The 130,788-nt window shown below is 40.5% G+C and overlaps 2 protein-coding genes and 2 pseudogenes across 3 annotated transcripts; 2 read left to right on the top strand and 2 right to left on the bottom strand.

The window, feature by feature from the left end:
* Positions 1-9,228: 9,228 nt before the first annotated feature.
* Ddias (DNA damage induced apoptosis suppressor) lies at positions 9,229-33,309 on the bottom strand. Its single transcript, XM_052158556.1, has 7 exons — positions 33,175-33,309; positions 32,057-32,140; positions 24,481-24,609; positions 15,218-15,379; positions 14,331-14,448; positions 12,848-13,062; positions 9,229-11,799 (listed from the first exon to the last, which is right to left on the bottom strand). The coding sequence occupies exons 3-7, from the start codon at positions 24,591-24,593 to the stop codon at positions 9,735-9,737; spliced, it is 2,673 nt and encodes an 890-aa protein (XP_052014516.1). The 5' UTR covers positions 24,594-24,609; positions 32,057-32,140; positions 33,175-33,309; the 3' UTR covers positions 9,229-9,734.
* LOC127676507 (uncharacterized) lies at positions 21,532-21,633 on the bottom strand (annotated as a pseudogene).
* A 980-nt stretch (positions 33,310-34,289) lies between the features above and the next one.
* LOC127665914 (lysosomal Pro-X carboxypeptidase) lies at positions 34,290-82,992 on the top strand. 2 transcript variants are annotated; one of them, XM_052158544.1, is made up of 10 exons: positions 34,446-34,518; positions 47,065-47,177; positions 56,983-57,123; positions 61,075-61,176; positions 68,223-68,404; positions 69,116-69,273; positions 70,417-70,586; positions 77,054-77,218; positions 77,947-78,134; positions 81,928-82,992. In XM_052158544.1, the coding sequence occupies exons 2-10, from the start codon at positions 47,082-47,084 to the stop codon at positions 82,133-82,135; spliced, it is 1,410 nt and encodes a 469-aa protein (XP_052014504.1). In that variant the 5' UTR covers positions 34,446-34,518; positions 47,065-47,081; the 3' UTR covers positions 82,136-82,992. The 2 variants fall into 2 exon arrangements, with proteins under 2 accessions (XP_052014496.1, XP_052014504.1); XM_052158536.1 differs by lacking the exon at positions 47,065-47,177 and having other exon boundaries at positions 34,290-34,518.
* A 41,374-nt stretch (positions 82,993-124,366) lies between these two features.
* Positions 124,367-130,788, top strand: part of LOC127685384 (lysosomal Pro-X carboxypeptidase-like) — a 43,097-nt pseudogene continuing 36,675 nt past the window's right edge.

Below are 130,788 nucleotides of genomic sequence, written 5' to 3'. Positions count from 1 at the left end.
ACCAATAGCTTATGCTCTAAGATCAAGAATTGACAAATGGGATCTCATAAAATTACAAAGTTTCTTTAAGGCAAAGGACACCATCAAAAGGACAACCAACAAATTGGGAAAAGATCTTCACCAACCCTATATCCGACAGAGGGCTAATATCCAATATATACAAAGAACTCAAGAAGTTAGACCCCAGGGAACCAAATAACCCTAATTAAAAAATGGGGTACAGACCTAAACAAAGAATTTTTGCCTGAAGAAATCTGGATGGCCGAGAAGCACCTTAAGAAATGCTCAACATCATTAGCCATTAGGGAAATGCAGATCAAAACAACCCTGAGATTTCACCTCACACCAGTCAGAATGGCTAAGGTTAAAAACTCAGGAGACAGCAAGTGTTGGCGAGGATGTGGAGAAAGAGGAACACTCCTCCTTCACTGCTGGTGGGATTGTAAGATGGTGCAACCACTATGGAAATCAGTCTGGCGGTTTCTAAGAAAACTGGGCATGACACTTCCGGAGGATCCTGCTATACCTCTCCTGGGCATATACCCAGAGGATTCCCCAGCATGCAACAAGAACACATGCTCCACTATGTTCGTATAAAATTATGAGCCTTATTTATAATAGCCAGAAGCTGGAAAGAACCCAGATATCCCTCAATGGAGGAATGGATACAGAAAATGTGGTATATATACACAATGGAGTACTATGCAGCAATTAAAAACAATGAATTCATGAATTTTTTAGGCAAATGGATGGAACTGAAAAATATCATCCTAAGTGAGGTAACGCAATCACAAAAGAATACACATGGAATGCAATCATTGATAAGTGGATATTAATTAGCCCTGAAGCTCTGAATACTGAAGATACAATTAACATATCAAATGATTCCCATGAAGAAGGAAGAAGAGGGCCCTAATCCTGGAAAGGCTTGATCCAGCATTGTAGGGGAGTACCAGGACAGAGAAAAGGGAGGGGGAAAGACAGGAGAATGGATGGAGAGAAGAGGACTTATGGAACATATGTGGGAGGGGACTGGGAAAGGGAAGGCTTCTAGAATGTAAACCAAGAATATAGAAAATAAATTTAAAAAATTAAAAAAAAAGAAGTTAGACCCCAGAGAACCAAATAACCCTACTAAAAATGGGGTACAGAACTAAACAGAGAATTCTCAACTGAGGAATACTGAAGGGCTGAGAAGCACATAAAGAAATGTCAATATCCTTAGTCATCAAGGAAATGCAAATCAAAACAACCCTGAGATTCCACCTCACACCAGTCAGAATGGCTAAGATCAAAATCTCAGGTAAGAGCAGATGCTGGAGAAGATGTGGAGAAAGAGGAACACTCCTCTATTGTTGGGATTGCAAACTGGTACAACTACACTGGTAATCAATCTGGTGGTTCCTCAAAAAATTGGTCATAGTGCTGCCTGAGGATCAAGCTATGACACTCCTGGGCATATATATACCCAGAAGATGCTCCAACATGTAATAAGAACACATCTTCCACTATGTTCATAGCAACCATATTTATAATAGCTATAAGCTGGAAACAACCCAGATGACCCTCAATATGACCCTGAGGAATGGATACACAATGGGTACATTTACACAATAGAAACAATGACTTCATGAAATTTTTAGGGAAATGGATGGCACTAGTAAATCTCATCCTGAGTGAGGTAACCCTATCACAAAAGAACACACATGGTATGCACTCACTGATAAGTGGATATTAACCCAAAAGTTCAAAATACCCAAGATACAATTCACAAATCAAACGAAGCTCAAGAAGAAGGAAGACCAAAGTGTGTATACTTTGGTTCTTCTTAGAAGGGGGAGCAAAATCCCATGGGAGGAAATACAGAGAAAAAATGTGATGCAGAGACTGAAGGAAAGACCATCCAGAGACTGCTCCACCCTGTCTGAATTCATCCCATATACAGTTACCAGACACCATTTTATATGCTAACAAGTGCTTGCTGACAGGAGCTAAATATAGCTGTCTCCTGAGAGGCTCTGCCAGTGACTGTGAAATACAGAGGAGGATGCTCGCATCCGGACTGAGCACAGGGTTGCCAATGGAGGAGCTAGAGAACACCTCAAAAGAGCAGAAGAGGTTTGCAGTCTAATAGGTGGAAGAATAATATGAACCAACTACTATCCCCAGAACTCCCAGGGACTAAACCACCAACCAAAGAGTATACATGGAGGGACCCATGGCTCCACCTTCATATGAGGCAGAGGATGGCCTTGTTGGACATTAATGGTGGGAGAGGCCTTGATGCCCCAGTGTAGTGGAATACCAGGACAAGGAAGCAGGAAGTGGGTTGGTGACCAGGGGGAGAGGTGATGGAATAGGGGATTTTTGGAGGGGAAACCAGGAAAGGGGATAACATGTGAAATGCAAATAAAGAAAATATCTAAAAAAAAAAAAAAAGGATATGGAAATATTCCAGGATCTTGGTATAGACAATGATTGGGTGGATAGACTCTTTGAAGTACAAGAAACAAAAGGAAATACTGACAAATGAAATGATGTCAAACTGAAAAGTTGTATCCAGCAAAGGAAACAATCAAAGGGGTAGAGAGACAACCCACAGAATGAGGCTCATCCGACACCCAGATGTATATGAAGGTTACATGAGAATATAAAAAACATTGGCTTTGTTTTTAAAAGAGCAAATGATTTCAATGGACTTGTCTCAACAGAAAAATGCTAATGGTTACTGTGATGGTTTGAATGAGAATGGCCTCTGAGTTTGAATGGCTCTATGTTTGAATACTGCTTAGGAGGTGTGTCACTGAAGGTAGGCTCGGAAGTTTTAAAAGCCCGTTCCAAGTCCAGTCTCACTCTACCTCCATCTTTAGCATCCATCTTTCCTGTCATATGTAAAGTCAGCTACTACAATTCCTCAGCACCTGGCCTGCCGGCTGCCATGATGGGCATGTACTACCCTCTAAAACTGTAAGCAAGGCCCCAATTAAATTCTTCCGTTTATGAGTTACCTTGGTTATGATGTCTCTTTGCAGCCATTAATATCTATCTATCTATCTATCTATCTATCTATCTATCTACCTACCTACCTACCTACCTATCTGTCATCTGCTATCTATGTATCTACGTATCTATTTAGCTAACTTTCTATTTGGGGGAGGTGTATATGAAACTATAGTCAGTATGCAAAAGTTATACCCATGTATATTATAGCATTATTCATAATACCTAAGGATAGAATGAAACCAATTGTTAGTCAATGGATAAATAAGAAAATATTGTATATATACACAAAGAAATTTTATTCAATCAAAGAGAATATCATTTGCAAGCCAAATTATGGTAGAGTATATAATATCAAGTACAATAGTCAAATACAGAAACACCAAATATTTCATGGTTTTCTCTATTATGTAAATTTAAAAAAATATTAGAAATTGCTTTGAAAGTAAGTTGGTGATCACTGCTAAGGATTTCAAATGGTGCTGTGGGTGGGGAGGAATAAGAGTGGAAGAAAGGTTGTTGCGTGTCTAGTACACACTATCTATATGCATGGGGCCTTCTCACGCAACTTCAATATGTGAACAACTGGCATGTGCTTTAAAGAGTACAGTAGGCTAAGGAGCATGGTAGAATCTATAGGATGACAGAAGGATCAGACCTATACACTTTAGGTCCCTGGAATATTGTTCTCCAGTTAACTGAATACAGGTAAAATGTAACTATATTGAATGTCATCATTAAGCATCTATAAATTATTGGGGCTGACAAAAGCAAATTATGACTTTGTTATTATACAGTTACACTAGCTCTGAAGTTGATATGACACTCTTGATTTTGTTATGTAGTCCCTTCTCTTATAGTGTTGAGGAGTATACTCAATAGTTGAGTATATTCTTGGCATGCACAGGGGAGATGCTTGCCAACTTTTCTGCACTGACTTTACCCATGTTATGGTTTTTAACTGTTCTCTTACTTTTTGAATCATGTAAGACTGCTGTTACTTCAGGTCAAAATTAGTCAGTCATATGCTGGCAATTTTGTGATTCTAATATTATTTACTTCTAACTAACAGGAACTGTTCATCAGCTACAGCTATCCAGAGGAAAACCACTGGCCCTCAATCACAGTTTTCCATCAAAGGTCTTTAGAAAGTTATATCTCACGCATTGTTTTTTTCATTAGCAAAATGAGATGCATTGCAAACTTGCATAAATACTAAAAAGGCCTCATTCATAAGTATATTAATATTGGTCACTACAAAAGAGGTTTAAATATAGTTCACTCCCCAAATATCTAGGTTTAAATCATTGTACATTTCATGTGTGCAATGCAATGTTTCAAATAATTATTTGATAAATTGGAAAACTATCATTAAAAAAACTTTGAGAATAATTATTATATTAGAGCTAATTATTTCTGGTAACTGGCAGACAGTGCTTGATAAAAGCTGTCTGTATATCCATGAATGGATCCAGTCTCAAGATGAAACCTGGATCTATATTTATAATAACAATCACATGTGTGCTTTCAGCTGAGTGTTCACAACTGAATATTTCAAGAACTGTAGCTTTCTTCTGGATCTGAAATTTCTGTTTTGTTTTGTTGTTTCAGGAAAACATGCTAATAATACAAGATATTTTCAGTTTTTACACCTCTAGTATATTTGATTTTTCAGAGAATTTTCTTATCTAAATAAAAATAAGCAAGACAAAGTCTTTCTCACTTCGTACTATACGGTAGGAGCTTAAGAAACTATACAATTTATTGATACTCACTTAAAACTGGGAGACTGGGGATAGCTTGAGCATATACGACAAAGCCCACCTCCACAGTGACACTTCTTCCAACAAGAACACACCTAGTTCAACAAGGTCACACCTCCCAATAGTGCCACTCCCTGTAGCCAAGCCTTCAAACATAAGAATCTATGGGAACTATACCTTTTGAAAGCACAACCCTTTAAAGCAATCTTCAGAGTACAAAAAGCACTGTGTTTTAGGCAAAGACAGAGATGAAGATAGCATTCTAGGCAAAGGCTTTCAATAAATTATCTGATACTTTTAACAAATGAACCTCTCTGAATCTCAGGCTTTTCTTTTCTTTTCCTTGGCTCTCTCACGTTATGCAGTTAGTTTAGAATGCTGATTTATGAAGGTCAGAGTATGGCCAGTAGTGGTGGCCTTCAGATAAGGCACGCACCAGGCACTGGGGAGGTCCCAGTTGAGGAGGCAGGGTTGGAAATCCACACCTCAGGGGACATTTCCCAGAAAGGCTAGAAATATGTCTTCTGACTTGGAGAAGATGCATATTCAAGATGGCAAGAAAGTAGAAACGGTATCTTGATCCTGATCAAGTCATGCCCCAAATCTATTCTGGGTTCTTGCTGCAGACAGCAGTCCAATAGAATCTTGGGTTTCTTGTATAGAATAACAACAACAACAAGGCCAGTGTTTGCCTATTTATCTATTATTTGCTATAATCCAAATCATGTTCCAGTCACTGTAGGAATAAAAATTCAGTTTCTCAGAGATCTGCATCATGTGGAAAGTGTAGAAAGATGAGGAAATTTGTAGTATGTCAAATGTTGATAGTTACTATGGAGATAGTAAGCCAGGACAAGGAAGCAAGGTAATGATGGTACAATACTATTATTTTATATAGGATAGTCAAGGGCCTCAACAATAGCATGTCACTTGAATACAGATATGAGGGAAGTGAAAAGAAAGAGCAGTGTATAACCCATGGTAGGTGTTATAGGCATACGTACGGAATGTGCAAAGGCCTCATGACAGCATTCCTGGTGTACTTCGATTTTAACTTACACAATTTAAAATTCTATTCAGCTGTTTCTGCTTTGTTTTGTTTAAATAATCTAAAGTCCTGGAATCTCAAGAGTTCTCAAGCTCTCCAGCAGCAAATGACAGAATACATGGCTCCACGCTTTGATCCAATTGCTGGCCTCAAGAATCAGAACTATCAAACTTCATAGCGATTTCAGTTGAAGAGATCTGTTCCCTGATACCAAGGAGAGCACTAGATCCTTGAGCTCCTTTTAGCCTGAGCCAGCTTTCTGTCATCTGCATCTTTCAGGTTCTTGCTGTCTAAAAATGCCTATCTGGGTTTGCTTGTACCCAGGAGCTGTGGTAGGCCAAACTGAGGCTCCTAACCCTGGTGGGTCATTGTGTATCCGAGTCACACAGCATGACAAAAGCGGGATCTCTCTCTGCTTATCCATTTGCTGAAGGATCACTGCTTCCCCCAAATCCACTAGTGGCTCTTTAGATAGAAGATTGTGAGCTTGTAAGGTGGAAAGAATTGCCTGGCTTACCTTTTCGGTAGCAGCTTCGGAGTCCTGTCCCCTAACCAGGAAACTGTTCAGATGATGCAGTGTTCAGTCTGATCTGTGCGATGTCTAGTTCTGTTCATCAAGGATCCTTTTCTTCCTCCAAAGATATCTGCAGCCTTTCCTGTTTTGCTCTGAGACCATTATTATTATTTTTCTCTGGTTCCCACAAAAAACACTCTCTAGTCCACTATTTTATCAGGAAATCACATTTGTTTTTCATGAACCCAGAGAGAACCCTCTGTGGCTCTTTTTATTGTTTTAGCCTTTTACAAACTCAATATATGCCAGTCCGAGTCATTCAGGTCCTCCATAGCCTCTTCCATGTAGTAATAATCTCTTCCACCATGGACCTCAGCAAATCCACTAAACCTCCCTACCAGCTTTAGAGTCCCTGGTGAACTAAATTTAAATTTCTCTTAAAAATTACTCAAAAATGTACTTGTGTGCACATGAATCTGTGTGTATATGTATACTTGAGCGCAGGTGTCTGCAGAAGCTGGAGCCACAGGTGGTTATGAGTGGCCCAGTATGAGTGCTGAGAAACAAACTTGGGTCTTCTCCAAGAGCAGTAGTTCCTGTAAACTGATGAGGCACTTCTGCGACATCTTAGCTAATCAATTTAACCTTATTATCATAGAACAGGGCAACTTGATATGGTGTCTCTTGATGAGATAATGTAAATGCACAATATAAAACCACAAACTACTTCTGTGCAAAATCTGAATCTAATCAAATCTTTAGAGCTGATTTACAGTAAATACTGGGACTAGAGGGACAAAGAGAGTATAATCAAACATACACATTCAGAAAGTAAGACACATTTTAAAAGTATTTTCATAAAAGCCAGTGTTATGGAAAATAAGAGCTAAGGTATTGGAAGAACATCAAAGAGACAACCAAATACTAATACTCTTAAGCTCATCTCCTATCACAGAACATAATAGATTTGGACTATTTGATTATATACACTAGGCCTAGCTTATTAAACGGGTTGTGAACCCATTCAGAGTTGTACAATTTAGTGCTGGCAGTTAAAAACCAATTTGGGTAGCACCAAAATGTTTCTGGGGGCGGGAAGCAATGTATAAGAAATCCAAGGTGTTTCTCAGTGTTTGCCTGTGTTTGTGACTTCAGTGTAGCTTGGGCTTTGAACACATACCATGCACTTTGAGCTGTGCATGTTATGCCATGCAATGCTAAAAAATGTGGTTATTATTGAACTATAGTGTTTTCATTGCTCATAAACAATTTTCATTGTTTTCAATATTTAAACTGTGAGAGCTCATAAACTGCTCTCACAGTTTAAATATAGAAAACAAAGACATAATTTTCTGTGATTGTTCTTAAATGAAATACTAATGTATATCTAGATTGCAGTGTAAAATGTTTTTTGTTTGTTTGTTTGTTTGTTTGTTTGTTTTTTAAGACAGGGCTTCTCTGTGTAGCCCTGACTGTCCTGGAACTCACTCTGTAGACCAGGCTAGTCTCGAACTCAGAAATCCGCCTGCCTCTGCCTCCCAAGTGCTAGGATTAAAGGCATGCACCACCACTGCCTGTAAAATGTTTAATTTTAAAAAACTGTTGAAACTTGGGTTTCTGATTTTCAAAAATATTTGTTTTTTATGCATCTTTGTAGTGTATGCACATGCATGTGTATCGTTTCAAGGACTAGGAAGGGCTGTGTGTTACAGGAGCTATAGGAAACCTGGATTGTGTGGGTGATGAGATCTGAATTCTAATCCTCATAATTGTGGAGCAAGTGATATTAGCCAGTCATTTCTCTCCAGAGCCTTGCATTCCACCAGACTGTTAGATGAATTTTAGTTTTGAATTTGTTTAGAATTTCCAATCATCTCTGAAATGACCTTAAAAATACTTGTCAGTTTATCCTATGCATTTATGCAAAGCAACATTCTCATCATTAAGAATTCCAAGATCAGAATATTAATCGTGAAAAACACTGAAAATGCTCTTAGTACTTTCGTACCAAGTGGTTAGCTTTTAATCTTCATGTAAAAGACATACATTTGCACCACTGCACTTCCTGTATAGTACTGCAATGCTGGTGCCTGTGTTATTCAACAGCCCAAAACACTTTAGGATTCATTACCTTTTAGCTAGCCTTGTGGTACAACCAGAGCCTAGAGGTTGTGACCCATCCTTCCCCCACCCCTCTTTTCTGAGACAGGGTTTCTCTGTGTAGTGGTGGCTATCCTGGAACTTGCTCTGTAAAACTAGACTGCCCTTGATCTCAGAGGTCTACTTGTCTCTGCCTCCTGAGTGCCTGGATTAAAACCTTGCACTATTCCACCCCCCGCTGCCCTGTGGCTGAGCAGTTATTTTAGGTTACAGTTAAAGCTATTTTAGTTTATGTGGAAGGAAGCCCATGCGCCATGCTCCGAGGAGGACCGTAAAGGACAGGAAGCTGCTTGTGCAGTGGCATCAATGACTGCAGACTCAGTTGAGAAAGAGGAACATAGCAGGCTTTGGTGACCAACCACCCCACCTACCCACCCAAAAAATAGTAACAGCTTACAGGAAACCTGTAAGGAAGAGATCTCTTAAAAGTTGTGATAAAGATGCTGAAGTGGAGCTCTCCACAGCTGAGGGCTTCTGACAGGGGTGTGAGTGGGGAGATACTATGTTTTCTTTAAGTGGAAGATGAGTGGGAGTGTGACCATACTCCAGTGACTATATAGGCAACACAATCTATCTAGACTTGCTTTTTTTTTTTTTTTTCGTTTTGGTGGGGACTGGGGGATAGGTCACAAAGGTAGCAGGCAGACCTGGAAGAACTGGAAAGTGAGTGTGATCTAAGAGTATGGTGTGTGTGAAATTTCCAAATAATCAATTAAAAATTATGACAAAAAAGATGTTTTGGTTTGTGAAGACTTTACTTCTGGATATCTATATTTTAATAAACATCTTTAAATACAGAAATAACATATTGATACAGTCAATGTAAGGAAAAGTGCTCAGTTATATATATCATAGTATTCTAGAGAAGAACAGGCCATGGTGGAAACCTTGAAAGATTCAACAGCACTCAGTACAGTCCATTCTCTATTAATGACTTTCTGTAAGTATTCAAAATAGAAACCCTGCTCTCTGTATCAGTGAAAGCAAAAATTCCCAAGCAGATTTGTCATTACCTAAAATTTCTGGGAACTGGGTTCGTATGACTTTATATGAAAATACTTTTGGTGACCAAGTGCTTTTTGTATCAGACACTGAAAGTATTATGAAAATGGAAGGCAGCTTCCATTTGATTTCTGAAAAGCCATCCCTAAATGGGCTTATGCTATTTTCAGCCTGATCATTTATAATCACACTTAGGACAATTTTGCTTTTGCAACTATTGGTATAAATATAGTCTTTAACTTCTTAATTAAATGTTGGTTTTATGTGTTCCTTTTATTATTTTTTTCCTTGGTAACTCTTTTTGGTCAGGGGAATAATGGACAGCAAGGCATTTTCTTAAACACATGACTCTGAATCCAAGAATATCTGAAATGACTACTTTCTTAGTAGTAGGGGGGACCCATTCATCCACATCATTTTCAAGGCTCTCAGCAGCAGGGCAGTGGTTGAAAACCTTTGGTTGTGTCAAACTAGATATAAGACTACTTTTGGGTTTCTGGCTAAATGTTTTTACATTCTTTGGGCAGGTTGGGGTAGCTTGATATTTGCCAGTTAGAGGAGAAATGTTTGTGTTTTTATAGTTGACATTAAGATTTGAATATAAGGAAGGCAGTATTTTAGAAGCACCATTTAAGCCATAAATCCTTCGGTGGAAGCCAGCAACTGGAGTTGACTGTGAACATGGAACAAAGTCCTGGCTTTCTTCAAAATCACATTCTGAGTCTGATTGAGACCTTGGTCTTGGATACCTTGAAGGTGATATGCTTTGCAAGGATAGTTTTTGTGAAGGCTGGCTGCAGTTCTCATTTATAGGATAATTTTCTGAGCAAGATGCTTCCAGTGGTAAGATACTCTGTGGTATTTTGATAATTTCTGTTCCAATGTCCTTATCTTTAGCAATATAATCAAAAAGATCAGCAGAAGCATTGTAGCTACCTTCATGATCAGCAGAAGAAGTTTGTGTTAAGTTATTATTGCTAGGCCTGTAAGGCATTTCTTTCAATGTATTTATACTTTTTGGGCTACTGTAAACAGTCTCTAAAGGATATGTTAGTTTCCGGCATATTGTGAAATTGTCATCTTGCTTTTGCGGCCATCTATAATTCCACTTATCTTCTAATTTGTGAAGATCAGAAATATCACTGTATTTTTTAGAACAGTTCTGTATGGCCACTTTTCCTTTTGTTCCTGAATGTGATTTTTCTCCACATTCAGTAAAATAGCTGTTATTGAGATCAGAACAGTCACTTACTGAGTCACTGGGCCCGCATGAAATTGCACTCCTTTGTTGCAGGATCCCACTAGTCCTCTTTTGGGTAACAGAGGCTTCTATATCTTCTGGAGATGTAAACAGAGCTAATGAGCAAGTATCTGATAGAAAATACTCAGAGATATCACTTCTATTACTGCCTATAGAGACAGCCTCTTCTATCTTGTCTGGTTTTGATTCTTTTTGAATTTGAGGACTTGAATTAGACTTACAGTTGGAAAAGAAAGACTCTTTCCTAGAGTCTTCATTTATCATTGCTTGTGATGATCTGAAGCCGAAAGGCGGTGTATTCAAGGCTCTAGAATTTCTCCACGGAGTCAATGATAATCTGCTGTAGTTTTTGTGGCTTTTATTCATGCCCTGTTTTCCATTCTTAGCATCTATCTCAGTTACAGCAATCTCACTTTCAACAACTGCTAGAAACTTGTTCAGGCTTTCAGAGAATGGTAGATCATCCCAAGCCAAGGAGTCAGAGTTCTGGGAAGCACTCGCTGTTTCTTCGGGTTTCAGTGACGACAATGAAAATGCAGAAGACCCCTGTTGAAGGATGGGGGTAGTATTTACTTCATGATGCTGGTAACATGGGATTTCACTCTGGGAATAATCATTTTTTTCTGCTTTACTATAGCATTCTGAATTACGTTCCTCGAAGGGTTCTTGCATTTGTGAAGGGAAAAAATTAGAGTCAGACAGTCTGCTGCAAATTGGACTCTGTAAACCTAATTCTTCACCCAACTTTCCTGTTGTATTATTCTTGTCCATACAAGAAACAAGGCTCCATAAACTCTGAAGGGAATCATGGCAGTTCTTAGAAGTAGTGACCTCAGAAAAGGAGATGCAGTGTCTGTTTTGGTTAGGAGTACCACTGGCCATGATTTGTTCTGAAGCTGGAAAGTCATCATTAGATGTTATTTGTGAATCAGTAGAAGTCAGTTCAAGAGATGGCTGCCAGAATCTGAAAAAATCCTCTCTGCTACTAGACTCCGAGAAACAGGATGTACTCCCAGAGCCCTGTATGCTGTTAAGATCACTGTCCCGATCGGCAACCAACAAATTGGGAAAAGATCTTCACCAATCCTACATCAGATAGAGGGCTAATATCCAATATATATAAAGAACTCAAGAAGTTAGACTCCAGAAAACCGAACAACCCTATTAAAAAATGGGGTACAGAGTTAAACAAAGAATTCTCACCTGAAGAACTTCGGATGGCGGAGAAGCATCTTAAAAAATGCTCCACTTCATTAGTCATTAGGGAAATGCAAATCAAAACAACCCTAAGATTTCATCTTACACCAGTCAGAATGGCTAAGATTAAAAATTCAGGAGACAGCAGGTGTTGGAGAGGGTGCGGAGAAAGAGGAACACTCCTCCACTGCTGGTGGGGTTGCAAATTGGTACAACCACTCTGGAAAGCAGTCTGGCGGTTCCTCCGAAAACTGGGCACCTCACTTCCAGAAGATCCTGCTATACCACTCCTGGGCATATACCCAGAGGATTCCCCACCATGTAATAAGGATACATGCTCTACTATGTTCATAGCAGCCCTATTTATAATTGCCAGATGCTGGAAAGAACCCAGGTATCCCTCAACAGAAGAGTGGATACAAAAAATGTGGTATATCTACACAATGGAGTACTATTCAGCCATTAGAAACAATGAATTCATGAAATTCTTAGGCAAATGGATGGAGCTAGAGAACATCATACTAAGTGAGGTAACCCAGACTCAAAAGGTGAATCATGGTATGCACTCACTAATAAGTGGTTATTAACCTAGAAAACTGGAATACCCAAAACATAATCCACACATCAAATGAGATACAAGAAGAAAGCAGGAGTGGTCCCTGGTTCTGGAAAGACTCAGTGAAACAGTATTTGGCAAAACCAGAACGGGGAACTGGGAAGGGGTGGGAGGGAGGACAGGGGAAGAGAAGGGGGCTTACGGGACTTTCGGGGAGTGGGGGGGGGCTAGAAAAGGGGAAATCATTTGAAATGTAAATAAATTATATCAAATAAAAAAAAAGACAAAAAAAAAATAAATAAAAAAAAAAAAAAAAAAAAAAAAAAAAAGATCACTGTCCCAGTAATCTGAAGTGGGTGACTGGCTGCTATGTTCCTGAGAGCCACAGTGGTGTTTCTTGTGTAAAAGTGGATGTAAATAGTCAATGACAGTAAAGCCTGTAACATGTGGGTCAGGCCGAACCATCTGGGAAGCTGTGAGTGTTCTGACTTCTCTGCGCTTACAGCAAGGCTGCTGAAAGTTACCGGGATGTGCCTCATGTCCACATACACCTTCAAAATTCTAGGAAAGAAGTGAAGGAATTTAAATGAGAACAAAATAACTTTCTCTTAAAGCTCAAGGAAGAAACAAGAAGGAGGAATTTAAAGGTTATGAGAGATATAATGATAATCCCTGCAACTCAAACTCCTTTACTATTACTGAAAGAATAGCACATATCAAAGACTATGAACTTAGGCAGAGACTTATCGTCAAATCCTTGTTTTGGCAGTTTCTAGGAATGCTGGGGCCCTAGATATGCCTCCTAACCCCTCCATGCCTTATTTGTCTCATTTATGAAATAAAGATGATTTGATTAACCACAATACAATCACATAAAACTTAGCAAACATTAGTTATTCTGTTATAAATGATGATACTATTATATTTGTGAAAGAAAGGACAGAAAAAGGGAAGTAAATTATGTAATATTTTAACAAAGTGAAGTTTCTTAGCTCTTGGTTTATCTTTGTCTTTGGGTTTTCCTTAGTGCCCAGTTGGTAGTGCTATCACATTCCATTTAGAGTATAATCAAATTCCCATTTCTACTTTTTAGTTTAGATCAGTTTGTTACTACTCCTTCAGAGTTAGTACACTTCCTGGCTGGCCTGGAAATATTTAAGCCCCGCCTCCTCAACCCAACATATCAAATGTGAACAGATGCCTGCAAGGTTTGGGGAGGAAGCTTAGTGGTAGACTAGCACATGTAATGTCTGTCCTTAGTTCAGAGAAGTAACTTGCTACTGTTATGTATTTTAAAACATTCTTCTGAATTTATTCTTTTTGAGTCAGGGTCTTATTATATAGCCCTGGCTGGCCTGGAACTTACTCTGTGGATTAGGCTGGCCTTGAACTCAGTTCCAACTGGCTCTGTCTCCTGAGTGCTAGGAGTAAAGGTGTGCATCACCACAACAGGCTTTAATCTATTTTTAATCAATATTCAGATATTTACCTTTAAGGTTGTTTCTCTCCTTTTATAGAAGACATAGATGTTAGGTAATTTGTTTAGAATTTAGAGTAAAAAAAGTAATCTTCCAAAATGAAATATCTAATAGTTTTTCTAATTCATAATAAACTCCCCTTTTAAAGCTCTGAAAGCATTGAATTGAACTTCTTTGGCTTTTGAAATAGGCAGCGGTACATATAATGTTTAAATATATCACATGTAAACTATTTTTTATACTTTCAAGTGTTTCTACAGGCTTTACTATCTATGTAACTTCTAAAAACAACTTGGGAAATCACAATCCTTTCAGTACAGAAGACATTCAAAAGAAAGATGCTTCAATTACCGTTACTCCGAACACAAAGCTTTGTCCAATAAAACACTTTTCTACTGCTATGGCCAATAGGCTCTGAGTTCTACCACTGTCCAGGGTTTCTAGGCTTTTAGTAGAATCCTCAAGGTACCTTTAAAAGAAAATAAAGTGGTAAGCATTGAAATTTTACCCTGCAGTAAAATCAGAAGACACAATTATTTTCAAATATGTCATGAACCTTGTCAGTTACATACAGAGAAAAAAAAGTATGATCATCACAATTTGTTCCTACTTGGTTCCTACAGCACAAAAGGAAAAAAATATTTAAGCCCCGCCTCCTCAACCCAACGTATGAAAAGTGAACAGACGCCTGCAAGGTCTGGGGAGGAAGCCTAGAGGTAGACTAGCACACACAAAAAAAGTAGATGCTTACTTAATCTTCAGAGCCCACAGTTACACTAAGGGTAAGCAAAAGCAGCTGTGGCAAAAGTGGTCTTCTTTGTGGACCTGGGGTCCCTTTCTTTCAGTTTGCCCTGATGTACAATGACATGAGCACATGGTTTTTTCCTGAAAAATGACTAGGTGAAGAGGGAAGAAGGTTGACAATGAGAAAATATTTCACTTGTATTGATTATTAATGTCTCAAGGCTGTGATTAGGTAAAATTCAAGGGATGAATCTGCAAAGTGCCTAACCTGGATTAGAGTTTTTATTATATTTTAATTGCAGAATAATTGCTCCAAACTTAAAACATGATCATGTATTTTTGATTAAATTTCATTTTCCAGTACATATCTTTTAAGGAAATTGATGGCCTGAGATAGAGGGGTTTCTTTCCAGTAAATGACAAGTACTTTCAATACATGTATTTCCAGATACATGATGGACAAACAGGTTAAAAAAAACTTTAAAGATTCTTACCTGTATAAGCCAGTGGCAGTAAGTCCAAAAAATGTATCTAAGCAGCTCCCAAATACAGTAATGACAAATAGTTTGCTGGATTCTGCCACTTTCAAGGACAGTTTGTATCTGTAATTGGTACTTCCAGCATCACCAGTAGAGCCACATTTGGGACAAGTAAACCTAGCAAAGAGGGAGAAAAAGCACAGAGTTGTCCAAATTTAGAACAGTTTGCATAAAAATATTTGTAGCAAATTCAATTCTTCAGTTCTTTCTAGCTAACAACCTTTTTCTCCTCCAGAGACAGGTGTTTGACCTAACTGAACCCCACGGCTATGGAGCGACGGGCAGCTTGAAACTCTGGAGATCCTTCACTTCTTCCTCCAGGAGGATGGGAATACATTCACGAACTACTACACCTAGGTTAATGAGCTTCTTTGTGGATTTAAGTAATACCAAACTGCTAAGAAATGATGGGAAACAGTATAACAAAAGAATACTTTTTATATAGTTATACACCAATAATTTATTTGTATTTTTCTTAAAGTCCTGAAAATTATTATTTTTAAAAGATTTATTTTTCACTATATGTATGTGTTTGTACCTGTATTGGGCATGTGATACAGGTACCCTTTGAGAACAGAGGTATTAAATGTCCTGGGGCCAGAGTTATGACCTCTCCAACTCCTAAAAATTACTCTAATCAGGATATATTAAGAATATTAGATAATAAAAAACTAGACTTCAAAGTTTAAAATACAAATCAAGTATAAATCTCATTCTATACTACTTGGACTTGGTTACTAATTTCTAAAATCTTGAGGACCTTGCATATAAAATCCAATGCAGAGGTAAGACAAAACTAGACAAAAAATTAAGTGAACACTAATGTATTAGTCTCCCTTTTATTGCTGTAATAATTATAACTTCTGCTTCTACTTATTTGTATGCTAGGCTTCTTCACCACTGAGCTATAGGCCTAGGTGGTATTTTCCTGCTTTAGTTTGTGGTACCTGAAGAATAAGACAACTAAAGGAGATCAAGGGGATACAAATTAGAAAGGGAAAAGTCACTATTTGCAGATATGATACTATGATAGTATATATAAGTAGCCCAAAAATTCTACCAGAGAACTACAGCTGCCAAACACCTTCAGCAACATGGCTAGATACAAAATTAACTCAAAACAGAACAAAACAACAACAACAACAACAACAACAAAAACCAGTAGCTCTTCTTTATACAAATGATAAATGGCCTAAGAAAGAAATTAGAAAAGTATCCTTGACAATAGCCAGAAATAATATATCTTGGTGTAACTCTGATAAATCAAGTTAAAGAACTGTATGACAAGAACTTCAAGTCTCTGAAGAAAAAAAAAAAAGAAAAAAAGAAAAAAAGAAAAAAAGAAGATATCAGAGATGGAAAGATCTAACATGCTCATGGATCAGTAGGATTAACATAGTGAAAATGGCCATTTTACCAAAATCAATCTACAGATTCAATGCGATTCCCCATCAAAATTCTAATACAATTCTTTACAGACCTTGAAAGAGCAATTCTCAACTTCAAAAAACCCAGGATAGCCAAAGCAATCCTGTATAATAAAAGAATTTCTGGAAGTATCACCATCCTTGATTTCTAGCTATAATTAGAGCAATAGTAATAAACTACATGGCACTGGCATAAAAAGACAGGTTATCAATGAAATAGAATTGAAGACCCAGATATAAACCCACATGCCTATAGACTCTTGATTTTTGACAATGAAGGAAAAACCATACAATGGAAAAAAAGAAAGCATCTTCAACAAATGGTGCTGGTCTAATTGGATGTCTGCATATAGAAGAATGCAAATAGACCCATATTTATTACTCTGCACAAAACTCAAATCCAAGTCGATTAAAAGACCTCAACATAAAACCAGACACACTAAATCTACCAGAAGAGAGAATGCTTTGGTACAGGACATGACTTCCTGAACAGAACACCAACAGCTCAGGCACTAAAATCGATTATTTAATAGGACCTTATGAAACTGAATAGCTTCTGTAAGGCAAAGGACACCATCAATAGGATAAAATGGCAGCCTACTGAATGGGAAAAGATCTTCACCAACCCTATATCTGCCAGAGGACTAATATCTAAAGTATATAAAGAACTTAAGAAATTAGATATGAACAAACTAAATAATTCAATTTAAAAGTGAGGTACAGTTGAGCGGGTGGTGACACACGCCTTTAATTCCAGCACTTAGGAGGCAGGTGGGTTCTGAGTTCAAGGCCAGCCTGGTCTACAGAGTGAGTTCCAGGACAGCCAGGGCTACCTGTCTCAAAAAAACCAAAAAGTGAGGTACAGAGCTAAACAGAGAATTCTCATCAGAAGAATCTCTAATGACTGAGAAGCACCTAAAGAAAAATGCTCAACATCCTTAGTATCAGGGAAATGTACATCAAAACAACTCTGAGATTCCATCTTACACCCATCGGAATGGCTAAGATCAAAAACTCAATTGACAGCATATAATGGCAAAGATGCTAGGGGAACACTCCTCCATTGTTGGTAAAAGTGCAAACTTGTATAACCACTTTGGAAATCAATTTGGCAGTTTGTCAGAAAATTGAGAGTAGTTCTACCTCAAGACCAAATGACACAAGTCCTGGGTATATACCCAAGATTCTCCATCATACCAGAGGGATACCTGCTCAACTATGTTAATTATACAGCTTTATTAGTAATAGCCAGAAACGAGAAACAACCTTGATGATCCTCAATCAAGGAATGGATTAAAAAAAAGGTGGTACATTTATACAATGGAGTATTACTTAGCTATTAAAAACAAGGACATCATGAAATTTGCAGGCAAATGGATAGAATTAGAAAATATCATCCTGAGTGAGGTAACCTAGACCTAGAAAGACTTACATGGTATATATTCACTTACAGGATAATCATGCTACAAAGAAGATAGGTGACAAAGAGGGTTCAAGGGAGGGTGCTTGAATGTCATTCAGAAGGGGAATTGGAGGTGGAGGGAGGGAGGGAGGGAGGGAACTAGGTGGGAGAGGAGATGGGTAGGGGAATGGGAGGTGAGTATCAGGTGTGGGGAAGGAGGGCTCTGAGAGAATGGAAATTGGTGATGGTGGTGCATCTCTAGAATGAACAGGAGACCTGGGACAGGTGACTCTGTCTGAGACTCCTATCAGTGGTGGATACAGAACTTGAAGTGGCCACCTCCTGTTGCTAGGTGGGACTTCAAGTGGAAGCAGTGGGAAGCCAACCCACTCACAAAACCTTGGACCCAAAATTTGACCTGTTTACAAGATGTGCAGGGATATGGTGCAGAATTGAAGGAATTGCCAACCAATGACTGGCCCAATGTGAGACCCACCCCATGGGAGACAACCAACTCCTGACACTATCAGTGATACTCTGCTCTGCTTGTAGACAGGAGCCTAGCATAACTGTCTTCTGAGAGGTTCTATCCAGCAGCTGGTGGAAACAGATTCGGAATACACATCTGCACAATAATACAACAACCAAACATAGGGGGAGCTCAGGGAATCTTGTGGAAGACTGGTAGGGAGGACAGAGGGAGCCAGAGGTCAAGAACACAAAACCTACAGTCAACTAACCTGGGCCCATGGAGGCTCATTGAGACTGAATCACCAACTAAAGAGCATACATGGCCTGGACCTAGGCCCTGTACACATATGTAGCAGTTGTACAGCTTGGTCTTCATGTGGGACCCCCAACAACTGGAGTGGAGGCTGTCTCATACTTTGTTGCCTGCCATTGGATTCCTTTTCCCTAGCTGTGCTGCCCTGTCTGGCCTCAGTGGAGAGGATGTTCCTAGTCCTGCTGTGACTTGATGTGCCAAGGTAGTGGGATATCCTTGGGGGGTGGGGCTCCAAATCTTTGAGAAGGGGAGAATGGGGGGAAGGGAGTGTGAGGGTAGGACTGAGAGGAGGTGGAGGCTGTGATCAGGATGTAAAGTAAAAAAGAAAGAAAGAAAGAAAGAAAGAAAGAAAGAAAGAAAGAAAGAAAGAAAGAAAGAAAGAAAGAAAGAAAGAGAGAAAGAAAGAAAGAAAGAAAGAAAGAGAGAGAGAGAAAGGGGGAGGGAGGAAGGAAAGAAAGAAGGAAGGTAGGAAGGAAGGGAAAAAACATGGCAATCAGATACTAGACTCTTATTTTTTAAGTTGCTAATAATTTGCTTTAAAGCGTAGCAAAGCAGAAACAGAGATTAGTGTGAATGATGGCTTCAGAAAATTGATTGCTTCCAGGGAGCTATTAGGTACAGTCCATGCTCCTTAGATTTTGAAATGATTCAACACTATCATATAGATCTGTGCTAATTATTATTACTTTTTCAACTCTAGAGATGAATTTGTATGAATCCACTCATATGTCTCGAGTGCTATAAGATGGCCATAGAACAAAGGACACGGATTCAGTAGAACATAAACTTATGTTTTTAAAATATGTGCCAAGGTGTAGCAGTGTGAACTTTTTGGAATACACATAATAATCTTCCTGGCAAATCTTAATCAATACCCACCAATATTTTGCATTTATAAAGGTTTCTCACACACATCATTTAATTCCTTGTGTATTTTCTTTACAAATAGGGAACTTAGTTTGAATTTTTGCCCAAGGTGGCAATGAACTGACTCAAATCTGAAGCTTCAGTTTCTTATCTTGAAATTCTTAGTTTTCTTTTTCTCATCACAGCCATTAGAAAAACAAACCACGATTATTGGTACATAGCACAGCAGTGACAGCTTGACAAAATGAAGGCCTGTTTGTTTTACGGCACATATGCATAGCATGGGTAGACTACATAGACTATTATAACACAACTACACCGAAGACATTTATTCATATAGTTCTTCATCTTTTAGCAAAGAAGTGGGATGGAAATAAAGAAGTATTAATGTGGTAGAATAGAGATTAGAACCTCTCAAACTTTAGTAGTATAACAATTACCTGAGGATCCAGTTAAAATCAAAACTGTGACTCCTAAGTCTGAGTCAAGACTACAGTTACTGTATTTCTAACAAGCTCCCATGTGAGACTGGTGGAAAATCAAGGGCGCAGAAAGTACATTCAAATAAAGACCCTCACTTAAATCCTTGGGGTAAGTCTCAGACCGGCTGAGCTGCCTGGAAGGGATACTCTTCAATCTTCTGGGCGACTGCATGCTGTGAAGTGTGCCCCGTGTTCCCAGCTTGCATCCATGCTAGGGTAGCCTTCAGAGATATAGCTGTCTTTGAGGCATTTTGCTGCAGACATTTTGCTCACCCACATTCCCCTACGTTACCCCAGTAAAATCCATTGGCTCACCAAGCTGGACTTTTGTGGAGTCCTGACTTTGGTCTGTCATCAGTTCCCTATCTGGGCTGAGTAGACATTTCTTCAGGTCTCTCCAGGAATAACAGTGCCTCACAATAAACTATGAGTCTCATTTTCAGTCAGGCAAAGAAACCCGAGTGAGATAGATCGTAGACTAAAGGGGAAACTTATTTGTCCTATTAAGTTACTCAGGAGACAATCTGCATGTTTGACCTGGGTATATTTATGACACATAGTATAGACAGCTTATGTGGCTAAATATCTTATTTATAATTTTGGGACACTATACATTATATGTTACACTGAGTGTGCATGTACACACTTGCTAGCTAAGTACTTATATATAAAGGACTTAAGTGACTTCTATATGAATGTCTTTTCTTTGTTTCATAGAAGTCTTCCAACTGAAAGCCAACTTAGATTCCTGATACAAGGATGAAGATGCTGTGAGGTCTTCAGAGACTACCTACTGTTACACTTAGAGATACTACTACTCTAATCTCTCTCCCCAGAGTGCTGCCATGATGTTGTAAGACTGTGTTTGTATGTTTCTGTATTTGTATGTGTGTGGATATCTCTGGAGGATAGAAGTTGCTTGCTGTTGGTGTCTTACTCTATTGCTCCCTAACTTAAGCCTTCAGGAGCACAGGGCCTGCTACTTGTCCAGGGGATAACACTGAAGATATGATTGACCCCACAGCCACCAGGATGAGCTGCTTTTCGGCTACCTGTGGTAGCCTTCAAATTCATTGGGATTAAATTTGGTAAAGTCCCTCTTTTTGGAAATGTGGACTCTTTTGGCAGCCAGGGAACTTGATCTTGGCTCCATGCAGGGTGTCCATCACATGTTCCTTATTCTCCAGCTTGGTGTGGATGTAAATGACCTGGGCAGTGTAAACCCTAGCCACTGTGCCCCAGGAATTTCTCAACATACCTGTCTGGAGGCTAAACTGGGACAGCATTGAGATAAGAGATATGACTATCAGTGTCTTCAGGGTCCCTTAGGGAAACCCATATAGGCAACAGGCTACAAACACTCCCAAGGTTGCTTCTGTATACAGCCACAGCATAAGAGAGGAATACTTTATTTTGGTTTGAGATAAGAGTCTTTCATTGAATCCAGAATTCACTGATCAGCAATACTCCCTGTCAGCAAGCTACAGGCACCTGCTCTGCTTCCTTGGACTGGTACTATAGCATACAACTTCTTTTTACAGAGCACGGTGTGTGGTTCTGAACTCTGATCCTGGTATTCCCATGTTTGCACAGCAAATACATTACTGACTCATCTCCTTAGCCCCGAGGATGTACTTGAAATATTTCTTACTCTTTCATCTAGAAGATTAAAAGTTGTTTCCACAAAATACAAAACATCTACTATGGCTGTCATTGCTAAGGATCTGGAGTTGAAATAGGATCTGCAGTGGTTATGATAAGGGACCTCATTACAAACTTGGTGGCTAAAGAAGTGTGTAATAAAAGAGAAGAATTTCTGTATTCTATGTTGGCTGATTTCTACTAAGGAAAAGGGAAAGCGAAGTGAAAACAGAAAAGGTTAAGCACCACACTTGTGTTTTGTGGTGTTATCAGTTTAATATGAACAAGCACAGGCTACTTTCCAGTGAATTACATTTCCCCAGGTAAGGACCACGTGCTTGGGTTTTATACATCTAAAACAATCCAGTTGGAGCTCTTTTCCTGGGGTTTTAAGTGGGAAATGAATATAAACTGCACTGGTCAGAGGTAATGTGCTGACTGTGAATGTAAGCCATAGTCACATGTTTAGCCTTGAATGGTTTTGTCCCTAACTAGCTGAGTGTGTGATTGAGGCAAGTCACTTCACTTTTCTAAGCTTCAGTTGTCTACAAATTTGGTTATCAACAACAGCTTCCATTTCATATAAATCTATTAAAGAGATATAATGTCTGCAAAGCTTCTAGCATCATGCCTAGCACACAGTAAACATAAATTGTATAAACTGGTAGCACTAATCTAAAGAGCTAACAGTGGTAGTATTATTCAACACAAGTTTTGTGAAAGATCTTTAAGAGAAATCCTTGGTCTGTCAGGTACAGTGATGTAGGCTTGTGATTCTAGTACTTGGGAAACGGAGGCAAAAGGATCACAAGTTCAAAGCCAACTGGGTTATATAATGATATTCTAGCTCACTTGGAAAAGACTAAAGTTTGAATAATATTTTACATCTGTATATTACATCTATGTTACTGATACTATATAAATGTTCTGTGTATATTACATATAGTAACTTATCTGATCCAAATAAAAATTCCAAGAGGTAGATGTTTTTGGTCCAGTTTTAGGCCCAAACTATGTAAGTGATTTAGGCAAGACTACACAGCTATAACTGAGATAGTTGTGGATATAATAGCCAATGCTTATTTATACTCTCCCTACTTGGGATGCTTAGATAGGAGGACTGCTACAAGTTTGAGGTTAGCTTAAGATAGTCAGTGAGTGTCAGGCCAACCTAGGCCACAGAATAAGACCTTATCTTAATCTTTTGCTATCCAAACAAAAGGGGGCAGGGGTCATATCAAACTCAAGCATTCTGGCTCCATTGTTAACCATCATGATTTACTGCAATAGGAAAAGTATACTTGTAAAAGATTATCAGCAAAAATGGGTGCCATTTTAGAATTCCTCATATATGTCATGAATTGTACGTTACAAACATGTAATTACACTCACCGAATCTACATTTCTTCTTGCCCAGTGTCATACCATCAGTAGATGTTAGCGACTTATCTGCAATCTTATGCAGCATGAACTCAAAGCATTCCATAGTATTTATTTTTGGATTTGGTTTTTGCGAGACAGGGTTTCTCTGTATAGCCCTGGCTGTCCTGGAACTCACTCTGTAGACCAGGCTGGCCTCGAACTCAGAAATCCACCTGCCTCTGCCTCCCAGAGTGCTGGGATTACAGGCGTGCGCCACCATAGCCCAGCTCATTTCATAGTATTTTTAAGAAAGGGTCCTGATTACTCCCTATACTCCATTCAAACTGGACAAGTGACAAGTGAAAATTATTAGCACACTAGTTTTATTTAACTAATATTAGGCATTACTACCATCTTTTTTTTTTTTTTTCTTTTCTTTTTCGAGACAGGGTTTCTCTGTATAGCCCTGGCTGTCCTGGAACTCACTCTGTAGATCAGGCTGGCCTCGAACTCAGAAATCCGCCTGCCTCTGCCTCCCATGTGCTAGGATTAAAGGCATGCGCCATCACTGCCTGGCTCCATCTTAATCTTATGTCTAGACACAAAGTTGTCAAAGAACTCCAAACCTAACTTCGCTTCTGCTCTACAGATAGGTGGTATATATATATATATATATATATATATATATATATATATATATATGGCTCTCAACTATACTTGGCAACAATGATTCTATCATGGCATTCAGATGTAGCCAAACACTGTAGTTGTTGAACAACAGATTAGTAGAATTTGACATGAAATTCTGAACGTCAGCAGAGTACTTGCAAAAGTTTCAGAGCACTGACATGACTTAAAAAATTGTAGACTTTGAAACCATGGTTACCATACTAGAGCTGTGAATTCCAGAACAGCCTGAGCTGCAGAGAACCATTCACTAAGGAACAAGCATACATTCATGTCTGGTTCCAAGTATTTTATATATGTATTAATAAGCATGGTGCCAGCTACTAAGTCTATATATATGTATATGTATAAGCTGAGGACCATGAAAAAAGACCGCACAAAAACTCCTAAAACTTTCCTCTAGAAATTAGATTACTACTACTAGTCATTCTAAGACTAGCAGAAGATCCAACCTTGACATTGTCCGAGAGAATCTGATGTTTTGCTATGGAGACTTTAGTGTGCATTTGCCCTGAGTCACAGAAAGTGTCTATATGTATTTCCCCTTACACAGTTTTTACTTTTACCTTTTGGACTCAAGGATTATCTTAGAGAAGCACCTTTGACAAGATGGGTATATAAAACTCGAATTCTGGAGAGCAAGTACTGAGGCAAAAAGGAACTTCCGTCTTCCAGTCATGTGTCTATACTTTGTCCTACAAAAGAAAACGAGTATGAGGTCCAATGCAAATGTTAAGTCACACACGAATATCATTCTCCCACGACTCCCAGAGGATATCTGTTTAAAAGATCAACAACTTCTCCAAATCTACAGCTGGAATTTCATCATACTTCTGAATAAGTTCTTATGAAAACCAATCAGTCAATATTATCTTTGCTTCATTATCAGTGAAGGCAGTGTTAATATATTGGCTTTTCTTTTTTGTACTGGGGGATTAAACTTGGGGACACATATATGGTAATCAAGTACTTCTGAGCAACAAGTCTATTCTAGTAATTTAGTAGAGAACTCACTTAACTTGTTCTCATCTTTTTACAAAAGATACAGAAGTTGTGGTTAGTAGATTTAACCACAACTTCTAGTAAAGTAATCTGCTTTAGTAGATTTCATTGAGTAGAGTTTTACAATGTGAAGAGAGAAAGGAGACATTTAGCAAATAAGAATGCTACCTCTAAGAGGTCAGGGTGGTTTTTGTTGTTTTTGTTTGTTTTACAATCCTTGTTTATACAAGCATGCCAAAGATATAAAAGCAATGCTCTCTATATTCATAATTTCATTTTAAATTCTTTAATTGTACATTGACTTACCATTTTCCCCTCAATGATTAACTGCATACACAGCATAAAATAAATGCTTTCAATAAAGAAGTCTGTTTTTTTCAGAGAGTTATATCAATTTGCAAAAATATGTGATCTGTTTCTGGGACTGGAATCAGTAAATTCTTACATAGTAAAATTCAGTAAGGGTTGGAGAGATGACTCAGCGGTTAGGAGCACTGACTGTTCTTCCAGAGGTCATGAGTTCAATTCCCAGCAACCACATGTCTCACAACTAAACGTAATGGGATCCAGTGCCCTCTACTGGTGTGACTGAAGAGAGCAATAGTGTACTCACATGCATAAAATAAATCTAAAAAAAAAATTCAGTAAGGCATAGTTTTTGAAGGATCATTAACAGAAAGTGTTAACTGTAAAAGATTTCTACAAATCCTCTGTATATATGTCAACATATACAGCAGAGGACTGCCTGGTCTTGTCTCAGGAGAAGCCTTGCCTATCACTGGAGACAGTTGAGGCCCCAGCGAGTGGAGAGGCCTGGTGGCAGTGTTAGGGAGTGGGGACATCCTCTTGGATTGGGGACTGGGGTGGGGGAGTGGGATGAGGAACTGTGGGAGGGCGGACCAGGAGGGGGCAGTAATGGCAGTAATGGCTGGAGTGTAAAAATATAAAAGTAATAAAAAAAATGCCTGTGTCAAGACTTAAGTTATTTTCATTTCCATGTAAATAAGATTTTTCTCATTGCTTTTTTTCCACTGATGTCTCACTAGGTATATAAGCTACACTTAACGGTAGATCTCATACCCAGCAGTAGATCATTAACACAACATGAACACAATATTCATATTGTATCATATTGCTCTGTTTGGGCATTTTTTCTTACTGATATTTTGTTTGTGTATTATGGTTTCTGAACTTTTATGGCATTTGTGTACATGCATACACATATGTGCTTTTCTTGTGCATTTTCTGTTTTTTAATTCTTTTTATTTGCTCTTCTCTCTCTCTCTCTCTCTCTCTCTCTCTCTCTCTCTCTCTCTCTCTCTCTCTCTCTCTCTCTCTGCCATTTCTACCTTCTATTGCAAATATTTTTTCTCACATAATATATCCTGATAACAGTTTCTCCCCTCTGCTCCCCTACCTCTCCTCCCATCGCGATGCACTCCCTTTCTGTTTCTCATTAGAAAACAAAACAGGCTTCTAATCATAAAATACAAAAGTTAACACATTCGAATTGAACAAAACAAAATGAAGGAACAGAGCCTGAGAAAGGCCCAAGAAAGAGAAATCCGCTCATTTACATACTCAGTAATTCCAAGAAAACACTAAACTAGAAGTTATAACAAGTAAACAAAGGACCTCAGTATCCCCAGTACACGCTTTCTTAGCCTCAGGGAGTTCATGTCACTAGTGACTTGATCGTGTAGATTAGTCCTCCACCCTTTCAGGCTCTTACATTCTTTCTGCTTCCTCCTTCCACAGGGTTCCCTGAGCCCTGAGGGGAGGGATTTGAAGGAAACATCCTGTGTATGGTGGGGTGTTCCAAGGTTTCTCCTTCTCCGCATATCTATCTGGCAGTGGGGTTTTCTTCCCATCTGATACAGGAAGAAGCCTCTCTGGAGATAGTTGAGCAAGGTACTGATCAGATATTAGCAGAATGTCAATAGGAGTCATTTTATTGCCAGCAGTTGTTATTATTATTTAGAAGTAGTAATATTTGGTTTTATCCTAGGCCTCTGGGCTTGTTTGTTTTCTAAAGAGAAAGGTGTGTGGGAAGGGTGGGGAAGAGGGACCAGCCTAGGAGATGGAGGAAGGGACACCATGGTCAGAATATATTGTAAGAAAAAAAGTTGTTTCCTTTTTTTAAAAAAGATTTATTTATTTTATACATATGAGTACACCACCACTGCTCTCTTTAGTCACACCAGAAAAGGGCACTAGACCCCATTACAGATGGTTGTGAGCCACCATGTGGTTGCTGGGAATTGAACTCAGGACCTTTGGAAGAGCAGTCGGGCACTCTTAACCACTAAGCCATCATCTCTCCAGGCCAAAAGTTGTTTTCAATTAAAAACAAAATTCCTATCAAAGCTAAAAAATGAAAATTTGTAGATATAAGTTAAATATTTAGACCACCTATCTACAGTCAGAAAGGGAGTGTAGAAAACCCTAATCCTTTATTATGCTTGTTTTGAGGCCCTTAGGTATACATGATTAGCTTACAAAGTTTTGTCAAACACATTCGAATATTCCTAGATTTCCTTGCCACCTAGGAAATCTTTAAAAAGGAAGTAGTTTACTATATAATTTACAAGGAAAGGGGGTCCACCAAAAACCGATCATTAGTGCTGCAGCTCAGGTTCCAGTCTTGTTTAGGCAGCCATGCTGATGAGACTTCATGAGGGAGTCTCTGATAGTTCAGCCACGTGGGCGCTAGGAACCGAACATGAGTCCTCAGGAAAATCAGTCAGTGTTCTTAACCACTGAGCCATTTCTCTGGAACCCTTTTCTTATTTTATTGCCTTTCCTTGGTATTTATGTTCTAGTAATTTCTTAAGGGAACACAGAAAGGTATTATTTCTTGGCTTCTGCCTTACTGAATGCTTCACATTTCTTTGCTGCTTTCCATTTCTTCCATATTTCTAGCACATAGTTCAAAACTGTCAATCCCAGCACACAGGTTGCACACATGCATACAGCCACGCCCACATTTCATACAGGAGCTGTAGATCCGCACTTAGGTCCTCAAGCCTGTACAATAAGCAGTGATACCCACTGAGCTATCTCCCTAGTCCAAACTGTGATTATATTGTGGGCCAATCTTAAGGAGGTTCAATACAGAATTCTATATTCTATGTGGACATTCAAAAATATTCTTCATGCACTGTGGGCTGTACCACTCCTTGGCAGGTAGGCCTCTGCTGTTTAAGAAAAGTAACTGAGCACCAGGCAGTGGTGGCGCACGCCTTTAAACCCAGCACCTGGGAGGCAGAGGCAAGTGGATATCAGTAAGTTCATGACCAGCCTGGTCTACAGAGCAAGTTCCATGAAAATAAGGGCTACACAGAGAAACCTTATTTTCAAACCAGAGGAAAGAATACAACACCACACACACACACACACACACACACACACACACACACACACCAAAATAAGGAAAAGAGAAGTATATAAGCCCGAGAGCCAAACTGTAAGCAGTGTTCCTCTACAGTCTCTACTTCAGTTCCTGCTTCTAGATCCCTGCCTTAGCCTCCCTGTGATGGACAAGCAAATAAACCTTTTCCTCCCCTCATCGAAAGATTATTTACACATTTTATTACATAAATACTTAAGATTTGTTGATTTATAATTTAACTAAGACACTGTGCTGTATTGTGGTACACATGTTTTCCCCTCAAGTACTAGGGACTGAACCCTGGACCTCATCCATACTAGGCAAGCATTTTACCACTGAGCTACATTTTCAACCTTTTTGAGATGTCTTGTAAGGCTGGGCTGGAATTTGTGATCCTCGTGACTCAGCTTCCAAGGAGGTGAGATTACAGATCTGTGCCACCAGGCCTGTCTATATAAATATATATATAATACAATTCACCAATACAAGAAAAACTTAATATAAGCATGGCATTTTGTAATTAATTTTTAAATTACGCAATAATGATTGCTACATTTTAAGGTTGGTTGTTGCCTTTTATTTAAGGGTTTATTGCCCTCTAGTGGATCAAATTTGTATGTTAAAAAACAAAACACTGTAACTTACAGGTAAATTGAAGAATTGAAAGGAAAGAGGTCAATTTATTATTTTTAATTGATGTTTCACCTGGTAAACCCACATGGTAAAAAGATACTTCATTCATTTTATAAAGGACTATTTATATAGTACTCAGTCAGGAGTTTGTTCTTCTCTGTCTAATCATAAAGTTTCCATCATGATAAATATAGTCTGTCATATATATACTACTTGACATGGATTGCAGTGAATGTGTGTTTAACAGATAAAGTACCAGGACTGAGTAAGTACTAAAATTGGGAAAACATTATAGACCTGAGAACAACTTCATATTTGGCCTGCCTTGTAATTTTTGACTCTTTCTGTTTTGTTTGGAAGGATGATGTATATAGTATTACATTTCTTTCAGCTCTATTGGTCAACAAAACATGCTCCAACTTAATAAGCTCAATATATCTACATACTGTAATATATTGTACAGTTGCTAAGTGGCAATTGCTGCTGTATATAAGTCAATGACAGGAAGACACAGTTCTTTCCTAGTCACTAGATTTATGTTTTAGTATAAGAGCTGACAGAAAATGATGTAACTGTGATAAATTATATAAGTGAAATGTACATAATACCATGAGAAAATAGAAGAGGAAGACTGATCAGGTTTTTGCTTGGAGGTGGGGAGGTGTGAGGAGAAAGATAGGGTTCAGCTAAGCCATTTCTCCCCAAATGTATAGCTTTTATAATAAGAAAAATGTAATAAAAATACTAGGTAGGAAACTTAATAACATGCAAGGGAAACATCAGTTCCTCCTAATCTCATACACATAAAAGTAGAAATAAGGTTGGGAGGGAGAGTGGGAGAAAAGTGTAAGTGCTATCGCACATAGAACTAATTTTCTAGAGATCGCCTAAGTCGGCAAGAAGGCTCTGATACACTTAGTGTTAAAGCTCTGTGGGGGAACCACACCATAACCAAAGATGCTTCTAATTTATCATGAAACAGAACTGTGTATCAGCTTCTCTCTCTCTCTCTCTCTCTCTCTCTCTCTCTCGTCCCCCCCCCCCCCCGTGGAGAGAGTTATAACTGCATATTAAGATAAACTATAAACAGAAAGGTATTTAAAGAAGGGCCATGGTGGGGGGAGGGGTCGACCAATTAACATGTAGAGCATCCTCTTCACTTAGAGATACTGATGGAGGCAGGAAAGAAAGGAAAAATTGTGGGGCTATGAGAAGGGGAAGAAGCCCCTCACTTGGGACCTAGTTTACCTTTTTTACTGAGTGCAGAAACTCCAAAGCAACTGATAAGCCAAAGTTGACAATGTAAATATGTTCTGAAGATTTTCAAATATGTATTAACTTACTTCTAGCTAGGATTTTAGAGTTTTAGCAAGCTTGCATCTTTTTACACCCCTAAATCTAAGCAGTGCACCTCATAAGACCAACACAACGCCCCCCCCCCCATGGCCCTTCATTAAATACCTTTGTGTTTATAGTTTATCTTAACATGCAGTTATAACTCTCTCCACACGTGCAGAGAGAGAGAGAGAGAGGGAGGGAGAGAGAGGGAGGGAGAGAGAGGGAGGGAGAGAGAGAGAGAGAGAGAGAGAGAGAGAGAGAGAGAGAGAGAGAGAGAGAAGCTGATACACAGTTCTGTTTCATGATAAATTAGAAGCATCTTTGGTTATGGTGTAGTTCCCCCACAGAGCTTTAACAACTGGAGTTACAAAAGTCCCATAAATTACTTCCTTGGATTAATGTAAATCAGTCACAGGATCATACAGAGTAAGACACTGTAAGCACAGTTTAGCATCTCGTGAAACTCACACCGTATCTTGGCATTATAGTTGTCCTTTTCCTAAATGACTCTAACTAAAAATTTAATAATTAACTTTGCTCAGTCTTCTCTGAGGCACGGTCAGGGATCATGTTTATCTGATGGAGGTCCCTAAGAAAGAACTTCTCAGGTTGATTGGTGGATATTCACAAAAGGCAGAAACAACATTTACAGCAGAAGGGGAAATATTGTTGAAAACTACTGTTGAAACATTAACTAAGAAAGCCTTGGAACATACAACACAGCTTTTCTATGTTTGGTATCATTTCTGGGGTATTTCTAACAGAGATGGAGAAGGAAGCATTTGAGAAGAAAACCAAACAAACCAAGATGCTGTGTTCAGAAACAGGAAGTTAGTTTTGGATCAGGGTGATAATGTGTTCTATTCATCAATGTGTATCAATGAAACAATGCAAAGACTTCCATATGTCACTTCTTACAGGAGAGTCAACTGTATTTAGAAGTCTCACAAATTCAAAGTTTAATAAATAACAAAAATGGAATCCTGTTAAGTCTTTCTTGCTACAAAATCCTCTCAAGTTTAGTAATACTATTCTAAGTAGCCGTATGGCCAGATACCTAAGACTCTCTGTCTTTCCCGCAATATACTATGTCATATCCAACATTTTTATTCCCCCCTCCCTTTTTTGAGACAGCATCTTTCTATACAGTTCTGGCTATCTTAGAACTCACTGTGTAGACTAGGTTGACCTTGAACTCACACAGATCCACCCGCCTCTGCTTCCTGTCCAGCTTATTCCTTTTTAATATTTATTCTTAGAATTTCATACAATATAGTTTATATTTCCCCTCCCCCACCTTCTTTCTCAAAAATACAAAACAAAGCTGGAAATGGTAGTACAAGCCTTTAATCCCACACTCAGGAGGCAGAGGCAGGGTGATCTCTGAGTCTGAGGCCAGCCAAGGATACATAAAGAAAGCCTGTCTCAAAAACCAAACCAAACCAAGCCAAACCCAACCTGACCTATTGTAGTTAGATAACCAGGACTCCTCCCTCCCTTCTCCTTCCCTTTCCAAGCTGTGTCATGTCATATTCAATAATTTAGTATCAATTCTTTAGAGGGGCTTTTCCAGATCCACGGTTATTTCTAGATCCAGTTTTTTAAAGGTAAGATTTTCCTCTGTAGTCCTTAAGTTTCTTTGTATCTTGGGCTGGCTTCAAACTAGAGATTCTCATGACTTGGCCTCCAGAGTGCTAAGGTTATCAATATAGGTCTCCATACTCAATTTTGCTATTCGGTTTAATTCTATCCAAAAAAAAGGAGGTGGGGGTACTTACCCTAGGACAGCAGTCTGTATTGTTAGTTGAAGTCATCCACAACCCAGCTCTTCTTGGCATAATGGCTGGTACTTAGAAATTTATCTGAGGAACGAATAAAAAAATGACAGAGAGCTCCAGGATCTAGTTTTGCAAGGTAAAGGAACGCTTTAAATCCTAGATGCTTTTAAGAATGTCTTCAAGGCCAGCCTTGGTGGGACATACCTATAATAAATATAGTACTTGGGAGATCAGGAGTTCAAGGCCAGCCTTGGGTATAAAATCCTATCTTAACTCACACACATAAAACAAAACGAACCAGAGAGGTTTTGCAAACTAAGAAACTACAAGTGAGTCAGAACAAGCCCTGGGTGTGGATGAGATAAAAAGAAGTTTGGGACTTAGAAGGGATGGCGCCTCTGAGGAACACGTAAGAGAACCTGAGCTCGGGGATAATTCAGTATGTCATGGACAGAGTGTGAGAGAGATCCAGGGTTTCATCTCCCACCCTGAGTGGGTGTGTGTGTGAGTGCCAGTACGGCAAGGTCTTGAGCTGAAGTTGTAGAGGCAAGCAAGGCCAAAGAGCTTTTAACCTAAGTTAAGGAATTTGGACTTAAAATATCGGGAAAACAGAAAAGCATCTAAAACAAGTTAAATGGTGAGTATCTTGGTCAAAATTTTTCTCCTATCTTCCTGGTCTTAAGAGAACGGATAAGCAGGGGAAACAATTGGAAGGCTACAGTCACAGGCTAGATTATGGTAGTGGCAGTGTCCAGTGGGGAGATGGATCTGTTTCACAGATGTGGATTCAAGAGATCAAGGAGAATAGAAAAGTTTCAATTTCTGGATTGCGTGCATTATTTGGTAAAATACTCTCTCTGGGCAATTAATCTGAAAAACAAAACATCATTGCCAGCACCTAGCACTATTCTGCATAGTAGCCTGCTGACATACTTTTTTGTCCCAGTTGAAAGTCGAGCCCTTTCCTTTCCGGGTTTCTGGGGCTCCGCAGCAACAGTAAAGTGCTTTTTAACCGCTCGGAGTCCTGAAGGAAATCCATACGGAGCGCAAAGCTGCGGCACCTCGTAAGGAGTCTCTCGACCTAGAACCCCCAAGAACTCCTTTCTTCAGCTTCTCACCTGAGGCGAAGGACCCAGACAAGCCCGGGCAACCATGAAGGGACACCGGCCACTCAAACAGCGGCTCCCCAAACACCAGCACTTGAATCTCCCGCGTCCTCTTCCGCCGGAAGTACCGTCTTGACGGACTTTCAGGAGAGCCAATCAGAAAATGCTCCGCAGGGCGTGTCGCTTCTTTCCCCCTCCTCCCTCAGCAAGGGACCTTTCTTGTCACGCCGGGAGTAGCTGTGGGTTTTGAGGGGCATTCTTCATACACTGGTGAGGCAGTAGTTCTCTAGGCGAAGTGCGGGGGAGCCGGGAAGGCTCGAGGTGTGGGAAGGAGTGGCTGCACCCCTCGGACGGACGCCGGGGACGTGGGAGCGGGTGAAAGTTGGCGCCGCGGGCTGGACAGGAGGGGGCGCTGTTGTAGAGGGAGTCGCCATCGCCAAGGTTGGATGGCCCGCCCGGGCTGAGAGAAGGCTTAGTCTGCGCGGAAGACCTAGCGGCCACCGACGGGACGGGTCGTGCGGAGGATGGGGTGACCCGAGTACTGAATACCACCGTGGGGCTGCTTAGGCGGAAACCACAGGGGCGAAGAGCCCGAACCGCAGAGCGATCTGTGAACTTCGCTCCGTTCCCCGCTACCGGAGGGGCCCAGCCTCGAGTCCCCGTGCTTGTTTCCTCATTTAAGTAGAGAGCAGAGTCAAACACCGAATGCAAGGTTGCTATTCTAGTGCAGTGAGGGTCACGTGTGTGCCGTCATGCCTGGTGACAATAGATCCTCCCTCCCTCCCTCCTCCTCCCGCCCCGTGCCATGATATAGGATTTGCCGAGAGCAGGGGTGTTACCGTGGGACAGAGGTTGCGGGGACAGGGTGAGGGTGACAGTAAAGGCAGGGATATGGCTTAACCTAGAGTAGAGATAGGACTTGGGGAGCCATAGATAAGGATGGGGCAAAACCCTGCGTAGTAAAGGCCGACGTAGAGTGTGACCTCAGTGGAGGTGGGCGGGGAGAAGGAGGATGGCGAGTGGCAAGTGTGGAGGCCACGCCTTTGGGGCCCGGAGCTGCCTGGTTTTAGGTCTCCCGGGGGAGGAGCTGCTCGGCCGCGGGCGGAGCTACGAGCTGGGCCCGGCTTAGTGGTTGCGCTCCCGCTGGTGGCTCTCTTTCTTTAGCCGCCCACACTGTGGCTGCCGTCCCGAGCCATGGTCTGCCGAGCTCTCCTGCTCCTGACTTTCCTATCACTCGGGGCCGCCACAACCATCCGGCCTAGGCTAAAGACCCTCGGCAGCCTGCACTTGTCAACTAATCCCACACCCGACCCTGCTGTAGCCAGTAAATACTCAGTTCTTTACTTCCAACAGAAGGTAAGCGGAGGCTGGGGAGTAAGGGTTCTAGGTCCCACATCCCAACCGCCCGCCCGTACCTTGCTTGGCTGTTAGAGCTTTGATGGAGCACCGCCGCCCACTCCAAAATTCAGACTCTGATACTTAGGACTTGGCTTGGTCTTAGTTCTCATTTTCTGGAGGGTAGCCTTAAGCTATTCGAGTGTTTCCCAACAGAGACCACAAAAATGTATTCTTCCAGTTCTGGAGGTTCCAAGATACATAATTTTAACACTTCATCTCTGAAAATGCCTCAATCAAAACTCTCTCTCTCTCTCTCTCTCTCTCTCTCTCTCTCTCTCTCTCTCTCTCTTTAACCTTGGCCAAAACCAGATTCTGGAGACTAACCTTTGACCCCATATCTCTCAACTCAAATTCTAGTGTATGGAGGCTTACCTTCACCTTTAGGTCTTTCAACATAAATTCTAATGTACCCATTACATAATGTAGCAGAGTAAAGGATCAGCCTCTTCGCTTCACTAAACTGCTTCTCTCAGCTGAAATGTTACCTTTAGAGGCTGAAGGTCTGTATCTGGCTCTGAGGTGAGTGCAAGGATCAGGTCTCTCTGGTCTTTAACTTGACTTCACAGTTTTAAGACAGGCTTCTCCAATGCCTTTGCATTTGACTGCAGCATGAGACATTACCCTGTACGTCTGAATGGAAAAGTACCTGTGTCCTCTGAAATGACAAGGATATATAATTCTATAGTTCTAGGAGTCTCTGAGGCCTGAATGCACAGGCACTGGGATTAGAAAGAGTACAGTAGTCTGATCTTGGCTTTAGAGATCACATCAGGATTCTGGCCTTACTCTGTAATCTTGGACAGGTTACAGTTAGTTTCTGAGCCAAGTTTCTTGGTTTACTGAAGAAGGTTGCAGTGATGACTAACTGAAGCAGGTAGGTACCATACCTCTAGCAGAGTAGCTGTCTTAAATAGACAGTTATTGATGCATGGTTGCTGATGTGAAGTTTGACTAGGAATTTGGGAAAAAGGGAAGATGGGGTTGTAGAACAATTTAATTTTGAAGTAAAAAAAGACCTAGAAATTTGAGTTTGGGTTTCAAAAGAAAGAAAGAAAAGGAAGAAAGCAAGCAAGAAAGAAAGAAAGAAAGAAAAAGAAAGAAAGAAAAGAAGGAAGGAAAACATTTTAATTTCAGCTGAGGTAGCAGACGCCTTTCTGGGACAGCCCCTTTAATCTCTACAGTTTCTTTATTTGTAAGCTGAGAAGTTGGAGTCAGGACCATGGAGCTTTGTGCTTTCCCTAGGAAAAACCTTTCTGTGGAGCCAGGTGCTATGGCTGTCTAGCTGACGTGAAGGCTGTTGTGACGTGTGTTAAGAACCCTAGGACTTCCTCTTTCCTCTCTGCTCTCTATACACACAAAACAAAGCTGAACTCAGGGCTTTTCCTTATGGAGCTATCCTCAATCCTTGTACTGAAACTTTGAATTTTTTATGCATATTTAATTCTTTACAGCATACAGTTATTAACAGTAAAGTTAGAGAAGTTAGAGGGAGAAGCTTTAGAATATATGATTTCTCTGGGAATAATGCTTTGCTTCAGGAGAATGGAAGTGTAAAGGGGTGGAATGATACTAGTTTCTGTCTCTCTCTCTCTCTCTCTCTCTCTCTCTCTCTCTCTCTCTCTCTCTCTCTCTCTCTCTCTCGCTGTGTGTGTGTGTGTGTGTGTGCGTGTGTTACTCGCCAGGGCACATATGAAGAACAGGGGAGGATGTGACTCTCTGTCTTATTCCCTTGAATGGGAGAATGTTTTCTCATTGAACCTGGAAGCATGTCTTTACCTGTGATGTTAGGGTTACAGGCGAGTATGGTGCCATGGCTGACTTTTTGAGCGGGTGCTAAGGTCTGAACTCCGGTTCTTAGATTTGCATGACAGCTGCTCTTACTCGCTGAGCCATCCAATTCCCTCCCCATCCATTGTTTTTATAAATATAATTTAAGACATTTTTAAAAAATATTTCAGAAGTTAGATGACAAGTGTCTTAGCTAGGGTTTCATTGCAACTCTTTATCTTTTTATTTTTTTATTTTTTGGTTTCTCAAGACAAAGTTTCTCTGTGTTTAACCCTGGCTGCCCTGGGACTCACTTTGCAAAACAGGCTGGCCTTGAACTCACAGAGATCCACCTGCTTCTGTCTGCCACGCACTGGGATTAAAGGCTTGCACCACCACACTCAGATCTCAGCAACTCTTATAAAGGGAAACATTTAACTGGGGCTGGCTTACAGTTGCAGAGGTTCAGTCCATTACCATCATGTAGGAAGCATGCAGCATGCATGCAGACATGGTCCTGGAGGAGCCAAGAGTTCTACATCTTGATCTTCAGGCAGCTGGGAGTAGTTGGAGCACATATAACCTTAAAGCCCACCCCCACAGTGACATACTTTTCTTGAACAAGGCCACACCTACTACAGCAAGATCTTATCTTCTAGTAGTGCCACTCCCTTTGGGCCAAGCATTTATGCACATGAGTCTATGGGGGCCATTCCTGTTCAGATCATCACAGCTAGTTGATTTTTGATTTTACTCAGCAAAACTTGGTACTTTTGGCTTGTACTGAGTTTATACTTTTAGACACTTTTACTGCCATGTCTTAATGATGTGCTGCTGGGAATTAAACCAGGGCTTTGTGCATGTTAGGCAAGTACCAACTGTGTTGTATCTCTGTCCCAAATTTACTTTTTTTGTGTTATTTATGTGGTCTATGTATATGTTTGTGTGGTCTGTGTATATGTTATGTGTGTACAGTTACACATGCATATATGTGTGGATGTTTGCAGAGAGTCTCTTCCTTAATTGTTTCCCATCTAACTTTATGAGATAGGATTTCTCACTGAATTTGGCTAGCCAACCCATGAGCTCTAGAGATCTTCCTGTCTCTGCCTCCTTGGGTCTAGCATTACAGGAAAAGCCATGCCCAGTGCTTTAGAGTGTGTGTGTATGAGGGAAATTCAGAGCTCCCTCTTTACTGACTCTTTACTGACTTTACTGGCTCTTTACTGACTGCACTGTCATCTTAGTCCCCACGTACACATTCTTAACAGAAGTTTATTCTTAAATATATAACACAGCCCCAAGACATGGCATCCCAGTCATACCTGGCAAGAGAGGTCTTAGCAAGCAAGGAATAGAACCACGGGTCACAAGGAAGAGCTTTGTTTTGCCAGATTTCATAATTCTACCTGTGTCCAGAAGGGCTTTCTCCAACCTTTGCTTTTATCTCCCTGAATTCCTATCTCTTCCTATTTCAGCTTGAATACTTTATCTGTCTAGTTGTCTGCCTTGCTGTGATTATGCCTCTTTGGAAACTGCTGATTTTGCACCCAGCTATTCCCTGTAACTTCTGCTCAGTGTTTCTATTAGGCTTTGTCTTGTTCCAGTGTGGGCCTCATGGCTGTCAGCTCCCGCAGGCCTTCCCACAGCTTCTTGGTTAGTCGTGGGGTGAGCACTCAGCGGCCTTGGTGTGTTGATGGATGCACACTCTTTCAGTTCTGCTTTCTGTTCCTGTTTGGTGTTCCCCTTCCCTACTTTTGCCCCAGTGGCCTGATGTCTGCTAAAATGCAGCTGCAAGAAGCTGCTTGGAAGAAGATACTGATAACATCTTCCCCTTCTTCCTTGAACTCTTCTTTCATCACTGGCTTCTCTCGTCATAAACTTCTAGAGCTCATCTTTCCCTTAGGCCTGGACGAAAACTACTGTTGTGTTAGTTCTTAACTGTTGCTCTGTTTGATGATGGAAATGTTTCTGGAAGGAGTCTCGGAGATCATGGAACTGACCTCTTAGATGTGAAGGACTGACTCTCATTATGGACGGTGGGTGATAATTAAGAGCAGAGGTTCTAGAGAGACAAGCTGCTTTGAGAATGAACTTTGGCTTTGTCCCATCTGAGTAAATTGATGTCTTGCTTTGGAGGTAGCCCCTATTGTAAGTCAGCAGAAAATGGTAATTACACTACACATCTCACGGGTTTGCTAAGAAGTGTGCTGATATGTGCAAAGTGCTTATCTAGCACAGTGCATGTCACTGGGCAGCCAGGAATTGCTAAGCAATAATTATTTTTATCTCCCTGTTGCTTAATGTTTTAATTTACTTCTCTTTATTCAGAATAATGCATTTAATAATTCCGTATAGCTAAAATTGTTATTCTGGAAAACATGAAAATCTCTTTGAACTTTCTTTGCTATGTTTTATTTAAAAATCTTTGTTTTATAAGTTAATAGACTTGCAACACAGGAATTAATGTTTTTCTTTTGTGAAATGATTTTTCTCTCATGTAAACCTAATAAAAAGAATATCAGATGATTTCTGGTTTTTTTTTCCCTATACTATTTTGAGCTTTGGCAAAATGTAGAAGGAAAATTTAGCAGTGGCTGTTGTTGGAATGGCCTTTTACTAATAAGAGTACTAAAAGAATAATTCTTTGTAGTAGCTGAGTGTCTAACGTTCTATCACGTTAGACACTCAGCTAATGTTAAAGATGTAACTAAATACAAAATTAACTTTGGAGTTTTAACTGTTAGCACATTTTGTGCTTCATGACATCTAGACACAGACATTTCAATGTGTATTCTAGATTCAGCCTTCAACTAATTTGTGACATGATCTTGGCCAGTTGCTTAACTTCCTCAATTATCCTGTACTAACATTTAGAATAGGATTGGCCATGCTTGTTTCTAATGTGCCTTTAGTTCTTTTGTCACTAGAGCCTCTAGCCTGTAGTGCTCTGCAGGAGGAGCAACAGTGTGGCCCAGATTTGGGTTTTACATAGCGTGAATTGCCCTTGGTGAATTGCTCCTGTACAGCATTTCCATCTTGACTCTGAACAAGATATAAGCAAAGTACATTTCAACTCAACAGTTGTCATTTCTACCACTGAATATCTGTGGCTTCAGTTTGCCTGGTTATAGGCAGACTGGAGAGGAAAGAATATCAGTAGGGAAGAGTCCTTGTGATATGCCTTAATTGTCTTCACTCCTCATGCTTACAGTGCTACTCACATGTCAGGTGGGTTTTACTTTCCCTGACCTCCCACTCAGATGGAGTCCTGCTGCGCATCATGTACTGGCTTGGAATCTGAGATCCTCCTGCTCAGACTCCCTTGCAGAGAGACTGGAGTTTGGTTCTCAGCATCCATGTCAAAAGTGGCTTATAACGGCCTATGATATATGGAGGAGAGTTATAAAAGATATTTTTGTTATGGCTCACAATATTTAAAAGTCCTAGGTGTCATTTGCTAATTGTAAATGAATTAACATTTTTTGAGTATATATTCTGGGCCAGATACTATGTAGCTTTCATTTTGACAGTGCTTTATCCAAGCTAGGCAAGTGCTCTGTCCCTGAGCTACATGCTTAGTCTCTCATATCTATTTGAATATATTACAACTCTTTCTTGGAATGTAGGTTTTTTTTTTCAAAACATTATTTCTGTTTACATGTTTTTTTTATTCGATATAATTTATTTACATTTCAAATGATTTCCTCTTTTCTAGCCCCCCCACTCCCCGAAAGTCCTGTAAGCCCCCTTCTCTTCCCCTGTCCTCCCACCCACCCCTTCCCACTTCCCCGTTCTGGTTTTGCCGAATACTGTTTCACTGAGTCTTTCCAGAACCAGGGGCCACTCCTCCTTTCTTCTTGTACCTCATTTGATGTGTGGATTATGTTTTGTGAATGTAGGTTTTAGTAGAAATTATAGAACATAGCTAGATCAAGCTATTAAAGGTTAATAATTGTGCCACTTTTTGATCTGTTGCTTCAATATCTCTGGTCTTTCCTTGACATTATGATGTGTATATGTTGTAAGTAATAATAAGAATCCCTGGTGAATCTGTTTATTTTCCACATTATTATTTAGCCTTTATAACAATCTTGTAAGGTTGTTGCCCATTTTAGAAGTGAGACTATTGGAATTTTGAAAGATCAAAGAAGACACATCTTGTTTATTCTATTCGTAAAATAACTAGTTTTTAAAGCTGAAACTGTAACTAATTTGTGGTGTACTTGTAAAGTGGTGTCTTGTTACTCTTAAAAATTATGATCTTGAAGCACATGATGGTGTAGGAAAATGCTCATCAGTGAGAAAGGAAAACAGAAAAGTGTATCGTATTGCATGAATCCATTTCCCACTGCTCCAACAAAATGTCTGAAGGTGAGGACTTTATAAATAATGGAACAGTGTTGAGTATGACAGCTTAGGTAGCAGCATAGCATTGAGTCCCATAGCTGCATCATATCCCTGCAGCGCCTAATACTGGGAGATATTATCTGATAAGACAGGAAGCCAGAGAACACAGTGGAGGCAGCCCATCCTTTTATAACTTGTTTTAGGAAAACTCATTTCCTGAGTAAATTTCTTAGAGGGGAGTGGCCCCAAGTGACCTACTTAGCTCTCGTCAGGCTCCACCTCTTATAGATTTCACCACTTCCTAATGTCACATGCTCAAGACCAAACTCAGCACGTGGATATGTGGAGGGGACAAACTACATTTAACACATACTGAAAATGTGTCTTTATGTTCATCTATTATTTATTGGTTGCTTGTTTTATTCTATGCACTTTTCTAGTGACTAGGGAAAGGACTTTCTCTGCAGTATTCTAGGTGGATCAGGTACACAAACTCAAGAGATAGGCCTGTGTCTGGTGAGAAGAATTCTAAGGCCAGTGTGGCTAGCATACATGTGTCAGGAAAGAAGAGGGAGGGGACAAGGTAGTAAGATAGAAAAAGGGGACAGACTACATGGGGACCTTGACTATTATAAAGGATTGAGTATTAAATATTTGGTGAGAAGCCTTTTGAATATGAACAGCAGAAGAGTGGCATGTTCTGACTGATGTTTTAACAAATGTAATCTGGCTATTGTGTTAAGAATGGACTGTGGAGGGGAACCAGCTGGAGCAGGAAAAGTAGGCTACTGCAAATTAATAATAATAATAATAATAATAATAATAATAATAAATTCAGATTACAGTGTTGACTTGAATTAGTTCCATAGTAGTAGAAGCATGAGAAATGCTCAAGTTCAGGGATTTCTCTGAAGTCATAGTTTAAAGGTATAGTGAATAAAATAGATATGGGGTAAGAGATAATTGGTTTCATGGTTTCTTTACCTGAACACATTGTTAGATGAAATCGTCATGTACTAAGACGGAGAAGGCTTTGGGAGGAATACATTTGGGGATGGGAGGAGACAAAGAACTCGTTCTTTAGATGTGTTACTTGAGTCAGGAGTTCTGAAGAGAGGTAGAGCAGGAAGCATAGTTGAAGTTGTTTTAGTATGCTGATGAGCTATAAAGTCAAGGCTGGAAAAAAACGGCAGAGGAGCTAGTGAAGATGTTATCTTATAGACAGATGTTCATCTTAGCTGAGGATGGTGAAGCATGCTGCATTTTTTGTTACTCGGGAGGCAGAGGTAGGAGGATCAGCCCAGACAGCCAGGTGAGACATGGCCATCGAAACAATACTTCAAGGATGTGATTACAGCCATTGGCCACAGGATTTAAGACGTGTGAGCAGGTGAGTGAGGCTGAGTGGACTTAAGGGCAGTCGAGGCTGAAGGACTTAGTGGCTCATGACAGAAGTACTGAAGAGTGATGGCCAAAGAAAATGGAATACTTGACGCTCACTGCAAGGTTGGTGTGACCGGGGATGGCAAGATCCTGTAGCACTGTCTGGTTTTCACTCTGAGGCTGCAACCCACTGATAAGTTTCTAATCTGTTCTCCACACATGGTCATTCCTTTCCTGGCTCTGTTCTGCTGCCCACATTGTTCCCTTCAGTTGGCTCTGTTGGCCTTTCCTGCCTTTATCAGTCTCATCCATTCATCCAGGTCTAAAGCTCTATCGAAGACACTGCCACAGCCAGGAGTCAATTCAAAATTTGGAGAGTATGGCTGGCCAGCTCTTTATACTTTTATGGTGGCTGGAATCTTTTTCCTTCCTTGTGTTATGGTATTTGTTTTGTATCCTTTTAGTAATGCCCTGCCTCTTATCTTCCTTAGGCAGGGTCTCAGTGCATAGTACAGGCTAGCATCAAGCAATGATCCATTTGTGTCTACATCCAAAGTGCTTAGATTTTAGGTGGCCTGCATGTGCCACCACATATGACTTCTTACTCGTTTTAAAAAAACTAAACCATTGTCTTAAAAACATCCATGTTCTCCCGTGGCACACTGAGTATTAGTGTTCTTAGGATGCTGTCTTCACAAATCTTCTTACTCTGTCTCATTTGCCTTCCGTCTTGTCCACTTCAGCAGACATTGAAGTAAGGAAGAGTTGTGTGTCTGCTGATGGTGGTAGTTACATAAGTTTATATCCCAAGGTCTCTTCTTGATGAACACGTGAGAGTAGGTCTGTTTCTTTTCATTCTGTTTCTTTTAATAGTCTGCAAGCTGCAGGTAGCTGCAGGTTCTGCAAGGAAGAAGCTCAATCCTTCTTCCACCTTGCCTACAAAGAGATTCAGAAGGTAACAATTTAATTCCATACTTTTTTGTATCTAGATGGTGGCTGTAGAAAGGGTAATAAAATGAAAATATTAGGGAAAATGTGGGCCAAGAATATACCTCACTCAGTTAAGTGCTTACCTTGGAAGCATGAGGACCAGAGTTTAATCCCTGGAACTCATGTTTGAAAAAACAAAACAACAAAACCGTAAGTGTAATGGCCTGCATTCGTCATTTCCAGCCCTGGGGAGGTGGAGAGGGGTGGATTCCTTGCACTTGCTGGTTAGCTAGCCTTGCTCGTTTGCCAAACTCCAGGCAAAACAAGCTGCATAGGTTTTGAGGTGTTACATCTGGCTCCTACACGTGGGTGCACATGCATATGTGCATATACACACAAGAAAAGGAAAACTGCCGTTTTAAAGGTCACTGTTGGTTGTGGGGGATTGTTATTTTGTTTTCTTTTTTAAACATGGGTTCCAGGAATCAAATTCTGGTCCTCATGTTTCCAAGGCAAACTTAACTGACTTGGGGTTGGGGATGGGCCTGGGGCAAGAGCCTTTCTCCCCCACACACATTTTTTTAAAGAAAGTACTTGTGTGGTGGTTAAGTGTCTCCCATTCAAACTTACTAGAGAGTTAAAGGAAACATGATTTTTTTTCATTTACAAACCAAGTCTTAATTATAGATCTTCATTTGCCCTCACATGTATTACTAACTCGGGTTGCTCTGCAGTGCCACCATTTCTGAGAAGTTGTCTCCAGCTGTCCATGCCTCTGCTCAGCCCAAAACATTGTTCTTCCTAATCACATTTTATAGGCTGACACATCACTTAGAAAAACCAGGTTGTTAATGCCAGATTCTCTGAGGGCTTTCTCTGAACCTTGCTGCAATCTGGAGAGAAGAAAAACTTTTGTTTTTTGAAGGTCATCTGCAATAAATTGGAACACAGATTGAACAGGAGAATATACACTCATACGTCTATTAACATGCACCGGTGCACAGGGAAATATCACAGGAATACAGCCTCTGATGATTCAGTATGATTCAGGTGCTTATTCTGAAAGGGGTAGGAGAGAATGTAGACAATTTTGAGGGCTCCTAATTCTGGAGACAGAAATTAGTTTGTAAAACTATTCTCTTTGGAATTAGGAGGAGGCTACAGGACAGACATTCTCATGTGACAAAATTCATCCCTCAGCCCTCCTTTTGTTACAAATAACGAGACAGGATGGGGCTTTGAAGTCTGAAACAGTGGTGGCGAGTCCGTCCAGGCACAAGGTCTTTCCTGTATTCATATCTACCTTCTAATTCCTCTTTCTTCCCCCGATATTGTAGAACATTTGTGGTTTTGAGAAGGAGTCAGTGCTCTTCAAATTTATCACTATATTTGAATTAATATTATTATTATTGATTCATATTCCTTCCCCAGTTGTGTGTGTGTGTGTGTGTGTGTGTGTGTGTGTTTGAGCCTTGTTTCAAGTGTCACTCTAGGAAAGTTTTCCATGGGAGCCCACATATGATAAAAATGCATGCTATATTTCTCTACACCCTACAAGTTTGGGCAACGACATGGTGATTTAATAACCCAATTTAAATAAAGAACTACAAGCCAGGTAATGGCTCTGACTCACCAGACAGGAAGGTAAGGAAGTACTAGTTATTCTTTTTTTTTTTTTCCTATGCAGTTTGAAGCAGGGTCATGCTGCAGACACTGTCCTTTTAAACACTCGGAAACTTCTGCCACTTCCTGAGGCTGGTGGCTCCTTCCTGTGAGGGAGCAGGTCATGGGACATTATATGGAAAAGCAGGGGTGACAGCTCTTTTGTCCTTGGTGCTGATGGGCCTTCTATCCCTTGACCATTGTTTCTCCCTGATAATGAGCCGTTCAGGCTAAGAGGTGACTTCTGCCTGCCTGTGTCTGTGCTCTAATCTTTCAGGTAAGGCATGATCACTCTTTATAAAGCAGGAGTTCCTGTGAATTGAACCTCTCTTCTCATTTGAGTGTACCTACCTCGATCTTGATTGTCTGTGGCCCTGGAAGGTCTGCTCTAATACTGTGGCTCATCTTTCCTCACTCACCTCACAAATGCAGGCAGCTCTAGCTGATGATGTGCTTCCTGTGGCTTGACTTTCCACACTCACATATACACACTCACACGCATATACACATGCACACACATATACTGTCATATATACACACATATACACATGTGTACACATGTATATACATATACACATGCACACATACACACACACATGCACACACATATACTGTCATATATACACTCACATATACAAGTTCTACATCATTTGACCTTGGCCTTCTAAGATTTCTTGACTCTCCACCTTTGCTCAGCTCATATATATATTAAACTATACATTATACATTATATATTAATTATATATTAATATGTGTAATATATATTAAATTCCTTAATATATAATAAATAAGACCTTGATGAAAATTGGCTTTGGTTCTTCAGTTTGAGAGCACCTTAAGACTAAATGCTTATATTCCTTAGCATCCTTCCCAGCTAAAGGCATTGCAGATTAGAAGAGATTATAGCAAAGATTATGTTTTGGCACTCCTTTCTAACCCCGCTCTGCTATTTTTCATGTCTCTCTTAGCCTACTCGCTCATGTTTGAGATTGGCTGATTTCATCATCTTCACACATTTCCAAAATCCAGTCACTGTACCCTTTCAGTTTATATAATTTCCTCCTAGTTTATAGCAACCTCTTCAGCTCCATCCCTTCCTTTGTTCTAGTGCTGCCTAATCAGCTGAGGACCTTACTGAATCCTAGACAGGTGCTGTATCACTGAGCCACACCCCAGACCCAGTCCATGCTGCTTCTTTACATTACGTGGGGTTACTGCCTGTTCTGTGTTATTCCAGGTTGCATTATCATAGCCTTTCAGTCTTTCTGTTCTTCCAGCCTCAGACCTGCTTCTTCCGTCTTCTAGTCCAGCCTTACTGGACCCGCTTCAATCCTAATTCTCCTATAAGACTTTTTCCAACTGATCCCACCTTGTGTAGGAGCTGTCCTTCTCCACAGTTGCCTGGAATTTACTATCTGTGGCATTCATTGCGTTAAATGTACTCTAATTTGTGAGCCTGCCCAAATTATACTTATTTCTTGGCATGTGATTTGACAGGCAGTTGTTCTTTAGATAGAGTTATACTCTTAGGGAGATAATGGATCAGGCTATTTTGACTTTCTATTATGATAAAAATAAATTTGAAAATCTGTAGGTTGGTTGCTCAGTGTTTAAAAAACACTATGACCCACTAAATTGACTTTATCGTCCACTGATGAATCATAGCCTCCATTTTATAAAACTGTCTAACTTGTACAGTGATTAATGCTTATCATGATGGAAAGATAAGGCTGGGTACAACTCTACTACAGGGTGAGCACAAGGTATTGGAAAACAGATGCGTGAGCCCGGGAATTCAGAGGAGGCAAAATTCTATGGCAAAAACAACTTCCTTCTCAAGGAAGATGGTTCTGTTTGAGGAAGAGACTTCTGTATTTATCTTTTAAACAAAACCCACAAAGAAAATTAAGGGAGCCTCAGAAGCAAAAAAGAGCCTCTCACTCTAGAGTCTGGGTGAACTTCTCACCAGCATTTTGTTACAGCTACCAGTTGGCCAGACCTACTAGTCTAATGGTAGCTTGTTATGGGAGAAATCAACCTTTTTGATGGGTTTGTTCTAAAGGAAAGAATCCATGTCAGATTCTATAAACCCCATGAAAAGCCCTTGGCTAGGGAGGTCATCTTCCCTAGCATGGAAACTACCAAGATTTTTATTTTTTATTTTTTATTTTATTTTTATTTTTTATTTTATTTTTTTTGGCTAAATGGATATAATGCACCTGTCAAATCTCATCCTAAATAATTATGTTCATGCTTATAGAATAATGCTGACATCAGCTTTGCTCAGAGAAACTTCTTTCTGCAGTGGACAGCAATAACTGCAGAGTCTCATAACTCATCCAAAGGCTGAAAATAAGTGTCTGTTGAACGATTAGCCATAAATGAAATATTATCTATATTGCCCTCTCCTAGGCTCATCGATTTTGAAGATGACTAAAAGGGGCCATTCCCAGATGGTGAGCTCTGTGAGGTTAGAGGCCTCACATAATCCCAGAAGTCAGTCAAACTGTGTCTATGATAGCCTGGCATGTACAAAGCTCTGGGTTTCATCCTCAGAGCCCTAATAAAATAAAATAAACATGTCTTATACCTATGCTACTATGAACTCCAAGATAGAGAAAACAAAGTGTCGCATTCTTGTTCATCCGTACATCTCTGCTAATTGCCCCACAGTAGTTACTCAAGGAATGCTTGTCTGGTGAATGTGTTTAGTTAGTGATGACCATTTGTTTGTACATCCTATTAAGTCTAGGCAGCTGTCATCAAAGATGTTGATGTAGTGCCAAAGCACCTGAAAGGAATCAAAGGAAGCCACAGGGTCCCGTTTGAACTTGCTGCTATTGTTCTGAATTTTGGTTTTAGCTGAGGATGTCCTTTTTCCCTTCCTTTATCTTTTTTACAGTACTCCAAACAATGAGTGGTCTGTAGAGTGTATTTTTAAGATGATGATAAGAGATCCCTGGAGGTCTTTTATAGTGAATCAGTATTGACTTTGATGTTGGAGTTCCCCAGGAGGAAAAGAGCGCAGGATCGCTTTCTTTAGTTGCTTCCTTTGGCGGGTCCTGTTCACGTGGGGACTTCGTAAATTCCATTTCCCCCTCATATCCTTTGAAAATCATGCATTTGCTCTGCATTAACAAAATAATGTGTTTCAGCACAATCATCTACAAGGAGAGCGTTGTATGTCTTCTAGTTATTGTTGGTCACAAGTGTGATTTTCACAGGATTCTCTCCTGCTGAGGATGCTTTGTATTTTAGCCTTATGGCCTAACTGTTCTTGCATGTTCTTTTCTTAGCCCATAAAGTTTCTTGGTTGAGGATAAAGGTCAGTGGTAGAGCAGTTTTCTACCAAGTGCTATGCTTGCTGCCCAGCCACGACTTTGTTTTGTCAGTTATCATACTGAAATAAAGTTTATCACTGTCCTAGTCCCCGTCCTGTCCCCATAGTGTTTCTCCTAGTGCCATGTCACATACGTTCATCCATCTACATAGACATTTGAATCTAGATTCTGCATTCAAGAGAAAACAGGCAATATTTATCTTTCTTTTTTGTCCATATCACCTTCTCTTGTTTTCCAGTCTTTTTAGATCTTCCAATCTTCCTGAATAATCCCTCTTTCATTTTATATGTATGTGTGCATATGTGTGTGTGTGTGTGTGTATGTATGAAATCTAGGTTGTGCATATGATAGAAAACCAGTAACATTTATCTGAGTCTAATATATTTCACTTAAATGATTCATTTCTCTGCAAATAACATAATTCTGTTCTTTATGGCTGAATACAATTTTCTGTGAATGTGTATCACATTTTGCTTATTCATCTGTTGATGGACATCTTAACTGATTCCATGTTTTAGCTATAATGACTAGAGCCACAGATTTTAAAAGAAAAATATAAATGACCAATAAATATGTGAAATATGTTTAAATTCCTTAGTCATTATAAAAATGCAGATGAAAATAACATGGAGACTACATCTCAGAATGGTGGTCACCAAGAAAACACAAAATGCTGGCAAAAGTGGTGACATTTTACACTGCTGATGGTTATGAAAATTGGCTTTTGGAGCAAAGAACTATAAGCCCGGAAGTAAAAACAACCTTTCACTTCTGGAGGTTACAAGTCCAAACAAAATGTGGGCAGGATTACAGCCTGGTTGGGGGCTATCTTACTTACTTTTCCACTTTGTCATAAAACACCAAGACAAGTTCTTATAAAAGAAAGGGTTTCATTCGGGCTATGGTTTCAGAGGCTGTCCTTGATGGTGGAGCCAAGGCATGGTGGCAGGAACAGCTGAGAACTCACTTCTCGATTTGCAAATAGGAGGTAGAGAGAGACACACATTGGTAATGGCTCCAGTTTTTGAAACCTCAAAACCCACCCTGGTAACATACCTCCCAGGTTCCAACAACTGGGGACCGAGTATTCAAATGTAGGCGCCTCTAGGAACCAATCTCACTTAAACCACCACAGGGGCTCCGTGGGAGAGGAGTTTGCTTTTGTTTGTTTTTTCCATGCCTCTCTTCTGGCTTCTGGGGTTCGTTGGTAATCTTGATTTTTCAGTTTGCAGCTCTTTGGCTCTGTCCCACCGCCATGCAGCCGACTCCTTTTTGTCTACGCTGCACATAGCAGTCATTGTGTGCTTGTTTCCATTTCTTCTCTTCATAAGCAAAGGTTCTTATAAAGGTTCTCATCAAGACCTCAGGTCAACTACTTATATCTGCAGTGATCCAGTTTCCAAACAAGGTCTCTCAGAGGTCAAGGAAGATATGCATCTTTGGAGGGAATGCTACTTAATCCAGTCCAGCTTCCCTGATTCTCTTAAGTCAGTCTGGGTTAGTGAAGTTGTGTCTCTAAGTATTTCCCTAGTTTGGTACTTTCAGGAAACAGTGAGCAAGTGATTTGTCAGATTATATGCTATGTCTGGAACTCAAGCTTGGGTACTGTATTTAAAAGGGGGTATTAATTGAACTAGGGTGTGATCAGTGTTTTGAGGACTTTAGATTATGTGAGAACTAGAACTGGCTTGTTTGAATAGGGAAGATGTGGGAAGTGAATACAGTCCCAGGGCTGAAGGAATGATAGAAGGCAAGAGTGCATTGTAAGTTACACGCATCATGCCTCTGTACAAAGTGTGTGGTTGGTTTGCATGTTTTAGGTGTTGGGGTTGTCTTCATCCATTTTCACTACAGTAGATTCTAGCCTCCATTTCTGGAATGTGGCATGGCATATAGTTATAAGAATGGTAGCAGGAGAATATATATAGGAATGTTTAGAATAGGAGATTATAAAGGAAGGGCTGGTTTGGTGGCTCACCAGTTAAGAATGCTGCTGCATTTCCAGAGTTCCTGAGTTCAATTCCCAGCATCCACATGGCGGCTTATGACCATCTATCTATAAAGGGATCTATAAAGAGGAGATTTGATCCCCTCTTAAGGCATGTAGGTATACATACAGACAGATCACTCTCCTACATATTAAAAAAAAAAACAAATACATTTTAAATGAGATTATAAAGGAAGAAAAACAGTAATGTGTCATTTTATATTCAATAAAATAGGAAATATAAACTTACATTCTTCCTTGGCATCATGTACTGTTTTGGCTGCCTTTGAAATGTTTGTATGTTGTATGTGTTTGTCCTGGCAAGAAATTTGCTCTTCAGAATGGAATATCTTTCAATACAGGTTAAAATGCTGTGCATTAAATGGAGGAATTCATCTTCTACCCACTCACTGGTGTCTCTCTCTCTCTCTCTCTCTCTCTCTCTCTCTCTCTCTCTCTCTATATATATATATATATATATATATATATATATATACATATATATAAAATCAAGCATTGTTAAATTTATTGGTTTAGCATTGGACAAACAAAAGTTCCTGACTAGTATTCTGATTCTAGCCAGTGAATAGTACCTGTGTTTTTCTGCGGTGGTGAAGACATGTATGTAGCTTGGGTATTTCTCAGTGCATGGCAGTCAGGAGGGATGGAAGTAACTGTCTTGCCCACCATCCTCTATCATTGCCTCTTTATAAAAAATCTCTACCTACTGTGTCTAGCCTTTAGACAATGCAGTAAAGCTGTCTGCACAAACTGGATCTTGAGAACTGTGCCCTCTTTTCTCATTGTTTTGGGTCATGTTCTTCTTGAAGTTGAGTTGGCTCTGTTTTCACAGCAATTGCAGAATCTCTCTCTCTCTCTCTCTCTCTCTCTCTCTCTCTCTCTCTGTCTCTCTCTTACACACACTGTAAAAATATTAAAAATAAAAATGTCCTCGGCATTTAAAAAATAAATAAAAGGAAACCTCATAGTTTAATTTTCATTAAACAAAGTTGTACAGTTAGTAAAAGAACCTCATACTTAGAAACATGCTGAGCTATTGCTTTAGAAGTGCATTTTATTATTTATAAAGTACCTGCCTTGTACAACGGTATAGTGGTAGCTACTGCCATTGTGAGGTGCCAAAATGCCGTGAAAGGGAAATACTCTCTATTTCTCGTATCTTTCCAGCTAATGGACGAGTACAAGAAGCTGAGTCGCACTTTTTTTTTAAAGGACTACTCCTGTAATGGATCACTGTTTTTGTTTTCCTTTTCCTTACCATTTTTGTGTCACCATAATATTTTATTTCTATGAATCTCATTTTAAAGAATAAATAAACTATTTTTATAAAACATAGTATAGAAGGAAAGGACAGCTGTGTCTCTCCTGCTTATAGACAAAACTGTGTCAAGAATTAGTGAATAGGAATAATGTGTCTGGCATTGCAGATGTGGCTCAGTGGTTAAGAACACTAGCTACATTTCCAGAGGACCCAGGTTCAAATCTCAGCACCCATGTGGTTACTCAAACTCCATGATCTAAAAGCTCCAGTCCTGAGGATTTGATGCCTTCTGTATCCCTGGACACTGCATTCACATGGTATACAGTTGTACATTCAAACAACATCCATACAATTAAGATAAAAATTTCAAAAAGAAATGCCTCGAGGATGAATAGGGTGTCACTGCATAGAAAGGAGTTGTGTTTGAAGAATAGCTGAGGTAATGCCCACCGTCCATCCTTGTGGACTCTAGGATGTGGTTTTGTTCATTTTTTTGTCTTTTTTTTTTTTTTTTGTAGTGTTTGCTAAGCAGCACAAAATCTTAGGCTCGATCCTGATGTTAAAACAAAGGCTGGAATCAAGATGTCAGTGTCTGGCAGTGAAGTAGAGGAAGAATAATTCCTGTGTGTAAAATTCATCTTCCTCTCATCAGCATTTCATTGCTGTCACTACGTTGTCACCCAGAAAAAGCATTGCCTCTTCAGTTCTTTCAGTTAAATTCACTCTCCAGTGCTCCCTGTCTTCCTCTTGTGGAGACAAATACAAATAGAGTGTTTAAGCAGGTTTTGAACCTCTTTGACACAATGAGTGGAACTAAATAGGGAGTCACTCCCAATGATTTGATTCATAAGACAGCCCGTTACCCTCCATTCTTTTTTGTTTTGTTTTGCCCATTACCCTCCATTCTTTTTTATTTTGTTTTGTTTTTTGTTTTTCAAGACAGGGTTTCTTTGTGTAGTCCTGCTGTCTTGGAACTCAATGTAGACCAGGCTGGCCTCGAACTCAGAAATCTGCCTGCCTCTGCCTCCAAAGTGCTGGGATTAAAGGCATATGCCACCACCACCCTCCCTTCTAGCTCTGGGAACGCCAGAGCCTGTGGTCTAGAAGGACTGACTCTAGATACACAGACTTCTCCCCTATGGCCACAGGGCCTGCCATTCTGTGTGCATTCTGTGGCCATTCTCAATTTTGGCTCTTTAAGAGTTTATGTCCTTTCTATTCAGAGATGTCCTTTCCTTCAGGAATCAAATGTGCTTGGGTACATTGTCACATCTATTTGAGAAGCTAAAGCAATGCCACAATCTCTAAATACATCTGCAGCACACACATCTGAGTAGATAGAGGTCTTTAAGTCTTCATCTCTGGATTAGGGTTGCACACACCAGAGCCTCCCTAAGGCGTATTGACTCATTGGAAGTCTGAGTCTGGTTTCTTTTCCTTTCTTTTAATTTCATTTCTTTTCTTTGCTTTGCTTTGCTTTCCTTTTCTCATCTTTCTTCTGTCACGTTTATCTCCAAGGATATCTTTTATATCTTTAATACAATTTCTGCCTTCAATTATTGTATAACTGAGTGCCTAAATAAGACTACCATATGGTGAGTTTCTAAAATGAAAGGCTGTTGAGAAAGTGTGATTTTGTTTTTGTTTGAATCCGTTGACTTAACTGAGCTAAATGTGTCACTGTAGTAACGACCATCATCAAGGCCAGCACAAGGACCAGCATTCCCCGTGTTTTGGACTGTGACTTAGTAAACAGCTAATGCCTGTGCCCACAGATTTTAGAGGAAGATTTTTGAGTGGCTCCCTAGTGAGGGGGAAGCTTGTTGTCAGCCTACCCATAACTAACTGTATGCTATGAAAATAGCAGATAGAGCTAGTGTATGTCAGAAGCAGGGATGGGACGCAGTGTTTATCACAGCATGTAGAAAGAATTGTGTGTGATTTCTATCTGTTAGTCACGTTATTTGGGAAATTGTGTGACTTCTCTGAGGGTCATTATCCTATCATAACATGGTTTGAAAATATCACAGATGACTGGAGATGGCCAGGTGGTTGATAGCATGGAACATGAGCTCTGTGTTCTTTCCCATCTGCACTGCCCCAAAGCACACTGTTCCCACTGTGCTTAATAGATTTCGCATTACTTCTGGATGTATACTTCATTCTTGAGCAGTTACAAAATGCAAGCATGTATCTTTGCCTCTGTAGATTTCATTTAGAGGATGTCCTCTCTCTGTCTTTCCTTACTTCCTACAGATCCTTTCCGTATTTCCACATGAATTGAAGCAGGAAGCATCTTTTGGGTCTTCCTTCCTTCCTTCCTTCCTTCCTTCCTTCCTTCCTTCCTTCCTTCCTTCCTTCCTTCCTTCCTTCCTTCCTTCCTTCCTTCCTTCATCTCTCTATTTTAGAAAGAGCTGCTGTCCGTGACCAGAAGCGTGCTTCCTTTTCCAGATCATGCCTGTGAAGCTTTGGGCACTATCACCTACTTTGCCCTTTGCACTCAGCTTGCGTGCAGCGAGCAGATGAGATTGCCTTCTGCAGCCCTTCTTTCATGCTGTGATTTCTAAAGTCCCCACTGGAGGCCCTGGAAATCTGTGTGTCAGTCTGGATAACAGAGAGCACATTGATCTTGTGTTCTGTGTGACCACTGAATACTCAGTTCTGTAGCTGCAGATGATGTTCTTGATGATGGGAAAGGGAGGGTGCTGGAAATTTGTGTTGTGCAAAGGACATTTATTTCACAATGTATTTCTGGCTTAATGGTTAGGGAAACCCTCAAAAAAAAAGAAAGAAAGAAAGAAAGAAAGAAAGAAAGAAAGAAAGAAAGAAAGAAAGAAAGAAAGAAAGAAAGAAAGAAAGAAAGAGAAAACAGAGAAACTGTTGACACTGTAATTATAATTCTACTAAATCAGACAATGATGGCACACACCTTTAATCCCAGCATTTGAGAGGCAGAAGCAAGAGTAATTCTCACTGAAAAACTTCATTTCCCTCTTAGGATTTAGTGCGCTTCAGACCAGGCATGTCACTTTTAATTCTGTCCTTTCGAATCACTGAGGTATCGGCCTCCACCATCTTAAAGACTCTAGAGTAGTTCTCTCCTGTAGTTATATGTGAACATTACCACTGTAAGAGGTTTGATAGTTATATTTAAATGGTAGTTCACAATTTCAAAAGGTTAAAAAAAAGCTTTAATATATCCAAAGTTTAATTTATCCTTTTTATTTTTATTTATTTATTTATTTTTGGGTTTTGGGTTTTTTTTCAAGACAGGGTTTCTCTGTGTAACCCTAGCTGACCTGGAACTCACTCTGTAGACCAGGCTGGCCTCGAACTCAGAAATTCACCTGCCTCTGCCTCCCAAGTGATGGGATTAAAGGCGTGCACCACCACTGCCAGGCCCTTTTTTATTTTTGACAAGCTTTGGCTATTTTGTAAAGTCCAAGCACTTTTTGTATGTTATTTTTTTCAGTGTAGATGAAGCTTCAATTCATATAAATTCACTTTGTTTATTCATGTTAGAATAAGTAATTCCAAGATGATAGTCAGCATTATAGTCTATCTCTTAAACCATCCAGGGTACATTCATAAAAAATAAAGCATTTTCTTATGTAGCCAGAATAATATAGTTACTTTTAAAAAGTGTTTTAGCATCATTGAATTTCTTGCCCATATTAAAATTAACTCAATCACTCCAGTTTATCACTTGCATCTTATTTGTTCAAACTGAAGTCAATCCTGGATTGCACTGTCTCTGGTTATTATGTTCCTTAAAACTAACTTAGTCTAAAGCAGTCCTCTGGCCATGCATTGTCTTATGACATGTTCCACCCTTGGATTTGTCCAGTTGGTTTTTGGAGACTTCTATTTACTTTGCTACTTCTGTATGTCCTCTTTTGGAGTAATCTAGAGTCAGGATTAAAATAAAAAATGGAAAGATTTTGGCAAGAATAAATCATGTTGCAGGTCCACTTAAATCCAACAGAACTCAAGCACCAGGTCAAGGCAGATGACAAAAATTTATTGTAATCAAGCCACCACTGATTGATCAGGACCACAGAACAGACTAGGGAGCTAAACTGCTACCCTGAAGGAATGTTGCACATCACAGTTAAAGGATGAAATCATAGAGAAATGGGGAGCTGGGTGGGCAGTAGCATTGTTCCCATGATATTTTGACCTAAGAGGTTGAGCAGGGAGTTTCCATTAATCAGGATAGATTTCCACCAATCAGGAGCTTGTTCCTAGGCCTGGGAACATGAACTTAGTTTGATCCTACCAGCAAGATGGGGAAGTTGTCCCTGAGATGTGTAGACTCAGACAACCATTTACAACAGAAGCTGTTCAGCTCTCGGGAAGTACTCAGCTTCCTGAGACCTTGAATTTAGTTTCTCTCTGTATTAAATGGAGTCTGAAAACAAAATGGTGGTACTTAGAATAAGCTTCTTTCACTTGTTCCCAACAAAATGATATGTGTGTGGGGTTTTTTTTGACATTGTATGGGTGAGAAGGCATATGTGCCCTGCCTACCCAACCATATGTGATATTAGATTACAGTGATGATAGCCCAGTACTTACCTGTAAAGTGTTACACTAGAGACAAGAGTGGAGTTTGTGATATCAAGATGTGTTTTATGTTTTTTCTTGTGTTTTTAAATATGATGGCTTTGCTATGGAATTTTTAACCATTAATTCCCAGTTTCAAAATAAGGAATTAATTTATGTGGCTCATTTGTGCTGAGCCTTTACTCAATTGTCCTGATGTTTTAAATGGCAGCAATTGAACTTTTGCTTGAAATTGTTCCTTATATATTAATGGCTTGCATGAATTGAATGTTTCAGCCAATTAAACTATTTATTTCTATGGCTAGTTTGTTTTTTGCTAAGCTTATTAAAATGTGAGTCTATAAAAGATAGTTTCTTTGTCGCTGACTCCTTCCTTCATTGGGTGATGCTACTCTGTTGGTTTTAAATATGCCTTTGCTCTGTTGTATGTTGGATGTTTTGGCCTATCCTATAATTTCTTTGTCCCAAATGTCATTCAGTCACTTTGGTAACAACAGGCCTTAGTTCCTCTGTTGGCTCTTTTTCTTAGAAATGGTTAGACACCAAAATCCCAACATTTGTAATGTCTGTTGGTATTGGAATCACACAATTCATAGATCTTTTCAGTGGTCTAATTAGTTCTTAATTTTATATTAAAAATTTGAATAATGAAAATTTAGATAGTAAGGGATTTTGAGAACTAATGGGATGTGTTGACTATTTGACAAGTAGCACATTTTCTCATCACACTAACAGTAACTATGGGAGGTGATGCTTATTCCCAACTTGTTCACTCTGAAATATGTACATATTTTATCATATCATATTGTAATACCATAAGAATATAGTTTCTTTTTCCATAAGATTAATCAGACAAAATTAAGTCAAATTTTAAAATTTTAATCTGACATGTTTTTAATTATAATTATATCTTTTTTTAGCACTGAAAATCTTGTCCACCATAAAAAATACTGCTTCATCTCAGTATATAAGCAAAGTAATTTCAAAATGACACTAGTATTAATAAGACCAAATGAACTTTATAGTTTCTTTTGATTATTTTTATAGTATAGTTTGATTTTTATGGAAGAATGTTAATGTTAATTTCATTTACTTAATTTTAATTTCAATCCTTTTCCTTGAGATATGTCTTGCCTATTTTGTTTTTATCACAGGTTGACCACTTTGGATTTTTTGACACAAGAACTTTTAAACAGCGGTACCTAGTTGCTGATAAACACTGGCAGAGAGATGGTGGATCTATACTTTTCTACACTGGTAATGAAGGGGACATTGTCTGGTTTTGCAATAATACGGTATGTACACATTAGTGACCTGCTGAAATCCGGTCTTTCATAGTGATAAACAGGAGAAATGCTTAGCAGTGTAGAGGACCAAGAATACTGTTCTTCAAAAGCAAAAGCAAGATGGCTCAGCTGGCAAAGGCTTGCGACCCGACCTCATCCCTGAGCCCTGCTTGATGGAAAACCAGCTCCTATATGTTCTTCTTTGATGTCCTCAAGTGTGATATGGCATGTGCCCTCCATATCACATGGCATAAATGTAATGAAAAATAAAATAAGATAAACTCAATAGTAATAGAAAGATGGCAAAAGTTCATGAGTGAATGAAAATTATGGTGCTAGGAATTCAGAGCCAGCCTGTGCTGCCATCTAGTTCAAGATGAAACCGTCTCAACGATGACAGACAGGCAGACAGACAGACAAGTAGACAAAACGGGCAGTATTGTGTAGCTTTGGCCTGACTATGGCCTATAGAAAGTAAATGTAAGGCTAGGGATATTTTGTATTTACTACTGTATGTTTAAAGTGAAGATTTGCATTGTGTGTATAGTAGATGATCAATAAATATTTACCAAATTAATACGTAAGACTGAAATGAAACCATGCAAACAAAGAAAAATATAAAAGTTTGACTGTCCAGTCGAAGGGGGAGGTAAAGTAGCTGCAGTTTCATCTACTTTCCTGTTCTACCCATTTTTAATTGGTCATAATTAAAATAGTTTAATCTATTAGCTTGCTTCACTGACTTAATTTTCTATCACCTTTTAACTGCATCTATTAACAAGACAATTTGGAAGGAATACAGACAGTGCTGTGACTAGAAAATGTCAAATTTCTCCCAAGATGCTAGGCTGTGACCTCCTGCCCCGTAGGGAGTAGTGCCATCTCTGTGGCTGGGGGGCACCATTCTCAGGGAATTATGACAAATGGTTGTTGAACCGAATTCAGTTGACATGAGAGACATGACTCTAAGTATACAGTTACTGTCTTACTCAGTTGTGATTATTTTCTTCAGATGGTCAAGCCCCAAATCCCCTGGGCATGGGGGTGCACCCCTGAGTAGCACTCAGGAGGGTGGGGCTAGAAGACTGTAAATATGAGTCTTTCCTGCTTCTATAGTGACACCCAGCCTGCAAAGTCAAACAATCAAGAGAAAAACAAACAAACCAATAAATGATTTAAATGTCAGGTGGTGGTGATGTATGCCTTTAATCTCAGTCCTCTGGAGGCAGAGTGGTTCGAGGCCAGTCTAATCTACAGAGTGAGTTCCAGAACAGCCAGGGCTACACAGAGAAACCCTGTCTCGAACAACCAAAAAATAAAATAAATTGAAAAATTTAATAATAAACAAATACACCTAAAATAAAATAGCTCCTGAGAAAAGACATTAGGTAAGTGCCCAGATTCCTGGGGCTATTTGTGTAAAACGGTTCTGCTTTGTCTCTTTCCGGTTTGCTTTGCTTTTCTTTTGTTAGAGACAGGGTCTGTCTGCATAACCCAGGCTGTCCTGGAAGTTGCTGTATAAACTAGGGAATCCAGGGATCTGGGTGCTTCGCTTCTGCCTCTGCTTCCTGAGTGTTGGGATTGAAGGCGTATACTACTCAGGATACTCTTTTCTGTAGCTAATCTTCTCTGCCAAACCCACAGTCAACCTTTCCTAGCCAGTATCTCTGTCTTATTTCAGGCAGAGAGATGTTCAGTCTTAGGACCCCAATGTTCCTTAGGCTCTGCAGCTTGCATTGAACACTTGCTGGGTATCCATGTCCTCAGAGAGGTGGAGAAGAAAAACAGTTTTAAATAAGTGTCCAAAGCAGATCCTAGGTCGGATCCTGGAAGGGCAGATCCCAGATGTCCCTAGCCCTTGGCATCTTCCTATAAACTAAAGCATTTCAACTGGACGTTTTCTTCTGGACATTAAGTTTTTGAGAAGCAGTGAAGACAGGTGGATGAGGCTTCCGTTCTGACTGCCAGTTTGTTATTTCAGTTGCACAAGCCTTTAACTCCAGCCTTTTCTTCAGTGGGGATAGTAAACGTGCCTAGCTCCCATAGGTGTGAGGACTAAATAAGATTAAAGAATGTGCTGGTGCAGCTTGTTAATCCACGATGTAGCCCTCTTTTGAAAGATAAAATTACCCTTGAAATGGATGCAGGCAGATAATCGCTAATTGCATCATTTATGGGTTCCTTTAAACTGCTTCCTGTCAAAGCCTGAGACCAACTAACTCCACAGAGCTTGGCTCCTCCTCTTAAGACATTGCAGTCTGGTGGTGTAAGGCATACATGTAAGTTCCTGCTGCAGCAGGTGCAGGGGCTCTTTGCAGTCCTCTGGTGTTGAGGGGAGATGGCCAGCTCTGCTGGGCTGGGGCATGCAGGGGGCAGTGTGCTTGAGCTGAGTGGGGCTCAGTTATGCTGTTACTGGCTGGACCTGGGATATGTGGCAAGAACGAGCATCTCCCTGAAAGAGAAGGTGGGGTCTTAGAAGCCACAGGTATCAGGGTAACATGATCATTATCCCTGCAGGTAGCTCCTCTAGTTCCTTAGAGATTGGTCAAAATAACCAAAGCCATTTTGAAGTTCCTATGCCTCATTAGGAAATATTAACATACTAAACACCTACAGCATTCACCAGGAATTACAAGGCTTTAACCTGTACTAAACTGTCCAGTCTCAAGGTTTTCAGCCTTCTTAATGCTGCAACCCTTTCATAGAGCTCATTGGTACTTCATAACTGTAATGTTGCAACTGTTATGAATCATAGTGTAAATATCTGATATTTTCTGTGATCTCAGAAGATTCTTGTGGAAGAGCTGTTTGATATCTCCCAGTGGTCACAACCCATGGGCTGAGAACCGCTGATCTAATCAACTTGTGCTGTCTGCCTAGGATGCTTTCTTAGGAGGGATTCAGAGGGCACCGTCCGGTCAAGGGGAAGGAGAGAGCAAAGGATTAGTGAGGAGCCAGCAGTGTGGAGTAAGGAAGTCAGTGGCCTTGTGCCTGCTCTGCATTACAGCCTGGACTTCAGTCTCCGCTGTGCCACCTGTGTGAACACTGAGCCTTGTCTCTCAGTGTCCTTGCCTGTAAAACCACAGTGCCTGATTCTTGTTTATTGTGCTAATTAAGTGAATTGTTACATGTGTGGTTAGAGCAGTATCTGACACATTGCAAACAGTAATTAATAACAGCTGCTGTTAGCTACTGTTGATTTTCTAATAAATTAGATTAAAATCCCAAGAGAATTTAATATACTTATTTATCTTTTAATTTCTTTTCTTTCTTTTCTTTCTTTCCTTTCCTTCCTTCCTTCCTTTCTTTCTTTCTTTCTTTCTTTCTTTCTTTCTTTCTTTCTTTCTTTCTTTCTTTCTTTCTTTCTTTCTTTCTTTCTTTCTTTCTTTCTTCCTTTCTTCCTTCCTTCCTTCCTTCCTTCCTTCCTTCCTTCCTTCCTTCCTTTCTCTTTCTCTTTCTGTTTTTGTTTTTTTGAGATGGGGTTTCTCTGTGTAGCCCTGGCTGTCCTGGAACTCACTCTGTAGACCAGGCTGGCCTTGAACTGGGAAATCTGCCTGCTTCTGCCTCCCAAGTGCTGTGCCAAGATGGACCACCACTGCCCGGCATCTTTTAATTTTTTTATGTTGTCTGTGTATGTCTTTGAGGCTTAGATATCTTTACCTCCTTCCTAGATTATTAACCACAGTGCAGTTTGAAGACTGACATATGATATTGACTCAGGGTCAGAGAGTCAGGAGAAGAAGAGGTGAGGATTAGATGAACACGCTGATCTTTTTTGTTTCTCCGGAGTACACTGTGATACAGGTCGTGTGGCTTTTCCCCCTGTGGAGCACACATACATTGCACAGTTTTTAGAGAGTTCTTTCTGGTCTGGTCTAACACCTTTTCACATGGCTAGCAAAAGTTCAGTGCAATGTTTGATGGCCCAATTTGACTTGTGACTTTGTGAACTCTTCCTAGGGGTTCATGTGGGATGTGGCTGAGGAGCTGAAGGCTATGCTGGTGTTTGCTGAACATCGATACTACGGGGAGTCCCTTCCCTTCGGTCAGGACTCCTTCAAGGTAAGTGCACATTTTTCTTTTAAGGTTAAAGATTTTGAGTACCCTTTTTGGTAGTTAATTTGTTTAAGTTTAGAACATTTTATACTTAATCAATATGAGATCAGTTTAATTTGAAGTGCCTGAAAATTTAATAATTTGTACTTTATCTTTCCTTTATATATCTAATTTGTATAAAATAAGAATTTTCCTTCCTTCCTTCCTTCCTTGCTTCCTTCCTTCCTTCCTGAGCCAAGGATCAAACCCAGGCCTCCTGTGTGCAGAGCAAACGATCCCACTAAACTTCGTTCTCAGTTCTCAGTTTAAAGTCCGAGACCTTTAAAGCCGTGCAGTCACTTTACAAAAGAAAACTCAGGCCTATTCTACCTCTATACCTGTTCTGCCTGCATGTGGCTGTGCACCCCGTGGGAGCCTGGTGCCCGAGAAGCTCCAGGGAACTCTTCATCCCCTGGACCTGCAGTTGTGGATGTTGGGAGCAGTGTGTGCTTGCTGGGAACCAAACCCAGGTCCTTTGCAAGAGCAGCAAGTGCTCCTCCCAGGGGAGCTTCCTCTCCAGCTCTCCATCAGTGGCTCTTTGTTTGGTTTTGTTTGTAGTTCTGGGGAACCGAGGAAGGCAGGCCGAGGAAGGCCTAACATGTTCCCGGTAAGGGCTCTACCCTTATGTTACAAGTACAGCCCCTGCTAGTTACACTTCAGTTGTGCGGCCTGACTTCAGCCAGGTCAGTCTTAACTCCATTGCTGCCCCTGTGCAGGGAATTTTCATTATTGCATGTCAGTAAGCAGTTGTGCTCTGTAAATGATGAACTAAGTTCTTGTTCTTGCCTCAGGAGTAAATGCAAATATATGAGAAGGAGTTTCAGTAACATATAATCAGCATCTAAGTATAAATGATGTCATGTTAACCTTTCCCTTCCTACTGGAGGCCCTGGCCTTGGCCTTTGTCAGGCTTTGTACTTAACGAGCCAGGAGTTTTTCCTCCACTGAATGACCTGATTTTCCTCATGTCCTTCTAGCTATAATAATTTCCCACATACCCTGTTACTAATATTTTCCTTAGGGAACTCGGTTTCCAAAAGTTGCCACTATTTTTATGTTTTTCAAATTGCTTTAAAATATGACAATAAATATTACAGTAAAATGTTTATGCAGTACCTAATGTCTTCTATCTTATTCAGTTGAGTGTGATACTATCCTTTTGTGAATTGTCACCTAAAATAATTTGAGAATAGTCATATTTTATGCTGTTTTGAAAGGAGCTTTTTAAATTTTATATTTGGTTAACTGAGTTTATTATGTCATGATAAGTGAAGTAATTAAAAATAAGTTTAAAATGTACATATCCTGTGAGTCAATGGCAAAGCGTTCATTGTAATTTGTCAGATTGGATGAACAGTTTTGTTCTTTAGCTTAGTATTATACATACACACGTAACCAGTGGTCCTGAAACTATTGAGAATCAGTCAAATTGTTACACATTGCATCTTAACTTTCTGTAGGTTGCTGCAATCAATATTCTGTTAGCAATGTGAAACTATACCTATGTTTTTTAATTATTAATTAATTTATTTTTTTACACTCTATATTTATTCCCCTCCGCTCCCCCCACCCCCGTTCACCCTCTGACTGTTCCACATCCCACACCTCCTCCCCACCCCTCTGTCTCCATGTGATGTCCCTACCCCTCACTCACCCTACCTGACCTTTGAACTCCAGTCCCTTGAGGGTTATAACTGTGCATCATCTCTGAGTGAACACAGACCCTGCAGTCCTTTACTGTATGTGTTGGGGCCCTCATATCAGCACCAGTTGTATGTTCCCTGTATGGTGGTCCAGTGTCTGAGAGATCTCAGGCATCCAGATTAGTTGAGACTGCTGGTCCTCCTACAGGGTCACCCTCCTCCTCAGCTTCTTTCCACTTTTCCCTAATTCAACCACAGGGGTCAGCAGCTTCTGTCAATTGGTTGGGTGCAAATATCTGCATCTGACTCTTTCAGCTGCTTGATGGATCTTCTGGAGTACAGTCATGCTCGGTCCCTTTTTGTGAGTGCTCCATAGCCTCAGTAATAGTGTCAGGCCTTGGGACCTCCCCTTGAGCTGGATCCCACTTTGGGTCTGTCTCTGGACCTTCTTTTCCTCAGGCTCCTCTCCATTTCCATCCCTGTAATTTTTTCAGAGAGACACTATTATGGGTCAGAGTTGTGACAGTGGGATGCCCCCCCTCCCTCATTTGATGCCCCGTCTTCCTGCTGGAGGTGGGCTCTATAAGTTCCCTCTCCCTAATGTTGGGCATTTCATCTAAGGTCCCTCCCTTTGAGTCCTGAGAGTCTCTCATCTCCCAGGTCTCTGGTATATTCTAGAGGGCTCCCCAACCTCCTATCTCCTGAGTTTGCCTGTTTCCATTCTTTTTATTGGCCCTTAGGGCTTCAGTCCTTTTCCCTCACCCTGTTCCCCTCTCCTCCCCATTCCCCCCCCACCCCCATCCACTTTCCCTCCCAGGTCCCTCCCTCCCTCCCTCCCCATTTGTGATTGCTTTGTTCTCCCTCCCAAGTGGGACTGAGGCATCCATCTTGGGCCCTTCAGCTCGTTGTCCTCTTTGAGGTCTGTGGACTGTATCTTGGGCACTCTGTACTTTTTAACATTCACTTATTAGTGAGAACGTAGGATACTTGTCCTTTTGGGTCTGAGTCACCTCACTCAGGATATTTTCTAGTTTCATTCATTTGCCTGCAAAACTCAGGATGTCCTCATTCTTAATAGCTGAGTACTATTCCACTGTGTAAATGAACCACGTTTTCTGTATCCATTCTTCTGTCGTGGGACATCTGGGTTGTTTCCAGCTTCTGGTTACCACAAATAAGGCTGCTATGAACATAGTGGAATGCGTGCTGCTGTGGCCTGGTGGGGCATCTTTGGGTATATTCCCAAGAGTGGTATAGCTGGATCTTCGTATCTGAGTTTATAATATGCTTCTTTCTCTTCCTGTGCTCACAAAAGTTGTCAATAGCATAAGAGATGCTATTCATATTATTTGAAACTTGAAAACAATTGCACCCAACTATATATAGTGCCATTTAAAACGGAAGGAAAATATGACAGCCGGAGAGGAGGTGGGAAGTCATTGCTCATGGATGGGGGGTAAAGGGTGATGGGGTGGATGATGCAGATGGAGAAAAGGAACGCAGGGGCCTTGTGACACTGTAAGATGACAGTTGACTGACGGTGTCAAGGTAGCAAGGCCCAGAATGAAGGTGGAATAGGGAGTCTCTCAAATGCGCGCAGCTGTATCCGTTTCCTCGTGCCGTGTACATAAAGCCACCCTGATTTAAACAGTAGTAAACGTACTACTTGTGCTTGCTTGTTTAGAGATAGGGACTAGCTATGTTATGCAGGCTGGTCTTGAACTCATAATCCTCTTGCTCTATCTCCTGTTCCAGTGCTGGAATTATAAGCATGAGCAAACACACTAGAATGACAGAAAGCATTTATTATTTAATAATTCCTGTAAGGGGGCTGGAGAGATGGCTCAGCAGTTAAGAGCACTGACTGCTCTTCTGAAGGTCCTGAGTTCAAATCCCAAGCAACCACATGGTGGCTCACAACCATCTGTAACAAGTTCTGATGCCCTCTTCTGGTGTGTCTGAAGACAGCTACAGTGTACTTACATAAAATAAATAAATAAATCTTAAAAAAATAATAATTCCTGTAAGGAATTAGGGAGAATTAGCTGGGTGTTTCTCCTTCAGAGGCCACTCTAGGCTACAATGTCGGACAAAGTGGTAGCCATCTGAAGGCTTGAATCCACTCCTAGCAGGTCATCAGAGGAATTATAAACTTCTGTGGACACTGTCAAGAGGCTGAAGAGCCTCATCTCCTACATTGTTCAAAGCGTCTGTGTGAAGAGCAGGATGATGTAGGAACTCACTCCTCTTAACACTGCAAACCAAGGCGGAAGCTGAGGTGACTCTAATGGCCTGACCTAGGTGGTCATATCATCACTTCTGCCACAGTTTGTTTTTTAGAACCAAGTCACTAAGAGTAGCTCGACACAAAGGTGTGATATATATATATATCACATATATATATATATATATATATATATGTGATATATATATCAAAGGTTATATATCTGTAAGAGAAAAGAGCGGCAAACTTCTGTAGACACATCTGAACAGTACCTGTTAGCCTTCTGCGTTCTGCAGAGTGAAGTGGACCCACGCACGAGCTGGTGGAGTGGGTTTCCTTCTACTTGGAAACCAAGGCGGAAGCTGAGGTGACTCTAATGGCCTGACCTAGGTGGTCATATCATCACTTCTGCCACAGTTTGTTTTTTAGAACCAAGTCACTAAGAGTAGCTCGACACAAAGGTGTGATATATATATATATCACATATATATATATATATATATATGTGATATATATATCAAAGGTTATATATCTGTAAGAGAAAAGAGCGGCAAACTTCTGTAGACACATCTGAACAGTACCTGTTAGCCTTCTGCGTTCTGCAGAGTGAAGTGGACCCACGCACGAGCTGGTGGAGTGGGTTTCCTTCTACTTGGGGATCATTTTCTTCCATGAATGTATTGTTTCCCCTCTAGTATATTCCAATTATAGCTGTCTGTGATTAGCGGCTGAGCTTGTTGCTGTAGCAAATATACAATCTGTAGGTGTGTGTGTGGTGGGTGGGTGAGTTTCTTTTGACTGGAAATCCTTTTTTCATTGTCTGTGGGATTTAGTTTATCTTTAACTAAATCTTGGACTGCTTAAATGTGTCAAGACTTGAAATTATTCTCAGCTGCATATTAAACTTGTTTCTATTACTTCTACAACCTCAACAAGACCTTCAGCAAATAACATCTCCTGAAAATGGCATTTGGAAAGGGAAACACAGGCAAGATACATCGCAGGCTGGGGCAGAGAACATTGGTAGACTGTTGGAGGAGCAAGCTGTATTACAGTGTTTGAAATGGTGACATTTCCAGGATAGGGCCAAGATGCATTGCCAGAGAGTTAGTTTAAACTACTTCAAGGAAACCAAGGGATGGGTTCCCTTCCCCATGGCCAACTGTCCTGTTAAAAGAGAAATTCTGGGGTAAAGGCAATGGAGGGCAGGGGCAGGGCTCCAGTCTAACCGTGTCCCAGTAATCTTCACTCTGTGGCTCCCGTGCCTTCCTTCCTTAGCTCTGGAACTCGACAGGGCCTGGGCTTTCCTCAGTTATGCTAACGCACCCCCTGCTTACAGACCTTGTGGTTTGCAACTGTTTCAACTACCTCCTTCTCAACCACTGCCCTTTTTTTTTTTCTTTTTGTTGTTGGGTTTGTGTTAAAAGTACTGAATTAAAACAGGCTCTGTCCTAATAGAACTGGTGACCATCTGTAAAGAAGGCGAATTGTTTTCAGAGTCAGAGACTTGGCAGCAAAGTTTTTTCTCTTTTATCCACTTTACATCCTGATCACTGCTCCCCCATCTCCCCTCCAACAGTCCCTCTGCCCTTTCCTTCTCTGAGAGGGGGGAGCCCCACACCCCACCCAATATCCCTCCACCCTGGCACATCAAGTCTCTGAAGGACTAAGTGCAACCTCTCCTACTGAGGCCAGACAAGGCAGCCCAGATAGAAGAAAGTATTCCACAGACAAGGCAACAGCTTTAGGGATAGCCCTAGTTTCAGTTGTATGGGGCCCACAGGAAGACCAAACTGCACATCAGCTACCTACGTGCAGGGAGGCCTAGGTCCAGCCCGTGTATGCTCTTTGCTTCATGGTTCAGTCTCTGAAAGCCTCCTATGGTTCAGGTTAGTTCCTATTCCCTTCAGGGCCTTCAATCATTCCCCCTCTTCCATAAGAGTCCCCAAGCTCCATCCAGTGTTTGGTTGTGTGTCTCTGCATCCGTCTGAGTCAGCTTCTGGGTGGTGCCGTGCTAGGCTCCCGTCTGCAAGCATATCAGAATTTCATTAATAGTATCAGGGACTGGTGCTAACCCATGGGATGGGTTTCTAGTTGGACTGGTTATTGGTTGGTCATTCTTTTCAGTCTCTGTTCCACCACCCATCCCTGAATTTCTTGTAGACAGGATAGATTTTGGGTCTAACGTGGATGGATTAGTGTCCCTGTTGCTCTATTGGGGTTCCTGCTTGGCTACAGGAGGTGGCCTCTTCAAGTTGCATATCTCCAATGTAGTAAGTCACAGCTAAGGTCACCCCTATGATTCTTGGGAGCCTCCCTATCCCAGGTCTATGGAGATGTGCCCTGCCCCCGACAGCTTGCCAGCACACCATAGCAACAAATCTTGCTGCAGTTTCTTTTTATTCAGAAACAAAACTATCCTTCAGATGTCATCAGATCCTACACATACACACACATACACACACATACACACACACACACACACACACACACACACACACATCAGACTCTACCCATAAGACAAACTGCAACAAATCTTGCTGCAGTTTCTTTTTATTCAGAAACAAAACTATCCTTCAGATGTCATCAGATCCTACACATACACACACACACACACACACACACACACACACACATCAGACTCTACCCATAAGACATGAGCTAAGGGCTTAAGAAGTCTACCTTTACAGATTCTGTGTGTCTTCATAACTATGCATCATGCCTACAGTTGTTTAAATTTCTCAACAACAAAAAAAAAAAAACAGAGCTCTGGCAGAAGAGTCAAATTGGCTAAATGTTCAAGTAAGGCACAGCAAGATCTCTTTTTGTCCTTTAAGGGAAGTATCTTGAATGTATAAATATGGCTAGGTCTTGCTTCCCCTATTGCATTTGAAAATAAGCTCAAAAAGCAATAAAGTTACATTTGATGGGAAAATAGATTGTGTTCTTTTACAGACTTAAAGTTACTATTCATAGATTGCTTTGATGGGGATAATGTGGGATTTTAGCTCAGTTGTCTGGAAATTTAAGTAATGAAAACTCTGAATGAATAGTTCTGAACCTATGCTGTGCCTCACCTGCTATTATGTGTGTATTTATACCTGTTTTCTTTGTCTTTATTCTTAAATAAACATACACATATATAGGATTCCAAACACTTGAATTTCCTGACATCAGAACAGGCTCTAGCTGACTTTGCAGAGTTAATCAGACACTTGAAAAAAACAATCCCAGGAGCTAAAGATCAACCTGTCATCGCCATTGGAGGTTCTTACGGCGGCATGCTCGCAGCCTGGTTCAGGATGAAATATCCTCACATGGCCGTTGGGTAAGTAAATTGATTCTTGACCCAGCTATTAACAATCAAGAGAAAATTAGAGCTTTGTTTTGGGTAAAATATGCTCCGTGCTGTGTTGAATGGACACTTTTCTCTCATTAACAACAATATTATGGGCCAGGTATGGTGGCACACACCTTTAACCTCAGTACTTGGAAGGCAGAGACAGGGGGATCTTTGTGTATTCGATGCCAACCTGGTCTGCATAGTGAGTTTCAAGACAGCCAGGGAAATGTAGAGAGACCGTGACTCAAACAAAAACAAAAACAATAACAACAAGAAACCCAAACAACATTATGTTTCTAATCATCTTTGTTTCATTTTAATTTCCATACTAAAGCTGAATTTGGTGACTGAGAGATGTTTCAGTTTTAAGACCACTTACTGCTCTTTCAGAGGGCATGAATTTGATGCCTAGCACCCCTGTCAGGTGGCTCACTACTACTTAAAATTCTAGATCCAGGGCATCTGACCCCTTCTCTAGCTCCACAGGGATTTGGACAGACAGACAGACAGACAGACACACACACACACACACACACACACACACACTTGAATTTGTACACTTGAGTATGTACACACATGAATGCTCACACACACTACATACATGTGGACACACACATTTAAAAAAGCAAAACAAACAAAAGCATGAATAGGTGGATTACATTTCTCTTTTCTCCTGTCACTTCCCTGACCATTTAGAGCCCTTGCTGCTTCTGCCCCTATCTGGCAGCTGGATGGGATGTCTCCCTGTGGTGAATTTATGAAAATCGTAACTAAAGATTTCAGTAGAAGTGGTCCACAATGTTCAGAAAGTATCCGCAAATCCTGGAGTGTCATTAACCAACTCTCAAGTACAGGTAAGCTTTCATTAAGAGACAGAATTTGCAACGTATTGGTTTTTGTTTGTTTGTTTGCTTGCTTGTTTTTTAACCATTAATTTATTAAAAATAAACACTGGCACTTTTTGTAACTTTTGTAAATAATTGTGTATATTTGTTGTTTGTATGTGAGTATATGTACGATGTATTATATGAATTTGTATTGTTTTTTATGTGTTATGTATGTGCCTGTTAGTAAGGAATGTGATCATTGTTGTGTATATGCAGTGTGTGTGTGTGTGTGTGTATGTGTGTTGTAGGTCAGAGGTTGACTTAGGGTTCCTTTGTTCTACCATCCCCCCATTTTTTCTTTTTGAGACATAGTTTCTCAGTGAACCCGCAGCTCATCAACAGGACAGGCTAGTTTGCCAGTGACCTTCAGGGATCTGCTCATCTTTCCCCCTGCTGACCTGAGCTGGAGTTATGGGTACACACCGCCACTTCTGGGTTTTTATATGGGTTAATGGGAATTCAAACTCAGGTCCTTATGTTCTTTAGTAGGTACTTTGCCTATTGAGTGATACCCATAGCCTAACACTGCTACATATTAAACACATACACACACACACACACACACAATAGATATATAGACACACATATTATATGTATAGGGAATCATTCCAATCGAAATGTATGAATGAATAAATTTTTACAAAGTAAGTGCTTAGTATTGGTAATATCCAGATCAAGAAAAGACAAAACTACCACCAACAAAAAAAGACAAAAAGACAAAAAAAATCTCATAACCCCTCTGCTGCTGACTACAGCACCTCTTCCCACCTACACAGTGACTCCTGCTGAACCACAGGATGATTTTCTGATCCTCGCATCTTAGTAATGACAGTTGCATGGTGTGTGGGAGTTCAGTTTTGGTCTGCTGTATTTTCTGCAATATTCTAATTCTTAAGTGTATCCATTCGTTTTATTTACTTGTAGTTTATGCATTCTTTTTTTGTAGTCTCATTTATTTTAATAGTATCTCAAACTGGGGAATAATATTAATTTTGCTAAGTCTAGTTGCCCTAAAATAGTTTATTGAATGTAGGATGTTTTCTGTAATACCAAACGATGAATCAATGATTGATTGACCTATAGATTAGCAGTGTGTCCTTTTATCTTCAGGCAGTGGTCTCCAGTGGCTCACGAACACTCTTCATCTATGTAGCCCCTTGACTGCTGAGAAAATCCCAACTTTAAAAGGATGGATAGCAGAGACCTGGGTGGACCTGGCCATGGTGAACTACCCTTATGCGTGCAACTTTTTGCAGCCTTTGCCTGCTTGGCCCATCAAGGTAACTAAAATATCTTCTCCTCCTTCTCCTCCTCCTCCTCCATAACGTATTTTTCTCTGTTTTGATATACATTCTCTGACTTTCAACATCAAAAAACAAAATCCCAATTACATAGGGACTCCATGAAATTAACGATTATAGGATGGAATCCTGGGTTCTACAGCTTTCTGACATGTGACCTTTGGCACGTTAGCTATGTCTTTTCACCTCAGTTTTCCCATTTGAGAAATGAAGACAAATCTCACCAACTACAGCATTGTGGGAATAAGGAATATGACCAACAGTTGGTGCTGATAAAATCACTACTACATGCCAAATTCTGGGCATACTTTGCATATGTAATATTTGCCATTTTGTGATACATGTGTCATGCCTAGATCCATGTAGTGCATTAACTGAGCTTAGTAAATGGCAGCTTTGCCTTAGGCCTGAGGCACAGTGAGCTGGTAAAGGCGGTCTAAATGCTACACTCATCCTGAATGACCTCCAAGCCAAACAGCAGCACGCAAGACTATCTTTTCGTGTGCTGTGGTGTGTGGCCTGGATCTACTGCTTACACTCTCTGCTCCTAATCAAGGAACTTGGTCCCCAAGGCTCCCTGTACACAAAAGTAAATGCATAGACTTCCACTGAGAACCATGCAAAATGTTAGATTTGAAGACACTTGAGACTCATTTTATGATAAGTTTATGTACTTTTTCCAGAGTGAAAACATATTGCACTCATTTTCAACCTTTAATAATGCTCAAGATTTTTGTTTTGTTTTGTTTTTCTGCAATGTAACCTGATTGTCATGGAAATAGCTCTGTATTTCAAGGTTGGCCTCAAACTCATGGAGATCCACCTTCCTCTGCCTCTCGGTAGTTGGGACTACCGGCTTGCGCCACTCCTTCCCAGCTATGCTAAAGTTCTTTTCGTGGTCAAGGGATTTATTACATATGTTCACCTTTAAACGTTTCTTTGTTAAGAATGTCTGTTAAAAAAAAAAAAAAGGAATGTCTGTAAAGCCTCTAATCCCAGCACTTGGGAGGCAGAAGCAGGCAGATTTGAGTTTGAGGCCAGCCTGGTCTACAGAGTGAGTTCCAGGACAGCTAGGACTATACAGAGAAACCCTGTCTCGGGGAAAAAAAAAAAAAACCAAATCCAGCCGGGCGGTGGTGGTGCACGCCTCTAATCCCAGCACTCTGGGAGGCAGAAGCAGGCGGATTTCTGAAGAGGCCAGCCTGGTCTACAGAGTGAGTCCGGGACAGCCAGGGCTATACAGAGAAACCAAGTCTGGAAAAAAAACAAAAAAAAAAAAAAAAGAATGTCTCTCAATTTTAAAAACCAAGTCTGGCAGAGTTGATGGTTAAGTTTGAGAATATAATTGAAGGGATTTCTAGGGTAGGTATTGGAAATGAAATTAGAATTAGCCATGTGAGAGTAGGATTTCAAAAGTACCAGCCCAGCCTCCAGCGTGACTGCCCCTCAGTACCCTCTCATATGTGCAGCTAAATCTCTGATCCTCTAGACTTCGTGTCTTGAGACAGGGTCTGGCCTTGAAGTCACCTTGGTGTCCCAGCAGGCCTCCCAAGTAGCTGGGATTACAAGGCCTGTCACCTGGTCTGGTTTACAAGTACTTTTAATTTAGCAGTTCCTTGTAGTTAATAGGTAAAACTTTGAAGCATCTACTTTCTATTGAAGTTAGTTACTTCAGTGTGTTCCACGAAGAAAAAGTTAAATTAAAATGCCATTTTTTGTATGTCAGCTCAATTATCACCTTTAATTTGCCTTTTGACTTTAGCACATTCATTTACATTGCCTACTTGCCTACGTTAGCAGAAGCTACATGCCCATGAGGAAATAATTAGAGAGTTGATATGGAGAACACAGGAAGAAGAGAAAAGGAAAATTGAAAGCCCTTCTGGCATTTGACTTATAAAAGCCACTGAGCCTTTTCTCAGCTTTTAAACAACATTGTTGTGGTTTTTTTCTTAAGTTGTATGTGGGTGTTTAAGTACCATGTGGGTCCTCAGAACTGCTGAGCCAATGCTCCAGCCCCTCAGGGTTATGTTAAGTGTAATGAATTAGACTCTGTCAAATGCTGCATGTTTTCTTTCCCATATGGAGCACAGATTTAAATCTCTGACTGTCTGTCTGTCTGTCTGTCTCTCTCTCTCTCTCTCTCTCTCTCTCTCTCTGTGTGTGTGTGTGTGTGTGTGTGTGTGTGTAAACCAGAAGAGGATCAGGAGAGGAGAGGACAACATCCTAATAACAAGGAATAGAACCAGAGAGAGTCGTAGAATACATGTGACATGAAAGCAGAAGGTGTCTGTTAAGTACATATTAAGTACTATGAGCCACCTGTAACTCTAGTTTCAGGGAATCTAACACCTATACCAGGTATGGATGTAATACACGGGTATACACGTAGGCAAAACACCCATATACATAAAATTTTTTTTTAAAAAATGACTCCTTATTTACAGTTTTCTGAAATGTCATGATTTTACTTTTCTTTATGGCTAAATAGAATTGCATATTATTTGTAAATACTACTTTATCTCCACCATTCCTCTGTTGGTGGGCATGTACACAGATTCAGAGTTTTAGACAGTATCAACAGTATGGCAGTTACCAGGGACTTAGATGTATACATGGATGTTACGGTATGTGTGCTGCCTTGCTAGCTTCTGGGTATTTAGTCAGTAGTGGCAGAGCCGGAGTTCTAGTCTGTCTTTTGAGTAGCTTCCTTCCTGATTTGCATGTGTCCATTTTATTGTATATTCTTGCCAGTGGTAAATAAGAGGTCCTCTTTCTCCTTGTCCTCACCAGAGTAGGTTGACATTTATCATCTTCATCATGACCACTCTGTCTTGGTGAAATGAGCTCTCAAAGCAGTTTTATTTTGCATTCTCTTGATGGCTAAGGTATTTACTGGGCATTTGTCTTCCATTCTTCTTCCCTTTCTCTCTCTGACCCCCTTCCTTCCTCCTCACCCCTTTTACCTTTCTTTGCTTTTGCATGCACACAGAGGTTTTATTTTATTTTATTAGCTTAGTTTGAAAGCTTTAAATCCACAGATCATTGGCAAGAATGATTTCATAAAAGATGATATGTATTTACCAGGACTGAATAACTACTACTATTTTCCAGTATTTTTAAATTATTATTACTATTTTTACTTTTGAGACTATGTAATTTTCCTCTTTCTCTTTTCTACCTTAACTCCCACCCTGTTTGCTCTCTCTCAAGTTCATGGCCTCTTTTTCTTTAATTGCTGTTGTTGTTATTGTTGTTGGTGGTGGTGGTGGTGGTGGTGTGTGTGTATGTGTGTGTGTGTGTGTTCCTAAATATATAAATATAGCTTGTTCAGCTCTTACAATGATACTGTATGTAAATGCTTTCAGGACTGACCATTTGGTATTGGATAAACCAGTTAGTGTGTTCTTCTCTGGGGAGGACTATTCTCTTAATCTCAGTATTCTGTTTTTCCATCCTTCCTTGTGACCTATACACATGGGTCATTTGCATTTCTTCTTTTGAAGTTGTGCTAGTTCTCTTCTCACTGTGCCTAAATACCTGTCAAGAAGCACCTTAAGTGAGGAAGACTATATCTCACCTTATCTTCAGGGGATATAGTTCACCATGGAGAAACAGCAGCAGTTGAACACACTGTAGCCTCCTTAGGAAGCAGTGTAGGCCCCAGCCTCTGGGCTGGTGCTGCTCATATTTAGAGCAGATCTTCCCTCTTCAGTGAAACCTGTCTGGAAACACCTTCATATCCATAGCCAGAGATGTGTTTCCCTCGTGATTCTAAATCTCCTTAAGGTGACAGTGAAGTTAAGCCGCCACAGATGACTGCATTTCACTGGCACACGTGATAACCTCCTGGTTTCAACTCCAGTTTTGTTAGTTAATTCCCCTCTTTTTCTTTGCCTAAGTTGGCTAGGTGATTTGTCAATCTGGTTTATATTTTTTCCCTAATAATAAACCCCTCGATTGATTCTATGAGTTTTTCTTTTAGTCTCCATTCCATTAATTCCTGCCCTCATCTTTATTATTTCTTGCTTTCTGCTGTTTTTGGATCAGTAACATTCTCATTTTTCTAATATCTTAAGGTATGTCATTGTATTATTTATTTGAGATATTTCTGATTTTAACATATAAGCACTCATAAGTCTGACCACCTAGAACTGCCTTAGTTGTATCCTGAAGGTCTGGTGAAGTTGTACTTTCTTACTCGTTTGATTCTAGAATTTTTACAACTATCCATTCTAATTTCCACTAGACCCACTAATCATCCATAGTCTAATGCTCTCTGTCCATGCAGTCCTATAATTTCTCTTGCTTTTGATTTCTAGTTTGATTGCACTATTATCTGGTAACATGTAAGAAATTATTTTGAATCTTTAATACTCCATTAAGATTTAATTTGAAGACTAGAAAGTGGTATTTTTACTTTAGAAGGTTTTGTGGGTGGTAAGAGTGCTATAATCCCAATGCTAGGGACATCGAGACAGGTGAACTCCCAAGGCTTGAGCCAATAGGCAATGAAAAGGAAATGTTATCTCGATTTTTATCATAAAATGTTGATGAACTTCTTGATGCATAGTTATAGAAATACTATTCTATAAATTTATGTTAAGTTCACCTAATCTATGGTGTAATTGAGCTTTGAGGTTTCTTTGGTACCTTTGTTTAGCTTGGAGAACTTATCTAAAGATAAGAAGGGGAGGGAGGCTGGCGAGGTGTATCAGTGGTTAGGAATGCATACTGCTACATCAGACCACTTAAGATGTAGAAATACACTTTGTCACCAGTGACAATAAAACAGAAAATGACAAGACACTTGGAGAATGAGCTGTGACACTGAAAACTCTCTAAGGTTAAGTACAGATATGATTGAGATAAAGAGAAAGGAAGAAATGTATGGAAAGGAAAGTTGAATAAAATAGTGGAAGATGAAGGAATGAAGAAAATGTTGTGGTGGGAAGAGAAAAGAGCAGGGTAAGGAAAACAAGGGGGAGAACAGCAAAAAGTTGCCCAATAACAAGAAAGCTAAAAAACAAACAAGTGAGAACAAGAAGAGAACTAAAATTATAAAAATTATACTATTAGAATAATAGTATAATAATTATAAATTAGAATTTTTTTAAAAAATTAAGTAAAATTCAAAATATACTGAAAGTCGAGAGTGTGGAAAGAAGGAAACACAGGGGCAAAAATGTAAAGAACCTAAGGAAAAGAAGTAGCACCGGGCAATGGTGGTGCATGTCTTTAATCCTGGCACTTGGGAGGCAGAGGCAGGCAGATTTCTGAGTTCGAGGCCAGCCTGGTCTACAGAGTGAGTTCCAGGGCAGCCAGGGCTATACAGAGAAACCCTGTCTCAAAAACCAAAAAAAAAGAAAAAAAAGAAAGAAAAGAAATAGTATTGCCCAATAGTGAAATGAAATACATGAATACAAGAAAGGAATAACAAAACTGTAAAAAAAATACAGTGAAGCAATAATTGCACTGAAAATGAACAGAAGGAAAAGTACAAAGGTAAAAGTAACAGAGAAAAGGAAGGAGAATGGAAATTTAAAAACAAAAATTAGGAAAAAAAATCAAATATTGGATGTTATGTGGTGAGATCATGTTTTCAAAAAGACAATAAAGCAGTGTATGGTAGCTCATCTTAGCAATCCCAATCCAGGAATATGGAGACAGGGGACCCTGCCCGAGTCTTGATGGCCAACCAGCCTGTCCTACTTGGTGAGTCCCAGGCAAGGCGATGAGATGGATAGCACCTAGGGAATGACGCCCAAGGTTGCTCTCTGGCCTACACATACACACAGTGACCCACATGCACACACAAATACATATACAATCAAAATTTCATAAATTTTGCATTCTTCTGAAAATATAGGCCTTCACTCAACAAAAATTTAGTTATTAGAGGCTTTGCTAAGCACAGAGAGATGTTCTGAAATCTGATGTGTGCAGGACAGTAGTGCAGGGGCTGAGATAAAAGTAGGAACACCGTGCAGTGACGGCCCAGGCGGGAGTGCTTTAGTTCTCCCAGGCTGGGAAACACACACAGGTTAACCTCAGAGAAGAGGGGCTATTTGAGGTGTTATGATTGGTTGAATTGTTGAGCCATTTGTGGATTTAATGAGTGGGAAAGGGGATTTGAGGAAAAGGGAACGAGTGTGGTGTGGTGAAGAATGGTTTACCTGGCCACTGGAGCGAAGGCAGGGAAAAGGGAACCAGAATCAGTAGAGAGTGTGTGGCATACCATGCGAATGACTGACTTATTCCCTTACCCTATGGAAAAAGCTAAACGGTTTTCCTTTGAGAGAGCAAATTATTCTTCGGAGATAGAACTTTTTAAATGCATTAAGATGTTTATCAGCATTTTGTGATAAAAATCGAGATAACCTTTCCTCTTTGTTACTAAACCAATTTTCTATTCCTATCTGACTCTTCCCATGTTTATCTCTTAGGAGGTGTGCCAGTATTTGAAAAATCCTAATGTATCTGATACAGTGCTGCTGCAGAATATTTTCCAAGCTCTGAATGTATATTATAATTATTCAGGCCAAGCAGAATGCCTGAATATTTCACAAACAGCTACAAGCAATCTCGGCTCCATGGGCTGGAGCTTTCAGGTGAGCATGCGTGATTTCCCTGCGTTCCGTGTGCTCTGTCCTGATACTGTTGTACTGTAATATGTTGCCTGGCATTTTCTACCTCACCTACCACGTCCGGCCAGTGTAAAGTTGCCACATGACCCCCTCCCTCCTTCTCCACGCTTTCCTTCCTATATGTACTAATATATAATGAAGGGTTTTCATTGGTCACAATCTCTTATGTTTCAAAGATGTAAAAATAAATAATTTATATGACTATTACCATAAAACATAGCCTGTTGAGGGAGACAGAGTAACTCTTTAATAGACCTTGACAAGTCCTGGAAAGGAAGCATTAAATGGACACATGAAAGAAGGGAAGTCTCTATTCCATCACCTGCACAGTAAGACTCTCAGGGTTTTCTTGGGGGCTAAAAATAGTCAAAGACGTATGAAAGAAGACTCTGCGGAGGGAAGGAAGGAAGGAAGGAAGGAAGGAAGGAAGGAAGGAAGGAAGGAAGGAAGGAAGGAAGAAGAAGAGAGAAAGAAAACAGTACAAATCCTGTGTCTTCTCAGCTGTCTCTTTCTAGGAGAAACAAGGGGTTGAGTGGTGGGGAAGTTGTGGGGCTGGGGTCAGGTAGAGGGCTATTGCAAGTGCTGTCCATGGCTGAATGACCTTGACCCTGGCTGAATGACCTTTTGTAATTTTAATTTTCCTCTTTTTGCTTCATTTTCCCTTGGTTTCCTTTCCTGCTTTGCCCTCTCAGGCCTGCACAGAGATGGTCATGCCCTTTTGTACTAATGGTGTTGATGACATGTTTGAACCCTTTCTGTGGGACTTGGAGACATATTCCAATGATTGTTTTAACCAGTGGGGAGTGAAACCACGGCCTTATTGGATGACTACCATGTATGGTGGCAAAAACATCAGTTCACACTCAAACATCATTTTCAGGTGAGTTTGCTGTTTAATGGAGACACTAGCAAATGACTGAGAAAACAGAACTAGGAAAGTGGTAGGTATTAAAGTAACACTGAATACATTAGTGATGCTATTCTACTTTGCTATTGAGTGCCAGACCTTAATAAACAATAGATAGCAGCTGTTACAGTCCTACTTTGGTGATTCTTTTCATTGCATGGTGGTTTTCTTGGGAGGATTTGTATTTTCTAAAACCCATAGATTATGTGACCAATGGTGATTTTCAGTTATTTACACAGAGATTTAGAAGGGAGCCCATGAATAACTAACATCATTTCTCAAGCAAATTAATTACTGTCAGTGATTAAACGAGCCTGGAAGTTGAGGATTTTACCCAGGTATCTGAAGTCTCAGAACAATGAACTAGTTCAGCAAATTCAAGTTTTATATCCTTACTACCTGCATATATCATAAATATTATTACATTATTATAATATAATATTACAATATTATATGTCAATAAACAGAATAGTATAACATTATAGAATAGAATATATTATATAAAATACAATATTAATATATCTTGATTAATATAATATAATAATCTATATTAGTACATTAATTATAGCATATTAATTTATTATATGATGTATATGTGATATTGTATATTATATATCATTTTATTATATATTATGTATATTATATATTATAACATATTTTATATATTATATATAATGTATAATATATATATGCTTAACAAGCAAAAAGTGATAACAAAGACTCCTAGAGATAGGTTACATTGTGCTTTATTAGCTTTGAATTTTTTGAATGCTAATGAACAAAACCCAACAGCTTCTGAGAAGACATTGGATTATGTAAAAAACCTGCTGCACTAAATCAACCTGTTTATATTAAGTATCTCCTAACTTCAAAATGGAGGGAAGGGGAGGTGTAATGTTGAGAGAGAGGTTTTTGACTTTGTTTCAACAGGGGAAGAAAAGATGGATTCCTCAAAATTAATAAAAGTCAGAATTGATGAGAGGAGACCTCCTAAAGACCCTAACTATGGAATCTTCCCAATGAGTGTTTACCTAGCATTCTCCTTGTCCCTAGCTCTAGTTCCCTGTGACTTGCGGTTTGAGTCTCACACTGGCTCACATTGTCCATGTGTGTCCTCATAGTGCTCTCTCATGGCAAACTCCCTTGGTGACCTGCTCATCACAAGTCCTCCTTGACCCTCTGTCTCACAGCCACCCCTTCTCTTCCTTCCTTGTGGTCCTCCTCCTACCTCTTTCTCCCTGAGACCTCTGGCTGGGATTGGAAGTTCAACCTCCTTATCTCCTCTGCCTAGTCATAGGCTGATCAGCTATTTATTGACCAATCAGAAGGTGATGGAGAAGATGTTTATGAAACACTGAGACACAGGTGATGCTTCATAAAAATATCAGTACTAAAGTTCAGCCTATACTCAACATTTTGCCATTATAGAAGTCAGCATTTGAGTAATACAAAGATAGCTCTTAAACAGTATACAAAAGGATTATCCCTTCAAAGTCCAGTGCCAAGACTGAGTTATTTACATTGTAGTTGTTGGTGAGGTTCTCTTGAGCCCTTAAACATGACAGGCTGTTGTCACTGCTCTTGGATACCCTCCAGAACATCATGAGAAGACAGCACAACATTATTGAGTCACAGAACATGCCAAAATCAAGCTGCATGGACCTGGAAGCTCCATCCCTGCTGGCTAGCTTGTACAGTGCTGGAGGGTGTTGAGCAAGCTACCAGAGGAAGAAATCATTATCAATCACATCCAGCTATGAAACCTGTGAGCTACAATACTGGTCATACAAGATATGCTCAATGGTGCTGTGGGGGCACAAACATTATGGGAGTTACCAGTCACTCTCTCAATGGACTTAAAACTAGCTCCATAAGGTGAAACCCATACCCAGCATCATTATTAGCTGAGAACTTATCGTAGGCATGCCATAGACCCAAGGGAAGAATAGAGTAATGCACCTCTAATGCTAGCTTATCTAAATATTTTCCTTTTAATAGAAAGACTTCATGTTCTTATATTGGGAAAGATAACACTCTTTTTGTTTTTTGGGACAAGGTTTCATGTAGTCCAGGTTAATACTGAACTCATTATGTAGCTAAGGAAGACCCTAAATTACTGACCCTCTTTCCTTCCTTCACCTTACTGGTGGTGGGATTGCAGGTATGTGCAACCATGTCTAGCAATAACACTTTTAAGGTGGTGTTTAGAAGAAGCTCTTTTGAATCTCTCCACCATCTTACCTAACCACTATCCTGATAGCAGCCACCATAAGCCAGAGAGGAAAACACCCACAGTGGTTTTATGTACACATGCATTTTTCACAACCACAATGTGAAAGTTTTAAGATTATTTTCAGAACTTCTAGTACTTGGGGGACACATATATCTCTGAATTCTGCATAATAGAGGTCAAAGAGTATAGGCAAGGGGAAGTGTGTGTGGGGAGAGAGAGAGAGCGCGCTTTATTGGGGCCATTATATTGTCTAAATGAGCGTTACACGGGGAGTTTTAAATGTGGCTTTAAAGCAAATATGCATGAGTTTTAAGCCTCAAATTAACAGAAAGTTAGTCACTGTGGCATAGACCCTTCTGGGTATGTGAGTCAGTAGGCCCTAGAGTGTGACTCTAGTTGTCCCATAGATAAGTGGTAACCAGTGAGTAGTTATAATTAGGCAGATATCTGAATCTGCAACAATGAAGACCTGTAATAGTCAATTGGGTATTTTTTGTTGTGGTGGTGGTTAGTTTGGTTTGGTTTACTATGGCCAACTCTCACGAACCTAGTCAACAAGAGGGGAGGAGAGGTGCTTCGGAAACAGGAGGGTGGACGCTAAGACACACGAGACGAGAGCGAATGTGAAGGATGGAAGGGAACAAGGGGGTGTTGAGAGCTGGGGAAGAAGAGGGGGCTGAGAATCAGCAAAGCCAAATTTTATTGAAAATAATACTTGCTATGCTAATTAACAATTGTTAAATAAAATAATAGAAAATTAAGTGTGGCCTTGAATTTGTGGTCCTCTTACCTCAGTTTTCCAGTACTGAGATTATAGCTGTGTACTACTATCTCTAAAGAGAATGAATTATTAAGCTTGTCAACCAAAAGATACATGACCCAGCTAAAAATAGCTGAAGCCAGAAGCCAGATATGTGGCTTACAGCTGTGGATCCCAGCAAGACGACTGCTTCAGGTTTGAGGTGACCATGGCTACATAGCAAGTTCCAGGCTGGCTCGGGCTACAATGAGACTCTGTCTCCAAACAACAAAAAACAAAACAAAGTGATAATCTTAATAGAAAAAACTTCAAATACTTTATCTAAGTGGCCTAATAACACATGAAAAGATGGTAAGCATCAGTTGGAGTGTGTGTAGAAATCCAGACCACAGTGAGAACTGGTAAAGCACTTCTCTAATCTCACCATCAAATCCAAGTTGTAACTCAATACAGAATGTTCAATCCTGAGAACAGTCACCAAAGTAACATTATAGAGATTGTGCAGGTTGCATTTAGAAAAATATATGTATTTGAGAATGGGAGTGCAAACTAGTAAAGCCACTTTGGAAAACTGTTTGGCAGTTCATGAAGAAATTTAGTGATAGCACATGTCTCAGAAATTCTCTTCCTAGGTATACTCAGGGGAAATGAGGGTGTACATATATGTGCATGTGACCCTGAAAGTGATAATGTTCAAATGAGTAATGCTCATGAGATCCATAAGGTGGGAACTATAAAAGTACATTAATTTTTCTTGTTTCCCTCCCTTGCAGCAATGGTGACTTAGACCCGTGGTCAGGAGGTGGAGTAACCGAGGACATCTCAGACACCCTGGTGGCTATCAACATCCCTGAGGGGGCCCATCATTTAGATCTCCGAGCCCACACTGCCTATGATCCTCCCTCTGTGCTCCTAACTCGCTTATCGGAAGTTAAACACATGAAGAAATGGATTGCAGATTTCTATAGCGATGCCAAATGAGCAACTTTTAAAAATTAATTTTTGGTTTTCTTCTTTTACATTCCTTTCACCCACATACCCGTTCACTTTTGTTTTCTTTTTTTCTTTTTTTCTTTCTTTCTTTCTTTTTTTTTTTTTTTATGTAACTACTTTCTCTCATTTGTCCTATTTGTTGGTCCAAGGTGGAGCCACAAGAGAGCGGCAGGGGTGGGCACAGCCCACACCCAGGTGACTGCTCCGGCCTCACTGTCTTTGTGCCATCATGACAGCTCGCAGGCCATCAGAGCTGGCATAGCTCCTCAGTGCCTTTCACCAGGGGGCGAGCACTTCTCCCAGCAGCAGGGAGGTCTCCTTGGTTGAGGCTGAAGTCTCTCTGGCCCATTAGAAGTCCCCACTCCTGCCACAAAAGGGCAAGCAGGAGCTGGATTCCAAGTGCTGCAGCTGCAGCTGGTAGAATGTGGGATGCCAATCCAGGAGACAGAGGGGCGCAGGGTGGGGGGTGGGGATGGGGGTGGGGGGGTGGCGTCCTGTGAGCTCAGCGAGTGACTCTGAACTGGACTGCATTAAAGAGCAAGGCAGAGACCTACCTGTGTGTTGCTCCAGCTGTAGGGAGGTCAGTGTGCCTGGGCTGGCTGCTTTTGGAAAGTCCTTGCTCTATCTCTTTCCCACTTGGCAGCTCTCCTGAGTTCTGGGATATCTGCCACCGTGCTACTGCCAGGAAGGGATCTGGCCCTCTCCGGCTCTCTTTGTTTACAAGGTCAATTTTGTGTTGGTCTGCCTAGTTCTGCCAATTTAGTAAAAGTGCCGTTTTTTATTTTTACTTTAAAACTGAACAAATTCTGTTAATAAAAAAAAATCCTTTAAAAATTGACAAACAATCTGTTGAGAAAGTAGAATGTACCTCTGTCCATTTTGTAAAGAAATGTTTATGTTCTCGTCATTGTCACCAGTCTCAGTAAAGCCTGAAGCCTCAGGATTCCAAGCAGCAGGTGCATGAGGGCTTTCCTGTGTGGCTTCCAGAAGACAAGCAGAGCAGTCCAAGCAGGCAGCATATTGACATTGATAAATGACAGAGCCTTCCCATTTCTTAGGCCTTGAAACTTCCAAGCGGTTCCTACACAGAGACCTTTCTTCTAAGGGACTTTTCTAGCACAGGAAATAAGATTGATTCCAAACCTCTGAGGGACACAGGTGAACAGTTTCTTCTCAACAGAACCCCCCAGTTTTTTAGTATTTCCTAGTCATGTTCTTTCCATGCTTTGGAAACATTTCTTGCTTTTTAAAAACTATCCCTAGACCCCTGACAAGGTTTTATTTCACTATTGCTTTCTCGTTTTTTGAAGTTATAATTACAACATTTTTTTCTCTTTCGTCCCTTTAAATTGTCCCATATACCCTGCCTTGCTCTCTTTAAATACATGGCCTCTTTTTTAAATTAATTGCCATTGTATACATATATGTATATACATATATTTTTCTAAATGCATCCTGCACAATCTCTATAATGTTACTTTGGTGACTGTTCTCAGGGTTGAACATTCTGTATTGAGTAACAACTTGGTGTGTGCGTCCCCGGGGAAGACTTTCTCGGCTCTCAGCTTTAGATCACTGCCTCTAGGTCTGTAGGGTGGAACTTTGCTGGGCTTTCCTTGGTGTTGTCCTTTTCAGGTCATGTTTAGGCTAGGGAAAGATTTAGTGGAGAACATTTTTACCCTTATTTTAGGATTTTAGGCTGTTTTACACAAAATCTTTTTTAAAAAATTTACTTTACATCCCAATCGCTGCCCCCACCCAGTCAGCCCCCCAACACACAGTTCCTCTCTCTATTCCCCTTCCTCCTCTGAGAAGGTGGAGAACGCCCCCCCCCCCAAGCCCTCAGCATATCAGGTTCTTCAGAGGTAGGCATCCTCTCCCACTAAGCCAGAAAAAAGAACCTATAGGGGGAATGTATTCCACAGACAAGCAACAGCTTTAGAGACTGCCCCACTCCAATTGTTGGGAGATTACAGGAAGACCAAGCTGCACATCTGGGGGGCTAGGTCTAGCTTGCGTATGCTCTTTGGTTGGTGGTTCGGTTTCTGAGAGCCCCCAAGGGTCTAGGCTAGTTGACTCTGTTGGTCTTCCTGTAGAGTTCCTATCCCTTTGGGGGACCTCAATTGTTCCCCAACTCATCCATAAGAGTCCCTGAGCTCCATTCAGTATTTGGATGTGGGTATCTTTCTGACCGCTACTGGGTGGAGCCTCTCAGAGGACAATTATGCTCCTGCCTGCAAGCATAACAGAGCATCGTTAATAGTGCCAGGGTTTGCTGCTTTCCCATGGGATGGGTCTCTAGTTGGGCCGGTTATTGGTTGACTATTCTCTCAGTATCTGCTCCATCTCCCATCTCTGCACTTCCATAAAAATCTCTTTACTAATTTGGAAGTTAAGATACTTTGACATTTCATGTTGAATCAACTATTAGGTGAAGTATTTTTCTGAAAACTTAAACTGCAAAAGTACAAGTGTAATTTGGTTCTGCTGTGCACTTTATATTAGCCTTAACATATTAGCTAACTTAAATACTCTTATATTTAATTTTAACATGAGAAAGAATCAAATTCAGAATAAGCCCTATTAAATCTTTATTCATGGGCACGGTGGATCCACCTGCAACCTCTGTTACTCAAGAGGCTCCATCAGGAAGTTAAATTTTGCTCAAGATTTCAAAGCCATTAAGACCAACCAAGCGAGACCCCACTGTAGAAACAAGAAAAGATATTTTAAATAAACTTATAATTAATAATGTTATTACTTTAACACATAGGAAATGGGAATCATACAAAATTGGAGTAATTTTTTAAAAACTATTTTCTTGCCGGGCGGTGGTGGCGCACACCTATAATCCCAGCACTCTGGGTGGCAGAGGCAGGTGGATTTCTGAGTTCGAGGCCAGCCTGGTCTACAGAGTGAGTTCCAGGACAGCCAGGGCTACATAGAGAAACCCTGTCTTGAAAAAACCAAATCCAAAAAACAAAACCAAAACAAAACTATTTTCTTGCCTTAACTATGGAGATTCCATTGGAATAAGTAAATCTAGAGAACTCCCATCTGATGCCTGTAGACCCAAGAAATTATAACCCTGGCCTCAGAGCTAATACGTAGCAGCTGTATAATAACAATGCTGAGCTGTTTTATTTTTCCTTGGTTCCAAATGTAATTTTCCTGCAGCAGAAAGGCAACTGCCCCTGTCTCTGCCCAATCCTTACCCTCTGTCTCAGTCCCCGATTTCCCTGTCTCCACCCTCTTCTTATGCTTTGTCTTGGTTTCTGGTTGCCCTGTCTCCGCCCACTCCTTGTGCTCCTGTCTCAGTCTCTGGATTCTTTTGTTGACCTTCATACTGAGGGAGTTCTCAGTCTCCCCAGCCCTGTCCACAGACGGCTTGGCTACATTTCTACCTTGATCTCTCTCCTTGCTCCTCTATTCTCTCTCCCCTCTCCTCCTTCCCTGCTTTTCCTTTCTCTGAACAAGGGAAACATCTGAGAATACAAATCCTTTCTCTGTTTGTGTTAGTGCTTGATAAAATATGCACCCTCTCTGGGTGGCATAAGAGATTTAGTTACTTTCTCTAAAAGGAATCTTTTAATGCTAAAATTAATGTGATTATCTGAGTGTGAGAAGCACATTCAAGGCTTAAAGAAAATGTTAGAATAGCTGAATGTACCTGCTTAATCCTCTCTCTAATCTGACTGAACAATGCTCTGGGAGGCTATTGGTCCTTCTTTCTTCTAGGAAAAGTCTGTCTCCAGAGTGAAGGACTATTTGCAGCTTTTGATAGCTTTATCTTTCACCTTCTCAGCTGCATGAAAAGACAGGAAAAGCCTGGAGATGCCCAAAGCACCGACAGATACCTAGCTCTTCTGTGCTCTGCCCATGGTTTATGGTGCCCCCCCACCCCCCGGGTTTTCCTGGAAGTGAGGACTCTAGTGACCACGAGGAATGGCATCTTGGAGAACACTATTGTCAGTAGTGGGTGACAGAGCATTTATAGACTTTTCAATTCTCAGTTTCATTTGGAAGAAAGACTAGCTGCTTGCTGCCCGTTAGGGCAGAGGAAGAAGGGAAGGCTGAGCAGGCAACAGGTGACAGGAAACGTGTCAGGTTGCTCCGTGACTGGGTATCAGCTCTCCCATTCATAAGCCAGAGATAAAAACCCATCACGGGAGTTAATTTTGAGAATCAAAATGGGTGATAAACAGGAAAGTGTGACAGCTAATCCGCAGCATTCCTGGGTCATATGCATGCATTTGTCTTCATTTCATTTAAAATTTCAAATTCTTATTCAAAAATATATTTTGAATATATTTTAATGCAACAGTGCTTTTTTTGAGTACCTATAAGCTGGACAAAATGAACAGATCTGGAAGATAGACTTGAATAACTGAAATTTAACAGGGTCACAGTCTTGTAAGTGCACATCAATATACATCTTAAAGAATGCATATTGCAAGTGAACGGTATGCTTTGGGTCATCAACAGTAATAGCAAAACCTCAGGAGAGTGCTTATCATTTACCAGGAGTGATTTACTTATCATTTACTTCAGTTTTCTCATTCAATCCTCAGCCATGACTGCTAGAAACTCTCGTCATCCCATTTCAGATGACAATACTGAAACACAGTCACTTTCTAGTGTCATAGCTAGTAAGTGGTAGGCCAATAGTGATATGGTGGTAGGCCAATAGAATCTGTGACTTCACGGTCTAAACATGCCCATTGTACATCCCAAGATAAGAAAGAATTCCTGGATTAGGTGGTCATAGAAAGGATCCAGAGTAGAGTGGGACGTGCACTGAGTCCCCAGAAGAAAGTATCCCAGGAACCAGGCAAAAGTGCATTGTCAGAGAAGCACTTGTATGGGGAGCAACAGGAAACAGCTTGAGTTCACCATCATCTGTGCTAGGGTGTGATGCTTAATAGGCACTGTCAACTTACTGGATTTCCATGGAATTCCTCTGCATGTGTTCAAGAAGGTTTTTCCAGAAGGGGTTAGCTGAAGAGGCAAGACACATTATGAATGTGAGTGACACCATCCCATGGGTCCTGAGGCTGCATTTAAAAACCAGAAATTCAGCTGAGCACAGATACTTGTCTCTCTGCTTTCTGTCTGACCAATGATCTCACTTACTCTACTTGCTCCGACCGAACAGGCTGTACCCGCGAACTGAGCCACAGCAAACCTACCCACCCTCCCTGTTTCTCTCCCTTCCTCTGTTGCTTTTGTAAGGTGTCTTCTCATAGCCAGAAGCTGGAAAAAAACCCAGATGTCAGAAAATGGACATTTACACAATGGAAAAAAAACAATGAATTCATTAAATTCTTAAGCAAATGGATGGAACTAGAAAATATCCTGAGTGAGGTAACCCAATCACAATAGAACCCTCATAGTATGCATTCACTGATAAATGTATATTTGCCCCCAAAGCTCAGAATACCCAAGATACAACTCACAGACCACATGAAATTCAAGAAGAAGGAAGACCAAAGTGTGGGTGCTTCAGTCCTTCTTAGAAGGGGGAACAAAATACTCACGGGAACAATTATGGAGACAAACTGTTGGTCAGAGACTGAAGGAAAGGCCACCCAGAGACTGCCCTACATGGGGATTCATCCTATAAACTGTCACCAAAACTGACACTATTATGGATGACAAGAAGTGCTTGCCAAAAGGAGGCTATTATGACTGTCTCCTGAAGAGCTCTGCTAGAGCCTTACAGATAGAGAGGTGGATGCTCGAAGCCTACCATTGAACTGATCATAGGGTCCTCAGTGGAGGAGTTAGAGAAAGGACTGAAGGAACTGAAGGTGTTTGCAACCCCACAGGAAGAACAACAATATGAACCACCAAAGCTCCCAAGGTCTACATGTAGGAACTCATGGCTCCAGCCATATATGTAACAGAGGATGGCCTTGTTGGTCATCAGTGGGAGAAGAGGCCCTTTGTCTCATGAAGGCTTGATGCCCCAGTGTAGGGGAATGAAAGGTTGGAGAGGCAGGAGAGTGTGTGTGTGTGTGTGTGTGTGTGTGTGTGTGTGTACACCCTCATAGAAGCAGGAGGAAGGGAGATGGGATAGGGAGTTTCTGGGGCAGGGATTGAGAAAGGGGATAACATTTGAATTGTAAAAAATAAAATATCCTAAAAAGTAATAATGAGCTTTGAAAAAAATAATATGCACAAGTTATAATCTGACCTTTGTGTAAAAGTAAAGTGATTAATTATCTGAGTAGCAGCTTATTTTTCAATAAAATTTGTGCAGCAAAGGTGGGATAGTTGCCACCTTTTATAGTTCAGAGTCGAATATGCCTTCAGTTGCAGATTTTAAACCTTTGAGGATGGGAGCCTCCAAGGATAAGATGGACACATCTTTTCAAAAGGAATTCATATTGAGTGCTTGTGAATGTCCTCGTCAAGGTTATAAAGGGGGTATAACCAGACAACCCAGGAACATTTGTGATTTTTAGACAAGTGATAGAATTGATATGAACATTAAATGAGAATTACAGGATTATCTTGAGATGAATTTACAGAAATTATTGAGGTGAAAAGAGGGAGAGATGCAACTGACCATTCCAGGAGATGGCGATTAAATGCCTCGCTCGAGCTCTAGGGGCCAGACGCAGCCTGTTTCTTAGTCAGTTTTGCTGGGTGTGTGTCTTAGCTGAAGCCAAACAGGACATCAGGCTTGCTTAGGAGGTAGAATTTGGAGATATCTTTGCTTGTCTATTTCTTAGTCTCCATTGGCTATATTCTAAATGGAGGCCTAGAAAGGATGTGACTGGTTCTTGTTTCTGTCAGGCTGACAATGCGAAGGGCAGGACAGGAAAGAGAGGAGGCAATTTGGAACAGAGCTGGGATTAGTTGGTACTGTGGAATGGATTCTGTGGTGGACCAGGAATGGTGAGAACATTTCTGAACTGGCCACACTTCTGGGTAGTGAGACCCAGCTGCCATCCCATACCAAAAGCAAGTGTTTTACATTGCTTGACTTATGTTGGAGAAGTCTCAAAATAGTTCAGCCAGTTCCTAGGGAGGTCAGGGCAGAGGTTTTGTTGTTTGTTTGTTTGTTTGCTTGCTTGCTTTGTTGTTGTTATTTTGTTTTTTATACAAATTGGTCAAACTCCAGGGCATGGATCCTGCTTTTTTCAGCCTTGATACTCACCGGCCACTGGAGACTCCCATGGGGCTTATACCGTAGCTGTGACAAAGGCTGGAAACTGAAGCTGTTTTATTTTCCAGATGTGGCTTTTCTCAGAGAGCCCTGACAGGGGCCGTCACATTGTCTCAGAAGCCTGAGAAGTTGGTTTGCTGCCCTCTGCTCCCACCATTCCCTGCTGGTTATTAATAACGCTCAGGAGGCTTCACCTCAGCATGGGGGCTGTGTGGGTAATTACCCAGCGGTTTAGGGCTAACCAGTAAATTACTCCTTAGGCTGGGACTTCAGCAGGTGTCCAGTGTGTCTCAGGCCTGTTCACTTTATGACTCTCCCCTCCTGTTGACTGTCACATATTCATTTGTCTGATTTACATTCAGGTCATTGACCTCATGACTACTACTGCTGCTACTTCCTCTCCCTTCTCCTCCTCCTCCTCCTCTTCTTTTTCTTTTTCTCCCTCCTCTTCCCCTTCTTCCCCCTCCTTCTCATTCTCCTCCTCCTTCTCTTCCTTCTCCTCCTCCTTCTTCCTTACCCTCCACCTCTATTAAAGTCTAAGAGGTGAGCAATAGCATCCCCTTTGTACTAGACATGTGACACACTGGTGACCCACATAAGGAGGCTGCTTGTCAGGCCAATAGGATGGCTCTGGTGACATGGGAACAGGAATCTTTTTGAATATTTGTCTCATTACAATCACTCATGTTCCCAGGCATGCTAACATCTGCCTTCCATGGTACTCATCAACACATTTCAACCTTTCTTTCACAGCTGTCACACACTATTAACATGCCCATACACATAACCTAGCATAATGTGGTTCTGTCCTGATTTATGATGTTTGCAGGGTCCAGACAGATGCTCAGGGGTTAAAAGTGTTTGTGAATATATACATGCACATTAAGCAGATCTTTGTGTTTTCTTTCCTCTAGTTCTTTACTATGTTATGTAACAATGATTAAGATAATATTAGTAGTTAAGCTTTAGAAATATATCTCAACTATGGTATACAAAAAGGTTAAATGTTAGGAACCTTCATATATTATTCTGGAGGAAGAATAGTGTGTTTTTGATTGTATGTGGGATAGTTTTATATATATGTGTGTGTGTGTGTGTGTAGGATTTTGACTTTCTTTTTGAAAGAAAGAGAAACACATTCTGTACACACACTTGTACATACACACACACATTAACCCACACACATACACATACATTAATACACACTCTCTTATGCACACATTCAAAATAGTAAAAATAAATTTAAAGGTAACATTGAGGCTTCTGAGGTGGATCAGCAGGTAAAGTCACTTCTTACACCATCCTGGTGACACACTGGTGACCCACATTTGATCCATGGAAACCATGTAAGAGCGTGAAAGGAGAAAAATCAACTCCACAAACTTGTTTGACCACCATATGCAGGCCATGGCATGATTCCCCCCCCCCCCCCACACACACACATAGTAAAATTCTTTTAGTTTTTTCATAAATTTAAAGATCATTTAGTGTGTGTGTGTGTGTGTGTGTACATGCAGGAGCATGTATACACTCTAGTACATAGTACATGTGCATATAGAAGCCAGAGGTTGATTTCAAGTTTCTTCCTTCCTTCCTAAACAGTGTATTTTATTGAACCTGGAGTTATTTTATTTTATTTTATTTTATTTTATTTTGTTTTATTTTATGTTTGACTAGTCTGTGAGTCAATAGAACCAGTTTGTCTGAATCTGATCTCCAAAGCTGGAGCTATAGGTATGTCTCAGGATCTGAACTCAGGGCTTCATGCTTGCACAGGTCTTTTGCCCATTGAGCCACCTTGCCAGATTTCACATTTCATTATTATTATAATAAAATTCTGGAAAAAAGATGAGCAGCTCTAAATACATAAAAATGTTATGGTCTGGGGTTGAAGAGATTGCCCAGTGGTTAGGAGTGCTAACTGATCTTGGAGAAGGACCAAGTACGATTCCAAGCATGCATATCCATCCACACATAGGACTGCTCACACCTAAAATCAACTACAGTTCTAGAGTATCCAATATCTTCTGGTCTCTTCAACTGCCTACATATTTGTACTACGTATCACACACACACACACTAACCAAAAAAAAACTTTAAAAAGAAATAAGCCAAGGCCCAAGGCATGCCAGTGTACGGATTGCTTACCAACAGTTCCTTCTAATTCCTAGAGACTGAAAGACACCTCTAGTTCTAGTATCCACTACTTTCCCTATGGATCCCAAGTTTTGCTTATGGGGCAAACAGCACAAAGATTGACTCAGGAGGTGTAACACCAGAAGGTTCTGCTCCCAGGAGATGACACTAACCTAAATAGCTAGAGAAGGGAAACTGGGGTAGTTAGAGACAGATCTACACATGGACTCCGCAGATCTTTGCATCAGTGGTGGTTGTTTCTGTGCTTGGTATTATACTGTTGGTAGAACTGGAGACCATGCCAGGTACCACAAGTACATAGGTTGAGGACTTAGCTAATGAGATGCACCCCAAATCCAATGGGGAAGAACAATACCTGAACCCTACTACAACCTAGTCACACTAAGCACAGCAAATACTTCACCTAAAAGAATGCGAATGATCAAAGAAATTCAACCAATGACCTCATCTCTAATGCATGAGGCAAAAATCACAAGAAAGGTGAAAAATCAAGGTGTAACTGAGCAGTTACCAAGTCCACAGCAGTGGGTACTGGCAAGAGTGAGTCAGACGAACTCAAATAATGACAAGTAGAACGAAGTGCAAAGGTCGAAGTGAGGAGGACACAGATGAACTTGTCAATGCATTGAATGAGAATACAGATAGCTAATAAAACAAGTCGATGCAGGATACAAAAAACAGAAGTCAATAAAAAGAAATCCTGAAAAATCAAATCAAAATTTGGAAATGAATACCTCAACAAATGAAATAAAAATTCATTGTAAAGTGTCACCCATAGAATAGATCAGGTGGAAGATATAATATCAGAATACAAAGAAAAGGAAAATTAATTACAGCATTCAGATGATGACTAAATTAACATAGCAAACTATGCACAGGATATGTGAGGCCTATGAGAAACCACTAAAAGACCAAATTTATGGATAACAGACATGGAATAGAGAGAGAATATATTTTAAGTAACACATAAAAATAAATCCAACAAAATCATAGCAAAATCCCTATATCTAGGAAGATGGCCATTCAAACACAAGCAAGCAAACACCAAAAGAGAGTTGTTCAATGTTATAATTTAAAAAACACTAGGCATAAACACAAAACAAAGAATACTGAACGTTTCAAGAAAAAAAGTAACAAGTTACATTCAAAGACAAAACTATCAGGTGAGGAAGGAAGACAGAGGAAGTTAGCTGCCTCAGAAGAGATGGATTGTACAGGCCGTGTGGAGGGTGGGGTGACAAGAAAACAGAGTACCATGCCTGATCAGGTGGCCACAATGGAGGCGAAGAGCTGGAACAGCCTGTAGGAGGGCAGAGTGATCTGACTAGCCTTGCATCAGTTCCTACTTCCCAAGAGCCTCCGTGCCCTTGCACTTCTCTTAGCCTGCTTCCTATTCTGTACTTCTGTGAGTAGAAACGGTGATCATACACGGTGTACAGGGTTGCTGTGGTGGTTGATGAGGGGAGGTCACATGCTATCGCGCCTGGTGATGACTGACATGTAAATTGTTTCTTAATGCCCTTTTGTAGGATCTGCGGAGAGCAGAGATGTTGAAATGCAGTAGAGGCAGCGCTCCAAGCTTTTGCAGTGACTACGAGGCAATCTTAACGCCTGACCTGAAGGAGCAGTAGGTTTCCAGAAGCCATAGATAATGATGGAACAGAGCCCTGACTGCTTAGGGACTGACTTGGAGTATGGCCAAAAAGGTGTGCTGGAAGGCAGATGGATGGTGAGAGAGGAAGCCGAGCTGCCTCTCCCGGCTTGCAAGGGCGGCTGCATCCTGAAGCTGTGGGCTAGGCAGGCACGCACTTGCACTTGCTCACGCTTCTGCCAGTCGGCCTCTCCCTGCCACCCGCCCTGCTGGCCGGCCTGAGCCACAGGCAGCCTGGCTTTCCCGCCCCTGCTCCTAATCCTGCTTTTCTTGGCACCTGTGGCTGCCACAGTTGTCAATCCAGCCCTAAGGGCCCTCGCTAACCTAAACTTGCAATTCTTCCCCAACCTGATGAGGCCAATAAGTACTCAGTTTTATTTTTTTCCCCAGAAGGAAATATTTCCTTTGCCCCAGGAAATATTTTAACAGTTGTCCCAGAAACGGAAGCTTCTTTCTGAGGCAACTGTTTCAACCCTTTAGGCAGGCATAGCGTCTGCCTTTGTAAAACACCAGTATGTGTTTTCATTTCATACATTACAGAGGAAATAAAGAACTTTTGGGGGAGCCAGCCCCACGGGAAGACAGCCGGATTCATGGTGAATATTAGGAGGCCCAGAACCCCTCTCTCCCTGATCTCCTTTCCCCAGGGACCTTCTGCATTTATTCATTTATAGGATGAGGTTGTCTTGGTCAGAATCCATCCTATCACTAAAAGCCAAACTGTGAAAATGGGTGGAATAGATGGTTTAAAAATCCCTTTGAGAATGATGAAAAGAAGCTATAAGAAGAGACTTAAAAGGTAGAATCCATTTCTACTCAGATTTCTTCTTTGATATTGATTTTGTCTGCCACTTAGCTCTTTAGAAATGTAATTTAAAACTATATCAGTTTCTACTTCTGGTGGTTTGCAAAATTTGCTGAGCTAAACTCAGCAATCTTTACCCACTGGATTGGATTAGTTTTTATTTCAGGCCATAGGTTCCGTATGCCTATTTATTATCATAAGAGTAAATTTTCTTAAAATAACTGCAATTGACGTTTATTACATTTTATAGAAAAACTTTTATATGTTTATATTGCACACTCATAGTAGTTGACTATTTCTGGTCTCTATTTTTAGGTAGTACTGTTATGGAGTTAAAAGCCCATAGCGTTAATCCCATGCTAAGTTTTTAAATAGAACACATCAAATACATTTCATGTAATATCACTTTATATTTCACCTCCTTTTCAGGCAGTACTGGGGATTAAACTCAGGTTTAGTGATAGCTAGCTTTTTTTTTTATATTAGATATTTGCTTTATTTACATTTCAAATGGTATCCCCTTTCCTTGTTACCCCCCCCAAAAAAAACCCCATCCCATTCCCACTGCTTACCAACACCCCCCTCCCATTTCCCTGACCTGGCATTCCCTTACATTGGGGCATCAAGCCTTCACAGGAACAATGGTCTCTCCTCTCGTTGATGTCTGAAAAAGCCATCCTTTGCTACGTATGTAGCTTACAGCCATGGATCTCTCCATGTGTACTCTTTGGTTGGTGGTTTAGTCCCCAGGAGCTCTGGGTGTACTAATTGGTACACATTATTGTTCCTTCCATGGGGCTGCAAACCTCCTCAGCTCCTTAGGTCCTTTCTCTAGCTCTGTCATTGGGGACGCTACACTCAGTCTATTGGTTGGCTGTGAGCCACCTTCTAGGAAGGATCAAAGTATCCACACTCTGGTCTTCTTTCTTCTTGAGCGTCATGTGGTCTGTGAGTTGTATCTTGGGTATTCTGAGCTTTTGGGCTAATATCCACTTTCTCACAAGTACATACCATGTGCGTTCTTTTGTGATTGGGTCACCTCACTCAGGATGATATTTCCTAGTTCCATCCATTTGCCTAAGAATTTCATGAATTCATTGTTTTTAATTGCTGAGTAGTACTCCATGGTGTAAATGTACCACAATTTCTGTATCCATTCTTCTGTTGAAGGATATCTGGGTTCTTTCCAGCTTCTGGCTATTATAAATAAGTCTACTATGACATAGTGGAACATGTGTCCTTATTACATGTTGGAGCATCTTTTGGGTATATGCCCAGGAGTGGTGTAGCTGGATCCTCAGGTAGTACTATGTCCAATTTTCTGAGGAGTTGCCAAATTGATTTCCAGAGTGGTTGTACCAGGTTGCAATCCCACCAGCAATAGAGGCATGTTCCTCTTTCTCCACATCCTCTCCAGCATCTGCTGTGCCCTGAGTTTTTGATCTTAGCCATTCTGACTGGTGTGAGGTAGAATCTCAGGGTTATTTTGATTTGCATTTCCCTGACAATTAAGGATGTTGAACATTTCTTTAGGTGTTTCTCAGCCATCTGGTATTCCTCAGTTGAGAATTCTCTGTTTAGCTCTGTACCCCATTTTTAATAGGGTTATTTGGTTCTCTGGAGTCTAACTTCTTGAGGTCTTTGTATATATTGGATATTAGTCCTCTGTCAGATGTAGGATTGGTAAGGATCTTTTCTCAATCTGTTGATTGCCATTTTGTCCTATTGACTGTGTCCTTTTCCTTATAGAAGCTTTGCAATTTTATGAGGTCCCATTTGTCAATTCTTGATCTTAGAGCATACTCTATTAGTGTTCTGTTTAGGAAAATTTCCCCTGTGCCTTTGTGCTCCAGACTCTTCTCTACTTTCTCTTCTATTAGATTCACTGTATCTGGTTTTATGTTGAGGTCCTTGATCCACTTGGACTTGAGCTTTGTATACAGGGAGATAAGAATGGATAAATTTGCATCCTCCTACATGTTGACTGCCAGTTGAACTAAAGCCATTAGTTGAAAATGCTGTCTTTTTCCCCAATGGATATACTTGCATCCTCCTACATGTTGACTGCCAGTTGAACTAAAGCCATTAGTTGAAAATTCTGTCTTTTTTTCCTGTCTTTTTTTCCATTGGATAGTTTTAGCTTCTTTGTCAAAGATCAAAAGACCATAGGTGTATGGGTTCATTTCTGGGTCTTCAGTTCTATTGCACTGATCTACCTGCCTACCATGCAGTTTTTATCAATCACTATAGATGGGGAAACCAAGATATTTCATGACAAAACCAAATTTATACAGTATCTTTCCACAAATCCCCCTTCAAAGGATAATGAATAGAAAACATCAGCAAAAGGAGGGAAACTACACCCTAGAAAAAGCAAGAATATAATCTTCTTTTGTTTGTTTGTTTGTTTATTATATGTTAGTACAGCATAGCTGTCTTCAGACACTCCAGAAGAGATTGTCAGATCTCATTACAGGTAGTTGTGAGCCATCTATGGTAATTGAGAGAGTTGCTGGGTATAGTAGCCTGGGTTGGCATTTTTATCCCCTTAATGTCTGTATGATATCTGTCCATTATCTTCTGGCTTTCATAGTCTCTGTCAAGAAGTCTGGTGGAATACTGATAGGTCTCCCTTTATATGTCACTTGACCTTTTTCCCTTACTGCTTTTAATATTCTTTCTTTGTTTAGTGCATTTGTTGTTTTGATTATTATGTGACGGGAGGAATTTCTTTTCTGATCCAATCTACTATGGGTTCTATAGGCTTCTTGTGTGTTCATGGGCATCTCTTTCTTTAGATTAGGGACGTTTTCTTCTATAATTTTGTTGAAGACATTTACTGGCCCTTTTTTGTTGTTGTTGTTTTGTTTTGTTTTTTGTTTTTTGGATTTGGTTTTTTTTGAGACAGGGTTTCTCTGTATAGCCTGGCTATCCTGGAACTCACTCTGTAGACCAGGCTGGCCTCGAACTCAGAAATCCACCTGCCTGTGCCTCCCAGAGTGCTGGGATTACAGGTGTGCGCCACCACTGCCTGGCTTACTGACCCTTTAAGCTGGAAATCTTTACTCTCTTCTATACCTATAATCCTTAGGTTTTGTCTTCTCATTTTGTCCTGGATTTCCTGGATGTTTTGGGTTAGGAACTTTTTGCATTTTGCATTTTCTTTGTTGAGTCAATGTTTTCTATGGTATCTTCAGCACCTGAGATTCTCTCTCCTATCTCTTATATTCTGTTAATGTTTGCTTGCATTTATGACTCCTGACTTCCTTCCTAGGTTTTCTATCTGTAGAGCTGTTTCCCATTGTGATTTCTTTATTGTTTTTACTTCCAGTTTTATATCCTGGATGTTTTTTTTTTTTTTTTCAATTCCTTCACCTGTTTGGTTGTGTTTTCCTGTATTTCTTTAAGGGAATTATTTTTGCCCTTCTTGAAGTCCTCTATCAGCATCATGAGCTGTGATTTTAAATCCAAATCTTGTTTTTCCAGTGTGTTGGGGTATCCAGGACTTACTGTCGTGGGAGAACTGGGTTTGGATGGTGCCATGCCACCTTGGTTTCTGTTGGTAACTTTCTCGTGTTTGCCTTTCACCATTTGGTTATGTCTGGTGTTAGTTGGTACCTCTGTCTCTGGCTGGAGCTTGTCCCTCCTGCAAGCCTATCTCAGCACCCCTAGGAGGCCAGCTCTCTCCCAGTGCAGAGTGCTGTGGCTCAGCCCAGCTCCTGGGTGCAGATGGAGCCTGGAAGGACCCTGTCCCAGCTGCGCTTCCACTCCTGTGCTCCCTGTGCTCCTGGCTGTACCTGCCTTGCACAGACCGATAGCTAGCTTTATTTGTCCAGTTGTCACAAGTTGAAATCACCTGGGAAGAGAATATCAATGAGGGACTGTCTATGGTTGGTCTGTGGTGTGTTATATTGCCTTAGCTAATTGATATGGGATGACTCTGCCCATTATGGGTGGCAACATTCTCTAAGCAGAGGAGCATGAACTATATATGATTTAAGAAATTGAGCTCTTCACTACAGATGTGATGTAACTAGCTGTTTGAACTTCCTGTTTTGACTTCCCCACAATCATGTACTGTAACTTGGAATTATAAGCTGTAATAATGTCCTTTCTCCTCTAAATTGATTTTTATCAGAATATTTTATCACAGCAATTGAAATGAAAGTAAGACAGCAAGCATTTTACAATTGAACATCCTAGCTCTTCTAGGATGTCCTTCTCTAGTTTTTCTAGAATCTAGTTTTTCTCTGAGACAGGATCTTGCTGTGTAGCTGAGTGTGGCCTCAAACTTGTCACGTAGCCTACTGGGTCCTTAAATTTAAGATCTTTCTGCCTCCCACTCCAGTCTCTATTTCTTGGGAGCTGAAATTAGAGGGATTCACTGCTTTTATTAATTCCTTTTATGTCTTTTAATAATAAAATTATCATTATAGTTAAAACTTGGCTTCTGTTTGAAGTTTTGCTTTTGATCAAACTTGGAAATGATTTATTCACCTGTCATTATATACATCCAGGCAACCAAACATCTTTATACACACAAAAAGAATGTTATATGGAGAAGCCTCTGTAAGAAAAAGAACCCATTATTTTGTCCTGTCCCTGCTTAGAAATGCTTCATAACTTAAAATATTATTTTATGTGTATAGGTGTCTTGTCTGTGTGCATGTCTGTGTCCCATTCATGTACCTATAACTGAGGAAACTAAAGTAAGACATCAGATCTCCTGGAAAGTATGACATGAAGTTCCAGATGTTTGTGAAATGATATATAGGTTCTAGTAATTGAACCCAAACCCTCTGGAAAAGAAGCCTGTGCTCCTAACTGATAAATAATCTCTACACATATCTTTATAACTCTGATAGCTTGCAGAATAGAGGCCAAACTCTTTGGCATAAAATATGTTGTTCCTCACTATGCAACTGTAGCTTTATGCTCTGCTCTGGGCTCCTGTTCCCACATGTTCATGGTTTAACATCATGGAATGTAAGCTCCCATGCAGTTTACTGTTTGAAAAATGTATCTGGAATATCATTCATACTTTCATTCTTTATAAACATGTCCTTCTATCTCAGTTGAAATCTTGATGTTAGGGCAATTTGACTCTCCTTTTTGTGTTCTTAGTATTCTGTACATATCCTGCCACCTTGAAAGCATCCTTCAGCATCCAGAAGAGCCTGTAAAAAAGGGTAAGTGTTTTCTGTTTCCAATTTGGGAGGAAGGTTGAGAAATAGGTGCTGAGTTTCAATCCCTTTCACAAATGTGAGAAGAAAAAGCCCTTGAAATGGCCAAAGCAGCAGGCCAGGGGATATGCAGGGTAGAGATTCCAAGCTGCAACAGGAAGAGGAGGTGAAGAAATGGAAGAAGATAAAAATCAAAGGCCAAGGGATGCCTTCCATTCCCACCCCTGGATGCAGGAGGAAGTAAGAAGTCTGGGAGAAAGACTGGGGTGTGAGAGGCTGCACCTACACCATTTAAACCCCTGCCATCATTGCCATCACAGCGTTCACCACCTATATCTAGAGTAAAATATTTTCTTGGAGCCTTGTTGTATATTTAAGAATAAAAAAGCATAAGCCATAAAATAAATTAGTGCAACAAGGGAGTGAATCAATGACTAAGGAGCTGTTAGAATTCTGTTTAAGCTCCACCCCACAGCTAATTGGCAACAGCCAGGTAGGCCTAGCCTACTATAAAAAGGGCTGCTCAGCCCCTCCTCTCTTTTACCTCTCTTGCATCTCTTATTCTCTTACTCTCAGCTTCTTTCTTGCCCCTTCTTGGGCTCTCCTCCCCTCCACCCTCTCTCCGTGTGGTCATGGCCGGTCTCTGCTTCTCTACTCTCTCCCTCTTTCTGCCTTTCTCTGCATCTACTTCTCTTAACTCCCATCCCATGCCCTGAATAAACCCTATTCTATACTATACAGGTGTGTATCTGGTCCCTCAGGGGGAAAGGAGGCTTCAGCATGGGCCCGCTGAGGCAACCCTTCCCCCCACACCGCCATATACCATATTCTCATACCTCTTTCTCTTTTTATGATCACAACAGGAGCACTACTAAAGCAAGGTTACCACCATTTAATTGACACAAGTGGCTGTTTATTTTTCATTAATATAACACTTTTCTAATTAAGAATAAATAATTGATTAATAGTGATGGGTTTGCTCCCGGTTTTGGCACCATATGAAGGGTCATAAAAAGAGAGAAAAGGGTTTAGGGAATGTGGCACGGCAGTGTGGGGGAAGGGGGTGCCTAGGCGGGCCCATGCCAGACACCTCTTCCCCCTGAGGGACCACAGGCACACAGACATGGTATAGAATAGAGTTTATTCAGGGCAGAGGATGAGAGTTAGAGAGGCAGAGAGAGAGAGAGAGAGAGAGAGAGAGAGAGAGAGAGAGAGAGAGAGTTTCCCCTCTGCAATCCCCCTATTTCATTCCCCCTCCCGCTGCTTCTATGACAGTGCTCCCCCACCCACCTACAAAAAAATCATATTTTGATCTTTTGGGACCAGGCCTTATGTATTCTAGGCTGGCCTCAAACTCAACATGTAGCTAAGGATGACCTCATGCTTTTATACACACCACCATACCAAGCTTCTGTTCTTGGCTCTTTCTTTCCTTTTATGTAGCTGCCAGCGACTATGGAGAACCGGGCTCACCTGGAAGGAGAGCTGGGGCTGGAATAGAAAGGACAGGCGGGGAGAGAAATAAGGAAGCCAAGACAAAGTTTTCTGATCAAGGCTCAATGTTTCATTTTCAGTTCTGAGTTTATTTAGGCAAAGACCCAGCCTTTGTTTCAGCTGAGTTCTGTTGCTTTGTTTCTGCTGGATTCTTTTGCAAAGTAAGCTCAGTAGGCGGTCAGCTCCTCAAGGCTCTGGCAGGGAAATGCAAATGCCCTCAAGGCTGTGGGCAAGGGCACATTTTTACTCATTTTCAAAGGCTTTAAAAGTTGACTCAGAATGTTTGATTTCTTTTTTCTTGAAGTCAGTGAATCAGGAGAGCAGGGAAAGGATGTGACCACACACCTGGGCACATCAAGGCTCTAGGTCCCTGTGGTGCCAGAGTCATAAAAGGCTCCCAGGGGCTTGTGGTTCCAATGTCTCAGTACTTGCTGCATTCATTACACTCTAAGTTCACAGGCTAGAACGAGTTCAAGGGCAGGTTAGCAGGCAGTTTCTTCTTGCTGAGGAGCCTTTGTTCCAGTTGTGCATTTACAATGGATCTCATGAGGCCTACTCAAACTGTTGTGCTCAAGTACACTGATTTATAGGCTAATCGCATCCATACAAAAACAAAAACAAACACACACACACACACACACACAAATGCCTTTCGAGAAATAGCCAAAAATTGTATTTGACTAAAAAGCTAGTTACCATAGTTCATCCACATTGACAGAGAAAATTAACAATCACACCTACCTAAATAGTCAGGTTTAAATGTGGTAACACTCAACAAAAGCACACATCATCCCTGGAACATGGAAGAAATGTAAAGAAACTTAATAGACTAAAGGCATGTTTCCCCCACTCCCTCAGTATCCTAAAACTGTATTCTCAATAGGGGTTATGCCTTACAGATTGATCTGATTGGTGACTGCTATAATTAAGCTTCTTTTGAAAGCTAGAGGTCAGTCATCTGCACTTAGCTCTTCCCCTGTAACTGCCTGCCAATGCTTCTGTTCATCTCTGCTTCAGTGAGGACTTTGTGTCTACGGCTCCTGCAGCCTTCCCACATCTCCATCCTTAGTGAGCACATCAGTGGGGTGTGGGAGGGTATTTTTTTGATGTATGTTCTGCTTTCTGTCACTGCTTGGGGTTCCCCTTCCCAACTTTAGCCTCAGTGTCCTGCCAGCCACTAAATGCAGCTCTAATGTAATGTGTTATTTCAAAGAGGATATTGATAATTATCTTTCTCCTCAATATTAGTTTCTTTTGATGACCTTTCCTTTAGGCTTGTAGTAGCATCAATAGTACCCCATATACAGTATGGGGCTATGTCCTTGGAAAGTAGAGATGATTACATTTGGAAGGACTTAAAAATGGTACTTGTTGACAATCTCTATTGTAGACATTCAAATGCATATCTGAGAAATACAAGAAAGCATTGAAAACTGCCATTTATTAGCATTCTCAGTCAGATATTGCCTTTTAAATATTTCCGAACTGTAGTGAGTCTATTTAATCTCTTCTTGTTCCATTTGTCATTATCACAATAGCTCAATGATCTGATTTTTTATCTAATAATTAAAAACAATTCTCTTGCACAAATCAATAAGTAAAGAATACCACGCATATAAGTAGATTAAAGAACAGAAGTCACATTATCTCAATATGTGCAGAAAGGGTCTTTGACACTTTGTGACTCAATTATTAGAGAGTTATCTAGCATGTATGGAGGCCTGAATTTGATCCCCAGCACAGCATAAACTGGGTATGGTGGGGCACATTTGCAATCACAGTGCGGAAGAAGTAGAGGCAGAAATATTAGGTCAAGTTTTTAGCCTTAGCCACAAAGTGAGTTTGAGGTCAGCTTGAACTATTTTCCCTCTCCTCTCCCTCCTCTTATAATTATAGTAATTGAATTATATCCCCTAGCCTGTTCTTTTAATTTCTAACTTCTTCAGGAGTCTTATCTTGAAAGAGGATGAATGCTGTCAAAGTCCTTTTCTTCACATATTGAGACAATGATATTTCTGTCTCTAGTCTAATAGGTTTTCTCAGCCAGCAAATAAGCCAATTCAAACAGCCACACAGACAGGGAGACAGAGGGAAGGGAAAGAGAAAGAGAGCACACATGCAGAAAGAAAAAGAGAGAAATGAGAGGTGGGGAGGAAGAGAGGGAGAGGGAGAGGGAGACATATGATTCAAAATGTCTGAATCATATAAAGAAGGGCCTCTGAGAGAGGGGAACTCAGCTCCAAGGCTAGAAAGCTCAGGTAGAGGGCAGAGAGTGCCAGCCATACCTTGTAATAGGCAGGGTCTGAGGGATGCTGGGAGAACCTGGAGACCAGGTCTGCTTTGATATGTTAGGCACTTCAGCCGCTGGACTTGGGTCTGAAACCCAACATGGTCTACTTACATGCTTGCTATATTACATTTATTGATTTGCGCAAGAAAACTGTATGTATGATGGGAATTATCTCAAAAAAATGAAGGCAATAAACCTTCATAAAACCTAATGAATTAGGTATAACCTAATAAAAATATTGTTGTTCCCAGGTTTGGCACCAAATGATGGGTTCATAAAGAGAGAAAGGGGTTTAGAGAATGGTATATGGTGGTGTGGGGGGAAGGGGGTGCCTAGGTGGGCCCATGCCCAGGCACTCTTTCCCCCTGAGGGAGCAGACACACACAGACATGGTATGGAATAGAGTTTATTCAGGGCATAGGATGGGAGTTAGTGGGAAGTAGAGGCAGAGAGAGGCAGAGAGAGAGAGAGAGAGAGAGAGAGAGAGAGAGAGAAGAGAAGTGGAGGCCGGTCATGACCATGTGGAGAGAGGGGGGAGGGGAGGAGAGTCCAAGAGGGGCAGAGAGGTGAGAGTGCCAGGAGGCAAGAGCAATGAGAGAGAGAGAGAGAGAGAGAGAGAGAGAGAGAGAGAGAGAGAGAGGGGGGAGGGGCATACAGCCCCTTTTATAGTGGGCCAGGTATATGGGGCGGGGCATACCTGGCTGTTGCTAGGTAATTGTGGGGTGGAACTTAGACACAATACTAACAAGTATAGCTAACCATATATTAAATTAGGAAAAAAAAACCCCACAATCTTATAAAATTCAGGAAAAAGCCAAGGGAACCCACTCTTCTCCTTTATATAGAACTGAAGTTCTTAGACATAAGGTATGAGAAAGAAATAGAAAGGATACAGATAGTATTGACTATATGTATTTGATCTGTTTTGGAGAAGGTTCTTTGAGGTGCTGAGAAGCATATATATTCATTTGTGTTTGGGGAAAATATTTTGTAGATATCTGTTGGGTCAATTTGATTTATAAAGTTGCTTAGTTTCATTATTTCTCAGTTTATTTTTTGTCTGGATGATCTGTCAATTGGTGACAGTGGGGTTTGATGTGAGATTTCAGCTTTAACAATGTCTCTTTTACAAATGTGAGTGTTGTTGCATTTGGGGCATAGATGCTTACTTAGAATTGAGAAGTCATCTTGGTAGACTTTTCCTTTGATGAATGGGTCTTTTTTGATTAATTTTGGCTGAAAGTCTGTTTTACTAGATATTAGAATGGTTCTTGGGTCTGTTTGCTTGGAATACTTTTTTTCCAACCATTTACTCTGAGGTAATGTCTATCTTTATTGCTGAGGTGTTTCTTGTACACAGCAGAATGATACATACAAGAGCCTGTTTTTGCATCCCTTCTGTTAGCCTGTGTCTTTTTATTGGAGAATTGAGTCCACTGAGGTTGAGATATATTAATGACCAATGATTGTTAATTCCTGTTATTTTGATGGTGGTGGTGTGCATGTGCGTGCGTGTGCGTGGGCATGTGTGTGGGCGTGTGTGTGTGTGTGTGTGTGTGTGTGTGTGTGTTTCCCTTGTTTTATTTTTTGCTGCTATGAAATTACTTATTTCCTGTGTTTTCTTGGGTGTAGTTATTCTCCTTGAGTAGGGATTTTCTAGTATTTTTTGTAGGGCAGGATTTTTGGATAGATATTGATTGCTTAAAGTTGGTTTTGTTTTGAAATATTTTTGTCTTCTCCATCTATGATGATTGAAAGTTTTGCTAGGTATAGTAATTTAGGTTGGCATCTGTGGTTTTTTAGATATCTGTCCAGGAGGACCTTCTAGTTTTTAGAGTCTCACTTGCGATGTTGGACATACTTCTGATAGGTTTTCCTTTGTGTGTTACCTGGCATTTTCCCTTGCAGCCTTTACTATTCTTTCTTTTCTCTGTAGATTTAGTGTTTTGATTATTATGTGGTGAGAGGATTTTCTTTTCTTGTCCAATCTAATTGGTGTTCTATAAGCTTCTTGTATGTTTATAGGTATCTCTTTCTTAAGGTTGGGAAGGTTTTCTCCTATGATTTCATTACAAATATTTTCTGGTCCTTGGAGCTGGGACTCAATTTCTTATATACCTATTATTCTAAGGTTAGTTTTTTCTTTTCTTAGGTTAGGTCATTTCCTGGATGTTTTGTGTCAGGAATTTTTTAGATTTGACATTTTCTTTAGCTAATGTATCAATTTTTTCTTTTGTGTTTCCTATGACTGAGATTCTCTCTTTCATCTCTTATATTCAGTTCCTTGTATTTGTGTCTGTTCTTATTCTCTTCTTTAGGTTTTTCCATCTCCAGGATTGTTTCAGTTTGCATTTTTTTATTGCTTCTATTTCCATTTTCAGGCCCTGAATAGTATAATTTATTTCCTTCACCTGTTTAATTGTATTTTCCTGTATATCTTTAAGGGATTTCTTTCTTCTTTAAAGGCCTTGTTATGGTTTGAATATGTTTGGCCCATAGGGAGTGGTATCATTAGGAAGTGTGGCCTTGTTGGAGGAAGTGTGTCACTGTGTGGGGTGCGCTTTGGAGGTCTCCCTCTCAGGAGACCTCCTACGCTCAGGCCATTCCCCAATGCCAAAGAGAGATTTCTCTTAACTGCCTAAGGATGCCAGTCTCTCCCGGTTGCCTTTGAATCAAGATGTAGAACTGTCAGGTCCTTTATTCAGCACCATGTCTGCCTGTATGATGACTTACTTTTTGCTATGATGATAATGAACTAAACCTCTGAAAATGTAAGCCAGCCCTAATGAAATGTTTGCCTTTATAAGAGTTGCCTTCATCATGGGGTCTCTTTATAGCAATGAAACCCTAACTAACAAGTTGGTACCAGAGTGGGTTATTGCTGTGATAGGCCTGACCATGTTTTTGTTTGGAGGAAATGTAGATTTGGGGACTTTGGATTTGGGAAGCACGTAATGTTTTAAGTGGGACTTCATGGGCCCTTCTACTAGGAATATGGAAGGCATTGGTGTTGAGGGTGATTGGAGATACATGATGTTTTGTTGAAGAATGTGGCTGCTTTTTGCCCTTGTCTGAACAGTCTAACTGAAGATGCCAGTCTTCTCCTGGTTGCCTTCAGAACAAGATGTAGAACTGTCAGCTCCTCCAGCACCATGCCTGCAGGCCGCCATGCTTCCCGCCATGATGCCAATAGACTGAACCCCTGAACCTTAAGCCAGCTCCAATGAAATGTTTTTCTTTATAAGACTTCCTTTGATCATGGTGTCTCTTCATAGCAATGGAAACCCTGAGACCGACCTCTACCTGTTTGATTACATTTTCCTGTATTTCTTTAAAGAATTTAATTAGATCTTCATTAAAGGCGTCTATCTTCTTTCTAAGATTGAATTTAAAGTCATTTTTTTTTGCTTTGGTTGTATTAAGATATCCAGGGCTAGCTGTAGTAGGATCGGTGTGTTCTGAAAGTGTTATATAGTTTTGGCTTTTGTTGATAAGTATTCTTAGACTGGCCTTTAGCCATCTGGTTGGACCTGGATGTTCCTGTTGTAGCAGGTATTGGAAGGGGACCTAACCTTGATGATCCTGGTGTGGCGGGCCTCTGGTGGGTATCCTTGGGCTGTACAATGGAACTCAGGGGGCAGTACAAGTCTCCCAGCAATTGGGTATGTCCTGGGGGCACATCTGGTAGGGGATAGGGTACAATGAAGCTCTGGGGGACAGTACATGGTTCTGGGCAGCTGGCCCTCAGAAGACTTGGTGAGCAGGGGAATGCGTACATGGAGGGAATCTAACCTGTATGGTTCTGGATCAGCAGAAGGTGATGCTCTGCTGAAGGTGGGCAGAAAGGTGTCCAGACAATGGAGGTTGGGGGTGGGGTGGAGGCAGCAGGCTGTTCCATAAAATTCATCTTAATTCTGCAATTTATGCCACTACAAAAATCTGTAACTTATAAAATGAGGATCATGTCATAAGGCTATATTTCACATGTCAGTACTGATGACTAATCACTAGACTGACAGCTAAAAGAAAATCAGATCAAATACTAAGCTACATCATAGTGTGTAGGAGGCTCTTACTTATCACCAAGATACTCCCCTATCAATGGAGGTCACTTCCCAAATAGCTGCATTTGGTTTTTAATTCTGTTAGAAGGCTCATGTTTTCAAAGTTAACGGTCAGCCCTGTTAAAGTTACATTCTAATTTCTTGCTCTTAAGTTAGAAATTGGACACTAACAATCCCTCCGTGTGTTTGTGCATATGCTTGCCAATTGTTCAGACCTAGAAAGTTCATGTCACTAATATTTTACAAAATATGCTACTATTCCATGAAGATCCTCCTTCCTACAGACTCTTGCTAAGCCTCTGCACACATATATTGCTGATTTAGCCATCACAAGACCGCTCACTCATCACTTACAAGACCCCTACTCATCACATAGGTGTTATATTTTAATCATGCACATGAGAAAACAAGCCTAAAGACATGAAATAACTCATTCAAATTCAAATAGCTAACACATGGTAGAGTTGACAAGAAGGATCAGGTTGGCTTTCTAACTCTTTTCTCTTTCCACAATATCACAAAATATTTGTGGTCCTGACAATCAGACATTTCAAAGATAATAACATTAAGTTTTAGTTAGGTATCACTTTAATTGATGTCCACCCCCCTCAACCCCTGTGTGTATGTGTGTGTGTGTGTGTGTGTGTGTGTGTGTGTGTGTGTTTGAGCCTTGATTCAAGTGTCACTTTAGGGAAGCTTTCCGTAGGAGTCAACATACGATAAAAAGAATACTATATTTGTCCACACCCTGTAAGTTTGGCCAACTACATTGTGATTTAATAACCCAATTTAAACCTGGATCTACAAGCCAGACAATTGTTCTGACTCATCAGACAGGAAAGTAAGGAAGTACTTGTTATTCTTTTGCAATTTTTTCCTTTGCAGTTTGAAGCAGGGTCATGCTGCAGACACTGTCCTTTTAAACACTCGGAAACTTCTGCCACTTCCTGAGGCTGGTGGCTCCTTCCCGTGAAGGAGCAGGTCATTGGACACAATATGGAAAAGCAGGGGTGACAGCTCTCTTGTCCTTGGTGCTGATGGGCTTCCTTTCCCCTTGAGCAATTGGCCTTGAAATAAGCTGTGCAGATATGCAACAGAGACCAAAGATATTGGTTTGCTTTGTGTGTGTGTGTGTGTGTGTGTGTGTGTGTGTTCTAATGTTTAAAATATGTCTTCTCTTTAAAAGGCAGAAATTCATGTTTCCAGGGTACCTCTTTGTGACTGTGCATATGTGTGTGAGTGCATGAGTGTGTGTGTATGTGTGTGTGTGTGTTGTGTGTGTGTGTGTGTGAGAGAGAGAGAGAGAGAGAGAGAGAGAGAGGGAGGGAGAGAGAGGGAGAGATGTACAAAACTAAAGGTGCTCAGAAAGTTATTTGCCAACTGGTATAATATTGAAACCTTTTAATGTTTTAATACCTTGATGAAGAATGGTTTCAGTTTTCTCAGTAGTCAGCACTTTAAAGGTAGGATATTGTTTATGTTCCTACATTTTGCTTATCTTATTTAATGTTCCTTCTACATAGATGTGCTCATTAGTTTTTATTGTCAATTTGACACAACTTAGAGTCACCTGCAAAGATGGAATTTCAATTCAAGAAATGCCCAGATTAATTTGGCCTGTATTTACACCTTTGAAGAATTGCCTTGATTGCTGATTGATGTGGGAGTGCCTGACCCACTGCATGTGGTACCATGCCTAGACAGACATTTTTAGGCTCAAACCTAATAAGCACAAATCTTGTAGTGAGACAAAGAATGAACCAGAAAGCAGCATTTCCACATGGCCTCTGCTTCAAACTTCGCGTTCCTGCCTTGATCCCCTGTCCCAATTTTTTTCTTCCTCTAATTGCTTTTGGTCATGGTGTTTATTGCAGTAAAAGAAAAGGAAACGAGAACAGTGGGCATCCAGAGCAGGTTAGAATGGTAACAGTGGGCATCCAGAGCAGGTTAGAATGCTAACAGTGGGCATCCAGAACAGGTTAGAATGCTAACAGTGGGCATCCAGAGCAGGTTAGAATGCTAACAGTGGGCATCCAGAACAGGTTAGAATGCTAACAGTGGGCATCCAGAACAGGTTAGAATGCTAACAGTGGGCATCCAGAGCAGGTTAGAATGCTAACAGTGGGCATCCAGAGCAGGTTAGAATGCTAACAGTGGGCATCCAGAGCAGGTTAGAATGCTAACAGTGGGCATCCAGAACAGGTTAGAATGGTAACAGTGGGCATCCAGAGCAGGTTAGAATGCTAACAGTGGGCATCCAGAACAGGTTAGAATGCTAACAGTGGGCATCTAGAGCAGGTTAGAATGCTAACAGTGGGCATCCAGAGCAGGTTAGAATGCTAACAGTGGACATTCAGAACAGGTTAGAATGCTAACATGCAGTCACATAACCTTTCTTGCTAAGAGTGCTGAGAGGTTTTTGTTTTGTTTTTGTTTTTCATTACAGTTACTGGCACAAATTTCCTACTTATATAACTTTAGAAACGTTGAAATTATCTGATTCATCTTCAGATCCACACCCAAATCTAGTCATTTAGAACACAGTTACGCCACAGTTTATGCCCCTCTTTACATTTCCCAGATTCACCGCCTTGTAACTATGTCATTCCAGACCAAATTATTCCAATGGCCTCTTCATCTCTGATCTTTTAGGTTCAGCCCTGGCTCCTTTTGAGCTTTCTTCTAGTCCAGGATTACTGGTTTTTACTTTAAATGTCCTTTTAATCACAGGGATTTTTGTCAACTGGCTTGAAATGATACAGCTCTCCTTTCCCTCCCTCCTATAGCTTGCTGTCTGTAGCATTCAATGAGCTGTTAACTGCAATACTCTCTGAGGCTGCAACTTACTATTGTTAGAATTTTGTCTAAGCTCCACCCCACAATTACCTGGCAACAGCCAGGTATGCCCCTCCCTACCATTACCTGGCAACAGCCAGGTAGGCCTGGCCTACTATAAAGGGGGCTGCTCACCCCCTTCTCTCTCTCTTAGCTCTTACTCTCTTTTATATCTTCCTCTTACCCCTCTCATTCTCTCTTGCCCCTCCTTGGGATCTCCTCCCCTCCCTCCTCTCTCCACATGGTCATGGCCAGCCTCCGCTTCACTACCCTCTCCCTTTCTTTGCCTCTACTACCCCCCTTAACTCCCATCCCATGCCCTGAATAAACTGTATTCTATACTATGTCAGTGTGTGTCTGGTCTCTCAGGAGGAAGGGATGCCTTGGCATGGGCCCGTTGAGGCACCCCCTTCCCCCACACCACCGCAGAACATATTCTCAAATCTCTTTCTCTTTTTATGATTACAACTATAGATTGAACTATCATTTGACAGGCTATTATTCTCCTAGCAGAATTATTACCCTCACAGCAGACTAATTCCTCAAGCTATTTCTATTTTGTTGTGATAGAAATAGTTTCAAATTCTTTTAGTGTGTTTGCACGGTGGCTGGTTTGTAGGCAACCTGGGTTCTATAATGAATTCCAGGCTGTCCTGAGATATGTAGTGAGGCGATATTGAGAGAGAGAGAGAGAGAGAGAGAGAGAGAGAGAGAGAGAGAGAGAAGAGAAGAGAAGAGAAGAGAAGAGAAGAGAAGAGAAGAAGGAGGAGGAGGAGAAGGAGAAGGAGGAGAAGAGAAGGAGGAGGAGAAGGAGAAGGAGGAGGAGAAGGAGAAGATGAAGATGATGATGATGAAAAAGAGTTTCAACTCATCGAATCAACTTTATCTAACTGATGGTTGAATCACAACCCCCATTTTTTCAAACACCTAAGGCATACAGGCCTTATGAAGATGAATATGTTTTTCTTGTATTAGCAAGGAAAGGCCTTGAAGAAGTCTTTATTAAAGGGTGAGTATAGCTGGTTGTGGTGGTAAGATTTGCTGAAAGAAGCAGAGACAGGAAGATTGTGAGTTCAAGGCCAGCCTGAGCTACACATTTTCCCCCTTTATTTCCTCTGCCTTTTAAAAAAGAAAACAAAGGATGGGGGGTGGGGCAGGTAGTGTAAACCACCTGGAGGGAGTACTATAGACTGAGAGTTAAGAATATGGGAAATTCCACAGTGAAAGGAACTCCTGACAGAGGGAAGAAGGGTCCTGGCTATCTCTAAGTGGTTCACAGATTTTTCCCTTGATAACTAAATCACTCCTCGCAGAGGACTGTGTTTTGCCAGGGAAGGAGGGTAAAAACACACATTTATTTCTTCCCTTGCTTTCCTTGAGTTTTATTTATGTCCTATTTCGCTTTTTCATCATGTGCTAGCACAACTGCAGGGCCTGTTGAGGTTTTCTTATTAGCAAGATGTTTCTAAACATAACGTTATCTGTAGTGAAGCAAGGGCTGGGGAGAAGGCTCAGAGGAGGAAACACCTGCTTATAAGCATGAGGACCTGAGCTCTGGTTTTAGCATTCACTGAAAAAGCTGGGCAGGGGCTGGTGTAAGGGGAGTGGCAGAAACAGGTGGATCTTCAGGGCTTGCTCTAGCTCTAGGTTCAGTGGGAGAAATACTGAGCAGACCAATCAAAATCCTCTAGCCTCTGTGTAAGCACAAGCACACGTATCTGCACACACATATGTGTATGCCATATCCCCCAAGGTCTCAATCTCCACACAAACAATGACACAGTATCCAACAAGGGGGGACATCTCAGGTTCAATTTCCATCAAGTTTGTGCATGTTGTGGGTGACTAAAAATCAAATATTCCAAAATGGTGAGCTCTGAGGTCTGAGGCCATAGGAGGAAAATGTCACCACTTGCAAAGGGTAGTAATTATCTTCTCATTGTGGGATGCTGGGACTGTAGTTTTAAGGGGAGGAGATGCTCTGTAATAAGTAGAAATGGCAAACTAATTATAGTCCCTAAGTCAGTTTGCCTCAAATGTGCCACTTTGTTTTCCATTGCCTTATGTAAATGGAGTAGCCTTTATGGTAAAGGTCTCCTTGTTTGTATTACTTAGGTCAATTCCTTTGTAGGAGCTCCCTTATTCAATAGCTTCAATGCACCATTTTATGGCTGTAATGAGAAGAGAATTTTACCTCTGGGAAATCTATTATCAAGCTGCTTTTCAGGTTTCCCAGGGTCACATGCCAAAAGTAACAAAGGCATATTAGTTGTAATATATTTTTGTGCGTTTTATTAATATCTCGGTATGGACTTTCCGATGGATATTATCATCACAGTTACATGCTGTAATTTAATAATCTCTGAGCCTTGGCTGTTGGCTGGGACTGGTAAGTACAATGGCTTTAGTTTTTGCAATCCTTTAGGGAAGGTTTTAGTGCTCCTTTACGGATGGGGCAGCCCAGATTCAGAGATGTGACAAAGCTTAGTGGAAGTTATGTGTTGATAGCAAGAAAGTGGCACAATTAGCATTTCAACCGGGGTGTGCTACAAACCCTGGGTGCTTTGAAGGACTCTGAACCAACCATCAAAACAGTGGCAGGGCCGTGCTGTGAACTCTGTGCTCAGAACTGTGATAGAATCAGAGAAGGAGCAAGCTTCGGGCCTGGCATGTCTTAGAGGGTTGTATGCAGGAGAGAGTGTTGGAGGGAAGGCTTGGAGGATGGGGCAGGAGGTTTCCACAATGACTGAGGGAGAAAACCATTCCAGCCACAGGCAGTTTGTATACAGAAGCCTAGAGACTTGAGCGATATGTTGTTGCAGAGGAGTTCTGAAATGTGTAGTGTGAGAGAGAGGCAAGCTGTAGAGATGAGGATGAGGAGGGGTGGGAAGGGTTCAAGTCAGGCATCACCGGACTCCTCCGAGCTTGCTTTCCCTGTGGCCTCTTAGACAGTGGTTGGCAGAATACATCACTTTGCTGATTCTACCCACATCCATCATCCATGTTCCTCTTACAGAAGTTCCTGCATTGGCTTCCCTCCCCTTTCCCTCTCCCACCCAGATCCACCCTCCTTCTTCCTCCTGTGATTATTTTGTTCTCTCTTCTAAGTGGGATTGATGCATTCTCACTTGGGCCTTCCTTCTTGCTAAACTTCATACAATCTGTGCATTGTTTCATGGGTATTCTATACTTTTTGACTAATAGCCACTCAGTGAGTGTGAAGGAAAGGCCACCCAGTGACCAGTCCTGCATGGCTGTCCTCTGAGAAGCACTACCAGCAGCTGACTGAGACAGATGCAGATGCTTACAACCAACCATTGGACTGAGGTCCGGGATCTGTGTGGAAGAGTTAGGAGAAAGATTGAAGGAGCTGAAGGGGATTGCAACTCCATAGGAAGAACAACAGGTATCAATCAACCTGGACCCCTTAGAGCTCCCAGAGACTAAGCCACCAACCAAAGAGCATACATGGGTTGGTCTCTGACCCCAGCACATATATATATATAGCAGAGGACTGCCTTGTCTGGCCTCAGTGGGAGAGGTTGTACCTAATCCTGTAGAGACTTGAAGCCCCAGGGAAGGCAGATGATGGGGTTGGGGATGGGTAGGAGGGTTGGAGATATTGAGGAGGGTGATGGAGTGGGGAGTACCCTCTCAAAGAAAAAGGGGAGGGGATGGTGTGAAGAACTCTTGGAGGAGGGATGGAGAAGGAGAGCAACATTTGGAATGTAAATAAATAAAAATGATTAATAAAAAAAGGTCCTGGGGCTGGAGAGATGGCTCAGCGGTTAAGAGCACTGACTGCTTTTCTGAAGGTCCTGAGTTCAAAACCCAGCAACCACATGGTGGCTCACAACCATCCGTAAGGAGACCTGATGCCCTCTTCTGGGGTGTCTGAAGACAGCTACAGTGTACTTACATATAATAATAAATAAATCTTTAAAAAAAAATAAAAAAATAAAAAAAGGTCCTGCTTCCCTCAGAAGACTGTGACTTTGTACATGTAAGCCAAATAAATCCTTTCTTCTTCAAGTTGATTTTGGTCACTTTAGTGCCAAGGCCAGAATTACTCTGTTTAGCTAAGTCCAGCCAGCATCATTTAGTCTTTTGGTGTCATGTTATTTGTCCTACTGTTTTGATCTGGTCCTCCTAACTAACCTCTGACTCTTACACATCTTTCCGACCCTCTCCCACAAAGGTCCTTGAGCCTTGTCAGTGGCCTGGAGGTATTCCATTTGGTTGGGTTTTCCACTGTCACTCATTCTCTGAACCTTGACTAGTTGTTTCTGTGGTAATCATTATCCATTGCATTATGAAACTTCTTTGATGACCCATGGGAGCTATACTAAAATATGGGCCTAGGGATTCAGACTTAGAGGGATACTTGATACTACGCTAGTTTAGCAAAATAACAGTAGTAGACTCATTTTTGGGGGTTGTGAGCTCCCCAACCACAGGATTTTGTTCAGGTTTACATCATCAGGTATGTGTTTCCCCCCCCCCCCCCTGTGGAACAGGCCTTAAATCCAAACAGAAAGCATTTGGCTGCCTTTCTAACATTTATGCCACTGTAGTACCCCAGAACATATGTTCTCATGTTGGTCATTGTTGTAGTTTACATGGTGTGGTTCACAGCTGGGTAACACTGTTGACTTTTCTTTTCCAGCTAGCATACATGATACCTTCCAATACCATGAAAGTTAATTATTGGGAAAGAAGCTTTCTCATCAATACCAAGGTGATTTCTCCATGTTTGGCCAAACTGGATGGTATCTTCAGAAATACAATCTTACTATCAAGCTCTTGTGGATAACCAAGACCAATGTCAAGAGCCTGGTGTGTGTGTGTGTGTGTGTGTGTGTGTGTGTGTGTGTCTGTCTGTCTGTCTGTCTGTCTGTCTTAGGATTTCTATTGCTATGACAAAACCAGAAGCATCTTGAGGAGGAAAGGGTTTATTTTAGCTTTCACTTCTAGGTAACACTCCATCGCCGAGGGAAGTCAAGACAGAAACTCAAGAGGGCAGGAAACCGTGGAGGAGTGCTGCTTAGTGGCCTGCTCCTTATGGTTCACTCAGCCCACTTTTTTATAGAACCCAGGATTACCTCCCTATGTGTGGCACCACCCATAGAGGGTATGGCTTTTCCACTTTAATAATTAATTAAAAATGCTATAGGCTTGCCTACAGGCCAATTTTGTGAAATAATTTTTTTTCCAATTAAGATTCCCTCTCCCCAGATATGTCTAATTTTGTCAAGGTGACAAAAGCCAAGCAAAACAGGGTTCCTGGGACATCCATGACTAAAATCACAGGGGGAAGACATTGAACTTTTTGCTTTTTGTTTGTTAATCTATGGCTTTGGGGATTAACATTATCCCCTTTTGTGAGGAAACTTCAATTAAACACCCTCCTCTGTCCTCTTTTGTGTGTGTATGTGTGTGTGTGTGTGTGTGTATGCACACACAGACAGACAGATGTATGTACACATGTGACCTCAAACACATGAAACTTATAAAATAAATTTCCAATTATCCATCCTGTCTCCTTCTTTGCCCTATGTTCCCATCCCCTTCCCCACCTACATTTCATTCACCATTATTTTCTCTTTCCTCTTTATATCAACCAAGTTCTACTATCTCTGCTCCCCTCCATAAGTCTTTCTCTCCCCTCCATAGTTCTTTTCTAGATTCCTGTTTTTAGAGCTATACTACAAGTTAAAAGCACAAATCTAAGGATTCAACACTAAGATCTACATATGAGTGAGAACATGGATGTTTGTCTTTCTGGGTCTGTGTTACCTCACTGTGTACAATGCCCTTTTTTAAAAATCCCCATCCATTTACCTGCAAATTTTGTTTTCCTTTAGAGCTGAATATAGTTCCATTATATTCACTATGTTTTCATCATCCTTTCATCAAGTCATGGACATCTAGACTGTTTCCATGTCCTATATATTGTGAGTAGAGCAGATGTGAACATGGTTGATCATGTTGCCTCTGTTGTAGGAAATAGAACCCTTTGGGTATATACCCAGGAGTAGTATAGCTGGGTCATATGGCAGATCTGTTTCTAGTTATCCTAGAAACTGCAACGCTGATTGCCATATTGACTGTACCAACTGCAGTCCCATTAATTACACAAGATCTAAAAAGTCCGCAAGGAAACTTCTAGAGCTGATTAAGTGGCAGGATACAAAATTAATATATGAAAATCTGTAGCCTTCCTATGTACTAAAGACAGTCAAACCAAGTGGGATCGAGGAAGAAACCAGAACAACAATTCCATTTACAATAGCCTAAAAAGTACCATTGATTTCAATAAACTTATTCAAGGAAGTGAGAGACCTATACAACAAAATTTTAAAGCTGTAGCACATGGATTGGAAGAGTTAGTATTGTCAAAATGGCCATTCTACCAAAAGCAATCTACAGATTCAGTGCATGCAATTTCCATCAAAATTCCAACAAATTCTTCCAGGAAATTGAAAAAAATTAAAAATTCATATGGAAGCAGAAAATAAATGATTTTAAACTTACAGAAGGTTCCTTCTGTCTCAGATTGGATAACAGTTTAGCTGATACAAGACGTGTGTACGTAGATACAGTGGGAAAGTACGATCAGCTGTGCAGTGGAACAGAGACTGCCATTGGAGCACAAAGAATGCAGAAATGCTGCACATAGAAAGGAGGGGAGACTGTGGCCAGTATATATTGTTTAAGAGAAGGATAAAAGTTTCATTTTCTATTGCTTACTCTAAGAAAAATCTCTTCTGCAACCATTCTAACAAAATTAGTCCTGCTCCTGTAACCCCACCAGAATGAAACACAGACATCAGTAATTTGGTGAGTTTGTTTCTTTGTTGTCTGTTTTGTGGGTTCTTTCCCTATATCCTGAGTCCTGCAAAAGTGATGACCATACGTATGTAGCTTGTTCAATCTTGCACGGCTACCACTGGTCCCACGGTGGTTACTCGATGAAATGTATGTCCAGGGAAGCCATGTGACCACTGACTGTCATTGGTGTGTACATCCTATTAGCTTCAGGTGGTTCTTATCCAAGATGTTGATGTGGTGCCAAAAGCAGCTAAAAACAATCTAAGGAAACCACTTGGCTGCTTGTTTCAACTTGTTGTTATTGTTCTGTTTTGGTTTCAGTAAGGGAAAGGTTGTCCTTTCCCTTACTAAAGTGCCTCATGTCATGCTCCAAACAATGAGTGGTCTGTAGATTTTAAGATAATAATATGAAATCCCTGGGGGCCACTTTACAGTGAACTCAGTATGGAAAATTTGATGCCGGAGTTCCTAAGAGGGATAACTTAGACTTCACTTTCCTCAGTTGCTTCCTTTTCTGGGCACTCTGTAACGTGTACTTTTTACAGGCAGAGTGTTTTAAAATTGTTCTTCAATGCAATAAAACTGATTTGTGGTTTTGTATAATATATATATGTGTGTGTGTGTGTGTGTATGTACACGTGTGTGCTTGTGTGAGAAGGAACACATTTATGGGGTCAGAGGACAATGCTTGCATGCAGGAACCTATGGAGGCCAGAAAGACATGTTGGATCCCTTGGAAATGGACTTATATGTGGTTGTGAGCCACCATGAGTATGCTGGGAACAGAACCAGGGTTCTCTGCAAGAATACTAGGTGCTCTGAACTATGGAGCCATCCCGTTAATGCCAAATCAATGTGTTTCAAAGAACTCTCTGAGACCACTATAGGTTTCTATTTCAGTGCTCACATAGGTGTGACTGACAGAAGATCCTCTTTGGGCAAGAACTATTTTCATTTTAACATTATGATGCAGTATTGGTTTGTATTTACTACTCTTTGAGAATAGTTTTAAAGTAGCATGCGTAGAATGAATTGTCTTATGGCATTTTCCCTGCATATTTCATCTTACTTTCTTTATTCATTAACTGCTCCACTGCTTTCCTCTTTTGGCTTCTGTACACACACACACACACACACACACACACACACACTGTGGTAGTTTGAACAGGAATGACCTCCATAGACTCTTGTGTTTGAATGTTTGGCCAAGGCATTGGCACTGTTAGGAGGTGCAGACTTACTGGAATAGGTGTGGCCTTGTTGGAGGAAGTTTGTAATGGTGGAGGCAGGCTTTGAGGTCTCCTGTACTCAAGTTACACCCAGTGTAGTACAGTCTCCTTCTGCAGCCCGTGGATCAAGAGGTAGGAGTCTTAGCTTCTTCTCCAGCATCATGTCTGTCTTCACACTTCCATGGTTCATGCCATGATGATAATGGACCTCTAAAACTGTAAACCAACCCCAATTAAATGTTTTCTTTTAGAAGAGTTGTTGCTGTGATCATGGTTTCTCTTCACAGCAATGGAAACCCTAGCACACACACACTCACACACACACACACACACACACACAATGTACTTTTCTAGAAATACCATTCTATAGAACACATTTTTTATTTATTTATTTGTTCATGGGTATCTATGATGGTTTTATTTCTTGCTAGATGACTAGTATAACAATAGATATGAATGTGCAAATATCTCTGTCATATATTGATTGAGAGTCTCTTAGGTATACCTCTAGGGTAGGTACAGCTGGGTCATATGGTAGTTCTAGTTTGATTTTTCAGGAACCTCCATACTGATTTCTACATTTACACTCCTGTTGTTTCTTCTGCTTGACTATTTCTCTAAGACTTCCACAGTGGCTGCCACAGCTTATACTTCCCCCAGCAGTGTTAGGTTCCTCTTTCCCACATATTTGCCAGCATTTCCTATCTTTTTTTTATTGGATATTTTATTTATTTACATTTCAAATGTTATCCCCATTTCCTGATCTCTGTCCCCCGCAGAAACTCCCTATCCCATCCCCCCTCCTGCTTCTATGAGGGTGTGTCCTCACCCACCCACCCACCCACCCTCTCCTGCCTCCCCAGCCTAGCATTCCCCTACACTGGAGCATTGAGCCTTTACTGAACCAAGGGCCTCTTCTCCCATTGATGCTGGACCAGGCCATCCTCTGCTACATATAGGGCTTGAGCCATGGGTCCCTCCATGTGTACTCCTTGGTTGGTGGTTTAGACCCTGGCAACTCTGGTTGATTGATACTGTTGTTCTTCCTCTGGGGTTCCCAACCTCTTCAGCTCTGTCAGTCTTTTCTCTAATTCCTAGACTGGAGGGTCTGTGATCAGGTTAATTGTTGGCTGCGAGCATCCACCTCTGTATATGTCAGGCCCTGGCAGAGCCTCTCAGGAAACAGGTTTATCAGGCTCCTGTCAGCGCAGCATTTGTTATCTTGATGGAAGGCATTGTGACTGGGGTGAGATGGGATCTCAAATCAGTTTTAATTCATTTCCCTGATGACTAATGATATTGAAGACTTAGTCAAACATTTATCCAAAACCATGTCTTTGTGTTTCTTATTTTGAGAATTGACTATTCAGCCATTAGCTCATTTGTTGATTGGATGCAGATATTTTTGTTTGATTTTAGTGTTTAATTTTTGTAGTTATTACGTATCAACTAGTTCTTTGATGTATAGCTGGCAAATATATTTATCCTTGCTATGTAGGCTATTTTTCTTTCTTTTTTATTTTTATTAAATTAATAAAATTTATTTTAAAATCTTTATTTTAATATGTATTTTAAAATATACAACTCAGTTTTAACCCTTTTAAGTTATCAAAATATTGTAATAGTTAAATGCCTCCTAAATATACATGATATCTTTTGAAGCTAAAAGTAATATGCACCCAATCAGTTTTTAAAATCTATTTGGAACATTAAACATGATAGAAGTAGAAAAAAAAATCTCCTATGAAGTCTTCTATGAAAGGAAATTGTGAAAAGGTCCTTATTAGCTAGAAACCATTCCATCTCCGAGGGAGAATATTTGGTGTAACTGTGGCTTCATAGATGAGTTGGGTAGAGTTTCTTCTGTTTGTATTTTGTGGAATAGTTTGAAAAGTATTGGTATTAGGTCTTTGAAAGTCTGATAGAATTCAGTACTAAAACCATCTGGTCCTGGACATTTTTGATTGGGAGACTTTTAATGATGGCTTCTATTTCTTTAGGGGTTATGGGACTGTTTAGATGGTTTAACTTTAGTATTTGGTATCTGTCTAGAAAGTTGTCCATTTCATCCAGATTTTTCAGTTTTATTGAATATAGGCTTTTGTAGTAGGATCTGATGACTTTTTTGAATTTCCTCAGTTTCTGTTGTTATATCTCCCTTTTCATTTCTGATTTTGCTTTTGGATACTGTCTCTGTGCTCTCTGATTAGTCTGGCTACGGGTTTATTTATCTTGTTGATTTTTTTCAAAGAACCAGCTCTTAGTTTTGTTGATTCTTTATATCGTTCTTTTGGTTGATTTCAGCCCTGAGTGATTATTTTCTGCCATCTACTCCTCTTGGGTGTATTTGCTTCTTTTTGCTCTAGAGCTTTCAGGTGTGCTGTTAAGCTGGTACTATATATGCTCTTTCCAGTTTCTTTTTGGAGGCACTCAGAGTTGAGTTTTCCTCTCAGCACTGCTTTCATTGTGTCCCATAAATTTGGGTATGTGGTGCCTTCATTTTCATTAATTTCTAAAAAGTCTTTGATTTCTTTATTTCTTACTTGACAAAGTTTTGAGTAGAGCATTGTTCAGCCTTCATGTGTATTGGGCTTTCTGTTGGTTTTGTTGCTATTGAAGACCAACCTTAGTCTGTGGTGATCTGATAGGATACATGGGATTATTTCAATCTTCTTATATCTGTTAAGGCCTGTTTTATGACTGATTATTCAGTCAGTTTTGAAGAAGGTACAATGAAGTGCTACAAAGAAGGTATATTCTTTTGTTTTAGAATGAGATGTTCTATAGATATCTGTGAAATCCATTTGATCCATAACTTCTGTAAGTTCCAATGTGTCTCTGTTTAGTTTGTATTTCCATGATCTGTCCATTGATGAGAGTGGGGTGTTGAAGTCACCCACTATTATTCTGTAAGGTGCAATGTGTGCTTTGAGCTTTAGTAGAGTTTCTTTTATGAATGTGCGTGCCCTTGCACTTGGAGCATAGATGTTCAGAATCGATAGTTCTTGTTGGGAGATTTTTCCTTTGATGAGTATGAAGTGTCCTTCCTTATTCTTTTTTGATAACTTTTGGTTGAAAGTTGCTTTTATTAGATTTTTTTCTGGGTTTAGTAGCCTGGGCTGGCATTTGTGTTCTCTCAGGGCCTGTATAACATCTGCCCAGGATCTTCTAGCTTTCATAGTCTCTGGTGAGAAGTCTGGTGTAATTTTGATAAGTCTGCCTTTATGTTACTTGACCTTTCCCCCTTACTTCTTTTAATAGTCTTTCTTTGTTTTGTGCATTTGGTGTTTTGAGTGTTATATGATGGGAGGAATTTCTTTTCTGTTCAATCTATTTGGAGTTCTGTAGGCCTCTTGTATGTTTATGTGCATCAATTTAGGTTAGGGATTTTTTTCTTGTATAATTTTGTTGAAGATATTTACTGGACTTTTAATTCTGGAAATCTTCCCTTTCTTCTATACTTAGTATCCTTAGGTTTGGCCTTCTTATTCTGTCCTGGATTTCCTGGATGCTTTGGGTGAGGAGCTTTTTGCATTTTGCATTTTCTTTGACTGTTGTTTCAATGTTTTCTATGGTATCTACTGAATCTGAGATTCTCTCTTCTATCTCTTGTATTCTGTTGGTGATGCCTTTGATTTTGCTGTTGATTTTAGGATTTTTTTTAAATGAGAAAAACATTTTAATCTATCATTTGGGTGTTTTGCTCAATCTTAACAATTTCTAAAAAAATCTCCCATATCTCTGTTCATTTGGCCTAACATTCATCTGCTTTGCCAAAAGTCCAAAGCTGGGTCTCTTCTTTTTAAATATTTTTTATTCGATATATTTTTTATTTACATTTCAAATGATTTCCCCTTTTCTGGGCCCCCACTCCCCAAAAGTCCCATAAGCCCTCTTCCTTCCCCCTGTCTTCCCATTCACCCCTTCCCACTTCCCTGTTCTGGTTTTTCCCTATACTGCTACTCTAAGTCTTTCCAGAACCAGGCCACTCCTCTGTTCTTGTACATCACTTGATGTGTGTATTATATTTGGGGTATTCCAATTCTCTAGGCTAATATCCACTTATTAGTGAGTGCATACCATGATTAATCTTTTGAGACTGGGTTGCCACACTTAGTATGATGTTCTCCAGCTCCATCCATTTGTCTAAGAATTTCATGAATTCATTGTTTCTAATGGCTGAATAGTACTCCATTGTGTATATATACCACATTTTTTGCATACATTCTTCCGTTGAGGGATACCTGGGTTCTTTCCAGCTTCTGGCTATTATAAATAGGGCTGCTATGAACATAGTGGAGCATATGTCCTTATTACCTGCTGGGGAATCCTCTGGGTATATGCCCAGGAGTGGTATAGCAGGATCCTCCAGAAGTGACGTGCCCAGTTTTCTGAGGAACCGCCAGACTGATTTCCAGAGTGGAACAGAACACCAATAGCATATGCTCTAAGATAGAGAATAGACAAATGGGACCTCATAAAATTACAAAGTTTCTGTAAGGCAAAGGACACCATCAAAAGGAGAAAATGGCAACCAACAAATTGGGAAAAGATCTTCACCAACCCTACATCAGATAGAGGTATAATATCCAATATATACAAAGAACTCAAGAAGTTAGACCCCAGCAAGCCAAATAACCCTATTAAAAATAGGGTACAGAGCTAAACAAAGAATTTTCACCCGAAGAACTTTGGATGGCTGAGAAGCATCTTAAAAAATGCTCAACGTCATTAGTCATTAGGGAAATGCAAATCAAAACAACCCGGAGATTTCACCTTATACCAGTCAGAATGGCTAAGATTAAAAACTCAGGAGACAGCATGTGTTGGTGAGGATGTGGAGAAAGAGGAACACTCCTCTACTGTTGGTGGTGTTGCAAATTGGTACAACCATTCAGGATTTTTTTTCAATTTGCTCCCTACATTTTCATTGGCCTACTTTGAGAGTGTGCTGTTCCCGGGTGTGATGTCACATGCCTATACAACCACTTCAATAGAGAGATAGAGAGAAGAAGATCAGCAGGAAGTCACTCTCAGCTATAGAACAAGCCTGAATTCAGCCTCTTGAGATGTTTGTCTTAAAAAAAAATAAAAGAAAGTTTTTTTGTCCAGTCCCCAAGTATTTGTGTGCTTTCCCTAGCTATTGGTTCTCTGTTTTGTTTCACTATTGCCTGATAGGATCGAAGAATTTATTTTAGGTCTTTTTGTACTTACTTGTTAAGGCTTGTTCTGGAGGCTTTATTTTGGGGTGTTTTAGAGAAATTCCATGGGCTGCTGAGAAGAATGTACATTCGTTCTAAGTTGGGTAATATATTCTGTAGATATCTCTTGTGTCCAATTGATCCACAGTGTTATTTAACTCTGAAATCTCTGTTGAGTTTTAGTTTAGAGATTGTATATGGAGATGAGGTTATTCAAGTCACTTCGTATTATGTATCATAACCTATTATATGTGCATTGGTGTTTGTTTTATGAAGTTAACAACTTCAATATTTTGTGCATATATTTTCAATTGTTAAATATGTTTTTGATGAGTTATTCCCTTTTTAAATATGCTGTGACCCTTCTTTATCTTGTTTGGTTTTTGTTTGAAATCCCCTCTGTTAGGGGACAATAGCTATGACAGCTCCACCTCAGCTGTCAATTCATTTTTTGTCCCTGTTCTCTGCTCTGTCCTCTAAATAAATGGTGGTAAAGACCATAACCATGCCCAAGAGAAGGGGGACAATATTTTAAGAAGAGCTGCTTAAGCCAGGACAGACAAACATGAATGGAGAAAAATGGGGGCAGTGCCGATATTAAAGTCCTATTCCCCAATTGGTTCTTGATCTGTCAGGAAAAAAAAAAGCCTTGGGCCAATTGCTGGGTAGAAGGTACAGGCCGGATTTCTGAGTCCTGGGAGGCAGGCGGGGGAACAGAAAGTAATCAAAGAGGGTATGTCATGCTTTGGAGAGAGGAGAACTGGTCAACTATATGAGATCTCAAAACAGAGGGACCACATAGGCCACTCTTACAGTGGGTGGTCAGGGCAGTAGAGCAACTCAAGAATAGGGCAGGTAGGAGAAACGGAGATAAGACATTAGTAAGGGCATGCTTTTCCAGGTGGGAGATTGTAGCAGCCAGCAATTGTGCCAAGAAGGCAAATTGGAATTGAACAACTGTCTTTATCTTTTATCTAAAGATTCAAGGGAAGCTGAGAGGGGCCTGGTTGCAACATCACCTTCTGGAGTAATGGTGGGTACAGTGTAAAACTACATGAAACCCCTGAAAGACATTTAACACTCACAAAAACCATAAGCTAGAAACAAAACAACAATAACAACAACAAAACATGAAGAAGGAAGCTAATAGGACACCTCCAAAAGCTCACAACTTCTGAATATTCAAAACAAAACAAAACAAAAGTCAAAGAATTTAAAACTATGCTTTTAGAATGGTCCACAACTTCATAGAGGACTTAGACTGCTGAATGAAATAAGGAAATTCCCCACTGAAGTTAAGTCAGAATGGATGGCAAAGTCAGCAGCATTGGTGAGGTATTAAAGAGCATGTTGAAAAATACTTCAGGGGATCAGGATTCTGGAATGAATGAACGAGTGAGTGAATAAACAGGGATTATAAATAAAAAATCACAATGGAACCCATCCCCAATAGACCAGATCAAACATAAGAAAGGGCTATCAGGTTCCAAATCAAGGCCGAGCGAAATATTACATTCATGCAGAAATAAAAACTGCCACACCAACCCCAGTAGAATCTGTGTGACAAGTTCCACAGACTGAGGTGAAAACTTCAAAAGAAGGAGGCCTCCTGGAACGGGTTGTGGAACTCTTGGTTGGAACAAAATATTGAGCTGTAGTTCTCATGGCAATTTATCTGTTTTATTTTCTTTTATTCCTTTTCTTATTTACAACATGTTTCTGATAGCTTAGGCTAAGATTTTAAGTGAGAGAAATGGGTATGAAAGCATCCCTTGAGATGGAGGTCACTAGCTATGACCTTATCTCTGGGAAAAATCAGCACTTTACTTCATAAATCATTTTCATAATAGTACTGTGATAGATAAAAACTTTCCATACAATAAAATTTTATATGGCTGCAAGTGTGTCATTGGAAGTGGGCTTTGGTATGTGATAAAGAAAGCCTTAAATAAAAAGAATTAAAATAGTTTAAATTTCTTTGAAGATTTACAAAAAAAACAGGCATTAGATGTTAAACAATAACTGTCCATAAAAATCCATTAGGCTGCTATTGGAAATATGCCACTAGTCTTGGATGACTGACTTATTGAATACATCTTTTCAGAGTTGTAATATTTGGATGACTTTTATTGTGCCAAATAATAATGATGCTATCTGTTCTAACCATGGTTGCCCCACTGAATACATCTTTTCAGAGCTGTAATACTTGAATAGTTTTTTGTACTTTACTGTGCCAAATAACAGTGATGATATTTGTGATTGCTTCACTGAACACATCTTCTAAGAGTTGTAATACTTGTTTTTTATGCATAAAAACCCTTGCTTGACAGCTGCATTTTACATTCAGATTCTAATTGCCTCTGTGTTTATTTCTGTTTGTCACCACTGAATCCTTACCCACTTACCCTTTGAGGACCCTCATTACAGGGACCTCCACACTCAACTGGGTCTGTGGCAGAAAACACACAACCAAGCATCTTAGTCTCCTCGGAATTGTAAATGAAAATCATGTTGAGACTCCATCTCATTTCAACAGGACTGCTACCAAGAAAACAAATATCAGCAACTGTTCAGAAGGATTAGGGTGGAGCTGTACAGTCCTGAGAGGCAGGTGAATTAGTATGGCTACTATGAAAATTATATAGAGGGACCCAGAGCAACTAAATAAGGAGCTACTGTATGATCTAGCCATACTAGGAACATACCCAAAGAAACATAAATTGCCATGCTACAGAGATTCCTGTATAGCTTGTTCATTGTAGCAGTGCTCAGAACAGCTAAGTTATGCAATCAGTCTACTTGGCTATCAACAGATAAATGTATGAGGAAAGTGTGTTATACATCCACAATGGAGCTTTTATTCAGACATAAAGAAGTATAAAACTACCATTTTCTGGAAAGTGGATGGTACTGGAACTCACCATGCTAAGTGAAATATGCCAGACTGAGAAAGACAAAAATGTTTCCAAGTTTTCCCCATTATGTAGAGCGTAGATATAGATAATATATACAAGGAAAGTGGGATTATTTAAGAAAAGGAATGGGAGGAACAGGGGACCAGGAGGGGGAGGTGGGAAGCTGTGAACCTAGCAGTGTCCATGAAATCAACCTGTCATGGTTTACTTTCCATAACTGTGATATGGACCGGGACCAAAAGAAACTTGCAGTGGAATGGTTTTATTTGTCCTGCTATTCCAGATTACTGTTCATCATTAAGGAAGCCAAGGAAGGAACCTGGAGGCAGAAACCTTGGAGGAACAATGCTTACTAGCCTGCTCCCCATTGCTTGCTCTGCCTGCTTTCTTAGACCATGCAGGACTGACTGCCCAGGAGTGGCACTGCCCACAACGTGGTGGGCTCACTTACATCAATCATTAATCAAGGAAATGGCTGGCAGATTTGCCTACAGGCAATCTGATGGAGTACTCAATCAAAATTTCTCTTCCTAGCTAACTCTTTAGGTTGTATCTAGTTCTCTGTCTCTCTCTCTCAGATACTATCAGTTTATATAATGTATGCATGCTAATAAAATTTTAAAGCATAAAATATATTGGAAAATTTTATGATTCATACATTTTTTAAAAAGCAAAATTTAAGACTTGGTGTTTTCACTTGACAGTTTATACAACAGTGCCCTCTGGTGCTATAAAAGTTGTTGCCATTTATGTGATTGCTCATAGCCAAGCTTACTTGAGAGTTGCAGAGGTTCAAACTTCTTGAAGCCGTGGGAATTCATTGATTACCTGAGTTATTTAGCAAACTGAGATGCTAGAATCTTTTTCAGATGAAACTGTTAAATTCTGTGTGACTGAACACACTATTTTTTTTTTTGCTGCTGCAATGTGTTAGGTGTTTCAAGGATGGGCAACTCTGTTTTATTAACAGAGAACAATTTGCCTTCACAGAATTTTGTCAACTTAGAATGAAATTCTTCCTTGGGGTCCCAGTCTTTGGTCATAGGGAATTTCTGTGCACGTCAGTAATCTGGGAGTTATAGAAGAATGTTCAAATCTACTACCCACAAGACAGTGTTTTCTCAAGTGTGCTACTATTGAATTCACAGTCACATTTCCAATTTTCTCAACCACTGATTGCTAAATTGCAGCATATTTATGAACATATGAGAAATTTAATATTAATGAGGGTCACATCCTCAGAAAAATGAAGGAAACAGCCTTGTTGGACTGTATTAATTGTATGTTTACTAACACAATATCTCTCTTGTACGGACACTGTGGTAGCTCTTTTCATCTTGCCTTTTAAGCTACCTAGTCATTATGTAAGAGGATGGAACACCACATTTTTTTCAATAGTGAGGTTTCTTATTCTTATTTTTAAAATTTTATTTATTCATGTATCTATTTTTTTAGTGTATGAGTGCTTTGCTTTAATGCATGAGTACACCCGCATGCCAGAAGAGGACATCAGATCTCTGTATAGACGGTCCTAAGCCACCATGAAGTTGCTGTGAATTGAACTCAGGACCTCACCAAGAGCAGCCAGTGCTCTTAACTGTGGAGCCCTTTCCTATTCTTATACTTATATTCTTCCTTCCTCATTTTGTCAATTTCTCTTTCACAAATGTTTCTTTGAGTCTTTTTAAGATTAAGACAGAAGAGAGTACTAGTCTGTATCCTGATAAGTAAGAAAAAAGGATGTGTGAAAAATGAGGCATTATTATATAAAGAGATGATTTCAGTTGGAGAGTAACTAAGGAATGTCCACCTTCCTTACCAAAGTAGACAAGGGTGTGCAACTTATTGGAGAGCTTAGGCTTATCACCTTTGAGGTCCTGAGTTCACTTCTCAAAATGCAAACACAATGAAAGCAGCAAGGAAGCAGAAGCTAGGTCTATGGGGTTGCTGGTGAAGAGAATGGAAGGGTGGTTTCTGCTTCTTGGAGTTTTCCATTTGGACAGTTTTGTTATTTCCCAATCTCCTCCACATGATCATCTGGGAGTATTGATTCCTCTGTGACTGTTTGATTCCTAAAGCTCTCACATCTATTTTGTATGGGAGCATGAAGGCAAAGTAATGAACCAAGTTCTTTTTTTTTTTTAATTTTTTTATCCGATATATTTTTTATTTATATTTCCAATGATTTCCCCTTTTCTAGCCCCCCCCACTCCCTGAAAGTCCCATAAGCCCCCTTCTCTCCCCCTGTCCTCCCACCCACCCCTTCCCACTTCCCTGTTCTGGTTTTGCCCTATACTGCTTCACTGAGTCTTTCCAGAACAAGGGGTCACTCCTCCGTTCTTCTTGTACCTCATTTGATGTGTGGATTATATTTTGGGTATTCCAGTTTTCTAGGTTAATATCCACTTATTAGTGAATGCATACATGATTGATCTTTTGAGTCTGGGTTACCTCACTTAGTATGATGTTCTCCAGCTCCATCCATTTGCCTAAGAATTTCATGAATTCACTGTTTCTAATGGCTGAATAGTACTCCATTGTGTATATATACCACATTTTTTGCATCCACTCTTCTGTTGAGGGATACCTGGGTTCTTTCCAGCATCTGGCAATTATAAATAGGGCTTCTATGAACATAGTGGAACATGTATCCTTATTACATGCTGGGGAATCTTTTGGGTATATGCCCAGGAGTGGTATAGCAGGATCTTCTGGAAGTGAGGTGCCCAGTTATGAACCAAGTTCTTAAAAGGCCTTACAGTGGAAATAAGTGAGAAGCCACGTGTCATTGTTCTCTGGTTCTATTCTAGCTTTGGGGACACCAAAGCACCAATTCTGACTGGAGATGGCCAGGTGGTTGACGGCACAGCTGCTCTGTGTTCCTTCTCATCTTCAATGTCCCAAATTGTCACCGACTATGCTTAATAGATTTCATATTATTTATGGATGTATACTTCATTCTTGAGCAGTTACAAAATGCAAACATGTATCTTTACCACTGTAGATTTTATTTGCAGGTTGTCCCTGCTCCTTCCGGTACTCCCCACCCTGGTCCTTTCCATATTTCCGTATGTTTTCTTATTGTGAAGCAGGAAACACCTTCGAACTGCTTTCCATGACCAGAGTGTGCTTCTTTTCTCAGGCCATTCCGATGAGGCTTTGATGACACTATTACCAACTTTTGTTATTTCATTAAGTCAAACTATAGTAATGATTAGAGTCCCTCCTCTGTAGACCCTGGCCAATGTATTTGAGATCTTTGTGCTCAGCTTGCTTAGAACAGGCAGATCAGAGAAATGGCTTTAGTAACCCTTTCTGTGCTGTGATTTCCATAGTTGCCCATAGCCTTGGAAAGTAACTTGTGTGTCTTAGTCTGGACAGCAGAGGGCACACTGTCCCTTGCATGTCTGGCCATTGGGTACTGAAAACTCAGTTCTGTGTGGGAAAGAGGATGCTGGAAATTCATGTGGTGCAAAGGATATTTCACAGCGTATCTCTAGTTCTTTAATACCCAAGTGCTTTAGAGTGTAGGAGCCTTTGACGCTATAAGATCATCTCCCACATTTTTCTGAAGAGCTTTGTCTCTCTTGCCTCTCTTGGGTACCTGCTCCTGGTGTGGAGAGAACACACATTTATTGGGCACTTAATGTAATCAGGAACTTTCACTTTCTCTGTCCTCCAGTGATTCTTTGCATGATATGCTGCCATCCCCATTCTATATAGGAAGGCACTGGGCTTAGGGGTCAAGGGACACATCTGGCCTTGCAGCCAGCAGAGGTTCAAGTCCATGCCTGTTAGTGAATTCCCTCACTGGCTTTCCTTCTAGCAAAAGCACATTCTTTCCTCTTTCCTCTCAAAGTCTCAACAGTTAAGGTCAGGAGCTGGAGTACCTGGGTGTGGAGAATGTGTCTGTCTACCTCTGCTCCCTAAGTTCCAGAGGCCTGTGGGATTCTCGGCGGGAGAGTTTCTTCTGGCAAGAGCTTTTTCTGACTTGTATTTATCATGGCACATAACCACCCCTGCTTTCACGTTTGAAGCCTTTAGACTGGGTATTGAAATGTTATTCTTTGTGAACTGTTTTTCAAGGGTAAGATGAATATCTATCTCGTAAGAAGGCTAGGTCTGAACATCAGTGGGAAAGGTGAAAATCTCTACAGTAAAGTGACCTTTCGGAATCCTTTAGAAGTCTCACATGCTTCCCTTTTTCAACCCTGACACAGTCTGTCTATCCGCCCTCGTTGAAAGAGATGTGGTTGTCAGTGAACTTCAAATCACAGAGGTGACTTGCTTTTGGGAACTCTTTGGGGGTAATTCAAACAATTTAATACCAGAAGTTCATTTAGCACAAGATACTTACATCTGAGATCTGGCTCAAGAGAAGAAATAGCACATTCAACTCTCATTCATGTTTTTTCTAGTTCAGTGGCTGTAAAAACTTTTGCTGCATTGGAATCACCCAAAGACGACAGATCACCTGGCTGTGTCCCCGAGTTTCAGATTTAGAAGGTCTGGGATTCAACCAGAGGCAACACATTCATACCAAGTTAGTGCACATGGTGCTGGTAGGACCTTAAAAGGAGACCCACCACACTGAAGCAAAGTGGGTGCATATGTTCTCTGTCTCTCTGTCTCTATTTATTTTTATTTGTTATATTTGTTTAAAAATCTTATATCAACTTTTTAATAAAAAAGCTCAGCACTTGGCCTAGACAGCTGAGTACATGTTTGTTGAATGAGTGTTGAATATATTAACACACACAATGGGAAGGACATCTATATAGGCATGGATATCATTTTTATAGGCTTAGTTTC

This window comes from Apodemus sylvaticus, chromosome 1 (genome assembly GCF_947179515.1).
Source record: "Apodemus sylvaticus chromosome 1, mApoSyl1.1, whole genome shotgun sequence".
In the NCBI taxonomy this organism is placed as follows: Eukaryota; Metazoa; Chordata; class Mammalia; order Rodentia; family Muridae; genus Apodemus; species Apodemus sylvaticus.
The sequence above is the reverse complement of the archived record's forward strand: the minus strand, read 5'-3'. Positions and strand labels throughout refer to the sequence as shown.

Bases quoted from the DNA above. Each gene is read 5' to 3' on its own strand.
- Ddias (XM_052158556.1), bottom strand. From the start codon at position 24,593: ATGACTGGAAGACGGAAGTTCCTTTTTGCCTCAGTACTTGCTCTCCAG. The intron at 15,380-24,480 runs GTAAAAGTAAAA...CCTCTTTGCTAG, and splicing joins ATAATCCTTGAGTCCAAAAG to GTTTACTTGTCCCAAATGTG. The intron at 11,800-12,847 runs TTACTGGGACAG...TTTGTTGGTTGC, and splicing joins AGCCAGTCACCCACTTCAGA to CGATCGGGACAGTGATCTTA.
- LOC127665914 (XM_052158536.1), top strand. From the start codon at position 34,357: ATGGTCTGCCGAGCTCTCCTGCTCCTGACTTTCCTATCACTCGGGGCC. The intron at 61,177-68,222 runs GTAAGTGCACAT...ACACATATATAG, and splicing joins TCGGTCAGGACTCCTTCAAG to GATTCCAAACACTTGAATTT. The intron at 69,274-70,416 runs GTAAGCTTTCAT...TTTTATCTTCAG, and splicing joins TAACCAACTCTCAAGTACAG to GCAGTGGTCTCCAGTGGCTC.